Source organism: Agelaius phoeniceus, chromosome 6 (assembly GCF_051311805.1).
Source record: "Agelaius phoeniceus isolate bAgePho1 chromosome 6, bAgePho1.hap1, whole genome shotgun sequence".
Lineage (NCBI taxonomy): Eukaryota > Metazoa > Chordata > Aves > Passeriformes > Icteridae > Agelaius > Agelaius phoeniceus.
This window is the reverse complement of record NC_135270.1, coordinates 23,934,507-24,078,685: the sequence shown is the minus strand read 5'-3', so window position 1 is coordinate 24,078,685 and position 144,179 is coordinate 23,934,507. Positions and strand designations below refer to the sequence as shown.

The following is a 144,179-nucleotide window of genomic DNA, read 5'->3' as shown; positions in this document are numbered from 1 at the left end:
ATAACAGCCCTGAGTGACCACACCTTGTGGGCTTGGGAGCTGAGTCTGAGCTCTGACAGGAAGAAATGAGAGCATTTTCCCCTTTTGGTGCTTGGTCTCTTTCCTCAAAGATGCCTGTTTCATGCTAATGTCTGACTGTAAATGGATGAATTTAATATTGCACAAAGAGTAAAAAATTGGCATTTAAGTCTCAGTGATTTTTAAGAGCAGGTAAAAAAGGGAAGCTACAAAAGACAGAACACAATGACACATATAAAAAACATTTTCAATCCAAAATGAAGTAGAGAAAGAAGGTGTCTTACATCTGTGCCTAGGGAAGGTGGGGGTTTTGAAGAGTATCTAGAACCAAGGAACATTTAATGGTGTCTGGGAGCCACATATGTTCTGCTTTATCTGTCATTACACAGGAAACAAAATGAATTGCAATAATTTTACAAATATATACCTAACAAAGTTAGGTTGTAACCTAACACTCTTGGGTTACAAAAAGCATTTTTGTTTTAAACTGTCATGAAGCCAGAAAATTGACATGTAAAGATATATCTTACCATTCCCCTGATAAAATTTGGTCACTCACCTAGAGCTAAAAGCCTCTATTTTTTTTTGTTGTTTTTCTTATTTATTCAGTTGTTTTCATTTTATGATGGTTTCTGCTTATGTGAATAACTAAGAAAAAAAATTGCCTTTTCTTAAACCTATTCAGCAGAATCTAACCTTTCAACCTTTGTTTTTGCACTGTATTTCTTATTCCTCCACTGATACTACAAGCACTTTTCATTTTTCAAACAATAGTTGGTTAACTCAAAAGTAGAAAGCATCACATACTCACTGAAATATATACACAAAACTAAATTTCAGTAAGTTTTATTGTTTAACTAATACACAGCAAGAAAACTGGCATAAGATTTTCAGTCCTAATGATTCATTTTTAAAACACTGAACACAATCCAGCACTCAACAGACTTTTGTCTGATGCTATTGAATTCCAGTTCAACAACCTTTCTCCATTTACATATTTCCTACATATGCATGAAGTTAAATAGCAACAGGAAGCAATACTGCTGCTTGTTTCAATTTTATCAGAAGCTTACTACTGTTTTTCCACTTTTGAGAAACAAGTTGTCTTCTACTGGAATAAAAAGTACATGCTTTTTATAATAGAAGAAATCTGAAATCTCTGCCAAAATGGAATGAATGAAGCTATATTGCAAATTAGTTTCCTTAGTAAGCTTTCTCTACTGGTGTAATGTGATAAATATTTATAAAATATTGCTGTAAGGAAAAAAAGTACTCATACTCAGATAACTTTCTCCAGTGCTAAAGTATCCTGTATGTATCTTGCATATACCTCCCTTAAGCAATTTGTGTTAGAAGCCAGACTACAATAAAGACACATCTTTTCTTGACTGAAAGTGAAAGCGAGCATTGTGTAAACACAAATTCAATCAGCATATTTGCGTTTGTTTCTGAGACAATCTGAATAACTTGTCTGTCTTACACACTGCATCACAGCACATAAAATCCATATAACTCTGTCATTCAGAATTCCTCACATAAACATGGATTTACTGTGGCCCTGTAGATAAAATCCCCCAAGAAGTGTTGTAGCTTTTCAGGCAAGAAGACCCTTGCAATAATCTCACCAAAGTTTGCCTCTCATAAACCACTGAATTTTATCAATTAAATCCTTTAAAAAAGATGTCCTCCAGCAGAGCTATGTGAAGATCTTGTCTATATTTAAAGGCCTCAGGGAGATGAATTCAGCACATTCATAAAGAAGTTTTTCCAGCAGTTAATGAACTTTTTTAGTAAAAGTTTTAGTCTAATTGCAGTCTGCAATATAGCTCTCCGTTAGATTGCAGAGCTCTCTTATTCTAAGATCATACATACAGAAGTCAGACAAGCCACCCAAAAAGTATTCATTTTCTTTTGTTGCTTTTTGTCATACTAACAACACTCTATTTATGTTGGTTATTCTGCTGTAGATATGTTACAAATTGGATTTTTGCCTCCTTTGAGTTACACTGCATAGTTCTGAATCATGTTCTTCACTGCTTTCCAAAGCAGAATTTCTCATTCTAGTAGTCTATTCTGCATTCTTGAGTCCACAGTTTACTGTCTGCTATTCTGATGTATTAAATTCTGAGCTCAAGGGGACTCTGTTTATCAGGACATTCAGAAAACTGTAGAACTGCCTTGTGTCTATAATTTAGTATGTCACAATATATTTTTGTCATGGATAACTTTCTGAAGCTTTCTGACTTGTACTTTTATTTTAGGACCTTCAGAGCTAAGAATGAATTAGCTAATTAGCAATGAAGTTTGCAGTTATCCAGTATTATGTTCTAGAATTTTTGTCTAATATTTCGGAATACTGAGAGGTATTGAAATAGAACTTACAGCACAAAAAAAAAAAAAGGCTTTCTCTTTGGAGAAATGTCTTTGGTTTTACTTAGCAAAAATGGAATTCAAAAATAGAGAGGAATTTTGAAATCATTCAAAATGTACAATGAAGCAAAAAAAAAAAGATGGAAATTATGACAGTAATAATCCTTCATTAATCAGAGGCATAACTGAGTAATTGGCTTGGTCTCACTTTTCTCTAATTTGTTTGATAAAGATTTCACTTTCTATTGAACTTTTGACATACCCTTGAGCAGAATATCACAACAAATATCACATCTGAGGAGCTTGCCTAGAGACAGGACTTAGCAACTTTGCATTCTCCATCTTCTGGAGTTTAGAGATTTTGCTTCTTCTCCTCTAGCTGTCCCTGGGATATCTCTCAGTAAGATCTCCAGTGGTACAGAACAGACTGTTTTACAGTGATTCTCTTTCTCCTTGAACATGGGATAGGGACCATCAAGATCTTTCCCTAGCTTGTTCTTTGCTTTTCATGGTCTTTTGTCTCCCTCTCCCTTTCTCTCTTGTTCTACATGTTAGCCCATAGAATTAGGAGATCTGAAAAACACTGAGTGTTTCACTGATACACTCTGGACTAGTTGCTGAGCAAAGAACAACGCAGTGGACTCCTGCAGCTGTTCCTCCAACAGCTGTTTCTGCGTCCCATTTGTCTGCAGAAACATAACAAACCCCAATAATTAAATGGATAATCATCTTATGGGGAAAGTCAAATAAAAAATGTCAGGGAAAAACCTGCATGGGGATTAATTACTTCCAGTCATACAAGTCTCTCATCAAATCAGATTGTCCAACTATGTGTTGGATGTTTCTAAATAGTAAAATGTTTGTACAAGTTGCTAAAAAAGGCTTTTCTCCTGACAACCCTGAGTGGGATGGAAATGTGAGATAGATGTCTGAGCAAGCAATTAGCATCCTTATTGCTTCTGTCTTCCTCAATAACCTTAGCATCATTAAAGGGCAATAACAAAGCAGATGAGTGCTATCCTTTGAAGAGGCTTAAAATACAGGAAGAATAAAACAGAGTGGTGGAGTGACTGCTTTAGTTTGCTTTGCACAGAAATTTGTTTACACTGAATAATTCACATTTGGTGCAGTCACAACCTTTTCATCTCTCTGAAAGCTTGCACAGCCTGCAAACAAGCCCATTATACTAGAAATTCTTGACGCCTTGAAACTGAGAGGAAATCAATATACTTGGGCAACTCATTACATTACAAGGTACAAGTCATATATTTTATAAGCTCATTATTGGCACAAGACCTATTAAAACATTTTGTAAACTTATCATGAGTGCAGAATTTGCCACTGACATTATTTCAAGTAACAGGCTATTTTTTATGCAAGGCCTAATTTCTCTTGACAAATTTGTCCTATTGCTACCTAGCAGTGAAGGATTTAGGGGAGTGAGCTTCACCATGAAGGTCCTTGTGTATAAAAAGTGCCACAGTCAGTTTCTCTGATTCCTTAGGGCTTTTAATGGCTTTCCTGCTGTATCAGAATGCAATTCAGAAATGCTTCCACAGGACAAATTCTTCCAGGCAATCCTTGAGTTTGCTAAGTGGACCTCTCAAGAATGACAACTTTCCATCCTATTCCCAAGTTTTTACTATGCTCCCACCCTTATAAATATCAAAAAATGCTTCTCTTTTATTCCTAGTCTCTGAAGTTCACTTCAAGCAATCTATTCTATGCCTAACTGAAATTCTGAGGTTTAGAAATTAACTGCTTGTTCATTCTAATTTTGGTCTAGGTAGACTTGTTGGACTGTGGTCTTGACAAGAATCATTCTCTGCAGTGCACGTCATCACAGCACAGTATTAGCTGTGACAATCCTATGGGGAATGTTGAGCCATGTCCAGTATGAGGACCAGAGCAAAGCTAGGCATGAAAAGACAAAGAGAAGTTCATCTGGACTGCAACATCATCTGTGAATGGAGAAAACTATGGGATTCTCAGTGGTCACTTCCTGATTGTCAAAACCCTTTAAAACTCCATATATCATAACTTGCTCCATTGGCAAGTGGCATAAATAGCTCAGGCAGCTTAAGGGGCTCAGTGACAAACTGTTGTCCCTTGAGTCTATATTTGATGAACTGAAGAGTTCAGGGAGATGGGAGGGTAAAGTAACAAGGTTTCAAGGAAATTACAGAATTTCATCTTCAGGCTAAGATGCACACTCCTAAGGAGGCTGAAAATCTCTTGGCAGAAAGCAATCAGGCTAGAAAGAGGGCAAACCTGACAGAAATGCCCAGTGAAGCTGTCCTCTCACATTAACCACAGCCCCCCAAAGGCTGAGATCTCTGAGAGTGCTCTGTTGGACTCTGTGTCCCTTGGAGACACTGCACTCAAGGAAAACAGACAAACAGCACGTTTGTGATGCCAGAAACAAACATGTGGCACTGCCCCTGCCAAATTCTACACAGCAATCTAGGGGTACATTCAGCATTTAAGGAATATGGGAATCTATATTAGAGAGGGAAGGGCACATCCTGTTCTAGACTCACAATGAAAGCTGTTAGGAAGGGCTCTAAGGACCGAGAGACATTCAGATTGACAATGAGTACTCAGTGTTTATTTTTCTCAGAAGTGAGAATGGAAGAGACCTTCTGTGCTTTCCTAATCAAGCTGGGTAAGCTTCAGCAAGTTGACCAAGACTGCATCCACTTTGAATATTGGACTGCATTGAGTTTTGAATATTTTCAAGGAAGGAGACTTCACAGCTTCCCTGGGAAACATGTTCCAATGTTCAGCTACAGCAGAAAAGTGTCATATTTTACTGTCTCAAGGTTTGTGCTCATTGCTTCTCGTCACTAGGCACTAAGAAGAGTCTGGATACATCCTTTTAACATCCTCCCTTCAGATATTTATACATTCTGATAAGAAGCTCCTTGAGTCTTCCCTTCTCCAGGCTAAACTTTCCTAGTTCCCCTCCTCACACAAGGATGTCCTTAGTCATTCTTGTGGCCCTGCATGGATAGCCCCAGGATGGCCATTTTCTGGCTGGTTGGATAATTCAGCTCATCACACCAGTGTCTTCTTTACCTTTCCTGAAGCACTGACAATTGTAAACTGATGCTCCAACTAGTAGTAATTTCTTGGATGTTTAGCTCATGAACTTGAGATTTAACTCCTCCTCACACTGATGGTTAGAAAGAAATTTTATCACAGGGCTGAGTAACCAGAAGATATTTATGGGGATATCAGTTGAATCAAGAATTTATATTGAAAATATCTCATAGACAGACTGGACTCAGAATTGTTCTCTTTCCTTTTAAAGAGAAGTTCAGGTTACATGGTAACACTGAATTTTAATCCTTGTTACTCTGTAGAAACCTGACAGTCAAATTATTCTATTTTCACAGAAGTAGGAGGTATTACTGTAATTCCTTTAAACTGTTTTTCTTCTGTAGCTAATGATAATTTTAAAGTAAAATTTATATAAATTTAAATAAAATTTATGCTATCAGCAGTTAATCTCAAAGAAGAGAGCAAGACCATAAGCACTGCTGCAGGCAGTAAATCACATTTAAAGCTAAGTAATTGAAAGCCGGGCTAAGTGACCCCCCCCCCTTGAAAAACATCAGCAACTGTCAGAACTCTGTTTATTCTAACTTTTTTTCCCTGATGTTTCTAGCTGAACTCCTATATTGGCTTGCCTATACTTAAAATTATTAAAATGGAAATGAATAACAATTGTTAATAATAATTGTTAGTATAAGCCAAGAGCTATCACAAGCCCAGATTCACACCAGGAACCATTCCAGAATGTCTGTGTGGTGAGCTGAAGCTTGGAGACAAGACATGGCTAGGAAATTTAAGAGCAAACAATTCTTAAAAGAGACACACTCTCTCCAGTGTTTTAATTTCCTAGAACTTGCTGAGGAAGATTATGTTAAATAAGAAAAATGAACACTGCCAATTTACCTGCGAAGAAAGTAAAATAAAATAAACCCAAGAATCATTGCATGTGTATTGACCACATATTTTATATATATTGCTGTAACACAGAGCTGCAATAGGATACAAAGCTATGTCCAGTTTTCAGCAAATTACTCATTCCTGCACCACTGGAAAAGAGGAGTTAACTAAAATTAAAAAAAACCAAAACAACAAAACAGCTTAGCATCTCAGAAGCTTAATTATTAAGATACCCCAGAAACTGGTAGGTAGAGGAAAAAAAAATCTCAAGTGGAAGCATGGCTTGGAACTTAATATTTAGAGACTGAACTGTAAGAAACTGAATGCTTAATATCAGTTTTGTGGGTTTTTTACATTTTCACCTTTTTGGTTAAAACCTGCTAAGGTAAAAAATCACAAAACCAAAAGCTCAGTTTTAGAAATGTTCCTTTTCAGTTGCATAACTGCTTGTCTTATCTTGTCAGTTTTCTTGTCAGATTCAATCCCTTGGCACTAACAAGTCCCCATCTGAAAGCTGCAATGAAAAAAGCGTCAAGTAACTGAGATGTGGATCGGAAATGGAGAATAGTGTAAACTTGGACAGCAATTCCACAAAATCTAGCTAGTGTTTCTTAGAAATATCTGAAGGACCAAAGAAAGACAAATTTACTTAAGAAAAAAACAAAAAAGACAACTAGAACAATATGAAGGACTGGTCTAATGCACTTGGGCTGTAAAATCTTTGCCATCTGGTAATGAAGAAGACAACAAAGAATAGTGGAAATCAAGAGGAACAGCTTAGTTTTGAGGCAGATAATCTCAAAAACTGACCAACAAAACAGAAACAAACAACCCCCCAAATATCAAAGGAAATAAGGAAACCATTTTATAATAAGGAAACCATTGTATAGCACCTGCATGAATCAGTATTTGGTGCCAGTTTGTCTGGTACACCCTTCAATAAGATTAATCACTAAGGTTCAGTATTAAGTTAAATCTGGTAAATTCAGCCATTCTGGGAACTTTTCTAGACTGACTAAAATTCTGAACATTTTGTCTAGGCTTGCACCACATACATTGCAAAACCTGGAATTAATTCTTCAAGAGTCTGCCTACTGCAATTGTTCTAAAGCAATTGGTTTAACAAAGGCAGGGGGGGAAGTACATGTTCCTAAGGATAGCTAAATCCCTGAAAATTATGTAAAAGGATGAGATGATTGAGAGAGGGAGGGAAGCATGCAATGAGCTGTTCTCTGAATGATCCTAAGCAGAATGATTGGAGCAAGAAGACCATTGGGCAGCACTTTACAGTGACCCTCAGCAGGCACAGGGCTGTGTTGCACTACATTCCACTTACAGCTTGGCCCTCAGAACAGTGTCATGCTGAGCATGTCCCTGTGCCACAGAAAAACTCATCCAGCTAAGGGTAACAGGGGCCTGCAGGCAGACCCAACTCAGCAAGAGCCACTGCACCACCTGCCTGTCCCTGCCTTTATCTGAAAAGTGCAGCAACAAGTTCTCATGAGAACTTTGTTTGCCAGTAAAAATGATCAATGGAGTTGTTTTATTCTACCTTTCTGAGAAAATCCTGCAAGAGCTCAGAGGCCAAAATGCTGTATGCTCTTGCCATGGATGGGATCTGTGCAGTGTGCCGTGTTCTGATCAGAGGTCTGTCGATGCTGTGCAGCTCAGCGTTCCCAGCATCTAAGGGGATGCAAAATGATCTGTACCATCCTCTCTTTCTCACGTTAGTGTAAATGAAAAGTGTTTTAAGAGATACTTGGCAGAGTCTGAGTCCTTTTCCTACTGGGACCATACCAAAAACCAGCACCTCCTGGAGAAAAACCAAAGAATACATAAATGAGAAGGTGATAGGTCAGCAGGGTAACAGGTTTGTCTAAGGATTCAATGTAATATTTATTATAATGCCACATTACATTTTAATTAAAATTATCTGCCTTCAGGATAACTAAAATCACTTCAGAGAGGTGACAAGATGTCAACATTTCTCAGTTTCACAAGAAAAGAGGTGACAAGATGTCAACATTTCTCATGGAAGTACTCATGCTTTTGCCAAACCTAAATCTCAAGTTTTGCTTTGCTTAAGAAAAACTTTATGAGAAACTCTTCACTGAAGTATCATTCACTGGAAGATTGATATTATCTCCATCAGGAAAACTACAATGCATACTCTCAAGAGAGAAGGAAGGAGGCACACAGCATTTGTCTCTGCTGCTTGTGAATGACCAGCCCACTGTACTAGACTCCACTGAGGATGGCACTTTAGGAATTAAAAAATACCATGTTTTACAACTGGTTTTACAGGGCCATGTTCCATGCTTCTTTCTCAGTGGTTCTGTAACTCCCTGCCTGTGCCTTTTCTGCCCCAGGCCATATTATCCATTTTTTCTTTTTTTGCAAAGTGATGATGTAAGACTCAGTCTTTTGATACTTGGAAACATTCTGTACATGCCTGCAGCAGCAAACCTGAATGTGTCTGCCAGAATATGCAAGGCAGAAATGCATCTGTTCCCCACTTATGAAATGGCTTCTTTCTGAGGTATTCGCATTACCAGCTCATTTCTGTGTCAGGTTTCACATTCCAAAACTTGAAGCAGTTTTCTTCCCACCAGATATATTTTAAATAATTTTCAACTTCAACTGGCATCACTTTGGCATGATGAATACTTTTTTTCTGCTCAGAGTCATTCATTTCATTTTAAATGTTTTTCAGCCTGTCCACTTTTCCTTTTATATCAACACATTTTTTCATCAAAAGGTTCCATTAAATATTTAAGTGTCCTAATGATGCTAATGCAAGTCTAGGAAGATGTAGGCAATGCATTTGCTCAGAGCTGTACCAGAGCAGCATTTTAACTATGTGGTTCAGATGAATCTTGCATCCTTCCACTCAACAGTGAGCAGCTTTCAGAACAGAAGTCTGGGTCTACATCAGTTTTCTAAGTGGGAACATTACCAAACTTGGCCAGCATTTGGATACATCAGTTTCTATTTCAGTATTGAATTCAGCAAAACTCTGGAAACACTAACTCATGAGTTTTGAGAAGTGCACATCAGGCCAACAGTCCAGTAATTTGTAATTCTGTATTTAGTGAGAGGTGATATGCCCTTAGTGAGTAACTTTATGCCCTTTCAGAAAGTGGAACCATCACTGGATACAGCATTCCTTTTAACAATATTTACATTACAGTTTTGTAGCATTCCATAAGATCACTGTCAGGGTCACCTGTGTCTCTCAGGTTGGAAACATACACCCAAAACTGCTTCCTTAATGGATTTTCCTTTCTTATTATTTAAACAGTCTATCTCCTGTCTATGAAATCAGTTCCTTGACTACCTCACCAAAAAAAAAAAAAAAAAAGTAATTCACACACTTTCCCCCAAAAAACTTCTAAATATTCCCAGTCATTTTAAAAAATTGCCAAATCACTAATCTATCAACAGAGTTGTTTCCTTGCCCAGCAATAATTTCCACAATATCTGTTGCTGTGCACACTAAATTGTGTTTCTGAGCTGGTGCGCCTCTCAGAGGTCACCACTGTAATCTGGGAGGCTTTTCCCATAATTTTGAAAGTCCCAGATAAGGATATAGACCTTGATATTAAACTCTTGTTTTTCATTTATTGATCTCAGCTTTGAGTGTGATGCCCTTTGAGGCTGCTCCCAGTTATTCTACAAAATACCCAGGGGTAACAAAATCTCTCTCTATATTTATGTATAAGTATACACAAAACCACATATACCACCTATATATATGTACACTATGTGAATACTTAAAAGCATATTTATATATATAAAGGAAACCTCTGTACACAAACACCTAGCTGCAAAATTTGATGGCAAAAGCTTTTCAAAGGCTGTTTCAGATCCTTCTGTGTTTAAATACTGTTTCCCACACTGACAGGTGGTTTCAAATTAACATCTGCAGACCTTGCATTACTACTGGGTACACTTGCAAAGTGTTTCATTTCCTCAGGATTAGATTAAACACTTGGTCCAGAGACAGTGGAAGCAAATTCTGCTTCCTGTTGAAAGGATTCTGCTGTTGCCTTGATGCATCATGAATTTTTTGTTGCTCTGTACTTGTTTACTCAACTCCCCAGTGTAAAACTAACCAATCTATCTAGACTCCTTGTCTGCCCCTTCTACCTTTTCACTTGAAATGGATTTTTACTTCTGCTATAAACTGCAACCAGTTTTCAGTTCAGGCAGCTGTTGTATGATTTCTTGATCACAGCATGTTTTTATTTGCAGGGGTCTCATTCTACAGTTTATCTAATTTTGTATTAATTGACTGATTAATGGATGAGTATTCAGTTTTTCCCAAAGATTAGCTGTTGCTCAGAGGTGGTACCGATGCCTTCTTTTGGGTCACAATGCTGGTCCTTTGCAGATTTTTAACCACAATGAGTACAGTTCTGGCTTTTGTTTGTTTCTCCCTGCTAGATTTTGAGCAAAGTGGCTATGATATAATGCAATGTTATATTCTCTGCCCTTTACTGTCTCTCACTGAGCAGAAACAAACTGGAAACAATTTTTCTGTGTGTTTCAATTACAGGATTCCAGAAAAAATAAGAAGCTGTGCTGCTTTTAAAATTATTATTACTATTAATAGTAGTAGTATCCTACTTAGTCAGTAGTTTTGTCATATAATGGTATATTTCCTTTAGCAGCTTCTCCTTTCCTCTTTATCCTGTCCTCTTATGCTGCTGCAGCAGTAAAAAAAAAAAAAAAAAAAAAAACAACCAACCAAAACAAAACAAACCTGGGAATGCCCAAGAGAGTCGTGGCACCAATCCACCACTGTGGGAGAAGAGATTTGCTGTAGGGCAAACAGACCTGTGGTAGGAATGAACCCACACGCTCCAGTGATGATAACTGAAGTTATTTTCAGCAGAGCTGTTTCTCACATTACTTCTCTGCTGTTTTGCCATCGGGGGTAGGCAGCCATTCAGAGACATGGCATCTTCTTTGGGTTGTTATGAAAACAGCAGATGCCACCACTGGTTCTCCACTGGGACTGAATGAAGTGTTCAGTAAAGAGAATGGTCCTACCTAAGGCAAGTTATGTATTATATTGAGAGGTAAGTGCCACTCCTTTCCTGTCTTTCATCAGTTCACACTGTATGAAATAGTAAAACTGCCAACAATTTACATAACACCTTTCATCTAGAAGCATCCCAAAGCCTTTACAGAGATCATTTTTCCCTACTGTTAAAACACAAGCATCTTTAGCATGCAGTAACACTATACAAAATTCCAGGACAGGAAGTGGAGCACTAAAAAAATCCCACACTCAGACTAGGCAAACATTTACTGGTTTTGGAGAAATAAACCTTCTGAACAAGCCAACAGTCCCATACACGTGCTTTAAAATTGCTCTTGAGAGATCTACATTCTGGAAACAAAAGCATATTCAAGCTTCATAGCCCATGCTTACTTAGCCTGCCAGAACACTATTTCATACTTTGTCTTTTTGATGAACCAGCCAGGAAACTCTGTCAAAATAGCCATTTGCTAAGAATCTATCATTCAGTCAAGGATGATATTCAGATACTTTATGTACATAAAGTAAGAAGACACTGTCATTGCCCTGAATAAATTACAATACAAGCACAGAGATAAAGCAATGCCAGTGGAAACAGAGGAGGAATAGCCAAAATATTTAAATGCAGCAAAAACATAATGGGTACCAAACTATTCCTTAAAATTAGAGGGACTACCACAAAATACAGACATCATAAACATTTACCTGCGCTAGGCTCTATTTTATCATTATTCTTGTGGATTGTTTCTATCTTATTAATATTGAATGGTAGAAATCGAAAGGAGATGAAGATGTAAAGATTATCGATACAAACTACAAGATGGATTAGCATTGGTGAGAAAAGAAGGAAAAAAAAAGGAGATAAAGACATTTGAGCAAGGAAGAAATAGCCTATGCAGCATGACAGACTGAAGAAATCACCTTAAGACCCAGAGCTAGTAAAAGTAAGGGAAACAGTATTTCATATCCAGGAAGGGATACTTTTTCATGTGTTTGAACTCATCTGTTTATTCTGTTTCTGAGGCTGTGTCTTTAGAAATAGGTATTTGCCACCTGAAAGGTTTTTTTAACAGTCACTTAAATTTTGCTATGACTAAACTGGCTATTATAGAGATATTAGTGGGCTGTGCTATTCCAATTCAGTTAGGTCACACTCTTGCTCTAAACCTAAAGGATGAAAAATACTAAAGAAAAAAAAACCCCACCTGCAATACATGAAACAGAGTGGTAGGGAATGTCTGCACTGGGAAATTGGAGTGATTACAAAAGGCACAAAAAACATCCTTCTGATACTTGATAATTACGAAAACTGTTTTGTTTTGGTTTTTTTTTTTTTTAAAGGCATCAGTAACACGCTGCTGGCTACTAGCAAAATGTCTCGCTGTAATAGTCTGGAAATGGGAGTTTTCTTTAGGGGTTGTGTCTCGGGCTGAAGTTTAAAGCTCTGCTGCCATCTGCAGGGTCTGTCCTTCCCATCACTGCGAGAGTTCTCTGGAAACTTCCCCGTAAGAATCACACTGCAATCAGAATGTCAGACTCCATCACGACTGCTCTTTGCTCTTTTGTTTATATCACCCCCACTTAGACCCAAAAAGGCCAAATAAATTCAAGTTTAAACTGTAAAGATGTCAAAGATAAATTTCGTCTATACTTAGCAATTTACAATTGCCTTTTTCTAGATTATGTCATTTCCATAATCTTATTTCTAGCATGGCAAAATATATCATTACCAATTATGAAACTTCTGCAAACTGATCAAAAAATTAATTTATTTAAACTTCTGCTCTATAAAGAGAGCTGTGATTGCTTCGTAACATGGAACAGCCCTGCTCTCAGCCAGGTGACCACCTTCAACAAGTCTTTAGACCTCCCTCTTGCTATTAGCATACTTCAAAAAGCCCTTCATATCTGACACAACACTGACCAGTTTCAACTCTTATTGAGCTTTGGTTTTTTATATCTTCTCCCCACATATACAAAACAGCTCTGAACCACATATTCCATAGATTTGTTGCTGGAAAGAAAAATAAAGATGAGACTGATTTTCAGATTTGATTCCTCTACATTGCAGTCCTAAGAGCAAAATAAATGAGGTAGAGGGAGCACACTCTTGCTTTTGCAGAGACTAGGAAAATTTCTTCCTTTCTTTTCACCTGAAAATGCTGGCTCTTGAGGTACCCTTTTACCAAAGGAGAAAAATAGATTTAATGCCAATTCCATCAAAGTTCTGACTTACCTTTGGCATCTAACAGATTGATTTGTTTCTAATTTGGAGAGTTCAGTTTCAGGTCATTTTCTGATTCCTCTTGATTTTTTTTTTGGCAGGGTTCTCTGTACTTCATTCAGCATGAGATCACTTTGATAACAGAAATAATTAAATATTTAGGATAGCCAGACAAGATTTTTCTTTATGTGAACTAAAGGTAAGATTAAGTAATCCTCACCTTCAAATTTGTTTTGTTTGGAAACTACTTTGATTCTAAAATGACTGATTTCATGAACAGCAGCAACAGCAGCTTGTGGCTGACAAATGTCAGTCTTGAAAGCATTTGAGGTTTAAAAGAGTTAGAAACTAGCACTGATATTTTATTTCCAGATTTGTTTTTTGTAATACAACCATTAGACACTGCAGCCTTGAATCTGCTGTCAAAAAAAAAAAGAAGACTGGAATCATAGTAAACCTCAAAATGTCTCCACTGTACTGGTAACATGGGCGCCATAGAGCTCCCAAGTGACTGACTTGAGTCTCAAAGTGTCATTGTTTGGCTCTGAAGCCCTCAACCCTAAGAATGCACAAGTTTCTCTGTAAACTGTTACCTGGTACTCTGGTTAAAAGTGAGCACGTGTTCTGACATGTGATCTGCACAACCTGCAGTTCCTTCAGGTGCATCCATCTGCTCTGCTGTGGGTCTTCCAAGCACAGCAGTGACTTTTCTTCTTCATAGAGCATCTCCTCTGATCTTGGTGCCTCCTGTCTTGTTCCTCACTCTTTTTGCTTCCTTTTCCTCTCTCCCTTTAAAATCTTATACTCTTTCTAAAATACATTTCCACAGAGGTGCCACCAGCTTGGCTGCTGGCTCAGCTATACCCAGACCCCACCAGGACACAGCTTTCTCCAGCTGGCTGTGTCCAGCGTGGGGCAGCCCCTGACCTCTTCTGACCAGGGCCACCCCTGCAGCCTCTCTCTGCCCTGCTACCAAAACCTTGCCACCCACACACAGCATAAAGTGACATTATCAATGACATAAAATTAACTTTAGCTCATGTACTTTTTTGTTCCTGGTCCCTTCTCCCTAGAGACAGGCTAAGGTTATGCAGTGGAGGAATGACAGCAAGAGGGGCATTGTGTGACACTTGCTACAGAAAATGGCAAGCAGATAGTGCTGGAAATAGGCTGAAGAAAAAGTCTTATGATTTATGCAATTGACATAAATGAGTGGTTTAGGTTGTTCCAAGAATCACCAGCAAAGTGCCAGCAAAAGCAGGCTTAATGTTAAAATGAAAGTATAACAAGGTTCACTGTGGCAAGGCCCACTCTGCTACTCAGTAGGTAGTTAAAGGACAGAGAAAAATTGGACTGAAATCTAAAAGAATCAATCTAAAGCTAAAATCAACCAAAAGTTGTCTATGAGGAGTCTGCACATGGAAAAGGGTAAGGATAGAAATGCTGAAGTATGAAAAGGAACAAGGAGACCCTCCCGTTGAGTCACAAGGTTCAGGATAGACTCCTTGCTAAACCTCACCCTGAACTTGACCAGTGGTTTAGGCCTAAAGGTTTTAACAGCACTCCAACTTAACGACACTCAATCAATAGCTCAATTTAAACAATTTAGCAAAATATTAATATAAAAAATGACTACAGCACAATAGTAACTCTCTTACAGTTACTTCCAGATCTAAAGTTGTAAAGAAGCTGAGAAAGCAACATTCATAGTACATTTGCTACAGCATATTCATGCCTGCACACAGGCAGAGACCAAGGTAAACGCCTGTGAAACTTCCCCTCAAATTCAGCACAATACTCCCATCAGATGCCTTTGCACCTTCCCCATGGACAAAGGGTTGGGCCTCTGGGTGTGGGCTCAGTCACAGGTTCCATCACAGGTGCTCAGTGGCAGCACTCTAAGTATAGCAAATTTGAGAGTTTGCTGGTTCCAAGAGCTGTCCCAATGAGGAGAGCCCACTGCAGCCCAGGAGAGCACAAAGGATCTCACTCTCAGGACGACTGCTTATAGGGTCCCATTACAAATGGCTTTAGAAACAGTGATTTTCCATCCCGACCACAATTCATGCTGGAAATATTCTTTGAAGGTTTGACAACAAAAACGTTATTCCACTTAGGTTGTTATTGAGGCAGGAAAACTAAGTTTCCAAGGCTGTTTGTTAAGACCAAGCTCTGTAGCCAGCTCCCAAGTTCCTGGGAGCAGGTGGTGTTTCTGATAAGCACAGATGAGTTGAGCAGAGGTGCTGCTCATCAACGCTAAGGAGCATTTCTGAGCTCATGGTGTGGCCTGAGGAGAAGGGTGGGGTGTGTTACACCACCACAGCAGTAAAACTGCACTCTGGAGAAAGAGATTTCATCCCAATCTTTTCCATAAAATTACAAAACAGTACTTAGCAGTTCTTTAAAACAACAATGACCAAGTTCTCTAAGGCAGAGATATTTTTTCCTCCAACACTGTGACTCCCAGCAAACAAATTAACTGAATGAGTACACAACAGATCTTTAGCCACAGAGGCAGATACCTAGAATAAGCCAGGTATTCTAGGTATGACAAGAGAGAATGAGGAGCATGGCATAATCCTGAGAGGATTTACAGAGGCTGAGATCAGACAATTGCTAGCTGAGGTCCAGCTGGAGTTTTAACCACAGACTAAAAATGTACACCCAGCCAAGCTGGCCCCTCCACAGCTCTGCACCACACTGCATCAAAGATGACAGACTCCATACCTGAGCTGACCCTTCACATCCTCTGAACTAGTGTCTCTGCTTCCTCAGCATCCTTAATTTGCAACCCAGATAAATCATCCATACATCATTAACAACTGCACATCCAAGGAGGCTCAATTTGTTTCCATATCCAGGTCCCTTTTCCCTGATTTTTCATTTTTCTACGCGCTCTCTACTGCACAAAACACATACACACTCTCCCCTCCACGCTCCAACTTGAGACATTTTCTACTTCCATATATAAATTGGCAACTAAAAGGTACTTGTCCAACCTCATGCACATCTTCTCTTGGACAAGACTGAGAACTTAAAATTCAAGATTAGGTAGGTGAGATTTTCTCACTCTTACTCTGGAGAATTTGCTTAAGTTTTCTATTGTGTACTTTAAAAGCTGTAATGCTATTAAAGCATTTTCCATTTTGCAAGTCAGTAGCCAGGATAACTTCAAAATGTTAAATGATTAGTTTAAATTAAAGCACTTGTTCCATGCTTGAGTTTAATGCCTTATACCAAAACCAATATGAGCACAATGCAAATCAGGTCAGAGAACTTAAACAACTGGAGAATTTAGTTCTGCTTTTCAAGAGTTCAGACTATTTAGTAATAATTTTCTTCTAAAGAGTAAATAATATTTTTACTATTCTACACTAGCAATCCGAGGAAAAATAGATCACTCACCAATCTCTGCAACTGGAACAAGCCCTATTTTAAACAGGAGTAGCTTGAGCATGTTAGGCAGATGTTGCTATAAGGAAGAAAAATCATAGAGAAAGGCTTCAGAAAATCAAGACTGCTCTCCTGGAATCAGTGGCTGGCCTTATCAAGCTAGCACTTTGGAAGTTCCCATGTGAAAGCAATCCTGGCATGAGCAGGTCATTAACATAACAATCTATTCCTGGGTGAAAAACAACTGGCACCTGTATAAACTGGTTGTACACTGTTAGATAGAAAAATGACAACTATCTCTCACAAAGAACTTTTCCTGCACATACACACTAGGGGTTTGAGTGACCAATATAGGGTGACAACTTGCTACTAGCCCATAAAGTAATTGGCAAGAAACCTGCTAACCGATTGGAGTTACACATGAGGTCTGTAAAACTCTATAAAAAGGAGTTATGTGAATAAAGAATGGGCTTTTTCCAGCCAAGAAAATGGAGTCCCACGTGATTTATTCCCAGAGGCCAGTTTCCAAAATTCTCAATTACTGAAATAACATCACCTATTGGCTCAATAGGTGATAAAAAGTGCAGTGTCATTTAAATTACTTTCAAATACAAATGACAATTCCTCTTGCTGAAAACTGGTTCCAAATCTGAAATCACTTACCATTTTCCAGTCAACTGAAACAAGCATACTTTTCGGGAAACTCAGTTGCTCATTGAAATCTAGGCCTGGATTAATGATTTCAGGACACTTTCCCATTCCCAGATACTAACATTCAGATACTCATACATGTTGTCATTATAGTGCCAGGGTTCTATATTGCTAGTTTCCTACCTCCTTGATGTTTCTTGTAGGCAGCTCCTCTAGGCACTGGCACTGACTCATTCTCACAGCAGCCAACTGACTCCAGTTCCCCTCAACCAAGCAATCTACTGTTTTATAACACTCTTCTTATTGGGTACAGGCATGGCCTGTTAACATCAGGCCTGCTCCTAATCCTCAATAATTGGCTCAGCTGCAATTCTTTAGGGAGTAAGATTACTTTCTATACTACCTTTATTTACTGATGTTCTATCCCCCTTAAAATACATGCTACAAGCCATAATTTTTCAGCAAGTGTCAAGCCAATTCCACCAGCCACATTCACAGCAAAACCCAAATGAACACACAGCAGCACTTTACTAATCTCTCCCTGCTGCCTGTTTTTTCCATCAGGGTGATCCTGCTTCACAGCTTCTTGTCACTGTGTAGCTTAACTTGCTGTACATGTAGGATGTCCATTATTTGTTCTACATGCCAAGATTACTGTAAATGTGCTGCAGTAAATTCATTAAGAAACTCAATTTGTACTCTTTTTTGTGTAGCAGGTGTGGTATCTCAGCAACAGTCATGCCTGCTTTTCCCTCTGCAGATGCTTTGCTGACTCACCTACTCATTGATACAGCAGCTTTCTTTGGCTGTGCAGCACCAGTGCATACATAAATATAGCGTTTACTTCTCCTTCTGTGGAGCACTGAGCTATGCAACTTCCAGAGGATGAAATATGATGGATGGGTTTGCCTTTTGTTGGGCATGTGCTGCTACGGGCCCTGGAGGCAGAATTAAGGTACAGCAAGAAAATGCATGCCAACTGTCAAGTCAATAACCTATGACGAAATTTTTGGTTTTGTTTCACTTCTGTCAGTTGATGTTCTATACTTTTCTCCATAAACAAGCAAAATTCCCATGAATTCTTTAAAAAACATGCCATGCCAAACACCAATAACCATATAAGCTGTTATTTGAAAAAGAGTTATGGGCAGTAAAACACTGTAAAATAACCTACATGGATTTTAGTAAAAATGTATAGATTCTAAGCTGTAAATTGAGAAAATAAGAGCTGTCTCAAGCTTTTAAAAATACTACTTTTCTAGGAGTGCCTTTTTAAAGGCACATAACATCAGTCACTAAAAGAGAAATAGCTCTGCCAGACTACACGAAAAAGCAAGATCAGCGAGTCATACAATACAAATGCAAAACAGTAAGTAGAATGCATATCCTATTTTAATTTTCACCTTTTTTTAGGTTAGTTCCACTTTTCACTGTTTGTATTGCTTCTGCTACTTCCAATTCTTCATTGCTTCTGGTAATCTCAGTAATTCTTACCTTGACTTAATAATCAGTTCAGTCAATAGAAAAATCAAAACAAAACAAAACAATTGATTGAATCAACTGCAGAACATTTTTCAGACTACACTGAACTGAAACAAGAAATAGCAGATTTAAGAGCTTAAATATAACTAATTAAATACCTCCTTATCTTTTAGTTATGTTCACTTGTAAATTTGACTTATTAGGTATATTGTCTTCATTCATCAGATGGCACTTAACAATTCCAATAGCATAACCATTAATATGACACATTCTAATACAGCTGTCAGCTTCTCTCCCTCTGACCTCAGTTTTTCTCTCAGCATAAAGGGTGATGAAAATGTCTGGAATATTTTCTCATCCCCTGAAGAAATGTAAGAACTGCTCTCCCAAATGGCAAACTAAACTGCCCAGTGACATCGCTATTTGGATGAGATTGCTCTGGACAACAAGACCCAGGAAACCAGATTTGAGCCAGTGCTGGAGAACACTAACCTGGGACCAATATTGCACCAGCTATAGTACAAAGAGGTATATCCAATGATGAATAAATGAGTAACAGATGTAGTGAATTTTCTGGATTTATCTCTAGAACCAGGAGAATCAGTTCTTGTACGTCAGTTCTTCATAAACTGTTTCAATTTCATTATAATACTCCTATAAAGTGCATGAGACATAGGGATTTCAACAAATACCTGAGAAGAAGTTGTGTAAATGATTGCTACAGCATGGCTTGTAATTAAAATCCTAACTCTTAAAAATGGCATTAAAAATTGTGTCATATCATTCTGTAAATACAACTAAATAGTTTCCTAAAAGGGCTATGGAGATCATCACCAAAAAAACCCCTTCTCTCTATGAGCATATAATTTTCTGTGGTGGCTTACCTGTTTACTATTCTGGGTACAGATGGCAAACCTATGATGAATTTTGGAATTCAGCCAATATCCCAGTATTCTCCCTGTTAAAGGTGGCTGTTGTGTGAAACAATTCTCAGAGTCTAGGTTTTTAGACTAAGAGAAAAAGAAAGTGCTCCCTAGAGAAAATGGGTATTGGATAGTGTCACTTTGGTTTTGCCCAATGGGAGTGTGAGATACTTGTTCTTCCTCCAAAAATTGATCCTTTTCAGACATTGTAGAATCTCTGCAGTAAGGTTAGCTCTGTCTCTGGAAAAAGAAGGTGGATCTCATCAACAAAAAACCAGTGTATTTCTATGTGTTCAGGAGAAGAATACACAACTTCTGTACTTATAGAAAATGTTACAGAGAGAAATTGCTCCCACAATAATGGAATAAATAATAAGCCAATTAAAATAAGTGAAATTATGTATTTGTGTGGAGCTTGGCAACATGCCCATCTCTGCTGTATAGATGTGAGATTCATAAACGGCTCTTTCATCAAACTGACATTATCCCCCCAAATGACAAGAAGAGACAGTTAATATGCCAATTGAGATGTCAGAAGAAGAGATTTTGATCAAGGATTAAAAAACCCCATTCATCTACTCTACAACAGTGCTGGTAGGACTCTCAGATGGTTTTGTTGCCAAAATTTCCAAAGTGAAGTAATCAATAACTAAATCAAGTAATCAATCTCTCCAAATCATATTATACAAAAAGAAAACTTATTTTCAGTTACTGGACACTATAGAAGTCTAGAAAATGAAGTGAAGGGAAAAGGCTCTACTCAACTGAAACTGCTGAAACTACAGGGGAAATCTAGGTCAGCAAAAATCAATTACAAGAGCTGTGCAAGCAATTGAAAAAAACCACACTAATATTCATTAGAGGAAAATAGGACTTGCTTAAACTTTCAAAAATAAATTTAAATTTGAAAGCTTAAATAGTCACAAAATATATGTTTGAATGTGATTATTCACACTTTAAATTCTAAATGGGAAATGTATGGGTAAGCTGCACAAGTGACAATTACAATGCAGAAACCATACTACTTAGGCACTGAATTAATGTTATAACTTGAATCATGAATATCCACAACAAATTGTTCATAAAATATTCACAGAAAAACGTTTACCAAATAAATTTACAAACTCAGGCAATATTGTGAGGATTTTTCTGAGCATTTTGTCAACAGAAGAAAGAAATTAATGCACTGAATAAATTATCCTCCAGAAATAGCTTCTTATTTTGTGATTACTGTGTAGATTGGCAAAAGTAACAAAAACTTTAATGAAACTGATTATTTACATTATTGTACAATTTATTTAAATGGGAGAATTTAAGGACTTTTAAATTGCTGTTACTTGCGAGTCTATCTCATTTTACACAGTTGATCTGGGCATATTATTACTACATTGGGATAGCCTTGTCATAAATAATATTCTAGGGAGAGAAGAATTGTATATCCTCTAAAGAAGGGGGTGGTTTTTCTGTTTCGAAAACTACTTGAATGCTCTTATCAATATTGGAATAGATTTTCTCACATGTCAGTTGAGGTAAGATATTGTGTGAAATCTAAATGTCAGTCACCCTTTCAGAAACTGGTAGAAACAGAACCAGATAGCAGACTAATGCATTTCATTTTGCAAAGATATTTACTGGCAGCTCCATTTTATTATGCAGAGCATAACTTTAAAAGTTTTGGGGTAATACCAAAAGATTTGAGGGCTGAGTTTAAGTAGATTGTTACTTTTCTTTCATTTACATTATTTTATAAATATTTATTCTCAAACCAAACAATGCTAGAAATCCGTTTCCCATATATCTGGTCTAACACGCACATATCCAGCACATACAGATGCTAAAAATAAACATTACTAGCTGATAGACTCTGGAACACTTTAAACTGGAGTGGTGTCCATCAGCTGAGATCTTAGTATTTCTTAGGTACAAAAAACAACTCTAGACTGCTGTTAGAAATGGTATATATTTGGCTAAAAATAATGTCTTCTTGAACCAATGCAAAGAGGAGTCTGAATCCTATTGTATCAAACACACTTTGAGTTATAGCTGTAAAAATATCTTGCTAAATACCATGGAAAGAGGCAGGATCAAAACTAGACCAGACTTAATGGGCTATTTGTTCTGTTTGTAAAAAGACCAGTGACTTTACTGTGTATAAAAATTACGACTCGGTTTCATTCAGAAATGGATATTTTAAGCTCTGTTGCACAGCTTTGTTCCTGTGAACAGCTGTTTTAATTCCAGGAGATTAAAAGGATTACATTTGGGAGTTTAAGTGTAACTGCAGCATCCATTTGTTTCTCCCTTTGGGGCATTCAGCGCTGCCCTCCTGTGAGTGAGTCATGCTTCAGGTTCTAATAATAGATCTCAAGTCTAACCAGTAGCACCTTACTTGAGTCAGGTTTTGGGGTTCATACAGCTTTTCGTGTTCCTGTAAGCAGCTTCTCTCCCCTTTTACTCCTCTCATGTGATATAACCCTGAGATTGCAGTTTAATGTGGTGTTGATGGTGGGTTTCCACAAGCCAGGTCCATCAGTTACCCCTAACTTAATACTACCCTAACGTCTACTCCACAGTCCTATGTCCTCATGCCATTTCACTTCAAGTGGTAGTTTACCAATGTGATAAATTACATCTAAATATATTAGGAAATCTAATTACCAACACTTATGCGTAGATTTGAGAGGTGGATCTATACAAGCTAGTGAAGGCAAAGTATAAGACAATGAAGAACCATTGATGTTTAGAAGCTGAGTTCTTTCAGCCAGTTTTGGGCTGCTTACTGGTAAAAAACAAATTACTTTTGAATCTTTATGTTAAGATGATCATGCATCTTCCTAAAACCCAAAAGATTCTTAACAGGCTTTGGCTAAATCCAATAGAAATTTTTCTCCAAGTTTGCCATGGACAAGAAGAACAATAAAATATATAGCAAATGAAAGCTTAAAAGTAAACAAAAAATAATTATAAACATATATCTCCTTGTGTGAATATTCTCTCTGAGTTTATTTCTTTCAATTTAAATTGATTATGCACAGACAATACAACTGAATTCAATCATTACAATCTCATAACACTGTGAAGTAAAAGGTAATAGCTATAGATTAAAAACATCCAAAAAGATGTTCTACAAGGCAACTATGTAATGGAGGTACATATCCTGCACCAAGACAAAAGACTGGAAAGAAAAGCAAAAGATTCTTCCATCAAGTGGCTTGAGATAAGAGTCAAAACAAATAAGATTGATTGGGACACAAACTGCCAGCAGGACAAGGCAGCAGCAAGATCATGGAAGAAACAGACACGGCCTATTGACGTTCACATATTAGCTCTCAATACAGGTGGAGAGTTAAAAAATAAATTCCAATCATAAAAAATAATTCCTATCATATAGTTATTGACCAAAACCAGGGCCCACAACTCTGGTTGATAATTCAGACTGAGGCCTGAGAAGGATAGAAAGCATTATAATGATCAAACATTTACCTAAGCATCCTCCTAAGATTTAAGCGCTTTCCTTGTGCAGATGGTTTGACAGTTCCATGTTCATGAGTCTCTGTGGTACTTGCTGTCTGGTTACATTGGTACCTACTGCAGAACCATCCTAAGCCTGTCCTAAACCACTGCTTACCAAAAGAACAGCAACATTTCTGACACTTTTTTATCTCCTGCTCCCCTGAGTGCACTGAGACCTTAATTACCCTGATCAGCTTCACTTGGGAGCTCCTTCCAAGCCTTCCACTCATAGGCCCAGGAACCCAACTGCAGCTCAGACCAACACCTTCAGTCTCTTGTAAAGCTATAGGGGAGGTGTGTCCCTCTCCAGTGTTGTCACAGCCGTGCCTCTACTTGGTCATGAACCCTGCTCATCCTGGCCTGTGGACCAGTTTCACCCTTTGACCTTGGATCTCCCTTGTCACTGTGAACGTCCCCTGATGATCACTGGGCTGTATCTGCCTATTCCTTCTGATACTGGCTTTACAATTTTCCTGAAAGAGATATGAAACAGGAAAATTCAGGCAACACCTATTTTGCCCATTAATGACAAATAAAAATGCTTTCTTTTAATTTCCATTGTTTGGTCTCTCACTCTTATATCCATCACTTTGTGTAAAAGAAAAAGCATTCATTGAAGATGTAGAATGATATTACTGTTTCATGAACTTCTGATTGTACTTTGAGTTGTAACTATTTTCTTGGATTCTCCTGGTGAAAGATGATGCCAATAGCTTTGAACCTTGAATGAGATTCAGAAGAGTTGTTATGGATGACTGTATGTGCTACAATTGAAGGGGAAAAGGGAAGGTTGTGGGTTTTGGTACTTTTTTTAACAAGTCAAAGTAGTCAAAAAGTCAGACTACAAGTTACTACTTTTCTTTAAAACAAACAAAAAAAAAGTTGTCCCTCGTATAATTGCCTGTGTGCAGTGCCTAGTGGAAAAGAATTCAGACCATGAGGGGGAGACATACTGAAATATGCATGGGAATTAGAGCCTTCTGCCTCCTCATAGAAAAACCTCTCATGTTCAAACAACCTGTTTGTCATTGCTAAAAGGATAAATCTCTTTTCCTGCTGTGGTAATGGGAAAAAGGGAAGGCACACGCAGTAGCTGCAAACTTGCGGGCACGTGAGTGTGGGATTTTCCACTGACAGGTCTTCTGTGCTGCTGCTGAATGGGGTATAGACCCTGTGGTCATGCCATAAACACTACATTCCTCCATGATCCTCCTGCTGCTGTGTCATGGGAATTATGTCCTTTGTTATCAATACAGGCTGTTCTTGTAACCCTTGTTTGGCTGCTTCTTCCAGTGATTTCCCAGACGTGCACATTTCCATCCCTGCAGCATTCCTGGAAATCTTTGTATTTCATTCCACAAAGACTGGCCCAGCTGGATTGCTATGGATGTAGTTTGGGGGAAGAGACAGAGTCCTAAAAGAGATGTTCTGCTGCATCCCTGGGAGGCTTTGCATACATGAAGTTTTCTACATTCCCAAAGTGGTTTTGGTTCAGAAGTCTCAGCTTCACATCTCCTGGGTAGCACTTCAGAAGTATAGACTTGTAGGGGAGTCTCAAAATGTGCCTGGGGCTCTTTCCTGCCACTATGGCTTCCAGACCAGGACTGCCTGAGGGAGATGCCCACTTCTGTCCCAGAGCAAACTGAGCACATATCTGCATATGGGTCCAGGACAATTCCGATCATGATTTGTGATGCCAGCTCTCCCTGCTGAAATATTCTCTTGCTCAGCAGGTGTTTTCTTCAGCAAGATGGTGTCTCTGAAGATGATGGTGTTGCATTATCTGGTATTTCTTCTGGACATAGCCAAGGATGAGGAAGAGGATGCAGGTATAACTGTATGTTTGTGTGTGTGTGACAACGAGTGTTTGGAGTGAACTGGGCCAGTTCAGTGGTAGCCTTGTGAAACCACGCCTAGGCTGACACTCAGGTGTCCTGCAGCCCTGTCTGTGGGGTTCTGCATGTCCCTAGAGCTGGAGAGAGACCCCCACTTGTATGAGGGAAATGCTACATTTTGCTATAGGGCAGTAAGTAGAGATGCAATCCTACTGAACAGGGCGGCTTCTACCCTTGGGTTGAAATCGGGACAAGGGGCATTTATGGTCACAGCAAGGGGATGTTAAAGTCCTCAGGACAGAAATGGCTTTCAGACACAAACAGTGTCTGAAAAGTGACTGCCTGGGCTGCTCACCACACCCTGAGCTGATGGTATTTCATGAGTTGCCCTGGGACAACTGAGCAGCCACATCCTTGGGTTGAACCTTGCTCTGTCCCTGTGACCACCTTTAGCCTCTTTCAGTCCTGTACAGTAAGGATCAGACCAACTTCACACAGACCTGGACTTTGCATCTTAGCAGGGAAGTGCCTCCTCTTCCAGTGGAATTAAAAGAAGAAACTGCAGGCTGTTAACATCAACTGGGTCTAATATTTTCTTGGCACAGATTGCTTGGTTTTCCTAAAAAAAAACTTCTTAACTATTGTAGCAATTTCAGCAATACACAGATGATCACAACTTTATTAATTTCTCAGCCATTGCCAACAATATTTCCAAACTCTTATCAAAATCATTATTCCCCCTTCAAGGGTAGGTACCTGAATCACCTGAGCCTGCCTTTTCACTGTTGTGTGGAACATCTTAATCACAACTGAAATTCCTCTCAAAAATAATGCTAGGATGTTAGTCCTCATCCACTGGCTTTGCAATATTATTTCCTCCATTTTGTTTTGCAGGGGCTTAGGAATCAAAACTGGCAAAAAAATTTTCTAGACCTGCATTTTTAACAGCATTTTAGAAGGACTACTCCTTTAATGATGTGTTGATAGCAACACTTGATTGCTCAGAGTAACTCAAACAACACATCAGAAGCTGAACCCATCTTGCAGTGTCTGAAGAGCTGAAGAAATGCCTCTTCTAAAGCAGCTTCAGGATTGCTGTGTTCAGAGGCATTTGCACAGCCGCTGTGGGTAAGGAAACAATCTTCAATGGAATTAAAGCTTCTCTCAAGAGCTGATTGTTTCTTCATCTTAGAGTATAAACACAGACAGGCCTTTGAGCAAATTCTTTCAGATTAAGCCTTTTTGGTGCCTCCTTTAACAAAATAAAAGAATTTTTTTAAAATTCATTTTCCATGTAAATTTCACTCTGAAATTCAAATTAATTTCCCATTGGTTTTTTCGAGAAATGTATTTCTCTGAGAAGAATTTCAAGTTTTCTAGTGTTACAAAGTAAGAATAGGAAAAGTGTTTCCTTTTTTTCAGCCATAAAAATACAAGTATTAAATACTCAGGTTAGTCATATATTTAACTATCTGTCTATACTACAAATTAAAATAGCAGTCTATTTTTTTCTCAGATCACTTACAGGCATGTCTTGGTCAAGGGAATATAATTTTAAAAGTGTGATTGCAGGCAAGGCTATAAAATGAACACTCCAGGAGTTGCGACACTCTTGCAGATCTCTTATGAGATCAGAAGAGAAGAGCTTAGCTACTTTCTTGACAAAAGATTTCTTCTCTGAACATGTGCATGAACTCTGGCAGCATTTTCTTGTCCTATGATAGGCTTAATCATCTCTGTGGGATCAAAAATGGCTTGTGGCTAAACGAGCACCCTTAGCTGTCCCCTGCCTGCCAGAACTGTACAAGGAAAACTGCAGTAGGAAGTACCAGTCCATTCCTGGAAGTAGATTAGTCTTGTCCACCTTTCTTGTGATTTAAGGATATAACAGAATTTGGAAGAGAGAAGTCATTTTTGGAAGTGGAAATATTAGGCTGGTGTAGGACTCTGTCTGTCCTAAGTCTGTCCAAGAAAGACCTTTTCATGCTCAAGACTGTAAAGACCATAAAATGAGTTTTTAAAGTTTGGAGCTGATCTCTTCAGCCAACTAACTAAACCCATGATGATGTCAGTGGTATAATTAAGAGACATCCCTATGACTGAACAAAGGGGCTAAGAAGTCAGACCACGCTGATGGTGTGTTTGGCTGGAAGTGACTGCTGGAAAAGAGAAGCGGAAACTTCTTTTTTAATGAAGCTTTTTATTCAATTGTTAAATAGAAAGAGGTAATAACTTAACTGTGCAGACAAAAGGAGAAGTACACCAGATGTATAGAATTTGTACATTTGTATGGCTTGGGGAATAAACGTTTTCAGGAAGATGAAAACTTTGATTCTTAATAGAATTAAATTTCATACTGATCCAAGCCAAGACAGGAACGAAGTAGGAAACACATAATTTCAATATTCACAGAATAGGTTCTTCTTCATTAAGTCAGTTGTGGATGCTAGATCTTCTTTGGGTCCTCACTGTAAAAGAAATGAGGGAATACTTAGCTTTCAGAAGTCTCTGGACAAAGTGTAGCATCTCTAAAATACATATATACTAAATCACATTTTATCTGGCGGCTAAGATTGCTTTATATTTGTGGACACAGCAAAGTGGCACATGCAGTTTCTTAATTTTTCTTTCCTTCCATAGCAGCAGTGGACAGAAACAGATATTATAAAGAGACAATGCAAAATTTCTGGTTTGGTTTGGCTATATGGTCAAGTTAGTGCATTTCAGTGGATTCATGCAAACTCTGCATGCTTGTTCTTATCCCATGGCAGATACAAGGCTGCATGACACAGCTGAGCTTCCTTTCCCCCCAACACAAGCTGCACTGCTGTGCAGTTGCCATAGGCTGCAGTCACACACACAGGAATTCCTTTATTCCAGCTGGTACACGCTAACTAGAAAGCCTGTGGTCACATAATTGTTTAGTTGTGGCCTTAGTTCTTAATTAAATGGGACTGAAGAAAATGTGTTCTAGCTGGAAAGGTTCCAGGAATCCTGACCATGGAAATACTGCCTCTCTTCTTGTCAAGGGCCTGGGTGACTTCATTCACTGTAGATCTGTCTCACCATCTGAACTGTGTGATTGAAAACAGCACCTTTTCCAGGGGAATGATATATTCAAATGCTGCATTACGATTTCTTCTCTTTCTACTGTGCTAGTAACACTTGTAGTGTCATTAAATTGATTGCCCTTATTGACACATGCTTTGGAATGGCACATATCTGAGGGAAGGGGAACAGTGAATCACCTGGCTAACACCACTTAACCTGAGTGTGGCCCCATCTGCATGAATGAATAAAAGGGGACAGTGTAGAACTAATCTCTTATGTCAAAAGCAAGGAAGGAAGTGATGACCCTCATGGAGAGCAGTTCTTCAAGTTTTTTCCTGAGTGAACAGAAAGGTTGATTTAGCATGGACTGTTTTCCTTGCCATTCTCCTTGTTCTCAGACTTACCAGCAGTAAAGGTGGCTTGGAAACCAGAAGCTGTCTGGGCACCATCTGTGATGAACTCTACGAGCATAAGATTACTGGAAGCAACTATGCCTTTGGGGATCTTTGATCCACAGGTCTTGTCCATTAGAACTGGAGAAGACTTGCTGGATCCATCATAAACTTTAACATAATCACCCTGACAACCTTTAGTTATTTGCAGATTAAAGGCTTGAAAGTACAGGGAAACCTGGAAGGGAAGAGAAAATATATTTTTAATATATAAGTATACTTTCACGGAATGTCCTTTAAAACAGACAGAACCTAAACTTGAGCCAAGCACAGACTCAGAGACTAGAGCTGCTTACCCAGCTTTGCCTCTCTTCCCCTGAAGTTGCAGGGTTCAGATCTAATCACTGAATGCTCCCATGCTCAAGGAGCTTTGTCCTGACTTTTCAAACCTGAAGCCCAACTTGTGGAGATTTTTCAAAATCACAACTCTCAATTGTCTTTGTCTACACCTGGCTTTAGCACATACCTCTCTAGAAGTAGAAACAATTCTGAAATTTTTCTCATCTGGTAACTGCTGTACAGAGCACAAGATGCTTAACGTTGAAAGAAGCTCAGCTGTCTTTCAAGACCACTCTTAACCTATGTTTACCTTTCTGGATCGGGTTCGGATGAGCCAGACACAGTTGGTGTTATCTGAGTAATTCCTTGGGTAGTTGGCCGATCTCAGTGACCCAGAAGGTCCATCAAGAATAGTGCTGCAGCGACCTGAGGGAAAAATGCTTGCTTCAGGATTGCAGAAGATTTCATAGTAGTAGTTCATTCACAACTACAATCTCTTCAGAATGGACTGATCTCTGTTTTCTGGTCTATCAGCATTCATTTCAGAGTACTGGTACATCTTGATTAAAAGGAGCATTCATGTTGTCCTAATGTCCTAATATTTCACATAATGCATCAAAGAGGAAAGTAAAGTAGGGCTCTGAAATTCATTCAATTTATTGATTAGCTCTCTCATTTAGCAAGAGATCTCCTTCTGCAACTCTGTAAAGAGTGAGAGGTTTCAATTCACTGCAGTTGGTGCCACTGTTTTCCATTCAGAAGGGGAAGTTAAGTGATGTCAGAAGAGTCAAGCACAAATATGATGCTTCTGCAATGCTTAAATTCTAAGCCTAGGAGGAGCACTTGGGGTGCAAGAGGTAATACTTTCATCTTTTTTTTTTCCTTTGATTGAATAAATTTCTGTGATTGTATATAAAACATTCTTCTAGCAGAGGTTATGTATAAAGAGTTTAAACATACAAACTTAGAATGACAAACTTTTGAAAACTGGACAAGGCAACATGAAACTGTTCAAGGTCAAAGGAGCATAAAACTGTTTTGTTTTGGATCAGGTCTTAAATACCAGCTGCCATGAGGAGTGGTGATATCTGGTTCTTTTGGGATTTATAGTTGTCTGCTGAACTGTAAGAAATCAAATTATTCCATTTAAGTTTAAAATGTGGTATGCAGTTAATCTAGTTGCACAGCAGCCACTCATGCTAATAGCAAATGTGTTTGATTTAATTTAGAGGCAGTTTCCATTTTCTCACTAATCACAATGTGCCTCCAGCTTTACTTTTGCATTCCCTCCCAGAGTAACCCTAGTGGGTACCAGGAATTCATGAGAATAGTCTCACAGTCTGATGAAAAACTGCTGTCTCTGCCACGTGCCCAGATCTGAGTTGAAGATAACAGGGAGGTCTGGAGATACTTACTGCAGTTGTAAAGTTTGTTGATTTTGGCCACATCCAAGTTGCTCATCCCTTGTCTCTGTCCAATATGTACTGATCTATCAGGAATTGGTACAATAGTTGCTTTCCCAGTGGTATTGCTGAATGTGTATCTGAAAAAACCCATGAGAAACAATGCTCTCTAAGCACCATAACTTCTTTCAGGATTCAGTAGGATGCTGTGACTAATAGTGCTGTTTAAACAGGCCTCATTGAGATGTCCACAGTAAGCAGAGTCAATGTCCAGATGGCCTCCTTTGCTCCCAAGCCCAGCAGTGGAGGTCTCCCTAATGGTAAGCTAAGGGACAGTGTATCCCAGCCCTAGGGAGCAGCTGGTCTGAACTGACTCACACTGTTTTTCTCAGAAGAGGAATTGGGGAAACTGATAGTTAGGAAAGAGTTATGATAGAAACTAATTCTGATATAAGATTTGAGTTCCTGAAATAGTAATGCCATGCTGCTACTTACGGGCCATAGTGCATTACTGAGGAATAGTCATACGGAAGATCCAGGTTATTGGAGTTTTCAAATTTCTTGAAGTCTGGTCTGTCAGCTGTAATATATGATATTGTACTTAGAGTGTACTTCTTCCCTTCTCCCTTCAGGGGAAAAGGGAGAGCTGGGAGCAGTAGGATGTGTCTATACCACTTCCTGCATTGAGGACTTCAAAGTACTTACGAGGACTGATGTACTCCCACATGATCTTTACGTGTTTATCTCTGTCACTTCGAGAGTGCTCATGCAAAAAGCCCAGAGCATGCTCCAGTTCATGCTGAATTACTCCTTTCCACATGCAGCCTCCTTTCATCACAGAGACAGTCTGTCCACCTCCTACTCTCCCATAGTTGGACCAGCAGCTGAGAGAGGCATTGAACAACAAGACTTACAGGATTTTTATTGGCAGGCAGGCAGGCAAAGAGGCAGAACAGAGAACCTCACTTCACACACCTCTTGTGGGAGTGGAAGGATTGCTCTCTCCACTGTGATAGTCAGAGTGCAAAAGTGACCATGGCATATAAAAGAACAAAGTGTATGATCATTGCTAAATGGAAAACTTTTGTTAGCACAGAGGCTCCTGAATTCTGACTTTACCGTGACTTCAACTCTCTTGAAATAACAATTCTTTTTTTTTTTTTTTGAAAATACTAAAGACAGTATCAGAGCTGGAGATAAGATGGAGATAACACTTTCAGGCTAAGTGTTGAACAACTTTCTCATAAGGTCTAATTCTGAGCTTGATGATCAATAGTGTGATTCAGAGAACTGTTTATTTCATAAGGGTTTACTTTTGTAGATAGGACCTACAGTATTCAATATATGTTGTGCTGAAGTGTGCACTGTACCACACAGAAAACATGAGCTTAGACATTCTTTCCCCCTTAATGGTGCTTTTCCATGGTTTGTTTTATTTCAGTGTCTACAGTGAGCTCCTGATGTACTTGATGAGCCCTTGCCCTAGTAAGGTACCCAAGGAAGATACCTTGGCACTGTGATAATACAAAAGCTTTTTCTGAGGTCACACAGAATCAGTGTAGGGAAGGATTGAAAAATAGAGTAGAAGTAACTTGTTAATTTATCATTCAACTCACCCATCGGCAGATCTAATACTGAGGTAGTCACGTTCTGCCTTGTGCTTCACAAAATTAATACAAGTCAGTGCTTCAAATTCTGCCATGGCATCATGGATCCCTTTTACATGGCTCTCCTCTGGGGAAGAAAGGGTTAATTTTAGGGGTCACAAGCACAGATTAGCAGATGCCATTAAAATCTCACATAGTCTCAAAAACAGGATAAATGAGGGACAGAAACATTAGCCTAGATTCTTATGTTCTTTTTTTGCTCAGTACTGAATTTTGTTTAAGATTTTAATAGCCTGGCACAAGACACTCTTTATCCAGATATTTGTCCAAATGTATTCAGGTGCCTCTTTTTTCAACAACTTGTTCTTAATTATAGTGGCCATTTTTGATGTATCTTATTGGACACTTGGAGACAATTAAAGGAAGCTGTTTTACTTTTGAAAAGCAGATCATTGAAGCTCTACTGTAATAGTCATGAACCTTATAAAGGAAGGCATTCTGGAAGACAACATTAGAGGGAATGGTTATTGTTGTCTCCAAGAGATCAGTCCCAAAACATGATGCAGGCAAAATGTCTCAATGAATATTTCTGGTTCAGGTCCTTGTAACTTAAAATTTATCTGTGCTTGCACAGCACAAGTAAATCCTTAGAACTGATTTATTCAGCTGCTTTTGCGTGCTCACTCAATGTAAGTTTCTCTCTGAAGAATATTGGACAAAACCCATTTAACAAATAATTTCTACTCAAACCCACCGTAAGCAGGATCCAGTTCGTAGGGAATACGAACAATCCCATCACTGGACTGGGGCCAGTTGCAATGGCGACAGTTGATGGCACTGCGACTCCTCCGTGGAACTATGTCACCTTCCTGCAGGAGCTGGGAGCTGTCTGCGGACAGAGAAAGGATGGAAACATTTCAGCCATAAATTGCTGGACACCTGCTAAGCACACCTGAAAAAACAAGCAGTCTCAATAGTAAGAATGATGTTTTATTCTGGTACTATTTAATTATCCATCATGTGACACTGAATGAATGGCATAAAATATCTCCCCAGGAAGGTGCAGGGCAAAATCAGAAGGTGCTAATAAAGAAACCCAAGAAGGTGGGCAAACCAAAAAGAGGAGAGTTGTCAGGAGAAAACTGTAAGAATATTTGGTGTCTCTCTCTACAGACTACTTAAAGTAAAGTCACTTGAATGACTCTTGAAGGAGGAAATGTGAGGAAAACAAGCTGATAGATTAGGAAATGTTTGGAAGGATCAGGGAAGAGGAAGTCGGGAGCAGTAAGAATGGAACTGACTGCAGCTTATCTAGGAGACCGCACTGCAAAGCCATACGATGGCTGAGTGCCATTCTTCATTCCGAAAAATGGCTGTTAAATAAGCATACAAATACCCACATTTTCTCTTTATGTCCAAAGAATGACAAAGATGTTGAAAGCTAACACTGAAGAAACTGTCTGAAGTTTTCAGTTGCCTCCACACCTGGGAGCATCAGTACTGACACAATCGTTTGAGATGCTATAGGGCTTCAGCAGACCACACCATAATCCCAGTGGTATCTCTTACATGGTGATGTGTAAGATGGGAAAAACATTTGCACAGATTGTGGTAAGACATGGTACCTCCCACATCACCCTAAAAAGGCAAAAAAGACAGCTCCCTTATAGACAGGAATTTGGTGGCATTACCTTTGTTAACTTTCAGAATTTTGTTAAAAATATCTTCGTCCTCCTCATCAGTCTCTGTAGGTGAAGGAGATTCTGTGCAGAAACACAAGAGTATCACTTTCTCATTCCCAGAGGAAATATTAATCCTGACTTTTTACTCTGATGATGCATGATTTTTCCAGTGACGCATGTAAAACTTACAGAGTCTATTTAGGGACTGGAGGGATGTTCACTCATGTAGATGTTTGTTCACTGACAACCTTGAGAACCTCCTAGCTGTGGTTATTTTGGCATTAATCTAGTCCCAAGAGCCATTCTCCTTCAATTATTTCATTCTCTCTTTTTTTTCTTTTCCTAGCCATCATATTTTTAGGTCTGAGATGGCACAGTTTTACTTCTTTATGAACAAATCACACTCAGATCCCCAACATAAGATACCAGAAACAAAAATGGATGGAGAGCAGTCCTGCTACTTCTTGCCGGACATGATGACCTCCTGAAAAACCCTCAAAATCAATGAAACTGGAACTACATTCCTGTTCCACAGGTTGGACTGATGTCCCCATCTAAGCCCAGCATTGGGGACTCATAGGCCTTGCTAGCAAAACCAGCCAACTCTGTGCAGCAAGTCTTGACATCAATACAAAGCAGAAACACGTGACCTCTGTGCTTCTAACCTTTAGAAGTGGCTTAATTCAGGACATGAATTAAGAAGAGCTATTTTTAGCAAAAGTAACAGCTGAGGTTTTTAGCAAGGCCAAGCAATTGGCCAAGACCAAGAGACTTTGCTTTGCATGAAACATTGTGGCGAGCGCATTTATTTGAAATTCCTCATAAAGGTTAATTTGTATTAAGCCTGTGTTATTTTCTGAAGTAACTGAGTAGACAACAATCAGTATATCCCCTCAAATATGTATTTGTAGATGGAGTAGTACATACCATATATATTCTCCTGTGTAGTAACCTGCAAGGACAATACATTAATATTATCTCACAATTTATAATGTAACATTAAATTAAATAATAAAACATATAAATTATCAACAGCATCCAGGCTACCATTGGCATCTTTCACCAATGCAGCTTTTATGTACTGTGCCATGTGCAAAGAAGTACCATGGGGTGGTAGATACTCTTCTTTGGTACCCTGGCAACTAGGGGTATCATAAAGGCAAGTGCAATATGAAGTGTGGAATAAGGTTCAGATACACTCTGATGCACGGTTGAGCAGAGAAAACTTTGCTACACAGATGTAGATGCAAGGGGAGTCCAAGAGTCCTGGCCTTACTTTCCACAATCTTGAACCCCAAAGTGATCAGAAGGGCTGAATTAGCTTTCCTTACCTCAGTAGGCTCTGTTGCTGCAAAAAGACAAAAAGACAAGCATCAGACTCTGAATGCAACTTCTCAGTGTGAAACAGCATGGATGCACCTCCTCAGCCATGGGAATGCCTTTGGCAGGTCCCTTGGAGGAGTGGAGGAGAATGGAGTACACCAGCTAATGCATAGGCACAGAAATTAAAAAGATATTTAATTAAACAACTATGAAAATTCCTAGTAGATTGTGCTGAGGAACAGAATCCTAAAAATTTACCATCTAAGAATCAGTAAAGCATTTTATCAGTTTCAGTGTGGAAAATTGCAAAAGAAATCAGTGACAAAAAATGCTTTGTCCCAAGCTTTCTCTGCAACAGGTGCAGGCTAATCAGCTCAACAATATCCTCTGGTTTCAAAGTGTCAAACAATAAGGTTATAACATGTGATGGGGGCTATAATTTAGCATGGGGAAAATAATCTCAGCTTCAGTATGCACCTGACAGCAGCTTGGTACCATTCTGAGTTCTAAGGTGCCTTTCTACTGTGATGCCTTCTGATTTTTACCAAATATGAGATTCTAGATACAAACCAGAAGTGAAAATCTGACCTGATGTATACATTTTTATCTTCATTTTTATAATATCAAAAAAGTTTAAAAGTTGGAAGTGCCTTCAAAGGTCATCAGTTTGTCTGCTTTCCCTAAGGCAGGAACAGTTTTATCTGCATTATTCCTGACCACAGTTTGTTTGACCTGTTCTTAAGTATGATGGATATGCTGCAAGCCTATCTGGCAATCTCTTCCAGTTTCCTAATAATTGTAGTCTTCCTTGTCAAAGTATGAAACAATTTTGTTTTTCCTAGTTAACACTGAAACAGAGAATACTCATGTAAACAGTTATTATTTCCAAGCCCATCTGTGCCCCAAATTTTACTATAATTTTTCTCAGTAAAAGATATACTAAGCTCTATCACCCCTTGTGGCCCCATTCCTTTTTCATAATTATTGCTCGAAGGTAATGAGGAGATGTCTTCCTTTTCAGACTCCATCTAGCACCCACAACAGAATCGCTTTTATTGAGCTAAAAAGACTTCAAGTCTGTGTTTTCAGGCTGTTACTTCAGTTATATGGCAATGGAAGTCCACTGCAACGACGGTGGTTTATTATAGAAAAATTTGGTCAGTTCCCACCAGCTGCATCAGAGAGATCCATGGCATCTAAAAACATTCTGCAGGGAAGAACATTTTTGACAGATCCAGAATTTATGTACCCAAGAGGCACTAGATTAATTGAGTAGTCAAAGTCAGTGGAAATTAGGCCCCAGATTCCTAGGCACATAAAGCCTGCAACTTCTTTTTAAAACCCAAATGAGACACCACAGAAGGCGTCTGCCATCTCCTTGATGAAATGAACATCTGGTGTGATAGGGCTCTCAAAATTATACAGCTCACATTTTCCCTACACTCTAAATACTGAAAGATGTCTCAAAAAGCACAAAAAGCAGTAACAATGATAAATTAAAACTCATTGCATGCATTTGTCCCAATAAACCTGCAACTTTGAATCTGACCAACTGACTACCTTGAACTTGAGCAAGAGTGTCCCTTGGTCCCTTCTAAATATACTGAGCAGTAATTTTACAACATCCCATGCCAAAAATGACAGTTCAAAAGCAGAATTTGTTAATGTTCTTTTGTCACTGACTTGCTCTATGTCAAGCAAATTTTTCCAAGGTGTCTTCTCTTTGTACACATTACACCCAGCCTGTTCTTGCTGTAGTTAAAGTCTGCCTACAGTTTTCTTTCCATTGACCTCTGAAGGTCTGCAATTATCTCCTTGTATTTTGCAAGTTAACAAAAGCTGTTCAGCTAAGCCTGTTCTAAACCAGAACAAAGCAAAGCTTTCTTTGATGCCTGACATATTTTTCATACAGCTGAACCCAGGTAGGAAAGGAGGCAAATGATTAGCAGTTTTATTATAACATTCAACTTAATGAAAAGGTATCAGGATGTCTAATTAAAATTTTATTTTCAAGCCTGTGAAAGCACATCTAAATTAACCTAATAAACCATGCCCCAAAGTCTGTGTAAAGCACATCTTTGTAAAAACACATCTGTTCTCAGCTCAATAACAAGTTATGAAACATGGCCCTATTCAAAAGGCCTGTCAGTGCTTTCACATGCTCTAAAAGCAAGTCAAAACCAAGAATGTAATAAACAGTCAAGAAATAACAGGTGCTTTTAAAATACACTACAAATCCTACTTACTTGTTGTGCTGTTTTCATAGTTGTCCTGCAAAATCAACAGGTAAAAGGCATTATTCTTCCATAGCTGACAAATACAGCAACAATAGCATCAAAACCAGGATGAATGGAGGAGCCAAATCATTATATTGCCTTTATTTATTATGATATTACTAATATTTTCTTGCAGAAAATTTATCAAAGTAGGCCTCCACAGCTTCACTCCAGGAAGACCAGACCAGCTAGGCGATGGGGCACAATTGCAGGGAGCTGCTCTCACCTGAATAGGGAAGGCCAGGGCGGCGGGCAGCAGAAGCGCAGCGAGGACCCAGCACCGCTTCATCTCCATGGCGCAGCGCGGAGGGAGCAGCGTGCGAGCCCTGCTGCCTGCCCCCGGCAGCGCTGCCGCAGATATAGCGGCGGAGCCTGCTCGGCCCGGGCTGGGAACCCTGCCCCAGCCAATGGGAATCCCAGCAGGAAGCAAACTTCTTTTGCTGCCTCCACAGCAGGTTTAGCCCCTGGGCATCTCCCGGTGCTGCGCTATCGCCGCCGCCGTGAGCATCCCTAGACCGCCCAGGGCCATTCGTGCTGCTCTCGAGAGCTGGCTCAGCCTCATGCTTGTGCTGCCGCGCATTTCCTCTGCTTCTCAGAGGATCTTTCCTGAAATGTTCGGTTTGACTGTTACCACCCTTGTTCCTGGATAACTCTCCAGAGAACTGGATTGTTAGGATTTCAGAGGCTAGGTGACTTTTTTTCTTTATGTCTCTGAGATTACAGAAGGCCGTGACACTATTGTGTTGCTTTGAAACATAGAACATGCCTACCCAGTGAGCTTATCAATGTGTCTTCCCTGAGACAGCTTATGGTTCTATACGTACAGATTTTTGTTTTTTCCTGTGTGTTTCTTGATGTTTCATCATGCTAGGAGCATCTCGTGTGCTCCATTGTTTCTGTAGTCTGACAATTATAGGTGCCCTTATGAGTTCTGTAACCAGCAATCAGAGAAGGGGAAAAGAGAACAGCAGCATAAGCAGCACTTACTCATTCTGAGAATGATTAACAGATTTGCTTTGCTGGAGTGCACTTGTCCAGAAGTAGAGGGCCGTTGTCTAGAGCAAGCAGTGAGCAGATGTAGCAAGAAATGCTTGTAGGAGGCAAACCAGCAACCACTGAGCCTCTTATCACAGCAACCTCTTCTCACAGCAAAGCTCTCTTACTGAACCACTTGTGAAGCTGCTGTAGCTGGGAAAGCGTCTGGTCTCTGACACACTTTTGGTTTGTGTCAGAGTACATTTTCCATGCATGGAAAAGGAAACTGAATTATAAAACGCACTGATTCTGTCTCTAGACCATGGTGGTGCTCAGATTCCCTCAGAGTAAGTTTTAAACCCACTTACTCCTTATTTCTGTACTGAATAAGAGGTTCTAGATTTCTCCATGTTGGTCAATTAAGAAGCAGCAGAAGGCTTTACATCTATTTTTCTCCAAATCATACCAAGTCAAGAGTAGGAATTAGATATAAATGAAATCTGAATTGTGTTGGAGGCATCCATCACTCTTTATTTTAGTGATGGAAAGTTATGGTGCACACTGCTGACTATTTTAGGAAAGTCTGGATTGGCAAAGTCCAGGGATAAACTTTGAGCACCCCCACGGGGAGGCAGCACAGGGGGATATTACTTTTCCTTTTCTGTGTCTGCACACCGGCTGAAGGAAAGGCTGCCCCAGGCACCGGTTAATAAACAGCAGGGTGGCACATGGCCCTTGTGGCCATGAAAGAGCATCAGCATCAGCCATTGTCAGCATGTTAATCCTGTTGTGTGTCCTTTGTGCACATAAATGTTCTCAATAAGCAATGCTAAGTGTCTTTTTCTAATATTTGTCTTTCAGAGGGATGGAAATCTTCCTTGTGCTAAAGCAAAGCTGTGCAGCTCTGGTCTGCAGTGGGAGAATGTTTCTCCATGTTTCTCACTCAATGTAAGGACAAAACAAAAGTCCATGATGCCAAATACTTTGGCATGCCAAAACCACACTGCAACATGGAACTTGAATATAATCTGCTTTCAATAGAGTTTAGGAGGAAAAAAATAAAAATCAGACCACTCCCAGGTGGGAAAACCAGTCCAGGAGCAAAAGGAAGGATCAGAGGTAGTGAGGGGATTAAACAAACTTAAAAAGCAAGATAGGAAGGTTGGTAACCTCAGCATCTTTGTAGCATGTTATTGGGAAGATACTACTCCTGAATGACTGATTACCTGCCTGTGCTCAGGAAAGAGTGAGGCAAAAAGGATGCAGCGCGTTTTATCCTGGGTGTGTTACTATGCTGACAAACTAAACAGTTCATGAAATAGATTGCTGCATGCCATGCTTTCCATAACCTAACAAATAGTGCTGAGGGGGGAGGTGGCTTTTTGGGTCTAAGAATGTGGCTGTAAATGTTGCAGCTGGCAAAAAATAAAAACAAAAAAAACCACATAAGAGAGGGAGAGGGATGAGAGGGAGTGCTGGTACTCATGGTTCCTACCAGTTCTGAAGATCTTATCACCTTGTGCCTCTTATTTAGATTCAATATTTGGTTATTTTCCAATACTCATGGGGGAGGCATTGTCAGCAGACCTGTTTTCACTAATCAAAATACACTCTAATTTATTGAGATATTGCATTAACAGGACACAGCTTTACTAGATTCAATGAAGCTGGTACCTCTAGTAAAGAAAATGCCACAGAAATTGTTTTGAACCCTTAGGAACCAAACAAGGACTTCACAAAGAGAAGCTGTCTTTGCATTTATACAAGAAAAGCATGTGGGAAGTTTTGTCAGACCCAAGTTCTCCTCTTAGTATATCCTAGTTTCTGGTGGACAGTAGGGATTCCACAGATTTTGAACATGTGAATAATTATTAGCAGATGTCCAAAACCAACATCAGAATCTCAAGAAGTACTTGAACAGTGTCATAGTCCACAAGCAGTCTCTCAGCAAAAAATAGCACTGCTCCTAAATGAACACCACAAAACTTGGAGTCATGCCTGTTAGACTTGTTTGCAGAAATCTGTAGGCATAACCAAGAAAATAATATACAGACACACCAATTAAAAAAAAAAATTCTCTTTTGATATGGGAAATTCACTGCAAGTATATGTAGTCAAAATCAAAACAGCAGATGCATGAAAGATACAACAACTCTGCAAAAATCTTTCAGATTTTGCTCAGTCATATGTCATTTAGTCATATGTGTTATTCTCTTTGGAGTCTTTCACTGTAAACAGCTCCCAAAGTATAACGTAAACCATCACAATTTAATTATGGAAAGAAATTGCACTAATTGCTACTAATTGCTGTGCCATGAAATGCAGGGAAAAAATAATTCCAGGAACTAATAGAAACCTTTATGCCAAACAGCTTGTGGAAGTTATGTGATAGCTACCATAACTGATTCATGGTAATATACTAACTAATCTTGAAAGTTTAAAATCATCTGGCTTTACTAAAACCAACCATTGAAGCAATGGTATAGACCACAACACATAACTGAAATTGCTGTGGATTGGCATCACATGAATAAACACCACACAATTACATATGCAATCTGGGGTTAATGACAAATCTGAACCAGGAATATATTATTTTAGGTACAATTGCTCAGTATCATTTTCCAAGAATGTCTGCTTTGTGCAACATTTCAGTATTTTGGCTCACTTTCATTTGGAAAAGGAATTCTGGTTTCCACTGAGCTCTTGGTTCATGAATTCTGAACCCCCATCCTCCGGCCAGTAAATCTGCTCCTGTGCAGTGCTTTCAGCTCAGTGCTTTTTGTCTTCTTCTCACTAATTCCAAGTGCCCCAATCACACAGAAATCACTTCCTTTTCTGTGCTGTCTTTATGATCAGACACTTTTCAGATATAAATCAGTCCCCACACAAGCTTTCTCTGTGCTGGCTTAAAGGACTTTCAGCCCTTTAGTCTAATAATTCCACTCTTCTTGATTCTACAAATATATTTTCATTCCTTCCAAGTTGCCTGTACCTTTTTGGAGTGCAGTGATTAGGAGTGGGCAATTTCAGAGGAATTAATGCCAGCCAGTACTGCACTTTGCTGGTTGAGAGTATTATTGAAGTGCTGGCAGCTCCTGAGGGTTTCACAAGTAACCAGCACAGACTTCAAGTCCCTGTGTTGGAGATTGACATGTGTTACAAAAGACAGCTCTAGACAAGTCAAAGTGGAGTTAGAAGCTGTTTCCCAGTGCCCACAACCATACTTGCTGCATTCATAGATTTATTTGTCCTTCACATCCCTCTCCACATTTCTTCTTTGGATCCTACCTCCCAGAGAAGACCTGGAGTTTCTTGGGTTCCTGTTCCACTTTCTGTTTTGCTTTCCATTTTTGGGGGTTTCCATGTCATTGCTAACACCATCTGGAGCAATGAATCCACATGATTTGCAGGTTCTTTAACAGAACACTGACACATCCTCCATTATATTAATGACTAGCTCCAGCTGCAGTCCTAGCTTGTTTATTGAAAGAATTCAAACCTAAAATGTTCAACATTGGCTTGCTATTGGTTAGCCACTTCTCTATTCAAAGAGCCAAACCTAGAAACTTTGAACTTTAGACTGTTGTCAGAAGAAGGACAATGAAGAAAAAGATTTTGTTTTTGACAGGTTCCTCTTTTCAAAAGAAAAATATGGAGATAGAAAAAAAAATAGTAAAGAAACAAGTTGGAATAGTAAAAACGTTGTAACCTCTAAAACGAAAGTTGAAAACATGTTGATTTTAATTTCAAAATCAGATTTCAAGGCCAAATTTAGCAAAGCATAATTTAGCAATTAAACTAGCATTTGTAATGATATGTGATCCAATGGCTATTTGGGCTGAGGGAAGGAGAATGGAAACTGGAACTTTAATTTGGACAATTCTAATAATGAACTTCTGATTGCCTTGAAAAAAACAAATTCCTTTCTTTTATCAGGAGAAGCCATCTGATTTGTCTGCTGCCCTTAGGTGAAGAAAGGATGGATCAAAGGGTTTACACTGTGTTTCCAGCCTGCAGAGCAATGTTATGCTGATTACAAAGGAATCCATGTGATGGGGTAAGGTGCAAGCTGTTTGAGCAGTGCCTGGGGTCATTTTTGGTCCCTCTGCCCTCTGAAGGGAGACACCCAGTGCTGCCCCAGCTGGGGTGATCTCCTTGTGACAGATTATGCAATGCCAGCCAGCTTCCCTGCTTGGTTTGATCTCCTGGGAGCAGAAGTGTCCTTTTGCCTACAGGGAAAATTTTGCTTACAGTAACCATGCCATGAAAGTTACCCTTGTGAGTGCTTGCTTGGCAATTTAACTAAGGCAGAGGAAATGTCTCATGTCTGCCTCTCAGATGAGTGCATGGGAGCTGCCTGTGTGTGCTGCAAGTGGAAAGCACATCTCTGCCTCTACAGTACACAGATCTGCCCGATAAAGAATCCATTAGGGAATGGGCATTGTCCCTCACTCAAATATCACTGCACTGACTTCTGTTTCCTTTGTCCCTCGTCAGAAAGGCTGTGCTGTCTGACTTTCCTGCTTGTCTCAGTACCTGTCTCAATACCTTTGCTTGTTATCCACATATTTGCTTCCCAACTGTCCTCTAAGCAGGATTTTTTAATATTTCAGTGGGAGTCTTGAGAAGGCTGTATCACTCTTACTTCTCTTTTCTAACGCACCAGGTTAGCTGATGGATTTGCTTCCTCTTCTGGGAGAATAATTTGTAGCTCCTCTCATGTCTCCTGAACAGGTGAGTTGGGACACTGCTACTTCTGACTTTATCTGAATCCACAGAAAAGTACTTCAGGAAGAGTTAAAGCTCAGCTCTTACAGCCTGTCTTGTTTTAAGCGACCTGCTATCCAGGCAGATACTAGTGGCTAAATATTCACATGGGAAAGATTAATAATAAATCTTAAAGTTATTGAAACAAAGAATCCACTTGCATGTTCTAGGAGTCTTTTGCCAAAGAGAGCATTTGCCTCCAAAGAAGCAGCCAATGATCTCTGAAGCTCTGACCAGAACAATTGATGCAGCGTGGAGGACTCCTGGCCATGCAGGACAGCCAGCAGTGTGTTTTGTCCCATGTCTGCTGTGAGCATGTAACCAAAGCCTGGTGGGCTTCAGACAGCCACACTGAGGGGCATGGTCTGGCCTGGGGACCAAGGGTCCAGACTGGACCAGCAGGGTCTGCCACACCACCAGGTGGGACAGCAGCAGAGCTGGGGATAGCAGGGAGAGTGACTGGACAAGCAGGTTTAATGCAAGGGATGCTGGACCAGCACCAGCAGAGCTGCAGTGGGCAGGGAGGAAGGGTGGGAGGCTGAAGGCTTTCCTGCTTTGTGCTGTCCAACAGTCACTGGGTGGTTTGCACAGCACAGCCTCGGCCAGGGCTAACCACCCTGCCACCTCTCATTGCTGGGCTTTAGTTCTTACAAGGAAATAAATCTACCACTGCCACTCATGATTTAACCATTTAATCTGAAAACCACCCTTAATCCCCTCTCAGTTTCTGAGGGATACCCATTTCTGCCTCTTTCTCTGTGCCATGCTAGGGCTCCTGTTAAAAGCACATCCAAAAAAAATGTGCCATCATGGATTTACCCTTCCACCAATTCCATCTGGAGAGGAAATAACTTTTTTTCCCTATTTTGCAGCAGGAGGAGCTGAATGTGTACGTTTATGTCTGCATCTCTCTCCCCCTTCCACTAGTGATTCTATTTGGGTCTCCAGGAATTTCAGGATTTTTTACCATAGGGTCCAGAAGGATCCTGGAGCATGAGGGTGCCAGTCTGTTGCTTTCACCATTCCTTCAGGGAAGAGCGGACCTAACAGGGAACAGAGGAGGCTGCTACCCAACCCATGAATTATCTATCCATGATGCTTCCCAAGGGAGCTGTGGCTACATTAACCTTGGCTCACAGCTGCCATTACATTAAAGAAAAAGCTTCCACAGGGGCCTTTCTTTTCCACTCATCTGCAGCGACTATCCCATTAGTTACTGAACACATTAAAGGCACATTGACACATTACCTACAATTACAATTTCTGAAGTCCTTACCAGGGTTCCCTCTGTTGCTCAGTGAACACATCCCTCTCCTCAGAGCAAATGCAGTTGAAATAAATTAGAGAGGCTGACTTGAGATCTTCCACTAAAGAAAAAAGCCTAACTATGTTTTCATATATAATTTATTTTAAATTTATCTAAGTAGCTGATAGAAACATGCATGGCCAAACTTTAATGTTAGCGCCTTCGAACCTAGCCTTTTGGCTTTAGAGTAATCTTTTCAATTCTCCTCAGTGAACTCAGATTTAGCTCTCAGTTCACAGGTTTGTATGCAGGAAAACCATTTATTTGTACTGTAAGACTTGAACTGCAGCTCTTTTTTTCAGGGATAGTTCTGTTGTAAATCTGCACATGATGCAGTATGAGTCCAACAACAAATTAAGGTCAAGGCACTCTGAGAAATCTTCTACTTAGAGGTCTGCTTCCATCCTTTGCACATGTATTTGCCTTCTATCTCTGATAAGAATGTCATAAACAGTTTCTGTGTGGATATTTGTATTTCTCCTTTAAATAAATAAATTCTTTTTGTAGGAAATTGAAGTAGTGAATGATATGAAATATTCAAAGTGGTTAGTCTCTGCAAATGAGAGAAGGGTGGAGTATTTATTACTTTCTTTATTCTGATAATCTCTTCTGATCTTGAAGAGAGAGAGGCCCATGTAATACTTGTTTTGGACCATCATAAAAAGGAGAAGAGAATGTAGAGTTCTTCTCTCCAAGAATTTATGAGGGCCATAGAGGTCTCTGTGGCCTGCCATTAAATGAATTATGGCTCTAGCCTCGGACCATTGCAATTCTGATATCTTAAGATCTGTTGAAAGAAAAAGGACTAAGTGGCTGGTTTGTGCAATGACATAACTGAAAAGAACAGTAAAATGCAAATAGAAAAAGAAATACATATATCAAATAGTCAAGTCAACCTGTTAACCCAATACATTAGAAAAACTCTCATTCTTTGCCCAGTCATTAAACTAAGTGGGCAGCTGACCTACTGGTCCTCACAGGAGCAGGACCACATGTGTCTCTCCTCATGGGTGTATTTGATTAAAGCACTCACAAACTGAAATGAATGGGGATGTTCTTTGCTGTCACTGAAGACACTTGTCCTAAATTACGAGCTGTTAGGAGACAATGATATTTTTTCCACACTCCAGTGTATGGTTACTGCAGCCCATGGTTATCCTAGGGTGATTTAAAGAAGCCTTTCATTAAGCAGTATTTCCTAAATTGCAATGTGTGTGTTTGTGGCACCACATTTGGCAGGGACTGGGGTCATGTGCCTTGTCTTTTTTCTGGCTGTGACATGACACAAAGTAGGTTTGGGAGCTTCCTCATGGGGCCATTAGTATGACCCAGTAGGCTCTGTGCATTCCACTGTGTCTGGAACAAAGTTACCTAGATTTTCAGGATGTTTATACCATCTACATGGTTGTTATAAAAAAAAAGGTTAGATATGAATCATGGTGTGGTTTCCATGCCCCCATCATTTCCTGATCTGTGCAGAGAAAGCCAGACTGGGTAAGATGTTGTAGGCAGCCATCTCTCCTACACACCTGCCATGCAACTGCTGAAGATTACACAACTGTCCCTGTTCCACAGACAGGGGCCGACCTTTCCCTCCTACTGTCTGGTACCAAGTGTGTCACAACTTTGAACAGAAATTTTGACACAGGATTCATGTATTTTGCCACAATTTAGGTGAAATGCAAAATTTAAACTTTATTGGAACAAAACCTCTTTCTCTTCTAAAGCCTCTAAAGCACAGCTTCAGCATGATTTAAACTTTATCATATATTTTTGCCTGATATTGCCATGAAACTCCTTCAGTGGAACTTCAGAGGTACTTCAGAGGAGTTAAGCTGTACAGACAAGAGCCTGACAGTGATGAAGAAAGTGCAAACTGGCTGCTGATGTGACAAGTGTGTGCTGTGTTGGGGACATCCAAGATGTATGGGCTTGAGTGATGAGGGTTTTTGATACATAGTGGTGTGAGAGAAGATGTTGGATGGTAAAGGCAACTTGCATGGGAAAATCATGAGTTTTAATATGATCATATTAGGCTTAAGCTCATTTGAAGTCTCTTGGGAAAAGACATCAGCGTCAGCCTGAGATTTCACATTGTAAGAAAATAGATCAACCAAATGTTGGTATGGGATCTGTAATCTATTTATGAAACATGACAGTGGAAATGGATCAGGAAAAGACTAAGTAGAGATAAGGTACAGAGAAAGAAGAATCATCTAGCCTCTCAATCGATAGTGGATTCTCACATGGTGAAGAAAAGGGAAGGCCTACAAAATGAATATATAAAAGGGAAAAGAGAAGGAGGAGGGAAAGGTTTATAAAAGCAGAGGGAGGATACAACTGAGTTTTGAATGCCATAGTTGTGTTCAGGAAAAAAAGACAGTGAGCTGCCAGTGTAAGCACGGCAGTGAAGTAGAGACTGTGGAAACCAGTGTGGAAATAACTAAGTCAAGTAAGGGAATTTGCACTAAGAGTTTTACTTTTCATCATTGCTGTGTCAGGTTTCCTCCTACCAGACCCAGGGAAGAGCCTCTGACCCACTTTGCAGATTTGCAGCTTGCAGATTCTTTACTCCAGAGTTTTGATAGCAGCTAGGGAGCAGCTGAAGACACAGGGCTTCAAGTCAGTGAGCCCACTGGGGAGAGGACAGTCTTTTGAAGCGTAATTTGGGCAGTTGTGAAAATTAAGGAAACAATTTCCTAGAGCTACTGAAAGGAGCATGCATGGGAGGGCTCCTTTCAAATTTGGATGTAACTTTTTCAGTCTTATGTTAGGGAAAGGTTTTGCCTCAATGACTTTGAAGATTGTGTGTACTAAGCAAGTACAGCCCTCTGGGGCAATCACAGGCAATGCCCCTGTGATTTCCATCACAGAAGTGCCTAAATCCTGAAGGTGGTGGCTGTCTCACGGTCATTTAGATTAGGCCTGACTGCAAAGCTGTCAATAAAGGTGCTGGCAGTAGTGTGAAATGTGAGACCTATGGCTCTATTCCTCTCTGGGCAACATCAATTCTGAGCAGCAAACACCTATCAAACTTGACCAGGATGAAGTCAGATCTCATTGTGATCTCAGTCTGAAAAGCTAAACATAGCATATATTTCTGCAAAAACCAAAACCAACTCCCTATCTGAACTCTTTCAAAGGAAGAAGGCATGGAGGCCAGAGGGATCAGAGCAGTAGAGGAGTAAGGATACTGTAAGCACAGATCCATGCCACTTCTGCAATTTACTTGGTGAAAGGCATCTATCCTGATAGCTGGAGGCTGTTTTCTGAAAAGGCTGTTTTTGTAGAGGGTGTTTTTCTCTGACTGGAAGGTCTGGCTTCATGATCTTTTATGCCAACTCATTTTATCAGAGTACTAGCTGAAATTTGTGTAATAGCAGTGTCATGGAAAATATTTCAAAGCCTGACAAAATCTTATGGGTCACAAGGAATGGCTAGAGGTGAACGTGAACAGAATATAAATTCTCAAGTTCAGAACTAGAAGATGTGATTCTTTCTTATCTTCACTTATTTCCTCCTCTTTGTTCTCTGTCTCTATGTCAAGGGACAGGATCAAACAACGTCATCTTAGGGAAAAATACTCCTGTACCGTTCTTGATATTATAAGGACTAAAAGTGATTCACCATTGGATGTTAAGAATTACCACTGCTGAGGTACTTGCAGCTTCTACTGATTGAGGTAGCCAGCAGAAGACCCCAATAAACATAGGGAGTGACTGCATGGAGCAGCCCAGTTCCCAGTCTGTTCGCTGTGCCTTTCTGCTGGTGCCTCTTTGACAGATGGAGGGGATACATGAAAACTTTCACCGAGACTCAAAGGAAACATGGAATGAAACAATAAGATACCAACTTTACATGAGTCAGTGAGTCAAAATGCTTCCAAAAACCAAGCTGATTCTCAGGGTTTTTCCTAAAAGATGTAGGAAATAAAATTTTGTATGGCATGTGACATCTGCTAGAATAACCACAGGTCTCTCTGACCCTGTGGCCTCTGTCTGGCATGGGCCAAAAGTGGCTACCTAGAAAAGCACATAAGAACAGGGCAAACATGTAGGATACTTCCCCCTTGTTTTGAATGTGAGTCCTACTTGATTCTTCCCTGTAGTTCTTATACTGGAATTGGGAAGCTGATCCCCAGCCAGTTTCTCCCATACACTCAGGATTTGAGAGACCTCTTTCCTCTTCCCTTGCAGTATCCCTTTTCCAGGCTGAGGAGCTGTAATTTGCTCTTTCATTCCTTTACACAACCAGTTCCACACCTTGAGTCATCTGTTCTGATCCATCTATGAACTTGATTTTGTTTGATGACACCCAATTTTAGACTGGAAAGGAAAAAGCTATATGTAACTCTTAAAGGAAAAGCAATCTGCTCTAGAACTGGAATTAACTGACACAAAAGCAGATGTTGCTTTGGCCATTTTGCTGCTAGTTTGATTCTTGAAGTGCAGTGAAAGATATGACAGCATTTTTGATGGGTCTTTCCTCTCTTTCTCTGGAAGTATTTCTGCAATGACAGTGGTATCTGCAGTCAGAGAGACAGTGGGATGAGGAGCAGATGTGGAAGGCAGAGCCTCCAAGCTCTGCTGCCAGGACTGTTTGCCTGCTTGGGCTTTCTCACACAGTGGTACCTCCTAAAGAACAGTTGTAGGTGACTTTTTTTTCAGCTTAGTACCACACAGTGCTGCTCAGGTTCCAACGCAACTTCCATAGAATTTTGCCATGGAAATGAGCACACAGATCTTGCCACAAGTGCCAGGTTGGGTGTAAATTAAATTAGAAAACCCCCATGTAATTATGGTGCATATTTCTAGCTGCTTAAACTGTAATATCAGCCAGTAATTTGGAATAATATTTTTCTTTATCTACTCCTTCTTTGGAAGACACATATAAAACCCAGATGTGTTCAGTATATAACCCTGATTCATTATCAGAGTGCATCTTATCAGCAAGCTATTCACAGTTCGTTTTCAAATAAAATGGTGTTATCCTGTACTTAAAGGTTTAAAGACAAGGCTGACATGAAAGTGGATAGAGCTAAGGCTTTACAGGCAACCATAATTCTTGAATTTTTTTGGCTTTGCAGCCTTAACACAGCTAGAGATATAATTTTAACTAAAAGTACAAGATCCAAAGATTTTCTCTTCAAAGTATCCTTTACAGCATTGGTGTTGCAAAAGGTTGAAACTCTGGCACGTTATAAACGCTAAACAGAAACTGTAAGAAAAATATTGTCACCTCTAGGAGGCAGCCATTTATTGCAAATACACAATGTGCACTCTGCTGTCTGGCACTTCGGAAGGCTTTGAAGTTTCTCAAATCTCCTGTGGTTATAAAAAAAAATCTAGTGGAAATAAACGTACATTTGCAGTGGAACTATCTGCCCAGAAATAAGCTCTGCTTCTCCAGTCAATCAAGAGCCAGTTCTCACATTAAAATGAGTTAGACACAAAACAAGCTCTATTTTCCTGGATTTTCAATAGCAAATTAGCAGAGTTCAATGGAGAAACAGGATATCTGTCTGTGTGTTATCTACTCTCAGCAAAATACCCTCCCCCATATAAGAAAGCATTTACTCATTTGCTTAACTTCACCTGGTAACTGGGCTCACACTTAACCTTTTGTCTGCCACTTTACCAAACAACACTCTCCTTTCAGTTGCATTTCCAGTGATACTTTTTCCTTTCTTTCACCTGGATGTGTCCTGAGCTGGAGCTGACCGTTCTCTTTCCGAATCTGCATTACTGAGGTGCTGAGAGCTCACGCTAAAGAAATTCATGTGGTAATGCAGAGATATTGGGTTTTTTTGCTGGGTTATGTGGTATGATGTGACCTTCTAAAGCTGCTTTTCTCTTTGCAGCTGGCTCCTTGATGCTCTCAGAGGAATTGTGATTTTTTGAAAACTTGCCTTATACAATAATATTCTCTTCACTTCCCACGTGATCCTCATATACACATGGAACAACACAGGATAGCACATCGGTGTATAACTGGTGGTTCAACATCAGTGTAGACCACAACTGAACAAAAATAGTCCCATGAAAACAATCTGCACAACTCTAATCTTGATTTCAAAACCACCCGTGATGGATGACCCTGTGCAATCCCCCCAGAGACTGCTCCCACAGAAATTATGCTGGCTGTTGGAAATCTGCAACGTTTCCACTCTGAGTTTTATCTGGCATCAGCTTCTGGCCATTACCTCCCGGTAACAGTGTTTGCTCAGCAGGAGAGAACCTCTATCATCAAAGGTTTATTTCACAACTGGGTCCTTAAGGATTTTGACCAAGACACCCCTTAGCCTTTTCATCGATAAAGAGACTCTCCTTCTTGAGGCACACTCTGATCCACTGCCTGACACCCCTTAATTCATTCATGTGGTGCTTTCCTGAACTCCTTATTTTCCTACTTTTCTTATAGTGTAGCATCTAATAGCATCCTGCTACAGCAGTCACACCAATGCCTGATTCTCATATTACAGACCCTTCCTATTCCTCCCCAGTTTTTGCTTTTTGGCCCTTTCTCTCTACTTACTAGTTGAGTCTTCTACCCTCTGGCAGTATTCATCAAATGTTGCTGCACAGGGTGCAAGAGATGTACAACAGTCAGGTTTATAGTGGTACCTGCTGGTGGCAGGAGGTACGTGGCAGCCTCCTGAAACAGGTAGACAGCCATGTTTTTCTCACAGATCTCCTGAATCCACAGATTTTAATCTCAGGACAGTGTGGTGTCCCAGTACAGAATCATTAACCACAAACTCTACACTGCACTAGCTGGACCCTCTATGGTGCTAAATCCTTATCATCATCCCGAGGGTAGAACTGTGGCAAAACACTACATGCACAGCTGTCAGGTGCTCCTGTAAGTCTGGAGGTTCCAGGAGTTCTACATCCATTAACATCAGATGAAGCACCACACCCTGAAGCTCATTTTGTTGAGGCTGATTGTCTTACAGCTTCATTTTAGAAACTGAGTCTGTATTCTTCCCTTAATTACTTAATTTTCTTGATTTATATCTATAGGTCTGCTTCAGTGACAGTGATGGAGGGACCAAGCCTACATTTCTATCACAGATCTTCCTTCTTTATTTTCTTTTTGCATATGAATATGTAGAGACAACTGCTTTGTCTTAATAGTGCTGCAAAGGATTATTTCAGTGGTTCGTTAATACTTAACCAGCTGGGGGAGGAACACTTCACCACTTGGAGGAAGGCAGAATCTCTTTCTTAAAGATTTTACAACCTGAGGCAACAGCACACAAAAGCATAAGGAGTCAGATGCAGTCATTGCAAGCACAAGCCCTTTACCTTCACTTTTGTTTTCACAATATTTCATTTACTTATACAAAACGCATGGCAGCCTTATGTGGTCTTCTGTTACTAACAGACTATTTCAGTGCCCAAAGTGGATGATGTAAACACCTTGCAATGATCTGGAAAGTTATTTTAGACCACCGTTCTGTTCAAACTGTTCCATTTCTGTAGCACAGAATCACATAACAAGTCAATACAAGTGAAAACATGAGATTACACCTTCAGGCTAAATCTGACTGTCACCAGGATTTCCCTGGAAAAAAAAAAAAAGCCCGAACAACTTTCCCATTTCCATCTGTTAACCTCACACTTCTGCCTGGTGAAATGCCTCAGTGAGAAACAGAGTATCTCTGATACCAGCCCCTGATGGAGTGGAGTAGGCTGAGTCAGGGAAAGTAGTGTGCAAACATCTTTCATTCAGATGTATATCAGCTTTTCCTCCTGGATTCTGGCACTTTAATTTGTGTCTTCAATTGTCAAAATAAAGGTTGAAAATCCCACCTGCTTATTCAAGTGGTTGGCAATTATATTAAAGGGCTTCTTTTTTTTCCTTTTTTTCTTTCTGTTAAAGCATGAACTACAGCTAGGCAATGCAAAAGCTCTTGTAATTCTCCATGTGATCTGTACTGTCAAGTCTTCATTCAGAGCAAGCCTCTTTTATACAGCCAATGAACAGAAAGGCCCAAAATGTCAGCAGAAGAGCTCACAGCAGGAACAAAGAATCTATAGGCACCAAAGGTTTACTGGTACCTTCTATTTTGCCATCACAGACTATTCCTGTCTGAAATACCAGAAGCTGAAAACCATGTATGTGCTTTTGTCATTCTTATACATACCTTGCATCAGAATCTAGAGAAAATATGTGGATAGGATGACTGTGAAATATGTTGTCAGGCCTGAACCTGTCCCTAAAACCTGGATTCCAGAAACAGGCTTTCATCTTTCTACCTTGGCAAGTCTCTTTCTTATGGCAGATGTGACAGATAAAAAAGCTATGTGATTCTGGACAGTATCAGTGTGAATGGCTAGTGAGGAAGGTCATTACCTTTTCCCAATTTATTCTACTACTGCTTTAAAGAAAAAGAAGCAATTTAATTATTAGCTGTTGAAACAAGCAAGTGTAAAGATGACTTTGAAACACACTTCTGGCCCATTTTTTTTAGAACAGAATGTGCTAAAAATAAGCAACCATGCAGTGGCAGTACATGCCAAAGCTACAGTTAAATTATGTATCTGTACGTGCATCAGTACACACACAAAAATCTGAAATCTTTGGCCTGTCACTTGTAGAAGCTGATAATATTGATACTATTCAATGTCTGGGGAGAGCTTCTTTGTTTTCCTAGAAATAGCAGCAAAAGGCTGTTGGCTGTCTGTTACTATTAAAAAACGATATTTGACAATGATTCTGTACCTATTACATTTCACATCAAATATAATTTCTGGGAAGGAAAACTTAATCTGCCTATATAAGCAGGCAGAAAATATCTCAGAGATTTTGCTATTAAATTATTGTCTTGCAGAGATACTTTGGTGTGACCTTATTTCTACAGCATGTTATAAGCAGTCTTTGCATAATTCTCAGAACAGCTTGTGGGAAACACATCACGATGGCATTTCATGAATGGACTGAATGCCTTCTCCACTCCAAATCTCTCTCACTGTATTCTACTCTTAACAGAACCTTCTTCCTTTCCACGTGGCTTCCAAATCTCTGGGATCTCTGACCTAGCTGTGTTAGATTTCATTGGCACTTCTAGGAAGAACCCATCCTGTGGAGGAAATCAAAGGCATCTAAAGAGTGTGTCCATCTTTTTTGTCATCTTTCAGACTCTTCTCACTTCTGCTTCTCTTGAGTGGTGGTAGGAAGTCCATAACAACTTGGTTCAATCTCTAAACTCTAGATGAGACCTCATGGCACTATCATTACAATGTTACCTGTTCATCTGTGGGCTGAATGAAATAGCTGTTAGATAAGTCAGCAAATTGTTGGAAAAGTCTACTTGTGGCAGAGAAAATTCACATCAGAAGAGGTAAGCACAAGGGTGCTACTCAAGGCTTTGGAATCTCCTGAGATACAAAAACCAAGAAGCAAAGGGATTGTTTAGTCAGATTTCTCAACCTCCTCTGTGTGATGTTCTTCCCACTGCTGAGCAGAGGGAGAGGTGTGCCAGTGGTCCAGCCTGGTACACACAACTTTTGTTCTTGCAGATAGAGGACAAAGCTTGAGGTTTTCCTTCTGTGGGCTGAGCTGAGTGACCAGTTTCCACGGGCTCAGCAGTTTGTTAGGAAACTGCCTCTGCTTAAGGAGTCCATTGGGATTTGATTCTTGATTGGGGGGGTCAGAGGGCTTGGAAGCAAGGGGTAAGACATGTCTGACAAGCCAGGTAGGGTGAGGAGAAGGGGAATGTGCACTGCAGCCATTAGGATGCTGCAGTGCTACAGAGGAATCTAACAATTAAAGTGAGGGAAGATGTGCGAGGGAAGTTTTGTTCCAGGGAGGTGAACATGTCATCAAGGAACAAAGGCTGCGTGAGTTGTCATGAATAAGATGTGAAGCATCAAAGAAAAAAAAAAGTTAAGAAAAATCTATGCAAAACCTGAGCTACAGAAGGATCAAAACACCTGAATTTCTAAACAATTCTCTGTACATAGTTAATTTGTTTTCCTGATCCATGGGCATCAACTATATTCCAAAACAGAATGACAAACTCCCAGTAGAATCAGTAGAAGTGGGTATTTTTGGAATATTTTGCTGACTATTTTCACTCTGGCTGAGAGATATAGTGACCAGAATTATAATCACCTTCTGGCCACTAGATTCTCCTTGTGAAGTACCCAGAAAAGGGCAGTACATGTCATGAGAAACACATCAAATGATGGCATTTATTATCCTCTTCCCCAGGCTGGGCATTCTGAGAAATAAGGCAAAAATAAATGAGTCAGAGAAAGATAATCACTCCATCACCTCAAGAGAAAACTGGGACGGACATCTAGCTCTTCAAGTCTATTCATGCAGGTTCTTCAGTGCTCAGCAGCCCACAGCCTGACACCAGTGTGGTAAGCACTATGACTAATATCTAGCATATGTTGTTTGCTTTCTCATTTTCTCCAGAGGAAGCAGCATATGCACTAGTGCATCTTGTTTGGTAGGATTTTCTGCTCTCTTTTTAAACAGAGGTGCTGCTCTGCATTTATCCTGCAGAAGCAGCTCCAAAAGGTTCAGACCCTGTGCCTTGAGGTGGTGAGGCATGGGACAGTGCTTAATTCTTTCCTGTGTTTGTTCTGCAGCCTCTGAAGGATGAGAAAGTTTTGCCTGACTTATACAGAGGCTTTACTGTGACTACAGAGTTATCGTGCAGTGCTATCATAACACAGCTTCTCAGGCCAGCAGCTTTTGGCAGTCACTATCTTTGCCTTAAGACAAAAAAATGCAACCTCTTGAGCATATCAGCAAGCCAACCCCGAGAAATATTGCTAGAGAGATGATCAAACACTTGGATGCACTTTCTGTGAGTTAGCTAGCAAGGCCAGCCCCTTCTGCTGACGTCTTTCCTCTCTATCACACATCAGACTTTTCCCAGTGGAGCTGGAGAACAGGCTTCAATGAAAACTGCCTGTTTGCAGCTATATGGAGATTGCAGGCACCACAATTACTATTTCCTCTCCCTGACCTGGAGCAGCAACTCCATCAGCAGGATAGAAAGGTAGCCTTGTTGCCTAGCAAAGGTGGGATGATTTATCTGTGTGTCTAGATTGGTCCCTTTGCTGCAAAGAGAATTGCTTTCAGACTTCCAAGGAGAATGAAACCAGGCTAGAATTCGGAGTGGATGTGGGAGAGCTGCTCTCCCAGGGAGTAGAAAGAGCCACAGGGTCTCTGTGCTTTCTGTTCCTGTGCAGCACAGGACAATGGTTTTGTCTGCTCCAGTTATAGCCCTGGGGGCTACCTTAGGGACTGCAACTAGCATCCTTGCCCTCTGCGGCCTCACCTGCTTCTGCAAATGCAAGCAACCTGGGAAAGGACTCTCAGAAAAGGACCAAGAGGATGAGACGGAAAATACTAAGCCCAGTGTGCTTCAGCCAGTCCAGCAAGTAAGAAACAGTCTCTAATTTACTCTGTGATTTTTCTTTAAAGGCAGAGGGTGGGAGTGCAACTTCCCTGTTAGGCTACTCAGCATGTGATTTATGCTGCCTGTTTATCTGCTTACTGTGTTTGGGATATAACAACATGCCAGTGGGAGGAGGAGTGAGGGAAAAACAGAGATGAGCTGGGTACCAGAGAATTACCGGAGCAGGAGACAGCTGCCACGGAGCCAGAGAGAAAGCTGCTAATGGCAGAAACAGGGAATGAGGACTGGAAATGCTGCTTAGTTAAGATAGATCAAAGAGAAATAATTTCCTAAGAAGAGAAGACTGGACTGTACCAAGTGGCACGCAGCATTGTGAAGAGGAAATGGATGGCTCCTGCTGAGATCTCGTATAGCAGCTATTTAATTCTATTCACAATATCTCATAGTTCCTGCAGGATAGTTCCCTGTCAACAGCTGGTTTCTCGTGAAAACCTTCCCTCCTCCTCCTTCTGCCCTTCTAACTGAGGGGATTAATTATGTGTGAAGTTAAAACAACGCATTGAAATCATAAGAAAAAGCAAATGAGAATCTAGATTGTGATAACTGGACAGTCTCATCACATTGTGAATTTCTTTTTCACTTATCGTAAAAGCAATGTGGAGTATGGATAATGTCAGGCATCCTTGTGTGCTCTTTCATTTTTGTTAGAATCCAAACAGCCTGATTGACTCCTGAGCCCAGGGCAAGAGGGAGCTAGGGGAATTATAGAAAGCTTTTAATATACTTATTAATGGGAATCTCTTCTTCAAAGGGAAGTGTTTGATGATTTCCTTGGTTGAATGTGGTCTTAGGATATAGCATATAGCATGGTCATACTCTGAAAGTATTACCTGTTGGCTGTTGCTCCTGATATTTGTTTGTGCCTGTGTCCTTTTCACTCTCACCTAGCCATTCAATGAAATGTTGTGCCATAGCAGCCCATTCCAAAGGCCTGTGCTCCATTGTACAATAGTCTTTGTTTGCCTTTTAATTATTTGAGCTGACTGTTATTTTTGGATTCTTAAAGAGTGTAGCTGGAGTCCTAATTGAACCCCTCTGTAATGTTTGAAATTAAATATTCAGTGTTTCTCTGGCTTCCACTCTTACCCTCTAAGCAGAAAAGAACCTTGGCATCCTCATGTTCTTGTTGCAGTTTATGCTGAGGAAAGACGACCAAATCTATAAACAGTATTGTAAGAACTGGTACAGATACAGAGAATGGCATTAGCAGACCTTGTGGTTGCTGGAGGGGGGAGGAGAGGTGTGAGAGGATGGCTCCATTGACCATGGATTAACTTCTGCGTGGAGTTTAGGACAAGAGATTACTGCTAATTCTGAGCTTCCCTCCATGAGCATAGTGAATAACTCCTAGTACCTGTTTGCATTTTCCTAGGATTAATTTCACCAGCTTTTCTGTTTGATAGCTTAGTCATGTCCCTTTCATGCTCCTTTCTTATCTTTTCTACCCCATACAGGGGATTTGCTAACACCTGTATATAAGAATGTATAATGATGCAGAGGTTTTTCCAAGTTTACTGTTAATGTGAATAAAAAATGTGTAACTTTGACAGCCACATCACTTTCCAAAGCAATTTTTTCTAGCTGTTGTCTGCAGCAACACAACCCACAGACAACTTTACCATCAGGCTCTTTCTATGAGAGTTTGATGTAATCTCCAAGCCCAGAAATATCTCAAATCCTCCTTATAACTCCATCCGTGGACTGGGCTTTTTTTCTTTAACACAGCTTTTTGGGAAACATCTTGGGAAAGTGTTAATCCATCCTGGATCTTGTCCACAGGGGTGCTATCCTGTTTGCAGGACTGAAGTAAGCACTGTGTCTCCATATTGTTCAGTTAAGCCTCCAGTACTCAGCAGATATTCAGTTACAGTCCTCAAAATATGTCTACATTCATAAGTTTTGCCGTGACTTAATCCAGTATTTGACCAACAGGGGATAGAATTATTCAATCTGCCCTAAATGTATCATTATTACCTGAGTGATTGCATTCTTTCAGCATTGTAGACTTTTTAATTTGAAGTATTATTTCCAATGTTACTGGCTTTATGGTTTTTTTTTAAAGAATCTGGACATATTATAGCAGCCGAGTGAACATTCTGTCACAGAAAGTGCAAAATGTTCTTAGTTTGCATATTCCATATGTTTAGCAATTCTTTCCAATTAAAATAATTTTCTTGCCAGGAACATGAATTCTCCTATGCTGTCACTGAATCAGAATCAGTCTCTATACATCCAAGAAATGAATCTCAATTTGAGTTCTGAGCTTGTGAAATTTTATTATCTCTATGTTTATAAATTGTTCTGTGGGGACTTTTTTTTCTGACTACATTAGTACACAGTATGTCCTAGTCAGTGTTGGACACATTTAATTATTGAAACCACAGTCAGGACCACTGATTCTGATGAACACAGATGACAAAAGAAAGATGTAGCAAGTCTGCATTTTATTCAGTTGGCATGTCTCCCATGACAGTGATGCTTGTATTTGCTATAGACAGAAGCTCCCCATGGACATGCCCTGCATACATGAGGAGTAGAAGTTCAAACACAAACATACATCTGCAAAACAATGAGAAACTGCTGAAAATTTGCAAAGTCTCAGCAAAGCCTGCAGAATGAAGATTCCTAAACACATCCAACAATGCCAACAGTCTGGTGCTTTGAGTGACACTGGTCAGGGACACAGAAGGATCATTTGCAGCCTCCTTGCTCCTTTTGGTTTGCTTGCTTTCATGCATTTTTGCAGAACTCTCTGAACTCCTCTGCTGTGTCTTTATTTAAGACACAACTGCTGAGTTGCAAAGGAAACTTCCATAGGACACTGCTATGTAACTGGATCAGCACACAGCACTTGGGAAAAGAGCTGGCAGCAACATAATAAACAAAGGCAGATGCAGTAGGAAGAGGGGGTGGGCTAGTCCCACTGTGCTTGCATATGTCTCTGTCTGTAATTCTGCAGAGCAGACAGACAAGAGGAATATTTAGACCCAACAGAGTTCTTAGATGCTGTATGCTGACAGATTTACCTGGCAAGGTATTTAGCAAGAGGAAGACTGTACTAACAATATCTCAAATTTGTGGTTTTCATCCCAAAGGATCTGGAGGTGTTTTGTGTGCTGGCAGCACAGAGCAAGACAGGCAGGAGGCTCCAGTGTGTGGCCAGTGAGTGGTAGAACAGCAGCTCCAGGAGAGGGTGACCACCACTGTGTGTGTGCTGGCTGTAATGCCTCTGCACAACAAAAACAACCTGCCTTTTCTAGCTGCTGTCAGTGATTCCCCATGTATTCTGCTTGGTTGGTTTGCTTTAATTTTAGAAGAATGGAAAACTACATTTAAAGTTTGGATGAGTAACTTCACATTTCCTAGGTATTTTAGGACTGATGAGGCTCACATCTCTATAAGAGGGTTCTCACTTACAGCCCCACACTGTGTAATTTACATAATAGCTAAACTCAACTGAATGCTAGGTGAAGATGGCACACAATGACGTCTTTCTTTCTCAGCCCACTTCTCTTTCAAAGCCCTTAAAATTAGACAAGACAAGATCCTATGTTGCACAGTAGACTTCCTAAGCACTGGTGTACTGGCTGCCTTGAGAAGATGGAGTCACTGACCTAATTAGTTCCCTACCACTGCCAAGTGTATGCAACCAGGATCTCCACAAGCAGAATATGACCAGGCTAACATGCAAGACAGCCCTCTTTCTTCAGCTCTGTTTCTTGAGAGGGAGGTGTGCTTCCTCTGGACATACAAGCTGGGACAAGGAAATCCCAACACAGACAAGAGATTCAGGGCACCATCTACATTCATTATTAATAGAAAACAATAAGACTAATTAAAAACTTTAATTACAGTTATGAACCTTTTCTGTCTTGCCCCTCAATCTTGACCAAAAATAGGTTAGCAGGCAGTAGGTTGGAGATAATCCCACTGCACAGTAATCAACCAAAATGGCTGTTTTACTTGTGGTTTTTGTCTTCCATGTTTTGGAAACATTAATAAAATCTGTTGCAAGGGTTGGGGTCATTTGCTAGTCAGATTTTGTTCTTCCCCATTGATGAATCCAAATATAAATGAATCATGAATGATTTCAATTGTAAGAAGGCGGGATCATTCTTGGGACATAAGCAGAAGAGAACTGTTCTATTCCACTAAAATATTTTTTTTCTGTTTTGGGAGAACAGTAATGCCTTTTCTGCCAGCCTTTGCTTGGACTACCCAAACATCTTGCAGGTTCTTCTGCTCATCCCATGTTCATGATTCAGCAGGAAATTGAAGACATAAATCCAAATTTCAATCCTGGTATAATAAAGGGGAAATGTGTGTCTGATGGTCAGATGGAGCTCTGGTCCACAGAACCAAGGGGCTGAGATGACGACTGAATCAACTTCTCTTGGTTTGCCAGTCCAGGGCACATTTGTTCAACCAGCTCTCCTTAGTCTTATTGCATCATGCTCATACTTGCTCCACGTTTGATTTATATCTTTGCACTCTTAATGCTTACTATATACTCATATAAAATATTCTAGATTCTGGGAGATATCTGTAGCCTCTTGCTCTTGGATTTGACTTCAAACATCAAAGCAAAAATTACCATATCTTAATCAAAGCAAAATTAACTTTGTGGTTAATTTCTTTACTAAAATGAAAGTATTAACTTATGAAAATATTAACTGGTACCAGAACAGAGGAAAAATCAAATGATAAGAACATATCTTTTTCTTATAGTAATCAAATATCTGTAGAGGAATAAATCTGAAAAGAAACACACCAAGTACAAGGTTTCCATGTTGACAAGAAAGTCTCCAGACATACAGGCAGTGGTTTCTACAAGCCAAGAAAAAATTGATGGTAGGAATGACCAGAGGCCCTGCTTTTTTCCTGTCTCAGTTCATCTAACGTTAAGAGAATTTGAGGAGTTAATGTAATTTGTGCAAAGTAATAAACAAAGTTTTAATTTTCAGTTCAACATTAAGAAAACTGCAGAGCCAGTCCAGCCTCGAGCACTTCTGAAGTTTCCCAACATTTATGGCCCCAAACCAGAAGTAACTTCACCTGAAATTGTTAACTACACGCAGTACTCTCTGAAGACAACAGAAGAACCAGCTCCTGGGAAACACACTGCTTTGGATGAGAATAGGATGAAGATACAAGTCAATGAAGAGCTGTTTGTTCTCCCTCAAAACGGTAGGAGCTTTTGCTCTTCAGACTAACAATTGCTTTAGTGGGCGTGGATCTGTAGTACTTCTAAGCATAATGTGATTGTTGTCAGATAAATAAATGTGGAATTTATCGGATGCTTTTCACTTTCTTATCATAAGCATTCTGAGTTTTGCTTTCAACCCATTTGTTTAGTAGAAGTTAGTAATGGAGCTCATAAGGACATTCTGATAACAAAGCTGTAGCTGTATCTTTTTGCAATTTTTTTTTTTACTTAAACATTTTTTGTTTTAAAAAATCTGTCTCCCTGGTAGCAGACATTTTGTAGAAAAGCATATTTAGTGTAGTTGTGCTGAGAGCAGTAGCCAGAGTATGTGTGAAATATCTGGCCAAAATTCGGCAGAGTATCTCCTCCAGGTCAAATCCTAGCTGTCCAACAACTGTCCCTGTCAGGGACAGTGGAGCTCAAAGCTTCTAATTTTCTCTCCTCCTTTATTGCCATGGGTTGGTAAGATGTTCTTGGCTTATTGCAATGTGCAGTGAAACTGAAGGCTGACACCTGAAAGGTTTTTGCCAAACACAATTCCTGTTTCCCAGCCAGCCCAAAGGATAACACTCCCAATCCTGAAACATAAGATTTCTAGGGCCTGAGAGAAAATGCAATCTTAATTATATGCATCTGGCAACATGTTCGGGTTTCTTCCATACTGATTTTTAACTTCACAGCCATATTTTAACAGGATAATTTACTCTTATGGTTACCACTTTAATAAAATCTTCCTGCAGATTTGCCAGAGAGACAATGCCATCTGCCCTTATTTTTACTGAGTATTCTTTTTAGTTATTTTTAATTTTTTGAGATTATGTTTTTGCCCTTCTGGAAGGACAACTGCTACCCTCAACCCTCCAACCTGAGGCTTGTGAGTACAGAAAGGAAGGTACCATGGGAAGCAGATGCATTGGAGGAAGAGACTGTCTGAGCCACATCCTTAGGTGTCAGGGAAAAGATTATAAGGGTGGAAAGGATGAAAGATGATGGCTGCATTTAGGCTAAAGCCTTATATAAGTGTTGGTGTAAGAGCCTCTCTGCACTGCTAATGGCAGAAGCAAGTTTCCTTCCTGCTCTGCCTGATTATATAGCTCAAGTGTTGCTAAAATTAAACAAGAAATGTTGCATTCTCCTTTTGATGCCACAGTGAACTGGTCTGAACTGTGGCTGAGATTTTTAGGAGGAAGTGTGCTGGTCCCACTATTGTTTTCTGTGTGAGTTGAAACTGACCTTGCAGATAACAGCTTTGGATGACAAAAATATCTGGCTTTTCTTTTAGTCTTACAACTTGCTTTATTTCAGTATGAAATACATACTCAGCTCCAAAATCATGCATGGAGAAACTGCCTTATGGATTCCAAAGTTCATTGCCTTTAACCTGGTCAGGTGCAATGGAAATGGATGTCTTTTGCATGACAAAGACTTCATTGTTAAAATTAAAAGAAAAACAAAACAAAATGTTTAGAGAGGTCTGACCTAATGCAGAGTTGCACAGCAGTTCAAGAGCAGTCTCATTGCAGAGAATGTAAGATTTAATTTAATAATGCCAGTTAACAGAATATAAAACAATATAACAAGTAATGAGTGTCGTTCAGACACCTTGGCCTAGTCATAAGGTAAAAGAGCAAGTGTGTGAACCATCATAGAGGACAAGGTGGTGGAGAGCAGAAGTCTTGTCCAAATGCTGTAGAAAGAGCTGAAAGTGCAAGAAAACAGAACAAAAAGGGTGCATGATGATGTATTGAGAAGGAAAATAAATTATACTCCTACATACAAAGTGCAGAAAGAGTGTGACATTTTGAAAAGTCAAGTCAAGAGAAAGTGGATTTGCTGTCTTGGGAAGGGGAAGAGCTGCTTGCTAAAGGGTTAATTTCAGTTCCAGGTGTGGTGAAGGACGTGTGTGTCACGGAGCCCCTGAGGCCCGAGCGGGCAGGTGGCGGGCAGCAGGCCCCCGAGCTGCACTACTCCCTGCTCTACGAGCCGCAGCGCGCACAGCTGCGCGTGGCCCTCCTCCAAGGTAAGGGCCATGGCTCCGGCCTGGACGGGGCAACACACACGGTGACTACACTCAGAGACACTTAGAGACACTTCCCCTCCTGTCTGAAGGCCAACAGGTGCCTCGGGACCACTGGAGGTTTCACTAGTGCTGGGCTTGCAGAACAGGAATAGCTGTCAATGTCACTGCTTGAAGAGAGGGCATAGCTTGGGAACAGTTGTTTGCACAGCTTTGTCAGGAGCCAGGATGGGCTCCTCCAGTCCAAGACATGGTACAAAGCAACCTCTTCTTTTTATTTTTTCCTTTGGGGGCAAGACGAATGGGGTTACTATCTCCTTCCTCTCCATACCTTTCATTCTTCAACCTGATCCACTCCCTACTGCCCTTTCCTCAAGTCAAGTCAAAGCCTGAGCTGGAGATACCAGACTTATTTTAAATCCCTCTGGCAGCAGCCTGGTCAGGCAGCCAGGCTCTGTGCCTCTCTCTGACAACTGCAACAGCTTCTCCACTCAGGGCTGGAGCATCATCAGTTCCTCTGGGAGAGTAAAATAAGCTGACTGAATAATTCATGCACAGTGTAGATCTCTGTGGAAACCTAATCAAATCACACCCTCTAAGGCGAGAATTGAAAGGGTGCTGAATGGCAGCCACTGCTGCAGGCCTCCTGCCACCAGCAAGCCCACAGCTGCCCTTCAGGATGGACACCCACCACCCACGCTGGCTGGCTGCCACCCTGGCTGGCTGCCACCCTGGCTGCCCCCTGTGCACAGGACCTGCTTGCCAGTGCTGCTCCCCTGAGAAGCCAGGAGAGCCCTGTGACCCACAGGTCCTGGCAGCTCAGGAGCAGCTGTCTTTGGACTGTCTGCAGCAAGGACAACAGTTTTTCCTTCAAAGCTGTGATATTCAATGACCCCATGGAGGAGGGTGTGTTCCTCTTGCTGCTGGAGAAGGCTGTGCAGCTCTGTTGCTGCAACTGAAGAGGAGAGTGAAATGCCATTCTCACTCTATATTTTTCAAAATAAAGGGGATATAAAATTAGGGATGAATGTCTCTTGATGCAGGGCTTTTGGGCTGTGGGGTGGCTTCTGATGGATTCATTTACTAGAGGCTGGACCAGCAGAATGCAATAACCCTTTGACATTGGCCTGGAGGGATGGATGTGTGCCAAGGGAAGCTCTATCCCATCTCTGATATCTGTAACTGACCTTCCTGCTTTTAAAGTCATTGTAAGAAACTTTTTTTGTGTGCCAAGGTAAAAGTAAATGAGAACTGCCAACCCGTTTCATGCTGCCTTGTTTCAGTGCTGATCTGCATCTTTCAACAGAATGTGTTTCCTTGAACTCAGCTGTTGCTCTCCCAAACACTGGCAGCATCCTTCTGCACTGGCACTAGGACAGGGACATTGTGCAGCCTGAGGAAAACACCACAGCTTGGACTCACAGTTTAATCTGCCCCCATGCAGGCAGGAACAGGGGTCAATGTCTATGCAGCTGTTTTATTTTATGGCTGTCACGAAACAAGAAATTTAACCACAGATATTTCAGGGCTGTCTTTCGTGAGAGGTCCTTACTATCCATCTTTTCCAGCTATGCATGACGGAATGAGCGGGGACCAAGACACTGGCTGCCATTGCTACATACTGGGCACCCTGGAGAGCAAGTCTGGCATTGCTGAGGCCCAGACAGAGCTGAAGAAGAAGGTACTTCACACCCTTTGGGAGGAGGTGCTGCAATTCCCATTAACAGAGGAGGAGATGCCAGGAGGAACACTGACTCTCACCCTGAGGAACTGTGACAAGTTCTCCAGGCACAGCATTGTGGGGGAACTGAAACTGAACCTTGCTGAAATGGAGGAATCCTTTGGGAAGGCCCAGTGGGAAAGGCTAAAGAGCCCAGAGAAGGTATGGACTCCATCTGTCGGTAGTTCAGAAACCCTAATGATTAAGAGTTTGGACAAGAGAAACCCTTTTCCTAGAGAGCTGCCTGCGGGTGGGTGGCTTTATTTGTTTGGAGCAGGTTTAGAGGGGTGATGTGTGACTGCAGAGATCACTCAGCACAGCTCTGTGCTGGTCTGTAGCTCATCATATCAAAAGCCCTTCTGTCTAATGCTCCCAGCTGTTAATGTGTCACAACTCCCTCAACTCCTCCCCAAGTACATGACAATCTGACATTGGCATTTGTAATGCTATGTCTAGAAAAAGGTGTGTGAGCTTCTGAGAATTATTGATACAGGACCAGAGTGGCAAGAGCTGAAGTATCAGAGTGCGTTCAGAGCCCAATGGAGGGACTCTGCAAAGCTGGGTGTGGTAGGGCACTCGGTGGCACCCCACTCCTAGATTTTAATCTAGGAGTGAAATACATTGTTGGGACTGGAATGCTGGACTGAAGGACACTTACCGGAATCAATCCAGTGCTATTTGTTCTGGGAGATATCAAAATATCATTCACTGTATTCTGTAGGTTTCCTTAAACATCAAAACCTTCCTTTCCCTTATCCACATTTTGCCAGTTGCACAGACAGGAAAAAATGGAGGGAAGAATTCCAACAGTTCTTGAAATGGGTACAGGGGATGCTTCATGTGCACATTATAATTTCTTGCACATTTCCTCAGGAACCTTTTCCCTGCCATGAGCTAGGTTGCTCTTCTAGCAGCAGCAATTCACTTGACATGGCAGCAGGATGCTGCTACTGCTGCTGCTCGCTCATCACAACAAGTGGTACCTCTTGCAGTCTGCTATGGTATGGCTGAGCAATGCAAAACAACACCAGCACCACCACTAAGCACAATGAAACAAATTAATGCCTGTCACCATCACGGGTGAGTGCTCTCCACTGTGAGCTGGCCACAGACACATAGTACATTGTTAGCATTTCTGATTTCCAATAGGGCTGATTTATCTGATAACCACTTGAATATTAACAGGACCATCCACTCTAAAAAAACATCTGTCAGGGACAGAGGCAGCAGAAACAAACAGGTGGTCTGAATGAGTTTAATAAACTTCAAGCACAAGACTCAGTATTTGTCTAATAGCTGTAACCCTCCCCCTCTCCCGCTATACTGAAGTATTTGCTTTTTTAGTAATACACAAGGAACAGCCTGTTCACAGCAATAAGTTGTTACTCCAGTGCACCTGATGGAGTCCTGGTATACAGGGAATTCTACCTTGGTCCAGCTTCACAACCACACACAGAAACAGTGCAGCATTCATTTCTTCTCCAGGCTGACAGCACAAGGTTAACACCAGCAGTACTGCTGAACAGTGCCCCAGTTTGAGCTGAGGATGTGCAGTGAAAGCTGAATTTGCGTCATCTGGGACCTGAGAGAGCCAACCATTGCACAGATAGCTTATGTATACAGATCCTGAATCATTCATTGAGAACCAGAGAGGGAGGGAGGGAGGGAGGAAGAGCTGATCAAAAAAGAGGAGCTATTTTTGACAGCATTCATCCAGGAACAAAGTTACTGAGCTTTGTCAAAAGTGTGACATTTCCTTGAAATGCCAGGAAGGGCAGAAATTTTGTTCTTACCTTCCCAGTAATTCTCCCACAGACAAGGGAAGGAGCCCAGAGTGGAGCTTACAGCTAACCAGGTAATGCAATTAGCATTCAGGAATTCATTGAGTCCTGTGAGCAATGCAAAGAGTAGATACTGTAGACTGATATCCTTATCTTGTCTTCCTTCCCTCCCACTGCTTTGCTAATGACAGTAATGATAGTGGCTTGATGATAGTATGTCCTTGCATAGCAACTTCCCTTTTGTGATTTCGTGGTGCCCTGCACGTAAATCATTGATGACCCCTTGTTGCTTTTTATTCATTTTGTATAGAAAGAAAGACTGAAGCTCTGATGGTTGTATGAATTTGTAGGATTTCAGCACAAAATGTAGGTTATGGATTTATAGGAAAAAAGAAACAAAGAACACAAAGCCCAGAAGGGGAAGGGAAAGTACCTCTGGTTTGGTCTGTCCAAGCAAAACTCCAGCAGAGACCAACCATTGCAGGTTTTGTTTTCATGTGGATACAGGCTGGCCAAAAACTTGATCAGCACACTAGGAGCTAGAAAGTCATAGGTGCAAGATGTGATCCGAGTACAATGCGTGTGTTTGTGCGTGTGCGCACGTCTACAGAGCCCCACCCCCTCCCAATCTCCACTGCATCTATCTGTGCCTGCAGCTACAGGAACCAAATTCTAGCCAAGACCTACAGAGTGGGACCTGCTGAGATGTAGTGGGGGTAAATAAAAAAAAGCAGCTTATGACAAGCCTAAACGCTGGGTTTGCATTGAGGTGGTGTTTGGGTTTGTCCCTGAGTGTACAATTCTTTTGTAGTGGGCATACAGGCATTTGAAACTGCTTTTTTTAATGTGTGGGCTTTTCTAAGTTCCACTTCAGTTTAAGACAGGATTCATATAAGTGAAATGCATACAAGCCCTTCATTGCTATCTGAGTGCATGAAAAACATATTTACTTGGGCTGACTTGGAATTGAATTTCAGGCTTCCTTGCTAATGCCCTTCCACCTGACTTATGCAGGACAAATTAGTCATTTGAACCAGACAGTGATGACAGCCATGTTTTCTGGAGAGTCAATCAGCTCATGGAGAGCATACAGGGGCCTGTCCTTGCCTGTTTCGAGAAACTGGTTGAAAACTTAATTTGAAATATTTATGGCTCACTTAGTAGCGACACTGCAGAGCACAGAAATAGCCTGGAGAGAAGGGCTGTCTATCCTCGAGGATGTAGAACACACTAAGGAGCCCAGAATGAGTCTGTTGAATTGGCATTGGCTTTCTGGGACTCTTCTGGGTCATTAACCTCACACTAAACCAGATTTCTGTCACAAGCTCCCACTCACTGAGAGAATAACTACTCCCTTTTTGTTCCTTGCCATGGGCTGTCAGCTCTGCACACAATGGTGTGGGATTTTTCTCCTTCCCTGCTGGCTCCTGAGAAGGAAATGGCATTACTCTCTTATAGGAGAGCAGCAGTGGTGTGACTGTGTCCCTAGGCTTTCTCCCCAAGGGCTGCTTATCCAGGGCAAATGGAAGAAAGGGGAAAGGGAAAGGGAAAGGGAAAGGGAAAGGGAAAGGGAAAGGGAAAGGGAAAGGGAAAGAGAGTCTACCACAGGGGAAGCAGGGAGAGCTGCTCACAGTCCTGATGGAAGGCAGGTGGGAAGGAAGAGTATGGGAATTCATAAAATCAGAGGGTTTTGGGAAAGCTGCAAAAGGCAGGCCTCAGAGACAGTAGAACTGTGATTAGAGCTAAGCAGTAGCCATGAGATAGGTCAGCAGAAAAATTATGTAAAACATAGAAAAGGACAAATAGAACAATGGGCTTTGTATTAACGCTTGTCTAGAATAACTCCCTAAGCTACAGAAAAGTTTATATAGGAAGATATTAGGAAGTTTTAAGCTTAATAATGGGGCTCTGTGCATTGTGTTTTAAGGCTTACAACAAGTATTGTATTTGAAATAAGCAAGCATTGTTTTAACTGAAGGTACATGTGCTTATAGTGGTTGGGTAGAACTACTGTCAATGTGCTTTTGCTTTGTGTGATTGGTCAAAAACTTTTAAAGTAAGTTGTAGCATTAAGTTCTTGGTCTGCTGCCTGGGATGTGAGCTGATGGCATCTTTCCATTGTCATAACCATGTAATGAGACTGATGCTGAAAAATAAAACAGCTCAAGGCACGTTCCTAGCAGTTCTGTCCTGTTCATGATTTGTACTGTGCCCAGCTAGTGGAGGATTTCAGCTGGGCTAGGTTTTTTCTCTTACCAAATAGGGTGTCAGGGAAGGTGTAGTCCAGCTCCAGGTCAGACATAAATACAGGGCAGTTACGTGGTCTCTCAAAATAGGAATTTCTGACTATTTGCACTGTATGCAAGCCCCAGATCTTCTTCTGATTAAATATTGCACTAAAAGTTGATGTCAGGAAGCAGTTACTTTCCAGTGCCATAAGGATTCAGTAACTCACATTATGGGAGCCTTATGAGCCTCAGGCATCTTTGCCAGGTTTATTCTTATCCAGGGTAACTGGAAAGATCTCCTGTACAGAGAGAAAACTTGGTTGGTCCATGACCTTCCACCCATCAGTTGCTTTCCTAATGTTCTGGCCAAGATTATATAAAAATTAACCCTTTCTGTATCTCCATTTCCAGGAGCCATCCACGGGCCATGGGGAAGTTCTGCTCTCTATTAGCTACTTGCCAGCAGCTAATCGCCTGCTGGTGGTGATTATTAAGGCTAAAAACCTCCATTCCAAGCAGCTGAAAGATCTCCTCGGAAGTGGTGAGTGTTATAGCAAGGAAACAGATACTGTTGGTTCTGCTATTATGTAAATCTAGAAAGAAAGTGGGAAGGGTGAAGTCTGGCAGGAAAGAAAAAAAAAGTCTGGCTTAGAAAGCCAAAGAGATCTGAATAATTTCTAAAAAGTGAAAACCAAATGCCCCCTGGCCAATATTTCTACTGTGCTGTCTCAGTTTGATGTCACCACTATAAATTCTCTTGCATTTTTTTGATTTTTGGGTGCAGATTCAGGCATCACAATATAAAAAAAATGTTAAGATATTAGAGAGTGTCCAAAGGAGGGCCATAAGGATGGTGAAGGGCCTGGAGTGGAAGCCTTATGAAGAGTGGCTGAGGTCACTTGCTCTGTTCAGTCTGGAGAAGAGGGAGGGAAGCCCCTCTCCATGGTCTTCAATATCCTCACAAGGGGAAGTGAAAGGTCAGGCACTGATCTCCTCTTTCATGGACAGGGACAGGACCTGAGGACACAGCATGAAGTCTCCCTAAGTCAAGGGAGACTTGGGTTGGTCACAGCACCAGCCTGATTGAGTTCAAAAAGCATTTGGACAACACTTTTGGGCACATGGCATAATTTTTGGAGTGTTCTGTGCAGAGCCAGGAGTTGAACTCCATGATCCTGATGGGTCCCTGCCAACTCAGCCTCTTCTAGTCTAGTTAGTCTATTTGTTGCATGCCCATTAACATGATGTCTCTCTTCCCTCCTTATACAGACGTTTCTGTCAAGGTGACACTGAGGCATCAGTCACTGAAGTTGAAGAAGAAGCAGACCAAACGTGCAAAACACAAGATCAACCCTGTGTGGAACGAGATGATCATGTTTGAGGTGCCTCATGAGCTCTTGCGTGCCTCCAGCGTGGAGCTGGAAATGCTGAGCCAGGATGGAGCTGGCCAGAGCCATGTGCTTGGCAAGTGCAGTCTGGGCTTACACGTCACAGGCACAGAGAGGAACCACTGGGAAGAAATGCTGAGGAACCCCAGGAAACAGATAGCCATGTGGCACCAGCTCCACATGTAGACTCATCATGATTACTGACAACAAGAGTCCCACCAGGCCTCAGAGCCTGGGGGAATAAGCTGGATTTCATCTTCCACCTTCACCTCCATGAAATTGCTCAGCACAGCACTCTTACTACACCACCCTTCTCTGATCTTCCTGACCATTCTAGCCCAGGAAACCTGGAAAATGTATTTAAAGGACAGTCTCTCACCTAATCAAGTGGTTGTCTCAAACAACGGGTTGCCTGCCTGGATGATTTGAATTCATTTTATTTACCTGCCCACTGTCTCTTCTGAGAGGTCGCTGTTTCTGTAGAGAAACAGAGGGAAGGAAAGAAGAGCAAAGTTATCATGGAAATGTGAGCCCTTCATTGGCATCTAGTGCTGTCACCTAAGTCCCTTGATGAGTGTTGGCTCCATAATCACCAACACACAACTGTTTTATCAATCACTGCTTTTCATAATGCTCCACAAGACTGAGAAATGAAGATCAGAGAACTGACTGTCATGGCAGGCACAAAGAATGAGTATGAAAAAGACAGTGAAGCCAAAGTGCAGTAAATGGATACCTAGAAAAATACACAGAATGAAGGGAGAGAACAGAAGAAGAAGAAAGGGGGAGACAGTCAACACCCTCATCCTGTGTAGCCTTTGAAGCAAACACTGCCGAGCAAGAAGTCAAATACCTTCCTTTACTTTTGTTTCCTGGAGAGTTTAATACCTTGTATTTAAGATTCATGAAAACTGCTGAAAATATGAATGTTTCAGGATCCTTTATCAGAATACCTGCAGCATTTATCTTTCTATGATGTCATCCAGGAAGATCCTAAATATGGACAAAAAGTTACTGTTGATGTTACCTCCTAAAACTTGGACCAAATCTTTCTGTTTACTGCCACATTTTCTGTTTGGGTTTATCCCAAATTTCAAATATGCTATTTATATTCCAGGCAACATCTAAAATTAGGCAGAAGAAGTGGGATCATTACATACCTTAGCAGCTGATAGATGGTTTTGGTTTGACAGTTAACTATTGCACTCAAATCCTCCTACCAGCATTACTCAAGGACAACCCTTATTAACTGCCATGTATTTCATCACTTCCAGACAGAAGGAAATCACCAACCAGACAGACTCTCCAGGGCTTGTTTTTTGTGTGCACTTTCAAGATTTGATGCGGCTTAAATGTTACTTATGACTGTCCTTTTTTTTGTGTTTCTAGATGGACTGAAAGTCTGGCATTGGCAGTGATAATGTCATGACCCTATAAGCACACTGCTAGTCTTACTACTTTTTTTCAAGTAGTAGACACAACTTTAAGGGATTTCCATGGGGACAAGGCATCCAAAAATCTGGAAACCGAACCATATAATTCGTAGCCCTGAAAATCTCAGAGAGCTTCATATTTGCAGGGTCAGATTGCTCCTTGTTTAAATCAAAATGTTAAGCTAACCTTTAAGTAGTAAAATATTAAGCTAACCTTTAAGTAGATACTACTTTAAGTAGTATCCGTCCTATTCTGATGGTGCAGTCTAACAAGTCTAGCAGCTTGTCAAGGGAAGGCTACCATCCTGTCGGCAAAGAGAAAACAACAGAACCAGTGTCTGAAAACTGGCTGAAGACCAGGCACAGTGGGTTATGAACTGGGAAATGAAGTTCACTGGAAGTCAGTAATTAGTGGTGACTGGGGCTGGTCGAGAGACTGACAGAGTTTACCACCTTCATAAATGACCTAGACAATGGTGCAGAGCATGGCCTTGGCAGGTTTGTACGTGATGCAAAACTTGGAGTAGTGATTGATACACAAGGCAGTTTTGCTGACATTCAGAGGGATGCTGAGAGAAATGCTGGAGAAATGCTGGGCTAACAGGAACCTCCTGAAATTCAACAAGGAGAAGTGGCACCTGAGGAAGAACAACCTTGCAGTGCGGGGGTGAAGGCTGACAATCTGTAAAGGAGCTTTCCAGAAAAGGACCTGGGTGTCCTGGTGGACACCGAGTTGAACATGAGCCAGCATTGTGGTCTTGCAGCAGAGAAGGACAACAGCGCCTTGTGCTGCATTAAGCAATGCCAGCAGGTCAAAGGAGGGTGAGCACCACTGAGGGCACTTCTGGAATGCTGTGTCTGTTGCTGGACTCCCCAGGGCAAGAAAGATACAGACATTCTGGGAAGAGTGCAGCAAATGGCCATGAAGATGTTTAAGAGACTGGAGCATCTTCTGTAAGAGAAGAGTCTGAGAGAGCTGGAACTGTTTAGATCAATGTGTACAGATACCTGACCTTGGAGAGGACAAAAGAAGATGGAGAGAGATTCTTTTCACTGGTGTCCAGAGACAGCACAAGAGTCAAGGTGACAAGTTGCAATGTAGGTAATTCCATTTGAACACATGAAAAATAGCAAGAATAAACCTGCTTTTTTACTGTGAGTATAATCAAATACTGGAACAAGAAGAGGTTGTTGGGGGTCCCCATGCTTGGAGACAGTGAAAATTTGATGAGATACAGCATGAACGACCTGCTCTAGTTTATCCCACTTTGAGCAGGGGTGAGTTTGGACTATATGATCTCCAAAGGCCCTTTATATCCTCAGCAATGCTATGATTCTGTGAAGAAACTGACAAGGTTGATGCACACTGAAAACTGTTGTCTTTACACTACTATTTCTTTTGTGGGTGGTGTAGCCAGGAGTTACAGGATCATTTTGAAGAGAGCAATAAAATCTTCTTTGAGCAACCAGACAGACTGAAAAGCTAAGTATGCCCATGAATCTTGCACCCAATGTTTTAATCTCTGATATTGATCTGTTGGCTAGAGGGCATGCAAATGAAAAGAAAATTGGTTTCTTGTTTTGCTCTTCTTGTATAGGGTTTTGTTTACTAACAAAAAGCTGTAGGATACTGTGAGTAAACTGGACACAGGGGTCTAGTTGGTAGTGAATTCTTAATGCTTACTATGATCCTGATTTGCCTGTAGATGTACCTATAGGTATGGAGTAATCATTTCCATATAAGTGCAGAAATTATTGGAATGTTGGCCTAATTCACATATAGGTACCAGGCAGCACTGTGATTTTTTGAGGGCTAATGGTAAGAAGGATAACTTCACATAATGATGCTATTTGGCTGGCAATGGAAAGCCTGAAGGGCCAAATATTTGCCTTGCTGCCAACTCCTCTAGTTCTGCATTCTGCTTGTTTCACTGAGCCTTTTATAACATCTTGATGACTGATTGTAAACAGCATTATCTGCCTGTGCCCTGGTGATTCTGGCACACCCTGTAATAGATATCAATCAATCCTATGGCATTTAAAAGAATAGCTCCTCAGAATCTGACTAGCTGTGGTAAAACAATGTCCTCTTTTACAGCAGACAAATACTGTGTATACACACTACTTAACCACGAATCTGTCTTAGGAGCCAAGTGGTGCCATCAGTGTTAATGAACGGCATTGTTTCCTCCTTTGCTGCAGTGGGATTTAATGGGAAAGAGAGAAGGAGTGAAAATGCATACATCTGCCCCGGACGGATCATTCTTCTTGTCTGGCATTTTAGCCTGCAAAGAATGCTCCTAGCCATCAGCACAGCCCGAACAAAGGCTGCCAGGAGCCCCTGGGAAGAGGCGGCCGCTGGCCGGGGGCTGACAGCGGGCACGTAACGGGATGAGGAATGCTGTGTACGTGTGGTACCCGAGGGGCAGGGGCGCCCAGCCCGGCCTTTTGAACTCTGCTAACAGGGGCTGTGTGTCACCCATCGCATTCCAGCGTCTGCCCGGGCCCTGCCCTCATCCCTCCGAACAGCCTGAGCAGCAGTACCTGGCTGTCCCTGAGCCTCAGCACCCCAAGGGCCGAGGTGCTGAACTGTCCCAGCGGACAAATGGCTGGGAATGGTTGTGGTAGCTGACAAAGTCATGAAGATAAATCCGAAGTATTTGGAAATGCCATTGTATCAAGCAGCTTCAGCAACTTGAGCTGTCAAAGTATCGCTGAAGTGCAATAAGGACAGAGCCAAACAGACCCTCTGTTTTCAGCTCCTGAAGCTGAAAATGCAGGAGCATCAGCAAGCACCACTGTGTATTAAATTAAAGGATGCTGCTTATAAATTGTGTCATAAGAGAAGAAGCAAAAAAACCCCAGTCATGGCAATTAATGTTCCTAAGACATATGTGTGACCAAAACCAGCCACAAGAGTCCCCAGTGGCTAGTTAGTGGCTGGACTGATTATTTTGCCTGTTATAAGCACTAACATGAAGAGGCTGGAAGCCAAGAGACTGTAGGGAATAGGGAAGGAGAAAAAAAAAAAAAACAAACAAAAAACCATGGTGCGAGGCAGTCTACCTGGTCAGAATGAATGATCCTTCTCACTAAAGGTCAGAATTGCGAGCTTAAGGACAGGGATTCACAGTCCCTCATCCAGTGACAAAGCACAGACAACCAGATTACTGTAAAAAAGCCTGAGAAATGCAGCTCCCAGTATATTACCCAGCTTTGCCTGGGAAAGGTGGCCTCCTGAGGTGGCCTCTGCTCAGAGGAGAGGGCTAAGAGGCCAGAGGAAATGACTTGTGACTACTTTGAGTTCCTTTGTTAAAATATAGATTGTAGCCATCTGTTGCTTTGCCTCAACCTGCCCTCAGAGCTAGATCTTCCTCCCCAAAAATGATCTAGTTTGATTTTAAGCAATTTGTCCTACAGTAGAAGGATTAATAAGCACAAATCATCAATAATAACTAAAATATCTGGGATGTTTTAGACTCATTACTACCCTCAGCACCCTTCCCCAGTTTTAAGGGGAGTGGTTCCAGCTGATGCCCTGTAAGGGTAATATTTTTTCAGTGCAAGGTTTTCCCCTCAGTTGTTGTCCCAAATATCCTTGCATGCTAATAAGAAACATGTTTGCTTTGCAAGGAAGTAATACATCAGAACGTAATGGAAAATTCCTTTCAGCAGGACTGGGAAAATTTTCAGGCTCAATTATTCTCCCAGGTACAGATGGGCTTTCAATACGTTGAACGGCTGTACCTTGTATTTTGCTAGCATCTGTCTTCAGTATTATCTGGCAGTAGCATTCAAAACCAATCTTTTTTTCCCCCCAAAATGAAGTAGGTTGTCATTTGGGCCCTAGAATTACAGCCCAAGGTTTGCCCAAATTTTCCTTGAGTTGACTACAATTAGATTTAATAAGAACTGGAAGCTAAAGTGGCTTGGACCATGCTTCTTGAACTCTTATGAAGGTCAATTTGAAGTCTGATTGAATTAAGGGACAGAGCTTTGACAGCATTTTTATGTGTTTCAGAATTTAACTAGGTATTAAAATGTATTTGGTTAATTTGTTGAAAGATAAGCATGATGAGTAAATAGTAACACTCAACACATCATATTATTTCTTCTGTTTTCAATATGCACAAGAAAAGTAGCAAAGTGAAATAGTGATTTGTAGCCTTCCAGCATGAGGGGGCTTTTCTGCTTACTTGGTCCTTTGGTGTCCCAGTGTGTTTATTGTACACGGCCAGATATTGTTTGTCAAGACTTTATATTGTTCTCACAATCTAATGCACAAAATCAGAGCATGATGCTCAGCCTTTGTGTCTAATATTACAGCACAACATGTAAAACACTGCAAGTAAATAATTCCAAGCTGTACCAGTGCTGTGTCTGCATTTTTTACTCTACAGTAAGTCCCCTCTGCTTGCAGCTCATGTCAGAGGCACAGAGTGCCAGCCTGAGTCAACAGAAGATGCTCTGAAGGGTGTCATCAAAGGATGGGTGTACAAAGAGAAGAGGAGGAGTCAGCAATAGAGTCCTGTCCTGGGCAAGCACAAGAAATCTATTGGCCTTTTCAGCAAGGTGGCAGCTAAACAAAGCTCTAAAGGAGCTACAAGAAGATTAGAGAATGGGATCTGGGAACCAGTTTCTTCCCAGATACTGGCTCCATCTCTGAAACAAAACTAAGAAATGAATTTAGAGGGGTTTTTTAAATTATTATTTTGTTTTTTGCCAGTCTCAGTACTTTCAAGTTGGTGTTGATGATACTCTGTAAACCATGCATTCATTAGGAGGAAAACATGCTTGGCTGACCTAATACCATCACCAGAATTAGCTGGTTCCTAACGAGACACACAGATCAAAACCCGCACATAAAAGTAAAAGAAAAGAGATTTTTGGAGCAGGAGCAGGAAGTATTTACCTCACTGACAGTTTGGGGGCACTCTCACCCATCACAGTCAGCGTTAAAGCACAAGGAGAGAAAACAAAGCCAGTCTGCAGAGCCCCAGGCTGTTGCTAGCTTTGCGAAGAGGGGTGCCTGTTATCTGCACAGCGAGGCAGATGGCACTGAAGAATTTTCTGTAGAGACGAAGGAAAAAGCTGTATTTTTGCTGCACAGTGAGCTGAACACGGGTGGTGCATCTGCCAGGGACAATCCTTCCCACCTGGGGGATTTGCACAGGGTTACTCAGTAATTCCCAGCTCAGCATATTGAAAAGTAGCAATAACTGCCACAGAACCATTCTTCTCTTAACCCTGTTGTTCATTGTCACTTCAGATTTATTAGAAGGTTTTTTTCCCCCCTACAGTATTTAAAAATTAAACTGGGATTGTCCTGTAATCCTCTGTCTGCCAAGAGAGAGTAGCACCTAATCCAGCAGTTATATCACAGTATTGCCAGTGCTAGCCCTGAAGGTCTGCAGCCAGCTCTTCCCTTCCCTGAAACCTTAGTGATCACTGAATGTGGAATGAACCCGGTGAGGACAGGGCTCCAAGATGCCCCTGAGAAAACAGGTCACACCTAAATCGAACCCACTACCCAGTTCTCCAGACAGCTCTCCTGGACACCAACAAAGTGCAGTGGTGGCCTGGAGTGCAGCTCTGCCACTCCTGACACTCTGCTGCACATGGCTCCCCATCCCAGCCCTGGCACCCCTGCGAGGCACTCCCCCCACTGTGTACCTCCAGAGGTACCACCAGTGTCCCCAGAAACAGGGTGCCTGGCAGCCATGCAGACAGCACACTTCTTCTTCTCCTTGATCAAAACAACTTCAAATAGAGGACTTCAGAGAATCAAAAAGTCTAGCTAGCACATATGCTGTGCTGTGGGAGCCTTTGATTATCCAGCAGATATTTTTAGAGCCCTTTGTAAATGAGCTGTGGCTCCATTTGTGTGGCGTATGGCGACAGCTCTGCCAGAAACAGCCTCTGGTCCCCTGTGCCACTGCAGAGCTGGACCTGGCACTGCCCAGATATCTGCCCTCTGATTTAAACATCTTGGGGGCCACCTGTTTAAACCCACCCATGTGCTCGGCTGCCTGCGCTTTTCCTTCTGCCTCAGGAAAGTAAGATAGGGAAGACGGACCCTGGGAAGTGCTGCAAACCTGCTCTTGGCATCATAGGCTCCACACCTTCTGCTTCTAGGAAGAAACATATCCAGTTTTTTTGCTAAATGAAGTTTCTAGCACCAGCTGCTAACAACAGTCAACTCCATGGAGCATATCCAGGACACCTACAGAGCTGGGGAAGTGCGTGGCAGGCTTTAATGCTATGACAACCATCGCTGAGGAATTTTTCAATTTCCTTTTCACTCATATTGACATGAGAATCACTGGTCCTACAAGTGAAGGGCACCTTTAGGCCTAGATCAGATGAATTTTGTGCAAACTTCCATTCCTGATAAAAGCTCAGATAGTGCACTTTGCTTGAAGGGATCTTGCTTTTAAGTCCTTGGTTTTAAGCTACCACCAGCAAAGAGGCTGATCACTGCCAAGGGTGACTAACTAGAGTCCACAGCACAAAATTGCCTATAGGAAATGAATTACAATGCAGCAATGCATTTCACAAGCAGTTCTGATTCTTTACACATGGTTGAGCTGCTGAAAGTGAAGTATTGTCCTGCCTTCATGCTGTCAATTGACTAGCAAAAGCAAAAGCCCCAGAGATGAGGTTTTCACTGCTGACTGACAGGTGCCCAGGAAACCCAACTGAAGCTAAGCCCCAACAACCATCAGGATTTTGCTGGGCTTGCTTACTGCTCAAAAATAAGCAATTTCCAATCACTACAGTGAAAGCTACCAGAAAATTACAAACTGTGTGTAATTACACTGTGTGTAATTTCACTGTGTGTAATATGTGGTCTGCTCAATGAAGTGGACTCTGAGGAAGTCACTAAAACAACCTTTCCTATTAGACCTATTGGATGACTAATCTGGGGCTATTTTCGCTTCTCAGATGACAAACTGCCGCTCACTTCCAGCCCCAGGGGCTACTCTCCATTAAAATTTGGAGGCATTCACTCTGAACCCAAAATTTCTGCACAGCCCTTCACTTGTGGGGATTGATGGGTCTACATGCACACTCTGCCTGGGCTAATTGGAAAGCCAGGATTCCTTCAGACAGGATTAAAGAGCCAGTCCTGTTGATGCCTCCATCCCTACATACTGAAGCCCAGCAATACTATCAGTATCAACACTCACAGTATGCAGTGCCACACCCAGCATCTACACCCTCAGCTGCACAGCTTGCTCCTTGGTTTCTGCTTCCCTCCACTGACACATGGACACATTTACAGCTGAGCCAGCAACTGTTCGTGCTGGAAGGGCTTTGTTTTCCGCCTATGTTTCTCTCTAGCTATAGCTGTCACCCAGGGATGGACTAAACCTTTGCAAGGTTGTCCCTGCTTGTACTGACATGCAAACCTGAACCATAGTCCCTGTGATGCCTTTGCTGCGAGGTGTATCCTTTGCTGCGAGGTGTATCCACAGCAGCAGCCAGACTCAGCCCATGGAGGCAATGTTTTCAGCTGTTTGGACAGCAAACACAACCCACAGCCCAGGACTAATCCATGGACCCATGTGCTCATTTCAGATATTGGCTCTCTTGCCCACAACGGTTTAGCAGATATAAGATCTTACATATACAAAAATACTCTTAATACATTGAACTGTTTTAAAAGTTGCACTTTTAGTTAATCAACTGTGAGCCCAGTGTCAAAAAAATTCAAAGTCAGCCCTCTCTTTTAAGGATAGAAAAAGCCCAGCTTCCCCTGGATTTAGAGCATTTAGAGCCCAAGAAAAGTCTCTCCATCCTTCAAACCAAACCAGGCACATACATACAGCTTTGTCAATCCACATGACAAGCCCAGCTCACCACAGCAAAGCTAAAGGTAATGCCACCGTACCTGACTAGAAAGGGTGTGCGAAGATTCAAGGGCACCCACTCTGCATCCCTACCCAAAAATAGCATGTGCTGATGTAGCTGCCAGTGCTGACCCAGAGCAGCCCTGAGCTGCTGGGAGGTGCCAGCTCCTGATCTGCCTGCTGCAGCCCTGGCACAGCACTGGGATAACCCAGCCCATGGGGAAACAAGGCAGCTCCATCACAGGACATGCTGGACCTGCTCACCAAGGTGAGGACTTCAAAGGGCTGCAGTGGCACTCAGCATGTCAGGAGCCAGTCACTCAGGAGAGAGAACTACCAGCTGCACCTCAGGGGGCTGCAACTGACCCTTCTGGATTAATCAGCACTGAATCTGCTCTTTATAGTCTTGGGCTGAGGGAAACGGGAGTGCATCAGCTTAGATGCCCTTCATCTGGCAAAATGACATTAACTCCAAGAACAACTCAAAGAATTGGAAACCCAATTTGATAAATTTAATTTTTTTTTATTAACAATCATTTTACATTACAAGGATAATATGACAAAAGGAAAGTTCTTGTGTACATACCATGATATATCAACATAGCTCTATTCGTATCCAGTGTCCTAGGTCCTTTCACACAGGTACTATAAAGCATAGTCTGTAAAGTAATAACATTTTAATATCTCCAAAAGAGTGATATTAACATATTAATACATATATAGTAATAGATGTCTAGATATTTTTCTCTCATTTCATATGTGTGTGTGGTGGGTGAGTGGGTGGGTGAGAGATCGCTTGAAACAGTTCAGCAGGGCTGTGCTTGGATGTGGATACGGAGAGGTTTGACAAAACCTCATTTTCTGGAAGTAGAAATGCATTTTTGCTAACTGTCGGGTGAGTCTATGAGGATGCCATGACTGGCAGAAAACTCCGTAGCCCTCCTGTAGCATTTGGGACATTACAGCATATGAACCATGAGACGTGGTTCCCACGTAGCCCAGCGAGCTTATTCAACATGAGGTGCAGTGCATGGGAGCCCCTCGCCGGGCGGCAGCACCCCCAGCAGGGCGGCTGGGAGGTGAGGCCGCGGGCTGGGCTGGCGCGGGTGTCAGTGGCTTCGGAAGGAGGGGGCTGGAGCGAGAAAACGGTCTCTGAGGTTTGTGAAGGAACAGGTGCTGAGAGCTCCCTGCCGCTGAGGGGCTGCGGCAGAGCGGGGAGCCGCCGCCGGGCAGGGGCGGCTGAGGTGGATTACCAGTTGTGTGGAGGAGAGAGGCCTGGGAAAGGGCACTGAGGTGTGTGACAGGGCCTGGGGACAGCTTGCACAGCGTCTGCTCATGCAAAACCAGTGTAATGATCCATTCGGATGTTGCAATTACAATTCACCCTCCTCCCGACCAAAGCCAACAAATAAAACAAACAGCAAGGAGTGCAGTGGTTGCCAGGCCTGGTGTGGAGCTGCAAAGGCAAACATCCATGCTTTCCCTCCAACCTTGTGGGGAAGCAGCTCACTGACTGACCACCTGCTGCTGGACCGGCCAGAGGCACCTGTCAGGTCCTCTCAGGTGTCAGCCAAAGGCTTCAGGATGCAGCAGGGCCAGTGTCCTATGAGTGGCTGAGTGATGGGAGGGATGGAGAGATGAGAGAGCTGCCCATCCCACAGGCATCAGCAGATACTCAGGGAGGGCTGATCCACCCCGACCCCAGCACAGAAATGCTGGTCATGGGAAAGCAGGTGTCTCTTTGCAGGGGCAGGGTAAGAGGGTTGCACCCTTTGGTGCTTCAGCCTGGCAAGGTCCGAACTCTGTGTCCTGGGGCCCAAAGGCACACATGTGACACTGACCATGTCTTCCGTACAATCACATCATTCCCTTTCCTCCAGAAAGTCTCCTTGGACCCCTGGCCAGGCAGGCTGCTCACGGGCTGAGGAGCGGCTGTGAGACCTGAGGGAGCAGAATGGCTCCAGCAGCAGAACAGTGGCCAGCCTGACCCAACAGAGCTGAGTGTGCCTTCCCAGCTGGGATTGCGCACTCTCATCCCTATCGCTCCGACTTCACGATTCCTTCTCGTTTGCAATGTTCCAGCTCCATACACTATCCCTGCCAGTTCCACCTGCGTGGCTGAACCCTTCCTCCGCTCAAAACCGCCTTGGCTCTCCTGCTGCTGCTTTTATCCCAGCGCCATGGCTGTGTCGCTGGCTGACGCCTGCAAGTGCACCCATGCTCTCGCTGGGGCCACGTGAGCGCTGGCCAGTGCAGGGTCTCCCTGGCAGAGTGCCGGCAACTGCTGAGGAATGCCAGGTGGAACTGCAAAAAGCCACATTTCCACAGCACCAGTGTCCACAGTTGCCAACTGCATCCATGCAGAGAGAGCAAAGTGCATGTGAGGGTGGATATGTGTCTGTCCAACTGTGAACACACAGGCTCCCAGCAAGAGGCTTTATTGGGAGAAGGACACTCAAGCATTTTTCCCTACCAAGACATTCCATTATTAAACAAACCTTATTTATCACTCGGTTAACATGCCAGCAAGGAAACCCCTTGCCCTAAACACAGCCAAGCCCCTCTCCATAGAGTGCTATACATGTAAATGTAGGCCTCAGTGTATGGCTAAAACCATCCCAAAGTCCAGAGTCTTCAGTGTTACATGCCTTGTGCTAGAACACAGGGCCAGCCTTACACAAGGGTGGTTGAGTCTATCTCTATATTATATTTTTATATCTATTGAAAACATAGAAATATATAAATATATAGGATTTCATTTATAGATATATAAGCATGTGATTTTAATCTTTTGTACTGTGTGTATATGTACTGGGATGTGCGTATATACAATATATAGACCATATGCATATGTACTGTATACATACACTAGCTTACATGCACACACATCATATGTGTCTCCAAGGGAGACAGGAATTGCATAGGCATTACTGCATTGGATACAATGGCTGGGGGATTAACGTACCATTTCTCTGCTTTTAAGACCTCTTTTAACAGGGGTGAAAGGGGAATCTGCAAAAGCAGAGGCTGTTGCTGCTTATTTGCAAGCCAGCTGTCTAGGCACTGGTCAAACAAACAGCAATCCTCATGAGATAAGAAAGGAGGGGAACTCCAAAGACCCCGTGGGCCACCTGGTTGAGTTTGTGCTGTGAGAAAGAGATGGACCGAGCCTGAATCATGTCTGAACAATCATACCAGCAAGAGTGTCACAAGTACGGGGGACATGGGTGCAGTTGGCTCAAGACCCAAGGCAGACACCACACGAGGACCCTGCCCACTGTGTCCCCTCACAGCCCCCGTAACTTCCGTGTGCTTTTGCTGGCATGGGAAGAGCTTTGGTTTCCTGTGAGGATTATCCCTGCTGAGGTCGGTCTCGTGGCTGGAGGGCCTGGATCCCTGTGGACACAAGGTGAGTCCTGCAGAAGGACATGTCTAAATGTGCTTCACAGATTTCTGCTTCACAGCAGGGTAAAAGAGGCAAGGAGCCTGAGCAAAAAGTGGGGAAGGGAAATTGGCAACCAAAAATCCCACAGGCTAGAAATACAAACCCGAGGGTTTGGAGAAGTGTGCATTATTCACAGTCAGATGCCATAGCTAAGATGCAGGGAAAGGAGACAAAAAAGAGCTCATTCAAGAAAAACTGAATCCTCTGTCTTTGTAGCCTAACCAGTTCAAGACACTGTGAGCAACACATTCAAAACAGCTCCTCTCGCTCTCTCAGCACAGCAGGAAAGGCCTTGATTAAGCTCGAGGCATGGCAAACTTGGAGCCACAGAGGCCTCCCTCAGCACCCTGCTAAGCCCTCCCCATGCCTGCTGCTGCCTCCTGGCCTCACTGCCACCAGGCTGGGCCCAGACATACAGGCACAGAGTTGCACCTGGGAAAGGCTTGGGAGCCCTGGGAAGCCAGGGGTTCGTTGCATTGATATTCTGCCCTCCTCCCTATCTTGTCGATGCTGGTAGTCATGTTTCCATCCACAGACTATCCATGAAAGTAAGAGCTACAGATCTGAGATTGGCAGGTTGACCTGGAGAGAAAGCTTGCAAAGCACCTGCATTACCCTAGGACAAAGGCCAGGTTTATTTTCTGATGTGTGGGTAACAGGGAATTGTGTTGGAGGAGCTGGGATGGGCTGGGCTGGGCTGGGTTGGGCCAGCTGCTCTACCAAGCTCTTGTCTATCCTCATTACCAAGGTAAAGGGTCTCTGACCTTTCCTATCATGGGTAATCACAACATCCAGTGGCAGGAATCACTGTTTGCAAGCAGTTATTTGCTAAAGGAACAAGTGCTCTGCCTGTGTCAGCTGGCTGCCAGAGAATATCACCACATGCTGCACATTTCACTGCACCATTAGAAATAAAAGCTGCCAGTGAAAGGTGTCACAGATGAAAGCAGGATTTGCAAGTGAACCAAAGGGAAGGAGTGACAAATTGGAAGAATAATTTCTGACCAGGCCACTGGCAACTCTCACCTTGCCATTTCCTCCCTGGTAGACAAAAGTTAGGAGGCTTGGATCGAGAGTTGTAAACAGGCCTCTTGGGCTGCTCAACACAAGTCCTGGGGGAGCATTCCTCTCTCCAAAGGTGTCTGGAGACTGTCCCCAAATGTTCCTTCCCTCCATGTGGGCCAGGCACTTTGATGGGCTTCTATGCAAAGGAGCTTTTGCTGCTGCAAACAGAAAGGCAGGTGATTTTTCCTCTCTACCTACAAAGAGCTATGGAGTTCTATGGATTCTGTGACCCATGTTCACCTTGCCCATCTCCAGTCAGAAACTAAAGGAACAGCAGATTTTCTATCTTTTTTATCTTTTTACATCTCCTCAAGTTTAAAAAGGAAGGGAGCCTGCCACCTCCCAGGCAGGCAGCAGCTCCAGAGCTTCGCAGCAGCACCCTGAGCAGAGACAATTCAAACCGTGACTGGAGAGCTATGAGCCCCTTGTGTGGAGAGATCCCTACTTTATGGTCAGGCAAACAACCATCCAAGGCTGTACAGCTAGCAGGGGGTTTCCAGTTTAATTTTCACTGCTCTGGATGAATGGATCAACTTGATCATAAAATTCCTAAGAAAATATAGGAAAACATGAAAACAAAGCCATTTTTCATGCTTCCTAGGTGTGTCATATCAGTGCCCCTGTGTTGCAACTGTGGGATGCCCTGACCTAGCTTGTGCCATTTCCATGAGGACCACAAGGAAGAGCACCCAGTGCCTGCACCCCTGGTGGCAGTTTGGCAGCAGCTGAGTGGCCCTGGCACAGCTGCCCTCTCCTGCCCGAGCCAGCCTCAGGCTGCACGTGCTCTCAGAGGTAAGGCAAGGGGTAAGTGCTACAGAGGGTGCTGACCAGCCCTCACTGCTACATTCACAGGGTCCACTCTGCTCCACTTGGACCATCTGACTGAAAGGCCCTGTTTTACAGCAAAGGGGCAGTGTCAGGGCACAAGGACAGGCCACCACTTGTGTTTTGGGTGGGCTCAATCCCTCCTCAGTCCCACAAGGACAGAGGCAAACACTTCCAAAACCCTGACCAACACCAGCCTAGCTGTTCCTGTGTGGTTTGAAAGTTGAACCACTCCATAGTGGCTTGGCTGCATACCTCTGCCAGTGCTGGCTGTGAAGTTCTGCTGAAGGCAAAGGGGTTAGCAGGAGGTGAGTGAGACCTAGGTAGAAGTGTGTGTTTTCCTGGGGAAGACAGTGCGTGAACCCTGGCAGTGAAAGTGACTCAGAGAGAGATCAGTTCCAAACATGCTACATCTCCATTGAAAACAAACAAAAAAGTTTAAAAAATAAAATAATATTATATATATATATATATATATATTTATATAAATGAAAAGCTATTAACTAGCAGCAACGGTTCTAGAGATATCTTAGCACCAAGACCAAGGGCAGGGGGGTAACAGGAGAAAGGAAAGGTTCAGTGTTGCTGATACCACCATCATGTTTCCAAACAACACAGCTTGGCACAAAGCTCATCCCTCTGGGAAGTGAGAACATGTTGGCTTGGACACCTTTTGGATAACACGTCTCACTCCCACGATGGTCTGGTCAGGTTGGTGCTGTCCATGCCACATCAGCAGGGCAAGGCACTAGCATCTGTGGAGTTTTTGCACCTTTTTTGTTTGTGTGGTTTTTTTTGGTTGGTTGGGGTTTTTTTGTGTTTTTTTTTTTTTCTCTTTTCTAACCTGAAGTGATTTTGTGTGGATGGAGCTTGTTTACTTTAAAAGAATAAAACAAAGGAGAGCCCCAAGCCCACAAAACAATCTCTTTGTGATGGAAGGTGCAAGTCCCCCAATTCACATTTCAGCTGGACTCTGCATTCCTTCAAGAAAGGAAGAAATATTTTGCAGGAAGAAGCAGAGCATGCCTTCTTCCTGCTGTCATCAGTCTGCTGTGCTGTGGAACATGTTACCTTGGTCACAAGAGAGTAAGTGAACCTTTGTAGGACATCACACATGATTATAATCCAAGATAATCTTGCATTGATAGCTCCTGCCACCAAAATGCAGCAGGTTTTTCTTTCAGTCATTCCAAACAAAACAAAACAAAACAAAACAAAAGCCCCACAACAATCTAGGATTATAAAGACATGGTATAAATAATGTAAATTAGAATATAATTTTTAAGCCTTTGAATCTCCGCCCAGAGGTGGCTCTCGACTCATTGGCTGTCTAGCTTCCACAGCAGCCCTGGTTTTGAATGAATAGTTGTATATATATATATATATTTATCTCATACAATATAAAAATATAAATGCAAAAATTTTCCCCTGCCTTCTCTATTTTGCTATTTTATAGTCTGCACATGACATCATGTTATAACATATGTATGATAGACTGGTACTATGGTTATCATAAAAGGAGCTGAAAGCCAAGTATTACTCTACAGCCCAAAGGTAGGGAGAACTGAGAAAGAGGCATCACAGTTTAGGGGAGGCATTTGTTTCTAAATCAGAATAAAGACTCAAAATAATGCCCCCAGCCCTCCTCTCCTGTCAGTAATTTTTTGAGTGAAGAAAGCTTCCACTCAACTGAAGAGAACTGGGTGGAGCTGGGAGCAACAAAACACACGGGTTGCTCTGTCAGAAATTAGAAATCTGATGGTTGCCAACAAAAGGCTCAAATGGCTCAATAACTGGGCAGAACAATGGAAAGAGAGGCAGAGATTGAAACTGAGGGGAAAACAAACAAACAAACAAACAAACAAACAATCAACCCCAAAATGAAACAAAACAAAACAAAAACCAACCCAGCAAACTGACAACACACATACAAAGGAAACCGCTGGGAGGATGAGGCTGACAAAGACCCGTTGTCTAGCTTATAGGTTGTTAGGTTTGAACATGTAGAGTATGGCCCCAGCACATGCTTCAAAAGAATGAAATGTTGCCACCTACATTGCAGCTGCCATGGTTGGAGACACCAGTAAATGTCTAAACATTGTCTCAATCTTTAAAATTCTGCTTAGCTTCTATCAGACGCACATCGTCTTAAATTTTCAGTGTGGGTTTTTCCTTAATATAGATAATATATATATTTTATATAATATATCAAAGTTTAGAGTATAGATTAAAAAAATTATCTGATCTGAGGCATTCCTTCCTAAATATCAGGGTAAAACTCAGAGCCGTGGTCCATGCTCTGCAACATCGGCTTCTGGTCAAGAGATGACATCCTGCTCAGCATTTCGGCCGAGAGCGCGTAACTGTTGCCTGACTTCTCCTCGAACCAGCTGTCGAGAGCCCTTTTGCAATCGAAGTTGGCAATGGGCGGCCCGTTAACAGCAATCGTCAACAGGTCACTGAGCTGCTCCAGCGTCAGCCGGGAACGGTTGTTCTTGCGCACTCTCTGCAGGGCGGTGCGCCCCTTCTCACAGCAGGCCGAAGAGGTGGGAAGGACTTTGAGGATCTGAACTATTTTATTTAGGAGGGGAAATCTTTGTTTGTATTTACAAATGTGACTGAGCAAGTCTTTAAAACCATTTTTGGTATAATAATCCACCTTGAGTTCCCGCCACTCCATCAGCAGACTCCCTCGGGTGTCCATCCCTTCTCGGCAAACCTCTCTGGAAAATGATGGGACTGTCTCCAGGTGTTCAAATATTTGTACCATATCCTCCTTCCCATAGCTCATGAGCTCATCAGTGCTTCTGGGCCAAGCTGCAAGGTCAAATACCTGACAGGCCTTCACAAATGTCCGGCTGCGGGAATCGAACCTTTGGGCTAGGATCACCTGGGTCTTCTGGCAGATCTTTTCTCTGATCGACTGGAATTTGGCTTCAGCCACCCGTAGATTTTTCACAGCAATGCCATTAAAGCTTTCACGGAAGTTTTCCTCAAACTCCTGCAAGTACTCCCCAGGGGAGTCTGCTAGCCGGCTGATCTCCTGGATGGCCTCCTCTATTTTATCATCCACCTGTGACACAAGAAGGTACTCCCCTTGGAAGACGTAGGCAAGGCGTGAAAGCACAGCGATCACATCCAGCAGGAAGTAGATGAGTTTAATCGACTGGTAGTCCATCAGGAACTGCAGGAGGGCCAAGGCAATGGCAGAAGCATCTGCCCTTTGGGTTTGGCCACTGACATCTTTGAGATGGGCCACAACCTCAAGGTAATCCTTGATGAGAGCGTTGAGCACGTTCTGCTCCCCAATGATCCACTTCACTGCTCGAATGTCCCCCAGGAACTCGGTCTCCTCACACAGAGTGGCAGCAGTGACCCTTAACTCACACATGAGTCGGGGAGAATAACGATAGAAACTGAGCAGTTGCTTCAAATTGTTTTCTAGCTCCTCCAGACATGGTAGTTCCTTCCCACTAATGGCATCCAAAATTTCCAAGTGGGGCCTATGCACCATAAAGGGAAGACAGAGAAGCCAGGGCAAGGTCTTTCTGATTGTCATGAACAAGTTGGCTCTCAGGCTGGCGGTAATGTTAGCACCATCAACTCCCAAGCCAATAGTTGGCTTCTCATCCTGCAATCGTATTCCCAGGCTGGAAAAAGCCCGATCTAATGCTTGAAGGTAACTGTCTGTTGTAGAAAAGCCAAGCTCCTGAAGAGACAGGAATTCAGTTGCTGGAGGCCCATCACTGCTGGTGTACTGCACATAGACTGCAACTGTATCTGCAAGCAAGTCGTCACTCTGCCCATCCAGAATGATGCTGAGGAAGGGAGACTGCCGGATGCGCTCAACAAGGTCCTCTCGGAGAGCGCGGGCGATATGGTGAATTAAGATCTGGCAGTCTCCCTCATTCATGTACTGATCCACCACCTTGAGTTCACATTTTCTCAGTAGCTCTGCCAGAGGCCGAAAGTCGTAGTAGGGCCTGCCCTCCAGGGCCAGGTGGTAGGCGGTGTTGAAGAGCAGGGTCATATTTCGGCACATCTCTTCTGTCTTCTCTGGGTGCATCCTGAGCTTGTAAAGCTGCAGGCACTTCTTGTGGAGGTTGCTCTGGCTGTGAAGCTTTATCGTGTGTATCTTGAACTGCTTAGAGCCAATGATGAAGGCTGAAGTCCGAGAAGATTGCACTGTGTACTGCCTACAGACATGGCACCACATCTCATTCAGTGTCGGGGAGTACCGCAGAAACCAAAACTTTTTAAGCCACTCTTGCTTGAACCGCCGTATCCTCCGTCCCGTCGCAGAAGAAATCTTAGAAGGCTCATCTGTAGCAGCAATCATATCATTGGAAACTGATTCATCAGCAGAATCCACCTCTTGGTCATCATCCTCCATGATGGTGGGAACTGAGATGATGCTTTCTGAAGCTGTAACAAAAAAGGAAAGAAAGGAAAAAAATATGGTATTTACAAAGTTGCTGAGCTAGAGAAGCATCCTACTGGTGACAGTAAGAGCACTGCCCAAAGAGCTGGCCACAACCTCTCTTCTCCTGCCCACAATACATTATAGATAGAATTTTAATAATGACTTTGAAAGGAAAAGAAATCAATATCTCTGCATAAGAACTTTGTCTCCAACATGCCACAATGAACAGCAAAAAAGGACACTACATCCTAGCCACCTGAACAACACACTGTGTGACCAAAATATTCCTTTTACTGAAGGCTCCTGGCCGCTTGACAGCATGTTCCTGGAGAAAATGAAATGTATCTTCAAAAAGGCACACATGGTTTTGTTAAGGCAGTGGAGGAAACAAAGAGAGATTTCCAACAAGGGACACAGCAGGACATAATTTCATACACAAAGAGAGCACATTTCAGCAATACCACAGAGTCATTCATACTTTCTTGGTAGCATGTGAGGCATTGTGGAAGGTCTTCCGCTGAAAGAGAATGCATCAAAAATACAGCAAACAAACTGTCTGCAATGGAATGTCTTTTTTATTGGCAGTGCATTATCAATTACAATGGCAACAAATAGAGCAAATTGTCATACAGAGTCTTTCCCAAACAGTTTTCCACTGTACCCACAGCATCAGCTCCTGGCCCACCCAGTCACAAAACCTGACAAAGAACCTTCCATGGAACCACAGGTTCACCTGAATACTCAGAGCAAAATGCTTTAGATGGGTACACACCATACAGGCATCTCACTACTCTCCTTAGGCAGGGTTTGGAGAATGCTCTAACTCGGCAAGGCTTACCTGTGGGGTCTGAGAACTCTTGGAGCTCGGGTACCTGGGGCGGTAACACAGGTGCCTCAGGTAACTTCCCAGATCTCAGCATGTCTAACTCAGCCTGCAGCTCCCGGATTTTCTTCTTCAGCCGGATGCAGTTGGGGCAGAAGGATGTGGTGGGGATTTCATGGGAGTTGCCTTGTGCAGAGGCCAGTGACAGCTCAGTTGGGCTGTCTGCTTTAAGTGACAGGGGCTCTTCTTCCTCGTCTTCAAGGATGCTCATCTCCTTGGCTGAGATGAAAGAGGAACTGTGAGGGACCCTCCATTCGCTCTCCCTCTGGTTTCTGCTGAGGCTCAGGGAGCCGTGCTGCATGGCACTGCCACACTGCTCAAAGATGTCTTCAGCCTGGTATTTAGATGCTCTTCTGAGGGGAAGTGGTGTACTTGTTGTTAACTGGTTGTCTTCAAATTTGGCAGACTCCAAAGAAGCCTCCAGGACATCTTTGAAGATGAGGTCAATTTTTTTTTTCTTTGTTTGGGGGTGGGATTCCCCCTCGTCACAGCTGCGCTTGTAGGGGCTCTTCCCCTGCTTTAAGGTAGTGAACTGGAGTGCTCCCCTTGCATCCTCTTGGTTTTCTACATTCTTTTCTGAGTTTTCATTCTGTAACATTTTGTCTCCTAGAATGGAAAATGAGGGGTGGGGATTATCACTGGGAACGGAGCAACATCCCTCAATCTAAAACTCAAACAAAAATGAACAAAAAGGCAGACTGAATCCCTGCAGGTCTGCATATTATGTTACAAGCCAGGGAACTGACACAACTCAGTGGAAACCAAGGCTTGCAAGAGGAGAAGCCCCGCTAATGGGCATGTCTGCAAAAACAGAGACAGTCCTGGGTAACCACAGCAGAGTAGAACCCACACACTTCAAAGAGAAGAGAAACTACAGGCAGCTTGTTTAACCTAAAGGTACAACCAACCTGCGTTGGAAGAGGACTATGAAGTGAATAACTGATCATGGTGGAAACTATACCCAGAGCCTAAGTGCTATTTTGGCTGGCTGGAAGTCCTGTGCCTGTTTTGACTTGGTAAAAGGTATCAAGCGTACAGCAGTGCAGTGAGAGATTTACACCATTTCATGACAACCCCAGTGTCTGTGCACGCCATGGCACAAAGTTTGCAAGCCCCTTTACTCTTTTTCAGTTTGGAGGCTGCTCCAGAAATGCAAAGTAAAGGAGTAAAAACAACTTGCACACTTAAAACCTAAGGTACACATTGTCAGCTGAGCTACAATGGGTGAATGCCCTCCAAGGATGGGACATCTAGCTTGTCCTGGTGGAGTCTGAGAGCATGACCATTCAGTAATTGAAAAAAAAAATATTAAAAGTAACCTCATATAAATTATTAATTGCTTAAAATAAAGGGAATAGCCAGATTTCCTTACCTGGAAATTCAAAAGACGATAGGTTTGGCTCAATTTCCATCACTCTTCTATCTTGTAAATAACTTCAAGCATTGATGGCTTCCCAAACAAGACGCTGCTTTATGCTGATTTTTGGTTTTGTTTGCTTAAAGTGTATTCATGCTTTCATAAGAGTTATGGAGCAAAAGCTACCATTCCCTCTCTAAGGAGAGCAATGCTAAGAATGCAGAAAAGATGCAAGACTCGAAACAGTTAGAGTAAGGCACTGTAAAAAGGGCTGGCCTGAATGGATGGGATTTTGCACTGGGTTTGGATGCTGGCTGGGAAACCCAGACACTTCTTTAGGGAATCCATAACAACAGATCTCATTTTCAACACATTGATGAGAATTCCTATGGACAAACTTTCACTCTCTCTCTTAGTATTTCCCCTGTTATGGACCATAGCAACTACTATGAGAGCTAGTGATTTAGAGAACTGGTTCTTCTTTCTTGGTGATTTTTTCCCCAACCAGCCAACTGCTTCAGCCCTATGGAAAAGTTAGAAATCACAAGATGATCCCTCACATTACTGGTCTCAACTCCAATGATGAGGTGGCTCAGAAACCATCACCAGAAGCAAAACCCAGGAACCATGTTATTTTTCTGTGAGTTCGTAAAGTGTGCCACTTCCTTTGACAGACTCATCTGCAGGGATTTGAAATCTTTTAAATAGAAAGTGACTCAGCAGATTTTTGTGCTGCTTTCTGACCACTTCCCAGTGCCCTCCCAATGGAGGCTTCGATGTCTCTTGCAAGTCTAGCAATGGCTCAGGTGATGCTCCGTTTTAACATCTCTGTGCCCCTTCTGTGAATGCAGGCTGAGCCCAGCTTGCAGCAGGATGAGCTCACCAAGATGTCAGGGGGTTTCTGGAATGGTCTCCGTAGCCACATGAGTTTCTACCTGAAGGTGCATGAGGCTGTGGCAGATTCTGGAGAGTCCTGATTCAGATCTTCACCACACTTGTAGCACAGAGCAGGCTGTGAGCTACCATTTCAGCTCCCACAAACCATGACACCATGACAATCCAGGACTAAAGGCATGTCTGCATGGCAGGGCAATAGCTCGTAGCCTTGGTGCCCCTGTAGAGCAGCTGCTCCAAGGGCACAGACTGTCTCTTGCTGTACTTTCAGAAAGCACTAAGCCATCTGGATAACTAATATGTGCATGTTACTGCAGCAAAATCACTGCAGCCTGTACCTAATCACTCACTGGTGTTCATTACATAAAAAGCAAATTCATACCAATGTTAATTCAGAAGTGGGAATTGCCCAAGTACAGCCACCACGATGTAACACTGCAAGTGCATAACAACCCTAAGGTGATAGAGATAATCAGCTTTTTCAGGACAACTTGTCCACCCCATGACTGAAGAGGAGACACCTTTTACCAAGTCAAGGCAGCAACAGCAGCTGTGTAATAATATACTCAGGAATCATAATTACAAATTATATTTAGTGTGGCTGCCCCTCTGAGGCCCTGCCATTCTGCATCTAGCCTGGAAAGAAATGTTCCTAATTAACTTCAGGTATCAGCATTGTACAGATGAACAGATGCATTAAGAATTTTTGCTTTCCTCTAAAGCTTCCTATATTGCTGACAATACGTGGGCCCAAAGGACTGCTGGGTTTGTTTCAACATTGCTACTCTTTAGACAAGATAACAATTTTTATCCAAGGAAGAATCAGTCTGACAAGTACAAAGCCTCCTGTACGTTGTACACACATTCTAAGGTTGTGAGACTAAGGAGCTGATGTCGCGCTGATCCCAAATTATCTTTCTGAAGAAAGAGGAGATAAATTAAACGAGGAAAATGGACATACAAACACACCAAGGAAATCTCATTCAAATGGACACAAAACCAGCCAGAGCTCCCTCAAACAAGCTGCTCACAGGAGCCAGAGAGAGCAGCATGTTCAGAGGAAAAACCTAACTCTGTCTTGTAGGATTATCAGCTTGGCAATCTTCGGGCCAAAAAGTCTTGTGACGGGTGCTCTGTGATCCCTGGGCATTGCATCAGGCCCTTCCAGCACACACACACACAGCATGGCACAACACAACACATGACGTGACACATCACAGCACAAATCTTTCTTTCATGATCTCCATGACTGTGGGTATCTTACTCTTCTTGTGCACCCATCCATCTGTGCCAGGCAGAGCTGGGGGCTCTCACCCGGAGGTGCTCTGCTTCTAGAAATGCAGATCTCCTCACACAGCCTCTGCAAAACCTACTTCACCCACCACACTTGGCCCAGCTGTGGGGCAGCCTGAGGGGATCAGGAGAGAGGATGGAAAGGGAAAGGACTCACCACTTGTGCAATTTCTGTTCATGGTTTCCTGGGACATACTGTGCAACCGCTTCATGTAATCCTCACTGTACCAGACCCGCAGCTTCTCCCCAGGGTGGATGTCACGGCAGGCACGGAAGTAAATCCTCTCGCTGTGCTGAAAGGCCATCAGGTTCTGCTCCCTCTCCTCCCGGGAGATGATGACGTATCTGAGGGCAAGGGGACAAGGCAGGTGTGAAGCACAAACTTCTCTCCTGTGCCCCCCTTGCATCAGAATGACAACCAGGAAGAAGCCAGAATGACCTTTGGAGAGAGACATCAACACAGCCAGGCTGGAAAGCATGGAGTTATAAGCAATGGTGTGCAAACGAGCATGGACACCCAGGGAACACTAAGCCAGTGGGGCTGTTTTTTGCTGGGGAAGGGATGACACAAATGCACATCCAGTCTGAAGGGATGTCTGCCAGCAAGGGTGACAGACTCTACCAGTCAGAAATATCTTTGCCTAGTGATGGAAACAAGGACTTCTGGACTCCTACCATCACTTCACGTCCCAGGGCTCCCTCCCTTGTTCTCAGGAATACCTGGAATACAGAAGGGTTCCTCTGCCTGCCTGCTTCCCAAAAACACTGCCTTCCTTTTTTAGTTGGTAACAGATTTGCTTGCTTCTGTCCTTTCAGGCAAGCAGAATTAAGATTCTAAGGACAGAAACATGGATACCTAATGGGCATGGGAGTATGTGCTGGTTGTCCAAGGACATACCAGTATTGGAAGGTTTTGCACTTCAGAGTTCAGCAGGGTGCGACATAAAAAACCAATTCAGCTCTGCCAGTGGAAATCCCAACACCACATTGTGGGGATCTCCTGGCAGTGCTGACAAAAAGATCACTTTCAGGGCATGGGATTTATTTTCCTGATTTAAAACAGCTTCATCTCAGCTCAGCAAAAATGTATTTATTCCTACTCCAAGCAACTGCCCCTCTGTGCAATTTGCTAAGACAACAATCTATCACTAAGGTCATATTACTTGCTCTCACACTCCTCATATTCCTGCTAGAGGACATGAAAAAGGCTTGGTAATACTGGTTCCAGTTGCCACCAGCATGAGCTCACAACAGCTACCCAGGAAAGAGGCCCCATCACAGCATGTGTAGACCCCAAATCAGACATGAACAGCTCATAGCTAAAACTTATTTTTCTCTTATGCCATTTGCCTCTTTTGCTCAGCACACCCTGCTGCAGCAACCTCAGCAAAGGCAAGGAGGCTGCAGGGGAGCATATGGCTCCTCTGACATCTGCTGCAATTAGTCCTTGCCTAAGTTCCCTAATGTATATACAGGTATTTCTTTGGCTTAAGAAATCTGTCAAATGTTCTGAATATTCTACCTTCTCTAGCCATGTGAATGCATAAAGACACAAGTCCACCTGCACGTGATCCCACTAACCCACACATATAAGGTCACAAACTTGGTGAAACTTCCCACAAAACACAGAAAACAAGTCTGCAGTGGCAGTGTCTCAGACTGCCTGAGGCTCTGGTTTTAACGTTAAGCAACTGTGCATGTGCCTGCAAGCAGTTGTATTTTTCCTAATGTCTGCTACCTAGGATTCTCTGCCATCTTCTGTAATTATTTAAACAGCAGACTGGTACTCCCAACACTGGCTTTTCTTAACCTTTATTTACTTCTGATCACAGAACAAAGGAACTTTTGAAGTACTAGTTTGTGTATTTGAGAAGGAAGAGAGACCTGGACCAGTGGGGTGGGAAGGAGGTCCTGCAACAGCACACAGCTGTCAGGCTATTGCTTTTGTGAGTTAGCTATCACTACTCAAAAGGTGTATGCGTGCCTTCAGCCAGTCATGAGAACCACAACCCTTGAGACAGACCAATGTGCTGATGCCTTGCAGCACAGGAGATCCTAGAGGATGCTCTCTCCAGTCCAAGCAAAATGTCAGGATGCTTCCTAGCACAAGCTAAGGAGAGACCCTGCTTTGCATCCCACCATCCACAACAGATCAGGCTGCCCCTGTGAAGATTTACTAACCTAAAGTCACTCAGAGATCCATAATATAACATACATGACCTTTATGTCCACAGCCAGTGGCACCAAGGAATTCATGCAGCAATGGCAGGATGGTCTAGTGCATTTTCAGTAAACTGTATTTGACAGTGAGATGTAGAAAATACTTTGAATGGGAAGTTAACTATTCCCACTAGGGCTCACTTTTATTATGAAGTATTTTGTTAAGCATGAGCTTTTTCTGTTCACTGTTCTCCTTCTGCTTCTACAGCCCTCCATGTTTCTGCCCAAGTATCCTTCAGTTCTGTTGCCTGCATCCTGTGGCTCTGGCCACCTGCTGGAGCAGCAACGGGCTGGGAGGAGAGTGCAGGCAGCAGGGCATGAGCTGCAGCACTGCTGCAACACTGCAGCAAATGCTGCCTGGCTGCTCATCCAGCCTCCTGCAGCTACTAGCACAGCCACTCTCATCAGAAGCCCCCAACAGAGTTCTGGGATAATCCAGTCACAAACATGTTTCTTCTCAGCTGCACCCAGCTAGCAAGTGGTTTACATTCCTAGTGAGGAAGCTTTCCATCTTCCCTGAGGTAAGGTAAATGGGATGAGATCATCCACACAGAAGACACAGTTTTGAATCAGTGCTGCCCAGCCCCAGGCTCCAGTTTCTCCAGAGGCACAAAAGACACAGGTTACAAAGGACTGCATAAACCCTACATTCCAACTGTTGGTCTGAGACACTTAGTGCCACCGCACACCACAAATTAGAGGCAGATACTTTCCAAGGATGGAGAAAATCATTCCACAAAAGTGCAGCCAGCTTGGTGACCCAGGGGCACAAACCACGTGCTGAGGAGAGACTGCATGATCAGCCTTCACTGACATACATCCCAAGGCCAAAGTGCTCACATCCTGAAAAACCCAGCCCTTCCTGCAAAGGCTGCATAGTGTCCAGTCCCCTTCCCAATGCCAAATATTCCATTTGGATTGAAGCAAGGAGGCTACCTTGGTTTGGACACCCAGGACAGGCATGGTTAGGCTGACCCAAGCACTGCATACTGATGGACAAGGCCCTCCTTGCAGAGAAGGTTTCCCAAGGGAGGATCCTGTGATCCTGAGAGGAGGAGCAGTCATACTGCTCCTTCAGCAGACCCAGACATCCTCAGCTGCACGTGGTCCTGCAGAGAGGCATTGCCACCAGTCACAAATCCATTATTTCATGTCCTGGCTAGTCCTTGGGACAGGCCAGCCTCCAGAATACCACAGTTCCTGACCAGGCTACTCAGGACCAAACATAGCACCAATTGAGACCACTTTTGACCCATCTGCAGCTATTGGGGCTGGCATCACCCCCACAGCTGTCAGAGGCACAGCTCCTTGCCCTGCAGGACCACCTTTCCCACAGGCTCTCTAGACAGCAGCAAATAAAAATCATTGTTTCATTTTTACTAAGGCCCAGCCCACTCAGGACACCAAATTCCCAAGTTTTGGGATGGGAAGTGAGCATGCCCAGAAAAAATGTCATTATTTTTCTGCAGCTGGGATCATTCCTTCCCAGGAGGGAACAGAGCCTCCGGTGAGGATCCAAAGAGATGGTGAGGATGGAGGAGAGCTCTGCAGCTGGAGGAAGGTTCAGGCTTCTTCCCTTTTCTCTCTCTCCACTATAGCCCTGAACTTGCCTCATGGCTTCCTGCTGCCACTCCATAGCCACTGGCCTTTCCCAAACCAACTCTGGGCACAGAGCCAGGGCAGGAGATCCCATGCAAGACAGCAGCCACCAGCCCAGGCTGATGCCATGGGATGCCATTCCTGTAAACCCTGCCTCTGTGCTCTGATGCCAAGTGTCTCCAGGAGAGCCACACCTGTGACAAGCTAGTTACCAGCTCAGGCAAAAATTGTAGAGAGAAACAAACGACTCAACAGCAGCTGTGTTAAAAGTGTTACATATTTATTGCATTCTTAATAAAAATACTTTTAAAGAGAGAATTTTTTCAGCATGTACAAGACATGGAGATACGAGGGTTGAGCACAGTAGTTTGCTTTGACAAAGACACTTACTTCAACAGCCAGTAAACATGATAGGTGCAGGAAGAAGTATCCTTTGCGAGCCAGTACAGAAAAGCCACTCCACCGAGGGGTCTACACAGGGCAGGAGACATGTCCCCAGATCTGGCCAATCTGTAATAGTCCACAGAGGAAACTAGGGGAGACATCAGGCAGTTTAGAGTAAAAAGTCCTTTCTCCTGACCAGTACCCAGCCTTTGGGGATTTGCATTAAGGGCACCAGGATGCTCTCTGTAAATACATCTGTGTGGTCAAACTGATGGCAGCAATAATGTTAACTCCCTCCAGTGCTCAGCACGTGCAGAAGTCTCCTCCTTTGCAGACCTGAGGGTTCCCAGAAGGGATCCCCCTGGACAACATCAAAGGAGCTCATCTTACCGCTATACCCATGGGAGAGCATCAGTAGAGAACAAATATTATAAAAATATAAAATACTAATATTAATATATAGCAGCAGCACTATATTGACTCAGAAAGCCTTTAAAACATATCACCCTTTCAGCTCTCTCTGATTCACAAATTAGAACCACTTCTGTCAGATTTCCCAACCTGCCCTTCATCTGAAGAGAGGCTATGACTTTTGCAAAATACGAATGTTTCAAAAGAAGTAAAAGGACATCCTCAGTGGAAGGTGAGCAAGTTCTGCCCTGGTTTGGCACCAGCACTAAAGGGAATGTCCTTTGCAGGAAACCAGTTGGGTCATTCCTCAGGAATGAGGCTTTTTTCCTTGCCAGACCACTACTTCCTTGAGCAATCTTTTATTGCACCACTAAAAATAAATTACTTGAATTAGAATTACGGAACATCTTAAAAGAAAAAAAAAAAAGGAAAAGCATGTAATGAATGCCTGACACAGCAGATATACAATGGACTTTTCAGGAAAGAAGCTAGTGCACTATACTTTGAAAGGAGGCCAGACAGGCTAAAGATGGCCCTTGAAGACCACACAAAACAAGGCATCCTTCTGCTACACGGCGCTGCCTATGTTCAATTCCATAGAAGTTTCTGTAACTTTTTTGCCAAGTCTGTAGCCCAGCCACGGCATGATGATGATGCACACTCATGTTAACTGGAATAGTGCCCTGCAACCAACCTCCAAATACAGTAGAAGAGCCTGGAGAGCATGGTGTGCTGTGTGTTTAACACCTTGACCCTTTTCCCTGCTGAAGCTTATCAGGATAATGGTCTGGGTTTTTCCAGACATGGGGGCAGCATGCTAGATGCAGAGGTGAAAATTAAGGAGAAAACAGACATATTATCACATGTAGATTATCACCACCTGAAGTGACACTATTAAAGCCTAGTTTCAGAATCAGTGTTTTACATGGGAACCTCACACAGCTCTAAAGCAATTCAAATGTTGTAACACAGTTCTTTCTTGCATGTATATGGGGGAAAAAAGCAATATAAAATCAACATGCTTAAGATTTTAACCTATGTAGCTGTGAATTTAGACTGTAAACTCTTCTTGACTGGAAAACACAGTACAGATCCCACCCTAAATAAAACTAAGTGCAATGTAACTGTACTGAAGCTGACAGAATTACAGTAAAACAAAACCAAACTGGCTTGATGTAAGTAGCAGGCCTTACGTCTTTTCTGGTTTCTGTTCAGTCTCCCACATTTTGAAGAGGTGAGGTTGTTCAAAACTGAAGATTTGACAACATTCAAGACAATAATATGATACAATTATATTTAAATGTTGTCATATGATGAAATAATTGTATCTTAACTGCAATTGTGAAAGGTAGGGGTTTCAGACTGGAGCAAACAAAAGTTGAACTCTTTAACACAAGTTCATGTGGCACTGCAGGATCCTTGCAAAGGCCTACGCCTTTGCAACCCTTTTCAGCAGTCTAAAACCCCATGGTGCTCAGATCTGTCCTCAGAATCACGCCTTCTTCCCTTCCCTGCACAAGCTCTGCTTTTACACTCCTCTTCCCAAAGCTGTGTATAAGTCACAGTCAGCCCTGAGACAGCCCACTATTGCTGAATGAAAGATAAAAGCAATGATCAATAAGAGTTTTTAATTGCCGTAAGTCTGTATTTCTGCACATACTGCCTATACTAATATTGAGGAAGATAATGAAAATGCAGTAGTAGGATAAATTTGTGAGTTGATTACAAAGGGATCTCTGTAGCATGCTGTTTCAGTAAAAAATATTTCACAGGCATGGGAAGATATCCAGATAATGATTTCTATTGCATCTCTTAGTTTATACAGCATTTAAAGCATGGGGAAGACAGTGAAAACTCTTAATCTCTATGAACCCAAAGATGTCCTACATTCCAAGCTCTACAGTATCTGAGATTCCTCTTTGCCATTGCAGAGGGCCAGTCCTACAATTAGCTGCCATATTCATACTGCTCTGTTAGCCAGCAGGGGGGATGGATGGGTTGGGTCAGCTGTTGACCCTCTCCACAGAATACTGATACACATGGGAAGCCATGTGAACATGCAGCAGCTCAGGAAGGGGCATCCTTCTTTACTTTATGTGAAACAGACAAAAAATGATGTTTTCTTTTTCGTGACCTGCTGGCCTGTGCAGGAGCGAGTTTTAGAGAGTTTTGGTTAGACTCTGCACTGGGCTTGGGGGGCTGTTTAGAGCAAGCTGCTTGCAGACAGGACCCTGGCATGGCATTAGGATCTCGTATCCTCTGGAAAGCCCGGACGCCATCACGTATTTCTGTCAGTGTCTGACACATCTGGCTGACCAGGCTGGTGAGGTCAGCCACACTCTGGCTGACAGCATGCATGCTATGTGCCATGTCCCTGTGAATGGCGACCAGCTCCTGGCAGAACTGCCTGAACAGGTCTGTTTGCTGTGCATGGGAATGGAGAAGCTGGCGGTCGAAGCTGGCGAGGGGCGGGCTCCTTGTGCGGGGGTGCGGGGGTCTGCAGGCCGAGGTGGTGCGTGGGGATGGACAGTGCAGGTCCTGCCTTTGGCTGGCAGCTTCCAAGGGCTCTGATGAGGAAGAGGAGCGAAGGAAGGAGGGCCTGGAGAACGGACTGACACCTGCACCAGCCCTTGTCAGCGAAGAGGAGTGGTGTTCCTGAGAAGTGCCTGGCATCTCTTCATCTTCATCAGCTTAAACAGAAGAGGAAGCATGAATTATTAATGTGAAATCCCTCTCAACACTGGCTTCTGTTTCAGGGTATCTCAAAGAACATGGAAAAAGGGTTTTCCCCTCCCCCCAGCCTGCCAGTTCAGACAAGCCTGTAGCTTCTGATGCGTAACTCAACATGCAATGTTAGCATCTGTGTGACAAGCTTAGCCATGAGAAACCTGAGAGTGGGTGAACCGAAGCTATTGTGGTATTCTGTACAGAGCACTGTTCACTACTAGAATATGAATCCATTTCAGACAGTAGCAATGACTTCTCTTCCCCAAACCCATAGGTAGCTAGCACAAATATTCTGGAGGGACACAGACTTCGCATGTAAAAATCCTGCTCCCCCATCACCTCTTACATCCTCTGCACTAAGAAGACTGTAGATGTTGTATTTGCTTCTCTCAAAGTGTGTTCTGCAAAGCCACTACGTGGCTTGGCATCGCTAAGACAACGACGCAATCAGACAAAGCAGCAAAAGACTTTTTATGTTAATCAGGCAAATACACTTGATGCAAAATCAAAACCAAAGCAAAATGCCACAGGAAAACTATAACCAGTCTGATAAATATCTAGTGATGTGCCAGTTCACAGGTACAGGCATGTGAAGAGTAAGAAGAGACAAGGTTTCACCTGGTGCAACTGCCCACTATTTCCTTGTATAACCTGTATTCTTTTTACCCCTGAAATAGTGCAACTGGCTTCCAAGATAGATGCAAAGAATGACCAAGTCCCACCTTGTCAGTTCTGGAAGATTTTGTTCTTGCTTTCCCACTAACAATTTCAGATATAGGATCAGACCTAGTGTGGTAGCACAGCGCCACCCATGAGGTATCAGTGGACTCACTTCCCAAGAAGCTATCATCTCTTTCTCTCCTTTGTATCCCTAAAAGCTCACAAAGAAGCAGCCGCACTGCCACAAAAGCAAACTGTGTACAAAATTATGGAAAGGACCTGCACAAAGCAGCTTGTGGTTTAGCACTGGAAGGTGTCTGAGAATTGTGGTGTAAGATTAACTTCAAAAGCAGGGCCAGCAGTTTCTTTAGAACCAGTGAAGAAGGAGTCATTATTCTCTACCTTTTTCACAGTGTTCATGCTGATCCTTCAGACCACTACTGAGAAATCATTAGTGGCCCAATCTCAGCAATGAACACCAGCGATCACTGAGACCCCCAAAGCTCTCTTGGAAGTGATCCATTGGCAACAGGCAGATGCCTTTCAGTTTTGTAGCATTGCTGTTTTATCAAGGTGAAGATATCCTAATCCTTTACAAGCACTTTTTCCACAGACTGGAGGCAGTCATACTTCAACTACAGATTCTCCCTCACTTGTAGGATTAATTCATACTTATAATCTATTATGTACTCTCAGATGACAGTATGGAAAAGAACTAGACAAACACATAAAGATGACCTTAACTTAGAAACAATCCATCTCAATGCTCCACAACCACCAGAGCAGAAAACAACCACAGCAGAAGGACAGGCAACCCAGCCATCTCACACAACACACAGTGCTCTTCTGGTGTCAAACTGAGATATGCAAGCATGAGACAAAGAGGTGTTAAGGCAGTGATACTTACAGCTCGTTGTTAGGCTGTCAACCACATCCAGATCCACTCTCCGGCGGCAGCCGTGCCTCTGGTGGGAGGAATGCAGCACCGACTGGATGGCTCTCCCATGGGCGGTCAGGACGATGGCTGAGGGCTGCCCCACACTGCTGGGGCTGGAGAGGGACCTCTGCATGAGTGCCAGTTTGTCCTTGGTCCTTCTCTTCATGTCGTCCCATCTGTGTTTAATGTCTTTTACAGACCTGGGGACCTGGCTGACTGATGTGATCTGCCTGGCTATGCCTTCCCAGATCTTGTCCCTGTCAGCATGGGATAGACGCATTGTCTCCCTCCCAAACAGCATGGCTTCATTTCGGGTCACCTCAGTGACCAGAATGTCCAGTTCTTCCTTGGAAAACTTGGGCTTCCTCTTTCGTTCAGCCATGTTCCTTGGGTTGAACATCCCGCAAAGCATAATTGGGTAAAAGGAAATCAGCGCAAAGCAACCCCCTGCATCCAACCACTTGGCCAGTGCAGTACTGGGGCAGAGGAGCTTGGTGGGATCCAGCTCCCCCAACCCACAACAACCTCTCACCAGGAAAAGGCAGCTGTTTTGTTTTTAGAAGGCAATTTTCAAGCTTAAGAAAAAAAATACCAAGCAACACTAGTGTGAAGGAGCCTTCTCAGCTTTAAAGTTAAAATCAAATTTTACACATCATCTGATGCTCTGACTTATGCATAAGATTTTCAGTTCAGCCTCACATCACTTGCCACATTTTGTGCACAGAAAAAAAACGTGATAACTTGCAATTAGAGCGGTGAACTGGCTTCTAATGTGACACTGCTTGAAACTTAGAGAAAATTTAGAGGCCTGAAACATATCTTATTGTTCTATCTGGCATAACATGCAACAGAAATTTTTATATCACCTTCTCTGTTACAACTTGCAGGATATCATGAAAAGGCTACATCAAATTGGATTTTTTTTACGGTATGTAGGACTTTTGATTAGACTGGTGGGCAATTTCTGCAACTTGCTTTCCCTAAGGAAAAATCTCTTTTTTCAGCACTGGGGTACTCTACATCCAGCATTTGTCTGCTTCACAGGAAGCTTTTGTTTCACCCAGAAATGGCTGCCATTTCCCATTGTTCTCAAAAGGAATGAGGCCACCCACTTGATTTTCCTGGCTAGGCTTTCTGTCACTGCCACCAACATGAGCCTGCATCCAGTTTCTGGTGCTTCAGATGAACAACTTGTAGCCTCAGCCCATTGAGAAAAAGAGGCAGCTATCCTGAGAACAAGCAGTTTTGTCCAAAGGAGATTTATGTTAATTTCTCCAGCCACAGTCAAAGAAAACTACAAAATAAACAAAACATTAGTCCTAACTATGTTTTGTTATTGGGGAAAAAAAAAAGAAGGCAGTAGATCTATTCAATAAGGAAAGAGAAAACAGACTGTCTGAACCTACAGAAAGGTGCTGACCCATGGCATTCTAGTTCCTTCCCAGTCGTTAATTCCTGTAATTGTTGTTTAATCAATCTCACTGACACTGCAGCCTGCGATCAGGGCAAGTGTCAGTTTGGTTAAAGCTGGAAAACCAGTGGGAGAAGCTGCTCAAATCCAGGCCACATCAGGGAGAGAGCTGGGACCTAAGTGCACAGAGGCATTTCACAGGAACAAACATAAATGAATGCTTGAGATACTCTCTTGGTGAAGTTTCATTTATAGAGAGAAAGAAAGAGTATTTAGAGAAGATGGTAATGAAATGATGGAGAGCCAGCAAAGCACTTGTTATCCTGAATCTCAAAAAACCCCAACAGAAATCTAAACCCCAACAGACATCTCGCCAAACTTAAAAGGAAAAAGGAGTTCTCCCAGTTGAACACAAGAAGAAGGAAAAAGGCTACATGAAATATTGAGCAAGGGGATATTTGCAGTTTGACTTTTATGGCATTCAGCAGAACTGGGCTTGGTGTATGCCCTCATCAGGTAAGCATGACTGCACAGTATCATCAGTGCCTCCATGAGGTGGCAACAAACCTCCACTGACAAGCTGCTCTGGTGAAAAAGTGTAACAGTATTCTGCAAAGTGCTCTGGGTAGGGGTGAGCTTGCAGAACAGAACAGCACTCTCTGGAGACAGAGGGTCACAAAACCTGGTGCCCCCTCTTTTCTGCCAAACTCACAGCTGCTGTCACCAGCAAAGCTGCCCCAATGGGGAATTAGAGCCCTGTTTGCTTTCCCCAGACAGGATATCCCACCAAGTGCACTTAGCACAGCTTATGGTAGGCCTGGATATTCAGATTTTAGTGTTTCCACTCATATGCTCTGGCACAACTTGGGTCAAAACAATCTTACTTACATATTCCAATAGCAAACTTGCCACACATCGAGTCATGAGCTCTGGCCAGTTTTAATCACAAATTCAATTAACCTTAGGTTCCTAAGAGGCACATCAACCTCCTCCTAATAAAAATGCAGACAGTGTTACTGTCAGAGGGATCCTTTTCTCCTGTAGCATGCCGTATGTCCCTAGAGGCAGTCACTGATATCTACAAGTACCTCTCTGGTGATGCCATGAGGGTTTCAGCAAGCTCCAGAGCAGCCCCAGCTGTGAGGTTGTGAATTCACACCTCAGCCCAGGTTAATCTGAAAGTGCAAGACACACTGAACAGTAGGCACTTTAAGATTACCCCACAAATATATCAATCAACTCCACTTTTCTTGGCCTCTAAGAAACAAGCACGTAATTTTTCCCAGGGCTTTGTGAGGATCACAGCCCTGCAGTAATTTAGGATTCCTTCGCTCTGCATAAATTTGACTCTGTAATAGATAAGAACATTTCCTCCACTTGCTGCAAGCTAGCAGAAATCAGTTTATGATGTTCAACAAAATGATGTTCATAGGCTGGTGGCTTTTACTCACCCTGAACACAAGGGCAGTCACAGTAACCATGCCTGTTGTTTAAATGCTTATGTTTAAAAGGTCCTGTAAAATTGAAACAGCAGCTCTGTACCAAATAGATCTACTAGTCAAAGTTGGTCCTGCTTTGGGCAGGCTACTGGAACACTTGACCAGAGCTCCCTTCCAAGCTATATTATTATATGAAAATCAAATCAGAGATGCCTCCATTACAAGGAGATACAGGAAGATTCAGTTTCTATCCTACATCTGGTTCTGGGCCAAGTGATACATACACAGAAAGATGGACTTTCCTGGACTTTCTGAATTACTTCTGGTTTTTTGTCAGATCCATTATTTTTAGAGGACACCAGAAACTGAGTAAGAGAATTTCCTCAGAAGCTACCAGGAAAATGAATGGTCCTCTGCAACCCTTCAGAATCCCCAAGAAGTGCCATCAGCAGCAATTTACGGTTTGTGTCCAAGACAGCATTTATTTTGCTTCCTGCAATCCACAGTAAACAGCCACCAGAAAAAAAAAAAAAAAGGAGTAAGATGTTTGCATATGTTGGAGGTTCCTGTAGTATTGCAAACAGCAGGGCTTTACTCTGGGTAGAGATGAAGGGTGCATTCGCCATGTGCCAGCAGCCAGCTTAGGAGAACACGCTCCCAGCATCAGAGGTTTGTCTTGACTAACTCCTAAGTGATGAGGGAAAGGGCAAGAGGATGTTACCATTGCCATGCCATCTGCTGCACTTGTTACTCCTTCCTCCCTGTCATCCACTGCCTTGGGTAAACAGGCACTTGAAATTAAACCAGCAAGTGCTGCAGTGTATATATTGTCCTCAGGCAACATGAAAATGGACTCAGGTGTGGTATTCAAACAACAGAAACAATAGCCAGATCTACAAGAAGAGAGAGGAGTCAGCCCAAGCTGCCCTCCCAATGCCATACCCACCTACCCAGCAGGGGAATAGATCTGCTTTGCAAAGCACTCCATCTGTGAGTGATAGCAAAGAGCACCATCTGAAAAACAAGAAGAGCGCTGTCTACAGCGTCCTGGAAGTCAAGTGTGGTTCCTGTGTGTGATCTCAGTGTCAGGTGATGTTCTAGCATAGAATATTGAGCACACCTTAGTCTAAAAGGGGCTAACAAACAAAATCAAGGCTTTTTGAGGACTCCCATTGCCACTTGAACTGTCAGACTCTATATAATACTACTGGTTATAAGCACTTTTCAAGAGTAAAATCAGAAGGTCAGTAAGACTGGTATAGCCTGCAGAGACCCTTTGATGACACCCTTCCCATGAGGGGTCACAAACATCCCCTTTCCACAAAGCCATAACCTCCATGTCTTTCAAGGCTGTACACAATGGCCCAGACCACACTCATACTGAGACTGAACCATAGCAAATACAAGTTTAGGCAAGAATAATCTGCTCTTTGGTGTTAGCATCACGAGTAATGCCTATTTAAATCCAGACATGAAACTTATGCTCATGGCAGTAGGAAGAAGAGCTCATCATAGAATTTTTGCTTTCCAAAACTGTTTTTCCCCAGCTTCACTCTCATGCAGATCACAAAGATCCAAATCTATGCAGATTTTTGCACTTTGCATACTTTACTTCAAGATATATGTCTGCATACCTATACCTCTTCAATGTATCACTGCTTCTTTTTGAAGTGATGACTCCAGCCTCAACCCTGGTCTAGTATTTTATCTCATCCAGCAGTGAACAACTGTAACAGCTGGAATCCTTACAGAAAAATGAAATCCTTTTCTGAACTTTATGAACATAAATGTCAGAACAGCTGCTGTCCACCTGAAGACTGAAATGGCCAAAAGTGGTGCAACCAGATAGGACCAGATAGGTCAATCTTGCATTTACCTGTACTTCATGCTTTTTATTCCCATAACGAGGGACAACTGAAATCCTAGACACGCAGGCCAACAAACCAGGTAATCCCACGCTGCCTTACTCTTGCAGGAAATGCCTTCCTGATAATAACCACTTCCAAAGCTCCCCACAGAAGCAGCACTGGTCTGACGGGCCTCACCGTGCAGCAATGCCCCGTTCTGGTGACTCGCCACACGTACGAGGCCTCAGTGACCGACGTTTTGCAGATTTCTGCCAACCCCAGAAACGCTGTCCCATGGCCACACGCTGTCCCTCCCTGCTGCAGCTGCTGGCTGCTCTGCCGAGGCGCAGGGCCAGCAGAGGGAGTGCAAGCGCACGCCTCAGCTCTGCCTCCAGTCGCCCGGCTCGCCCTTCTCCTCGCACAGGACAGCTGGCACTGCCAACCCACAGCCAGCACCGACAGCTGCTTCAAATGAAGCCCAGAAAGAAAGCAAAAAAAAAGCACCTCTTTTAGTATCTGTCAGATGAGTAGGGACAAAAAGAAAAAAAACCCAAACAGAATCAAATGTTACCTCGGGGGCAATGCAAAGCATTTTGCAAATACTTGAACATAACAGAAAAGAATGAGTAAAAAAAATGGAGTGAGACCTGTCAGTGCTTGTAAGAGTGGATAAATAGGATCATCTTTAACATTTATTCTCATTCCAGAAAATAGCAATCCTCCATATACACATTCTTGTCTTTTTTTTAGACCCTTTCTTTGAATCTGATGTCAAAGATACTAATTACAATAAATACTGAAAGAGTACAAGCATACCATTTGCAAAATGATGGTGACATTTTGGTTTGGCATTCCAACACACAAAACAGTAAGGAGTATTTGATGGCCTCTCTCTGGAGGACAGAGTCCCAAAAGGGAACACAGAAGAGAACTGGACTCACCTCATCCAGTTTGCTTTGGTTTCATCTGTCCCATCAATGGATTTGTAGCGGTTGTTCTTATCAACGATCTGTGCAACAAGAGAATGGATGCAGCACATCAACCAGCTTGTCCAGGCAGGAGAAGGTCTACGAATCTCAAATCACTGCTTCAGTTCTAGCCTTGAGTCATGGTGTGAAACTCTATACTGTGAATCTCCACTATCCCAGTACTACAGGCTGCCGACCTGAAGTGCATAGAGGCTACTCTGAACTGACTGAGAGCCATTTTTCTATGTACAAATATCTGTAACTATGGATGCAGCTGACAAAATCATTAACAATCCTGGGGTAAAAAATACTAACTTCCCTTTTGGGACAGGGCTGAGACACACATTTATTTTACAGACAGAAAATTGTGAGGAGCATTTCACATCAGCAGGTCTCAATTTTTTCCCATTAATAACTCAAGTCCTACATTGCAAGTCTCATAATTAACATGAGTTGATCCAGTGATCTCTCTATCTCATATACTAATCAAGTTGTGTAGTATGAGGGGAAAAGAGTTTTGGTGCTCGAATCTGCATGTAGATCAGTTCCTGATGGACTGGATCTTTTTTCTGGCTTCTTGGACACCTCCTCTGCTCAGGCAGGCTGGGAGGGAGTGCTAGAGGCTCATGAGAGAACTCTGCAATCTCTAGATCATCTATCTATACCCTTAAGCTACTAATATTTATGGCAGGCTGATGCTGATGTAGTGCCCATGTGGCCAGCAAAAGACCTTCAGAGAAGGTAGAAGATGGCTAAGGTTTGGCTCCACAAGCCCGTGACTCCCCCAGCTCTGAACTGCATGGCTGAGGTGTCACTTAGTTGGGGAAACTTGTCACTCACCAGCCACGAGAAGAATCCTGCAGACCTGTCCTGGCTAGAGATCTGCCCCTCATAGGGCCCAAAGATGTGACCTTTGGGGATCACCTCGTTCATACAGCGCACGTCATTCTCCCCACTGGGTTCTTTAACCACCTCCATTCCAGGCGGGATGGTCAGCGCTGCCCGGTCCGGAATGCCAACGGGCACTGGCGTGTCAGACACAAACACCGGGGGGCCATGGTTTGGACACTCATCCACAAAGTACTCCTGGCAGGACTCACAGACTGCAGAGGTGAAGGAAACAGGGGTTAGGTATGGCAGACATGATGCACAGCATTCAGGACAGTTCCCTGTCCTCTCCCTGGCCCAGCTGAGCCCCCTCCCCAGACTGCAGCCTACACACACACAGATGCTCCCTTGTTCTGCCACACCTCTCAACATGGGCTCTGCCCCGACCCACACCTCCCCTACCAACACCTGCACCTGCCTGAGCCCTGGTGCCCTGCATGCATTTGCCACTGATGGCTGAACACACGTGGAAAGGCCCATCACCACCTGCAGAGACAGATGCTGAGGGCTCCCTGCACATCCCTGCTTAGCAGCAAGTCCTCCAGCCAAAAGCTTGGATTCCCTACACACCAGAGGGCAGCTAAAACAAGCATCCCTGAAAACAAATGCCCTCATCATATAGCCTTCATTCTGTGCTTGGGAGAGAGACAGCATCCCAGGCACCTGTCGTGTCTCCAGACATAGATGCAGGTCTGCCAGTTGATAATCTGTAGGTATGCCAACATAAATGGCACCAGTTTTCTTTCCAAAATAGGAGGGAAACAGTTGTCATCTGCCCAATGCTCCCTTTGCAGTTTCTGAATTCAAGTCATTGTGTTTTCCAGACTCTCAGAGTTTTCCAATGTGCATTTTCATGTTTCCAGCTTTCATGTTTCCTCCTACCTCCCTACTTCTGCCTAGCCCCTTCAGGGACAAGCTGCTTCTGTGCAACAATTTCCCTACCAACCATGCCAGTCTTTTCAGATAGGAATGCAAATTTGTCCTTGGCTTTTTTTCTCCCCCTGCTTCCTACCCCTAACTGACAGGGAAGACCAAAGTCTACACAAGCAGCAGTGGTTCTTTTCCCTCACTCATAAGACACTTACACCAGAAATCCACTTGCTGAAAGCTCTTGGTCATGATTACATCCCGTTTCCCTTTCAGTTTCTTGGGTTCCATCTCCATGGACTGTGGGTCAGGCCTTCCAGAGCTGAGGAGGGAATGACAGATGATGTTAACCTAGCAAGATGCTGGGACTGCAAACAGAGAGAAGCTGAAGCAATGGGGCCTGACCAACTCCTTCAGTCCCATCACTGTAGCAGAGAAATAACTAAACTTGCCACCCACCCTGCCAAAAGCTGCTGTATCAGATCCTTAAGGCTAAAGCCCACAGCAGGAAATGGCTTCAGCTACAGCAGGTGTACATGAGTAGGAAACCATCCCTGTCAAACACCCAAAGGCAGACCTCATAAGGAAGAGCTTTAATAACTTCAAGCAGCTCAAGTATATTCCTCAAAACCACCTTTAAGCTGTGAGGAAGGTGGAGAGAAGGGGTTAGAGCACATCAGACCAAAGGTAGGCCACATACCAAGGCTGTCCATACTCCTGGTCCCGGTGTGGAGAGCAGGCCTCTGTTTTTATCGTCACCATCTCCCCTAAGGAAGCCTGGGTCTGGATCAAACAGTCCTTCAAGTTCTCACTCATGTTCTGAAAAAGAATGAAGGAAGGGAGTAGAAATATGAGCAGCTGAGAAATGACAACCTTGCTCCCCCAGGAACCACAGCCTTCTGCCCCAGGCCAGGATGCAGCCAGTAGATCAGGCTCCCTCCTGGCACCAAGAGTTGCCATCACACACCAGAGCACCCACATGTGCATGTGGAAACCTCTTCCTGCACTGGGGAGGGAAGAGCAGTTCACCTGCAGGTCAGGTGAAGAGCGTGAGCCATGGAGAATCTGAAGTATGCTTCACAGAGCCCATGAAAAACACACATAGGATTTCCAATGCACATGGAATTTATGAGTGATGGGTGTGATACATTATGGGAACATGGAGCACCACTACCTCAGAGCAAATCTTTGGGGGCAGAAGGACAAGAAAGAGGAATGCAGATTGGGGCATTGAACAGGATCTGCCTACAGACCTTACGTATGCTAGTCTCCATCTGGGAACAGAATACAGTGTACTACACACCTGCAGACAGAGCTTTCTATGTGCTCTGGACACCTCTGAGGAACAGGTAAGTGCCTACAGCACCCTTTAGGACTCCACAAATCATGCTTGTGATGTTCCTTTACAGCAGCCAGAGCTGAGCTGCCGCCACCACCCTTCTGGCATGCAAGGCTGCCATAGTAAAAATGCCTCTCCCTCTGCTCAACACAAGAGCCAGGAGACACTTCACAAAATCATCAATCACTTAATGATGTTTAAGGACAGCAAGCTCCAAAACAATAACACTTCCCTCCCCCTCCCATTGTGGTGTGGTGCTGAAGAGAAAATATACATATGCCAAGTGATAATAATTTGGAATGGATTTAATTTAGATTTTTGGAAGGGCCACTAAGCATAAGAGCATCTCAGCTTGAGAAAAGGAACAAATTAGCGTGCTGCTCATCTCTTCATTTGCATTCATCTTAAGACTTCCTCTAAGGCATACAAACAGTCTGCTCTCAGGTACCACTCCAGATTGGACAGATTTCACAGCTGCTCCCCAAAAATCCCCTGTGACGGCCCCTTCCACGTCCACTGCCCAATGACATGCTCTGTTATGCTGCATACTTGCAGTGCTGACAGAGGGCCTCCACAGCAGAACACTTCTGTCAGGGAATATGGTGGAAGAGCACATCCCCATCATGGCTTGGTTCAGGGCATTTCTAAATTCATGTTCACAAACCCCTGGAGACAGGAATTTTTCTTATTCCACACATGCTTGTATGGGCCTGAACACCATAGAAATCTGGTCTGCATTTCTGCCCTATTTACCACAAGAAGGAATGCCATTCCCAACCTCTCTGGCTCTGCTTTGTGCCAGGGGACAAATGATTTATTTTTCCAATCAAACTTCTCACATGCCAATGTGCAGCCTGAAAGACATTTATCAAGCCTTTATCAAGGAGGAGTGTTACTTAATACTCATACAGTGGTCTGAAAGCAAAGCCCCAGCATAAGTACAACTAGACATAGGAAAACACATGCACTTTTAAGCCTTTACAGGATGTCCAAAACAAGACAGATTTTCTTTCAGAATTGCCACAGCCATTCAGAAGGAAAGCGATAGTAACGCCAAAGTAGGGCTCATTATTTTGGCAGGCTGAGTCCCTTGTCTGCGCTCTCTGGAGCAAGAGGAAAGCTCTGCAGTCCTGTACCTATTCACCAGCCAGTGCTGCAATCAGGGCCTACCTGGCCTTCTCAGAGAAGAAAAAGTCTTTTCTGCAAAGTCTGCAGTAAAGCAGCTGAAGAGGAAGAAAGCTTGGGGAGTGGGAAAACGTTAAAGACAAGAAGAGATAGGTGCTGCCTCAGAGCTGCTTAGCTGTGGGGCCGGCACTGTCACAGGAAAGGTGGATGCTGCCTGTGGGGCAGATGCTCTCAGTCAGAACAACCACCTGTGTTGGAAGCCTGGCAGACAGGACACATGAAGTTAAAACACCCATATCCCCCAATCATTCAATAGGAAGAGATGCATATATTTGTTTCTGAAGATCAAATGACTTTTCCTTTCCCACTCTTGCCCCATGGAGTCTTAGAGAGTGAGAGAGACCCTATGATGATACAGTCTGACCTCCTGCCAAGGAAGGTCACCGTGCTTCCTTCAGCTCCGGTTAAACTACTTCATAGCTCCAAATAAAGGGGAAAAAAGAAGAAAAAAACACTGTGTTTACTTCACACATGAAGCTCTGTGTTTTACTGTATAGCACATTATGCAGCCTGCCCCTCTCCTGGTCCTCCCTGGACTCCCTCCTACTTATCAGCAACATTCCTGCGCAGCACACTGGCAGGAGCAGCACCTTGCACTGAGATAACGCCCTCCCTGCCCCTGCTCAGGATTGCCGTGCTCGTGTCCAAGTGCTGCATTTACTTTCTGGTCACCGTGCCCAGCTGGGGTTCTGTTTTCAGCTGGGGCTCTGTTTTCAGTGAACCACCATGCTGCTGTAAGAGCCCTTGCTCCTGCAGGAGCTCCCAGGCCACCATGCATCCTGCCAGCCCTCCCACATGCTCTGAGAGTAGGTGACTGCTTCACAGAACTCCTTGTTGTCCCACCCAGCACACACGCACCACCCAAGTTCACCACTAACTCACCTCTTTTCACTACTTGTAACTTGCTCAGATTTTATGTTGCCCACAAACATAATCCAAATTAACTTTGTGCTTTTTTTTCCCAGGACACCAACAATCTTAGAACCAAGAGAATCATTTAGGCTGCAAATGACCTTTAAGATCATCATGTCCAACATAAATCTAGCTCTGCCAAGTCCACTACTAAATCATAGAATCATTTAGGCTGAAAACGACCTTTAAAATCATAAAGTCCAACCATAAACTTAGCACTGCCAAGTCCACCACTAAACCATATCCCTAAGTGCCATAGCTACATGTCTTTTAAATAACTCCCAGAGTTGGGGACTCACGCAACTACTTCTCTGGGCAATTTGTTTTAATGCTTGATAACTCTTTTGTAATTTCCAATCTAAACTTACCCTGGTGCAACCTGGAGGCATTTCCTCTAATCCTATCACTTGTTTATAGGGAGAAGAGACCAATTTCTGCCTCTTGATTAGCATTGAACCAAAAATCCAAAAATTCCCAGCTGAGACTACTACACTACCAGGAATGGGGCTCCTTTTGTTGTCACACTGTGACCCTTTATTTAGTCAGGTTTCCTTTCATGTACTGAATCACAGAATGGCTTGGGTTGAAAGGGACCTTAAAGATCATCTACTTCCAATACCACTGCAGAGAGAGCTTCCATTAGACCAAGCTGCTCTAAGTATCATCCAATTTGGCCTTGAACATTTCCAGGGATGGGCCAGCCACAGCTTCTCTGTGTTCCAGTGCCACAACACCCTGACAGTAAATAACTTTTTTCTAATATCTAATCTAAATCTACCCTCTTTCAGTTTAAAGCCATTCCATTCCCCCTTGTACTACTGCCAGAAGCCCAGTCAGTCTGTCCCTAGCTTTCTTAAAAGTTCCCTTTAAGTACTGAAAGGCAGCAATCAGGTCTCCCTGGAGCCTTCTCTTCTCCAGGCTGAACAATCCCAAGTCTCTAAGCCTGTCTTCACAGGAGGGGTGCTCCAGCCCTCTGATCATCTTCATGGCCCTCCCTCCTCTGGCCTCACTCCAGTGCGTGTGTGACACAATGAATCATCCCACCTATTTATTCCCGTGACTTGTTGCACAATTTCAGTGCATTAAACATGCCAGACTTACCAACAGTTCTACCTTTAGTAAAATTATAGCAACACCAGAAAATCATATTAGGTTAGAAAAGAACTATTAAAAAAAAAACCTGTACAGACTGACTATTACAATTAATGCCCCTTAACTCATGACCAATCTGATCCATATCAGCTGTTACGTTATTTTACTGGAAGTGAACATCAGACTGCAGTTAGCCTAGTTTAATTTGCCCAGTTAAACTTAACATTGGCCTACGTGCTTAAGAGTAACAGACAACATTTTTTTAAAGTCTAACTCATTATACATGCTTTCATTTATTTTTTTTAAATTATTTTAAAATTAGCATTTATGGCTCAGAGAGCACTGCTCAGCCAGGCCTTTTAAAATCCCTGGACGCAAGTAAGCCAGAATAGCAAACTTTAAAATATACTGCTGTAATAGCTGCTATTTGCTAATTGTAGCCACTGCTACAACACAGAGCATTACACTGCTGCTGTAACTGGTAACACCTTCTAGCTTTTCTTCCAGGAGAAAAAATATGACATTTCTCCAGTTCCAGACCTCAGCAGATGACCGTGCTTTTAGGACTCTTAGCTTCTGATGTATTCAAAGTGGTGTTTAATTTTTCTCAATTTCACTGCTCATTAGTTTATCTTTATTGTCATTTCTCCACCCCCTTTAGCTTTCTACAGCTGTAAGAGTCTAGTTCACATTCTGCAGTTTTCACTCCTTCCACTCCATTGTTTTGGGGTTTTCTTGACATTTTTTATAACTGTGTTTGTTCTAGCACCTATATGTGAAGAGCCTCTGAAGATTTCAGATGATGTGGAGAAGTGCCATGTAAGCGCAAGAACAGCAGGCTCCTTGGTTACTGCTGAGGGTATTCCCAGGGCGTACTTGGCCTCACCTGTGCATGTCCCTGTGCCTACCAGGACATTTAGCCTTCCCAACGTTCAGTGGGCACACAGCCTACAGCAACATCCTAGCAGCATGTCAGTAAGGCCAATCAATCCCTGGTCAGAGAGATGCTGTGATGACCCAGGTGCTGTCTACACACAACATCAAGTGCTTTGGATAGCAAAGGCAGTTGTGCACAGTGGTCCTTGGCAAATACAGGACACTAGTGTGACTGTACAAATCCCAAGAGGCATCCCTGGATCACCCCTAGGTTCACAGGCAGTGCCACATAACCCCTCCTGTTTTCTTTACAAAGCAGGCATATTTCTGGATGACACATATTAAGATCTCCAGTGGCTCTGCCATATTGCTCAAAATCAGGGAAGTAGAAAACACAAGAACATCTGAGCTATTAATCTCCAATGCAGGACAAAACCTCCAAATGGGGTTAAGCATGAACAAACCTGTGAATTCCTGTCCTCAAGTATGCTGCCTTTATCACTGCCACTCTTGTAGTTATTAGTTAACAGTCACAGGCTCTTATCTGCATGGATCAGCCTCCAAAACAGAGCTTTAATTTTACATTTTACTGGCAGGTTTCCCAGACTGGGACATTCTTTCATGTGAAACAGCCATATAGGAATCCATCCCCTCCTCAGCACACAGTTCCTTCACTCAGCTTCTCACTGCTGACCTTCTGGAGGTCATCTCCTCTTCTTTTAAGGCAGATCTTGCATAGCTAGTACCACATTTTAAAGGCCCATGGTGAAAAATGGACGTGAGCTCGTATGCTTTTTCTACAGTCACATATTATTACCAGAAATAGTAATCCAGAACAGTCAGCTACTGACAAGCTGAGAACAGGGAATAAAGCACAGCATTCAAGGCTCTGAGCTGCCCCCCATACAGCCACGGAAGACCCAGGCTGACCGTTCTCCTGGAGGTGAATGCCCTTACCAAGGTCCTCAGCCATGCCAACCACTTCAAGTCACTTTATGAAGTACCAGCTGGCCATGCAGTTCATGCTTATGGCCAGCACAAACTCTGAAAGATCAAAGATCCCACAAAGTAAGAGGGAGAACCAGCTTGCTCAGAGGATGACCACTGTCCACAGACAGATACAAGCCAATGCTCCACTGGGAAAATTGGTTTTGCCTAGATGGTTTCCACAGCACTTTCCCCACAAAAGTACAACATTTTTGTGGGTGAGGCTGTCCTCCACCCGGGGGTGCAGGGGAGCAGTGTCCTGGCACAGCAAAGGTTGGTGGCAGCAGGGCAAGACCCCATGACCTGTCCGCCAGCCTGCTGCAAGGCCAGGGCTCTTCTCTGATGGCCACAGAGCAAGGCTGAATGCAGCCAGCACATCTGACAACAAGCTGAAACAGTCACAAATTCAAACTTAATTAGTGAAAATTATAGGTCACCCATGATGTAGGATTTGAGCAGCCATGGGCTGTGACCAGGACTTGTTTAACTTATTATCAATTACTCCATACACTCAGAAGCCATAAATTTACCAGAAGTATGAAATATTTTGTTTGAGTTTCAAATTCTGAAAACACTTGAAGAAGGTCAGGACTACAACAAAGATACCTGGAAACGCCACCAGTTTTTCTGCAGCTTTCTGAAGAAGCTTGGAGAGTAAGCTTCAGAAAAACAAAACCTAAACCTGCTATACAGCAGGGAAGGTTGAGAATTTCCACTGGTTTTAACTTGCCCAAGACCAGCAACTGACATGACAAACAGAATGGGGTGCCACAACACCAAATTCCCACTGCCATCCTTACTGCAGATAAGCTGGGAAGAGGGAAATTCTGGTTTGCCAACCTGGAACTCCTCCTGTAGTCTCTAATGGATGTGAGATGAGTTCACAATGTCGCTCTTACATGATTCATGGCCAAAACATGTTATCAAAACCCTCCATGATCTGCTTCATGACAGACACATTTCAGAGGGGGAAGAAGACAGAAAACCTCTGAAATAACCCCTGAACTAATCTTAAGTTTGTTTTATGATGGCTTCTAGTGAAGATGGAACATACTGATAACTTTACAAGATTTGTCACAAAATTCTGTGTTGTGGTCTCAGAGCATTTGCCCTTTGTTGATCTCAGAGAGAGTAAGAAAAGGATCCATGTGCTGGTCCATGCACTGTCATGGATCAGCACAGCCTATGCAAAGCAGGTATTACTTGATGCAACTTCTCCATGTTAAGTATTGAGTAAGGACTCAAACAAGCAGGATGCTGACAATGTAAAGCCCCATGCAGCCTAAAAGCCTCTGAAACAGTGCAACACGCCACAGAACCAAGGCAGGTACTTACTGCAGTTGAAAGAATACATAAGTGACTTGCATTTTTAAAATACATGGAAACATCTCATTTTTCCTGTACTCAGCTCCCTGCATTGATCTCACAGAATCACAGTTTTAGGATAGAAATGAGAATTAGGACAATCTGACTGACACCCCTTAAGTTCCCACTCCTTTCCTTTTAGCCCTCAAAAAGGACAAAATCTCCATGTGAGACTAGCAAGAGGAAGAGAAGCCAACGTTCCATGAGTTTATCTCAGTTGTTAATCCCCATCACAGACAAGTCATATGTGATTCTTTTTAGTTCTGGGCACCAGGCAAGAGTTCTTCCAAAGGGCCCTGGAACCTGATGGGAAAGGGTGAAATACCCAGCATGCTGGGACACTGCTTTGAGCAACTGGAAAGAATTGCTTCCCAGGTTAATGGCTGTAATAAACCTCACCATCTTTGGTCAGAACCACCAGTTGAACTTCTTTGCCTCTGGCTTCAACATAAATATATACCTACATTTATAAAGTTAAAACAAACAGACACAAAGCCCCAGTACTAAAACTAGATGTTATTTTACCATTTTTCTCCCTAAGGACAGAATAAGAGTACAACTAAGTGGCAGCTGTAAGCCTTCTTCCTTAAGGCACTACTGAAAGGTGTTTGGATAGCAATAGTGATAAGGACTGAATAAAACCACATACAGAGCAGAGCCCTGGATATGTAGCCATGCAGTATCTTCTTAGCTTTCCAACAATTTGTATCATTCCTCTGTGTAACTCTTCCAATTTTCTCTGTATTAGTTCAAGATGCTGGCACTAGAAAGCCACACTGATGTAATACTGATTCTGAAGTAAATATGAAGTTTACAGATGTAAAACTACCTCCTCACCCTGATTCATTACCACCCTGCTTGTGTCTGAAATCATGGCTGTCTTTTCCCACTAGGACCTGGCACAGAAAGCTCCCCAGGGCCGCCTGCCCATTCTGACCCCCATGTTCTCACATGGGACTGCTCAGGACACAGCCTCCCTTCACAGATCACGTTCAGGACATGCCTTTCCAGGTTCATAAATCTCCACTTGTCTGCGTGAAAATGACTTGGTTTCAATAATCTCATTTACCAAACAAACTGCATTACACTGTCCTGCCCCTATCAACAGCTACAATTCACCAAACATGTTTCATCTACCCAGTTTGCCAGTGATGAGTCATGTCTTCTGCATCACTGAGTAAGTGTCAGGCAGAACTGGCTTCTCCCTTCCCCTTATCTGAAGAGAAGGGTCATCAACTCTACTTCTTTGAAAACACAGCCTCCACATATCATATTGCAGAGACTCTTCTGTAAAATGATCAAGCTCTAGCTTAAAATAGCTGGATTATTTGCTCCCCTCATCTAAGGTGGCAATGCCAGAACCATGATCTTTTGATGTTGAGAAGGTATTTTCTACATTCATCTTAAAGTAAATTCTCAAACAGTTGATTTATTAGTGTGTTAGTTCTGTCCTTTAGCTTAGCGTATCCTTCATCCCCCTTACTGTTTATACTGCCACTTCAGCTTATTTATTGTATGCTGGTTCTCTATCAGTCACTACCTTCACTTCCTAAGCCACATATATTTCATTGATATTCTCTGCCATTGGATATTAATTGGGTTCTCGCACACTGAATTAGCTGCCCTTTATATGTAATTATATATATCACATATAGAGACGTATCTTTAAACCAACAGTAAACTTCTCCAAGAACAAAATCAAACCTTTTTAAGAAGTACACAACACTTTCCCTGACACCAATTTTCAGGCATGAATAACTTTATATTTTCCCAGGATTGGTGTCATGCTACCCAGCTTTTATTTTCCTAGGCCATCCACTTGGCAATTTTCAAAACTGTCCCAACACAATCACTCATTCAGTCTCCTGTATTTGCTGCGATCCACCAAGACTCATTAGAAGTGAACATGAGCAAGCTAGAGAGAGACCTCCTCTCACTCATCTAGTGCTCACTATACTTCAAGGGAATGTGCTTTTTTCCTTAGCACAGCTGCCAGCAAAACTGCTCACCAACAGGACCCCATGCAATGCAACTCCCAAGTGGAGCCCTCAACTTCTGAATACTTGTAGCCCTCAACTTCTGAATAATGAACTTATCCTTCCCTTGCTGCTGGCCCAGCTGTCACTCAAGGGCACACAGTTCAACAAAGGGAAGCAGAGTATTTACTGCCCAAACGACCTTTTACTCTCATTCATGGACAGACAAAAAAGCTGGAGAGAGGAAGTGTTTGATAGGCACATAACAGGCTGGGCCACTGTCACACTCCTGCTCTTCTGCTGTGCTGGGAGAGGGAAAAGACACTGGAGTGTCTTTAATGTTTTATAAAGCACATGTAGGAAATTCAAAATGCCCTGGTGAGGTCCTGCCAGCATCACTGTGCACCTGGGACCCTGCCACATAGCACTGAGCATCTGCCTGCCACCCCATTGCCCACAGGGAGGTCACGTGCACCCAGAAGACCCCTGCACCTGCGCAGGCTGGTCAGCCTAAAAATTGCTGTAGATGAGCAACACTAGTGATTCATGTATTTCAACAATGATGGAGGTAAAAAGGGAAAGGGAAGGTGTGGGGGTGGGCAGGAAACAAACCCCAGACATTAGTTTCTAAATAGCAGATGTGGCTATTCTGGCTAGCAAACTTCCACTTTAATTTCTAACCCACAGAGATGGGAAATGATTCATGAAAAATCAACAGGATAAAATTAGCTGGAAGGCAGAGGGATAATTCATGCAACCCAACCGTCATGGGCTGAAGTGCCAGCGCTACCTGGCATTTCAGCCTCTGGTGCCCTTCAGTCACTGGCACCTGGCCAGCAATCAGCTCTACATATATTTCCTTAGTGTCGAAATTAGCCCCTCTGAAAGCACATCCATCTTCTAACAAGATGGCCTTTCACTCAACACTTTCCCAGAAGTTTCAGCTTTTCCTTTCTTTTAGAAAGAACGATTACCTGCAGTATGCTGTCTCTTTCTTCCACTGGTGAATGTTTAGTGGTGTCAGAAGACCAAATGGATGGACAGGCTTGCACACACGTCTGTGAACCATGGACAAGCTATCCACTAAAATCTAACTGTCCCAGCAACTCAGAAAATTCAGCACATTTTGCCAGAGCTACTTTTTCCTGCACAAAACCAACAACCCACTCAGCAGCAACAACCAAGTGCTGGTCTGCCTTTACAATACACCAGTGATTTTTTTGTAAGACTGTTGCTAAATTCTGTCAGGAATCACAAAACACGATTTCACTCTTGATATAGTCACATGACAGAAAGTTTCTTGAGCATACTATTAATTACAAATCACAACCCAAAGCTCTTTACCCCAAAGGCTGATGAGAAACTTCCACTCCTACAAGAGACCTCTGGACTTCCAGAAGGCAGCTGGTTATTGGACAATGCCCCCTCTCACCACCCAACTCAAAAGCTTCAGGAATCAAAGGTAAAATTGTAAAGCCTCTGGAGCACCAATACCTCTAGGCAGGCAGTTTCAGGTGCAGGGGAATCCCCATTCCATTGGGACCTATGAGTACAGATATAAAATGAAGCTAAAATCCTGCTTTGGTACCATTTATCTAGTTGGTGCCTGCTTCTGTGGAAGGATGTTACAGAACAGCTCTTCTGTGCTTGTTACAGTGGTTTCACTCTTTTTAGACTTCAGGACACAACAGGCAGCTCCTTTCTTTTTACTTGTTCAGCAAATAGGGAAAGAGTATGTGGGAGAAAATGAAAAGGTGGGAGCAGATCTTACTTTCACTTGTTCCCAAAATTCTGACCAACTAGCCCAGTCCTTTAAGAGCACTAACAAACACAGCAGCAAAATGAGAACACATCAACTGTTCCACAAAATGCAGAGGAAGCAAAAGCAAGAGCAGTATTTATTTCTCCTCATTTGTACCCTCTTGCAGGCCATTAGGAAGATAAGATCTCACAGCACAACAGACATTATTCAGAGCTGGTAAATCTGTCTACAGGTTAGGGACTCGTGTTACATGGCTTGGATGAGCCGTGGTTGAGCATGGGTCACACCGACCCCCTTTTCCTTGGGGCAGGCAGCAGCCCAGATACTCCCAGCGTCAGATCTGCCAAGAAACCAGATATCCGTGTGCTGAATTCACCACCACCACAATTTGATCTGCACATTCCCTTCCATACAGAGAGAGGGGTGTTCAGACCGTGCATATCCTAACACAGCTAACTAGAAAAACATTTCAGCAGGGGCCAAGCACTTCTGGTCTATACGTGCAGTCTTCTACATAAAGGTAGTGGATTGCACAGAAATACCTGGTCCTTTACACTACAGACATTTTTAAAACACTGATTAGCAGAAGCACGGAAAGAGTCCAAGAACTCATTCAATTCCAGTCCAAAAAGCAGAGGAAGCATGTCAGAATGACTTCACGTGTGCAAGTCACTAAGGGACTACAAACATTCACCAACTCTCCTACAAGAATTCAAAAGCAACATCTCAACACCTGACTAGTAATGAGAGCTGGTTAATAAAACCACCCAGCCAATCACTAGTTAACTCCATTACAGCTAGAGAGGACACATTAGCATCTGTCTCAGCACATCCAGGAGATGCAATAAGTGGATCTGCTGTTCTGGAGCTACCACCTTTACAAAGCAATGCAGCATTAGCTGCTGGGACTTTGCGCTGAGGGCCAGGCACCCCTACACCCACAGAGCGGCTGGCCCCGCTGGTAACATGTGGTAGAATTTTCTAGGAAAAAAGCAACTTACAAACATACCATTCATAATAATGTTGTCTTTACAATCACAAAGGGAAGAGAAAAATAGTAATTTAAAAGCTTCTAGTCTTCAAAAGCTGATTGAACTAATTTGATCTTGGAAAAGATAATCGGCAAGCCTAGGTGTGAAACATGACAACTATAGAATATATTTTATTGCTCATAAAAGCATGCTTCTGTGTCATCAGTATGGATTTTTTCGTCAGTCAGTTTCCAAGTGTTTTCATTAATTTCCCCTGAATTGATAAGAGGACTGTACTCTGCAAACTGTGGTGTATTTAGCATTTTCATTAGCATTTCCAAGCAAGGAGTCTCCAAGTCAAAGAAAGAGCAGACCACATGAAATACTCCAGCAGCATCAGAAGAAAACAAATTAAAAAACCCAAACAACAGCAAATCCCCTTGATATACACAGACATGAGGAAATCAAGGTTTATACAAATGAAAGGTGTAAAGCGGAACATACTGGGTCAAACTTGAGATGTCTTTCAAGGAAGATGCTGTGAACACTTAGTTTCAAGTCTGCAGTTGAAGGTACACATTTAACTCCACCCAGAATATTATGATGCAGTTCATATGATACATTTTCAAAATAAAACTTCATTGTACTAAAAGAGGAAAGCACTAGAAAATATTTCATATTGATTATCAGCCTGAAAATGACTGATGGTCCTGACCAATACCAACTCCAATTAGCAGCCTTCAACACTCTGAAACACTCTGAAAGGGTGTTAGTGGAGGACCACTGGAGTTGTGTGTCCTAGACGCCCTGATCCATAGTCAGGAGCCTGGAACCAGTGCCTGTAGCCCACAGAGATGACCTGGCTGGGGGACCAGCACAGGATGCTCAGTGCTTCAGCTCCCACTGCGCAAGGCAGGAGCACTGCTGGCTCTCAGGGAAGCTAATTACAGCAACCCTAGAGCTGCTCCGTGAGTTAATCCCCCACATCACCTCCCATGAACTTTTACCACTCTGTCCTTATACATCTCGCTCACTACCCACAGCCAGGTTTCCACGGGCAGAAACCAGCCCCAGCTGACAGCAGCACAGGCAGCAAGGCAAGTGCTGGGAGTGGCAGCCCCAGCAGGGCTTGATGCCCAGGCTTTAGAACAGCAGCCGCTCCTCTTGGACAAGTCACTACAGGTGAAGGAAAACCAGCCTTGCTGAAAAGCCAAAGCCTGAGGAAGGGAGAAGAAAGGGGCTAGAGAAAGGAATCCATTTATCAGAGCATGCTCAAATTGGACTACTTGGCTTATGACAGACCCTTCTGATGGGCCCCTTACTGATGGCTGTCCATGAGCGAGGGACTGCATTGAAACAGTTCTGCAGTACACATTACTGATTGACTGCTGGAGGCTGCCAGTTTCTGCAGCTTAAATCTTAAATTATACCTATAATGCTTTTACCTTCTGACTGCAGAGGAACTGTTCTGAGCCTGAGTACTGCCTCCCAGCCTTGCAGAGAGAAGTGCCCTTTCACAACAGCTCTGAAGGATACAATTATCCTGCCCCCACAAATGGAGCCATGACCAAGAAACACAACAGCAAAGCTTTAAGTGTCAATATTTTGAATTGTTTGACTGTGTCTGCAAAAACATATGTTCTTGCAGTTATGTGAAGAGCTTGGGATGGAAGTTGGAAAAATGCCTGTGCCAGTACCACCACCTTCAATTCTAGCTGAACTTCAAAGCCTAGGTGCAGAGGACAGTGACCAGACATCTAAAAAACCAAATGGAAAATGTCATTCTAGTTGCCAAGTCAAAATGTCCCCCTTAATCTCTGCTTTTTTACTCTCAATTCTCCCCGACTTTTCTATCAGTATTGTCCCTCATGTGGTGGGCATTAAAAAGAAAAACTTCTCCAGCATGGGATACTTGTGCTGCTCTCCTCACCAGGTTTCCTCTCCATCCACCTTGGTTACCTCTACTTTTCAAATACACCACAGGATTGCTCTATTTTCCACTGCTCTTTGGCCTCCTGTACCTGCAAAAGTTTTCCCCTTCCAAAGCACTTTTCCCTCATCTTCTTTCCTAAGATGCCATACAGGACTGCATGAACCTCTCACCTTGTCCTCTACTTTTCTTAGGGTGGTTGGACTTGCTACTGGAATCCACTTGCACAGACAAGTTTAACTAGCAGGAATTCCTGAAAAGCCACATTTTACTGTGTAGCTTTAGAAGGAACATTTCTCTAGAGACTTTATTTAAAAACACCTTTGGTAGCAGAGAAGAGGTCACAGGGAGAACAGAAAACCCTGTGAAATTAAAGCCTTCTTTACTCCACTACTGCAGAGGCATCAGTGCAAGAGGAGGCACTAGAATTGTCTGCAGCTGCACAAGAGCTCTGCTCCTAGAAACTTCACCCGCTACGAGTGAGCCTCAGGCAGGAGCGCTGTACAGCCGTGCTTACAATGAGAAACGCCACGAGCATGACAAGGGGTGAAATGTGAAGCAGTAAAGCCAGCATCCCACACCAGGGCACCCCACTTGCAGGCCAGCAGGAAATCTGCCACTTGCTCAATGCCAGCGGAACTGAGCAAGTGGCAGATTGATACTGCACGTGCTGACTGCCCTTCACTGGCTATGCCTGTGCCTCAAGCAGCTCCCAGCCCCGGGGTCTGAAGGGTCTGTGCTCAGGTGAGAGAACAGATCAGACAACTCAGCACTGATGCAATCAAGCAAACCCTGATGCGTATCCAGCTGACTCCAGATTTCTTAAAATGCCAGAAAGCTGCAATGCAAACTGAAGAATAAAAGTGATATTTGCTTGTTTTTGCTTTACTTAGGAAAATCACAGATCTCAGGGACACATATTCCCAGTGCAGAGGAAGCATCACAAGTTCCCACCTGTACTCACTCCACTGGAAACAACAGTCACTACTTCTTACTGGTCCAGTCCTCAGATCAAGTTTTAGCACCTTAGCTCTTTGTTCTGAAAGTCCCCAAGTTAAACTATACCATTACTATTTTGTTATCAAACAAAAAAACAAACGCAAACCATTCTTTCTTTGGGACTACATTTAGTTTCTCCATGCAAATCTTCACACCCAACACCACTGGATTGGCAGTAATGATTTTAAATATGCTACCCCAAAATGTCACAAATATTAGGCAGCATTTTAAGAGCTCTGGGAATAGTTTAGTAGCACCAAGGGACAGGCCCTGCTAACAGCAACTTTAAAAATAAAGAGTTAGGTAAAAGCATATACTTCTCTTGCATAAATGGACATGTGAAAAGAAAACAACCTTAAAACCCAACACTCCATTTGGGAATTAACCAACATGAGAAACGAAAAGAAAAAAGAATATTAAAAAAAAAAAAACACAGAAAGATAACGTGTACATGGCACTCTCCATAAAAGGACCAAACACCTCTCTTGCCCGGGCTTGTTGTATTTCTCATTGATATAGACACTTTGTTTCCTGACTCAGAGTGGCAGCTTCACTCCCCACAATGCCTGTATCCCCCTGATCACAAAGCCAGCCTGCTGCAACGCAGGGGCGCTCCTGCTTCAGGCTCCTCATGCAGTGCTCACAACCTTTACATCGCTCCTACCGATTTCAAGCAGTTCCATCACTTTCCAGCAAGGAATATGAGAAACAAGCTGCCCCCAGCCCATCCCAGTAAGATGGACCTTGTATCAGTTCATAAAATACCAGGTTTTAAAGAAGTCCTTGCTTTCGCCCCCATTATTTAAAAACAGGTACTATCCTCACAATAACCTTTACTTGTTAAAACAGTGCAAGTAATTGCTATCAGTGTATCAGTGAGCAATAAGGCTGACATTGAGAATCCCCCACAAACTGCACCAGAACGCACCATGCTTCATGCATGGTCCACAAAGATGGCAGAGAAACAACAGGCCAGTATCCCAAAACCAGAAAGTCTGCACCAAAGCCAGCACGGAGTCAGGAGCCTCAGGACCTCCTTCATGCTCCACAAACAGCTGGGGAAGGAGCAGCAGCCTTTGACATGACTCCTGGGCAGGAGAGAAAAACAACATGTCCTGGTCCTGCTGCTCCAGTGAGGTCAATTCAGCCACAGTGAGGTCAATTCACCATTTAGCCAAGAGCCAAACTTTGGCCTCTCCCATGGCTACCTCAAATCCTCCCTGGTGAGTGGTTCCAGTAGCCAATCCCTCCTTTGCCAACACAGTCCTTGGCCACATCAACATTTGAGTTCTTTGCAGGCTGCATGTATTTCAAGAGCTCCACACCACTCAGCCCTGTGCTAAACCATTCCTTCTAGAGCAGGAGCACCTTTGGTCCAAAAGCACCCCTTGCAAGAAGCAAACACCCATCATCTCAATACCTTTGTTTCTGACTGCAGCTTGCACTTGAAAAGCAAAAGTGGTTTATACACAATTCATTAAAGTCCGGAGACTGGTTTCCCTTTCCACTTTCACTGCTTATAATCTGGGTCATTAGACAAACGGAAATTTAGGGGCTGTGAAGCCCAACCCAGGCAGTGACCTTGTGCTCTGCCAGTCTCACAGGGAGTTAAACCTTGCTGGCAGGACTGGATCCAAGGGGCTGCTGGATATTTCGGGCTGGGGCTCCTTTGCTGCTCAACAAACCGCTGCACACACCTCCAAGTGCTGGAAAACAATCCTATCTTACAGTTAGGCTGGTGTTTTTTTAAGCTGGTTCTGCCAGTTCTCCTCCCACTAATGAGAGGCATTTATCACAGGAAAAAGAGGAAGCAACAGTGAGCCAACAGTTTTGCCCACAGGCCAGTTTATTTTTTTTTTTTAAGGATCTGAAAAGGGGACTCTAGAGGCATCTTCCATTTCCCTCTGAAATATAAGCGCTATAGCACCATTTGCAAAGAAACTTGAGAAATTCTGTAACTTTAAAAACAACCCCAAACCCACAGAAGGAAGAAGGCTCAAGAAGGTGCATCTGGAGTTTTTCTGCGCGAGTTAAGAGAGCGTCCCGGCTGAGCGGCGTAAGGGCAGCTCTGCCCGAGCTCTGCGCACGAGGCACGAGCGATGCCGCAAGGGCCGTGCCCGTGTCCCACGGCGGGGGTAGCCGTGTCCCTGGGGGTGTGCCCGTGTCCCCGGGGCTGTGCCCGTGTCCTGCAGTCGGGGTGCCCGTGTCCCCGGGGGTGTGCCCGTGTCCTGCAGTCGGGGTGCCCGTGTCCCCGGGGGTGTGCCCGTATCCCGCAGTCAGGGTGCCCGTGTCCCCGGGGATGCACCCGTGTCCCGCGGCCGCCGCCGCCGCCCGGGAGCGCCCCGCCCCCGCGTTCCAATGTGGCGCGCGCCCGCCCGCCCCCGCCGCCCATTGGCCGCCGGCCGCGTCAGTCGCGGCCCCGCTAGCGGCCGCGGGCGGGGCGGGGGGGCCGGGCGGGCGCAGCCGCGGCGCGGGCGGGAGCGGCGCGGCGGGAGCGGCGGGGACGGGCCGGGCCCCGCGCAGCCCGCCCCGAGGGGGAAAAGCGGGGCGGGCGGGGAAGGGGGGGGCGATACCTGTGCCCGCGGGTCTTCGCCACCGCCCCACCCGCTGCAGGCACCCCTCGGCCGGACCTCCCCCCCGGGCTGGGACGGGTTTTCCCCCCGCGCTCCGCAGCCATTTTCGTGGCCACCTTGGCTACCAGCGAGGCTGACTCACCTCGGCACTGCGGGCGCGGGGAGCCCGCCTCGGCGTCGGGGGGCCCGCTCCGCCCGGGAGGGGCGGGGGGAGCCCGGCTGGCTGCGCCCTCCCACCCCGCCGGCCCCGCTGGCTAGTCCCAGGCGAGGACGGGTCCCGGGGCCGGGCCGGGCTCGGCGGAGGCGGCAGCGGCGGCTCCCTCCCTCCCGGCCGTGACCACCATCTTATTAGCACAGGAAATGACATGGAGAACGGAAGAGAGGGGCGTTCGGGGGCCGAGCCCGGGGACCCCCCGAACCGGGGGGAGGCGCCGCCGGCCCGCCCGGTCCGGCCCGGCCCGGCCCGCCGAGGCTCTCCCGGGGCCGCGGCATTCCCGCTTTCTTTCCAAATACCCGCGGTGGAAAAGAGGAGGGGAAAAAATAACAAAAAACAAACCCCAAAAGCCGCATACAGCTAGGGGGGGAAAAAGCACCAAAAAACAAACGCAGAAGAAGCCGAGCAAGCCCAAACCGCCCGCGGTTCCCACCTCCTGCTCCGGAGCCTGCGAGTTCCGCGCGGAGCCGCCGGCGATCAGCGCCCGCGGCCGGCCGGGGGCTCGGGGGGGCTGTGGAGGACAAAACCCGTCCGGACGGCCCGCGGGCACCGTGAGGGGGGAGCCGCCGACCGAGGGGGCCCGTCCCGGCGGAGCCGCCGGGCTACCCCCGGGCGCTGCCGCGGCCACCACCTGCCGCCGCCCGGCAGCCGCCGCGGCGCCCCGCGGAGCGAGACTCGGCCGCCCGCCCGCGTCCTCGGGGCCGCCCGCCTCCGGGGCACGGCGGCCAGACGTGACCCCCGCCCGCGGCCGTGCCCCGGGGCTCCCCCGCCGGCCGGGGCCGGAGGCGGAGTTGCCCCGGGGCGGGCGCCCGTTCCCCCGGCAGCACCCCGCGCCCCTGCCCGCCCGGCAGGAGCCTCATGCTCTTCCGCGGGAAAAAGTGAATGAGAAGACGCGCTGTTTCCCCGGCGCTCGGAGCTCGATCGTATTTCAGATTACCCCCCCAAAAAGTAACCCACCCAACAGCAACAGTAACAACAAACCCTACCCTCGAGCTCTGCGCAGAAATTGCGGGCAACATCACGGATGACAAAAACTAGGCACAATTTAATAAACAGAGGAAGCGTGTCTCACCAATAAAACAAAATCTAAATAAAAACCATCTGCAAGCATTAAATTTGAAACAATGCAAACTCTTCAGCTGCTTTGCCAAAAGAGGCACAACGGGGGGTAAAGAGAGGAATGGATAAATAGCCATAATTTTCCAGTTCCTTCAGTTGACAATGGACTTGAATGCAAACAGGGTTGTGGTGAAAATGTGCCCGATTGGATTCTAGGAACTACTTCCCATTTTCTGTAGCCCTGAGAAACACTGTTTTCTGCGGTCCTGAGAAATAAATTCTCTCTTGATACTCTCCACTCTGAAATGCCTACTATACAAAGTTGCTGTAAAGAAGAGAAAAGTTGAGTGAGGACAAAACCTAAAAACGTTTATAGCCCAAGCAAAATAGAGGCCTGCTTCTGCCATCCTGGAGCTGCTTCCACTGCTCTCACTGAGCATTGTGGGGTGGCAGAACTTCAGGGTTAGGTCTTGATGTATCACTTAATTTAAATTGGCAAAACAACAAGGAAGGTAATCAACTCGGCTTCAAAATAAGCTCTTTGAAAAAGCAGCCAGTATGGCACAGATGATTATTCGGAAGTTCAAATGAGTATCAGTCCTCAGATCTCCCACTGTAGTTTGCTTTTTGTTCCCCATTTCTAACCTCTGGGGAGAGGATTCGTTCTCAGAGGAAAAGCGTGCGGTGTCATTTTACCCCTTCCAGTAACTGCAGATAGATGGACTTTGAGGCACTTGCACTTGCCTTGGAAAGACCATAAGCTGTCAGCACCTTCAGACTCCTCAGAAATATTAGAGATCCTAATAGAGCTGCCCTAGTTTGCAGTTTCTGTCTGTGTGCTGAAATGTGTGAGAACACTCAACTGGCATTAAGTGCAACAATGGGTTTGTAAATATGATTGATGAATGAACCAAGAGGAAAAATAATAACTAAAAAACCAATAAAAATCATGTGAGTAATATAAATGCATGCTGAATGCCAGGCTAATTTGGAGTAATAGTTTAGTTATAGCTATTGTAGTGAAAGGCTGAAGGGGAGGCTCAAAGGGAGGCATAAATCTTTTATTTGTAAAGAAAATTAAATATGTAAATGCACTATAAATAACAGCTATTATGTCTTCCTGTTAACACAGGCATGCTAATTTATTGAGAGGGAGTTGCCTTGTTTTAATGTGTGCAGTCGCTTTTATATGTTTAATAGTCAGGTGTGTTGAGTTTGTGTGGCAAGGTGTGGGTGGTGGGGAGGCTACAGGGGTGTCTTTTGTGAGAGGCTGCCAGAAATGTCCCCTATGTCTGACAGAGCCAACTCCAGCCAGATCCAAGCTGAACTCACTGCTGGCCAAGGCCAAGCCCATCAGTGACTGTGGAAGCACCGCTGTGATAACACATTTAAAAGGGAAGGAAAAACAGCTCTCCAGACACCATAGTCAGTTGAAGAAGGAGGGGAGGAGGTGCTCCAGGTGCCAGAGCAGAGATTCCCTGGCAGCCTGTGGAGAACACCATGGTGAGGCAAAGGTGTGTCCCTTCAGCCCATGGTGGTCCATGGTGTAGCAGATATCTACTTTTGCCCTCTGAAGGACGCCACACCAGAGTGGGTGGATGCTCAAATCAGGCTGTGACCCTTTGGGAAGCCCTTGCTGGAAACAGGCTCCTGGCAAGACCTGTGGACATGTGGAGAGACGAATCCACACTGGAGCAGGTATGCTGGCAGGACTTGAGACCCTGCAGGAGACCTGCACAATAGCAGTTTGTGAAGAACTGGAGCCTGTGGGAGGGACCCCACACAGGAGCAGGGGAAGAATGTGGGGAGTACTCCCCCTAAGAAGAAGGAGCAGAAGAGAGAATATGTGATGAACTGACTGCAGCCCCCATTCCCTGTCCCCCATAACTGCTGGAGGGGAGAAGTTAGAGAACTCAGGAGTAAAATTCAGCCCAGAAGGGAGGGGTGGGGGAAGATGTTTTAATATTTAGTTTTTATTTCCCATTATCCTTCTCTGATGTGATTTGTAATAAGCTCATTTTATCAAGTTGGGTCAGTTTTGCCCATGATGATAATTGGTGAGTCATCTTTGCTTGTCTTAGTTCAACCCATGAGCTTTTAGTTGTTGTATTTTCTTTCCATTTTGTGGTTGAGGAGGGGAGTGATAGGACCGCTCTGGTGGACACCTGGTGTCCAGCCAAGGTCAGCCCATCCCATCAGGAGATAAAATCCCCATAAAGAAGATTTTGTATCTTTTCTATATAGCAACAAATTATGGAAGGAAGAGAGTGCAAATTTGTACTCTCTGCAAAAATATTACCTTTGGGGCTTGAAAAGGCTTCCCTTCTTCAACAAGCTGCCTCCTCACTTATTAAGAAGATGTAGGATTTAATTTTTTTTCTAATAAGTACATTCAGCCCCCACTCCACCACCCACAGCAATTCTCCTCTGTCTGACAGGCTCTCAGAATAAAATTTTACAAATGGCAACATCAGTTCAGAATGACTGTCTGATTAGGTGTTGACAGAATGAATGTCTAATTAGGTGTTGACTTTCCAGTATTATACTGTCAAATCCATTCCTCCATGAAATGCTGGATATTCTCCTGCAGAGACAAAAAGTTTCTTCTGCTGGCACTGAACTTTTAGCCAATGGTATAAAAAAAAAATGCTTGCAAAAGTGGGTAGAACTGAATCAAGCTTCAGTTAAATGGTCTTCAGAGCTCCAGGTGCTGTGAGCTGGCAGGTACATCTGTCAGAATCTGATCCCTGCACCGGAAGAGTCTGGATGTATTTTGTGGAAAGAGCTTACCTAAAAACACCCAGTGTCTCAAGCACAACACTGCAAAGAGGGTGGGAGTCAGGACCTCTGCTGGAGGTAGGGTAGTGGGGGATGCCTGGCTGTCTTCAACAGGGTGCCTAAGGAAAGGTAAGAAAGTGTTTGGGTTCTTCTGCAAGCTGTAGCACACAGCAGCCTTGACATTACTGAGTGTTCTCTCATTTAAGATAGTCAACATCATATGTAACCACATCAATACCGAGAGGCAACTGCTTCCCAAGCTCTGAGAAACTAATTGCTTGGGGCCAAACTTCCTCTTCCTCCAGGAAAGGTTGCTCAGTTGCCAGCAGAAAGAAAAATCCTACTGCTATTACCCAGGCCACATTTCTCCCGCACACAGAAAAGATTCAAATTTACAGGACCACAGTGCTGATGCTCTCAGTCAGCGTGTCGCTAGCTGATAAACATCTTTTAGCATTACAAATTCTGTTAATAAGCCACACCAAAATCAGGGACATTTCCACATTCCTATGTTATTGGATAGTGAAGCAGAACACAAACTTTTCCCTTTGAAAATCTGAGAATGGCCCACAAAAGAAAAGGAAATTACATGACTGAGAAGGAAACTCGGCCAGAAGCCCATAGTTACAAATTACTGTAGCAGGGTGGGACAGGCCCTGAACGAGGTGCGGGGGAAGAGCTCTTTGAAGGGCATGTAACTGTTCAGAGCTGCAGCTTGTGTTTTTATTTCTGCTGTACAATAGAAGTGGTGATGACCTTCACCCAGTAGTGCTGGGTGTTTTCCCTCATCATGCTATATGGATCTTCCACTGTTATTGGTAGAAGAATATGAATCCTTTAGCAATGCAGTGCTCTCCTTGAAGTTATGGGTTTCACTGGGTTAAGCCTGACAATTCTCCAAGGAGGCTGATGAATAGTGCTGAGTTCAAGTGGTAAGCAAGAAACTTCTGGGTGCAGCCTTCTACCCTTTACTCTCTTCTCCAGGCTTGGCAGTTGTGCCACTGACTGGAGGGCTGAGCCTGCCCGTCCTGTGGCCACAGCAGCTCTGGTCCTAACAAGAAAGCAGGCAAAGGCACTGTTAGGGACAGTGGGGAGGGAGGGATGATCCTGTCTGGGGTTTAGAATAGTGTATGGAGCCCTTCCTGGGAATGCTGTAGAGCTGTACAGGCAATTGAGGGTATGGTCTGATGGTGGAGATGCCATGATGCTGCAGGTAGCTAGAGCCATTCCCGCAGTCACAGTCCCTTGGGCTCCCCCCTTAGCTGCATACCTAACACTGCAATTGCCAGCATCAGCAAAAGGAGGTGGTGGTGGGACCATGCTGGCAGGGGAGAGGAGGAAAGCCAGGCCTCTCCCTTGGCAGCAGTGAGCCAGGGAATCAGCCTTGGCATCTGCACCTCCAAGGCAGTGGTGTCTTTAGGATTTCCTGTTCTGTGGTGAGTGCGTCCTGCCATGGCCACCCAGTCCCAGCTGTGCCGACAAGGCTGTTCATAGGCCATGAGCTGAAGAACAAAGCTGAACTGGGTTAAAAATAATCCACCAAAAAAAACAAAACAAGAAAGATGCTTAGTTATCGTAGTATTAGTCCATGCATGTGGATAGCCTTTTACCCAGATTGGTGCCCATGCCTCAGGCTGCAGGGATGGCAGCAGGAATGAGCAGTCAAACTATAGCCAGAAACAGAAATTAAACCACTTGCCCAAGACCAATCCTGAAATAGTTTGGACTCGAGGAGGTACGTACAAAGCCTTTTTCAAACACTAGGGTCTGAGAATTTGCACTGGTATGTTTTTAATGAATAACCAGAACTGCTTTTCCATATGAAATGGTCTCTCTGTAGTTGGCCCAAAGACTGGAAAGCGAGGAATGTCTCTGCTCACAAGCACTTCAAAACTTGGTGGTTTGTTTCTAGGCACCCGTCACATGTTTTGGCAGTCCATAGGAATGTGCACTTCTATATATCACAAGCAGCTACCCTGGCTTGAGCCAAATAACTTTTACTTAACTCTAAAGTTGTCTTTAAGAAAGACACTGAGTTCGGATCTTCAGAAATCAAGAGATAAAGAATTTAGCTTTCCATTGTCCTCTCCACATTAGAAACATGGGCTTGAATTCTCTGTAGCATCCACCTTCTAGCCACTGGTTCTTTTTATGCTTTTCTTTTTGCTTAGATACATTCTTGATATTTTCTTCCTGGGAAGATATTTTCTATGCCGTTTTCTAGTCAATTCAAAATATTTCCTTCTGAGTTAGTTAATGAAATTTCTCTTTAAATCTCTGAACAAAAGATATTTTTATCAGTTCCTAGATTATTTTCCTGCTTTTCCTGTGAACTCCACTCAGTTTTTCAACACAGTTGTCTGAACTGCCCCTGGCAATATAGGATTCACTTAACCAAAAGTAACCATATGTATTTATACACAAGTATCTTTACAGCTGTGCTTTCAGGATCACCACAGTATGTGATTGTGTCAGGACACAAGTTCCCCATGAAATTGTCCTTTTACCCTTTCCAGAGCTGCTGTTACCCAGAGGGTGTTCCATCACTCCTTGGGAATGGCCTGTGCTCGCAGTGCCATGCATGGCACTGCCTGCAAAATCCCTTTCTGGGAATGGGCCCATGTTTCTGACATCAAGCACTCTCAGATCAGATAGAATAACACCTTCTCTTCCCTCATTTGCTAGTCTTGATGTCACCTGTGAATTTTATCATCAGTAGTTTTATATTTAACCCTCTGGTTTAATACTGCATAGGTGAGATGTAAATACTTAGAAAGTCCATTAATTGCCAGTTGTTTATCTATTGCAGTACCTGGAGGCAGAGTTCCTGAGTAGGGGACATTATTTGAGAGAGGTTGTTGTCACTTCAGCCCAAGTCTTGCAGTTGACTCTGACTACATCAACTCTCTACCCACTCTTCTTACCAGGGAGCTACTCCCTGCTGCTCTTGGGAAGGCCAGGGTAGGCTCTCATGATGCTCGCTGCATTACGAGAGTGTGGCCCTTGTCAGGCAGCTCTTCCAGTTCAACTTCAGGACAGCCATATGGAATGCCTCCTGCACACAACATTTGTTACTATTTCATTTTATTGGAAGGGCAGGAGTGTTGCTCTTCCAGAAACACGGTATGCTACAGACAATCTGTGCAACAGTTCCCCACTAGCTGATGTTATAACCTTAGCAGGCTATTTTGTAAAATAAGTCAACACAAATGCTCAGCCAGAGCAGAGAGCTCCAAAGCACGTAGTTCCAGCAGATTTTCGCAGGCAGAGCCTCCGCCATTCACTGCTGCACTGGCATATTATGTTACAGGTTCTACGTCATGAGGACATGATCTATAAATCTCAGGATTCTCTCTTCCAAATTAGAGACATGTAGATTAAATTTAACTCTGAATCAAAATTTTAATTAAAGTAACTGAATTAATCTACATCAAATAAATACTTCCATGTGGTTTTGAAGTCTTGAAGGGAAAAAAAAAAGATTTTTATGCCAAGTAACTTGTTGCTTGTTCTGTTGCAGTCCAAATCATTTAATGTTGTTCTGATGCATCAGAGTCTAAAAATTATTATGAATGGGAGCTAATAATAAACAAAAAGTAAAATGACTATCTAGACTTTCTGGTCTATTAGGAGAAGAAAACTGGATATAATTGTATATCTTTGATTTTTTTTTTCTTAATCTCAGCTGTTGATAACAGCATAATTGAAAATAATCAAATTGCTTTGTAAAAAGACCATTCACTTAAAGGGCAACATACTGCACTTACCCATAGCATTGAAGAGCCTTAAAGAGCCTTACATTTTCCATCAAAAACAGAATCTGAAGAAAAACTGTGGTAGGGAACTACAGTGTTGCCTACTCTAATGACATTTGGTATTTTCTTTAAAGCTCCTGATTACATGGGTTTCTCGACTTTCATTTTAAAAATAGTGCTTTCTTGTCCTCTGGCTAAGAGGCAGCAGAAAGCCCGGGCTTCTGGACAAAATATTTGAAGATACCTAAGATAGAAGTAAATAAAAGACAGCCACATTTTTATTATTGCTTTGAATGTCATGATTGTAAAGCTAATTCTGGCTGTTTAGTGGCTAGCTACCTTTTTTGTTTTGTTGTTGTTCCTGAACTCTGCAGTCTGACAGGTCTCCTGCCTAATCATGGTGTTTTTAAGTCAAGAACCACCTTTTTTTTTTTTTTCAATGTTCTGCATTTGATTAGCACTTGGGTAATCTTACAGTCTCTACATCTTCCATTAATACAAAGGACTAATACAAGTGACAACAATGACTATGTTGCAGGGTAGTTTCAAAGCAGACAAATTACTTTATGAAAAGCATGAACACCAAAAGTGTTCAAGGTGAAGAAAACCACCAAAAAAACCCCACTGTGCTGAAATCAATGTTTTTGTGGGTACAACTTGCATTGGTAAGAGATTTTAAAACTACTTTTTTTTGTTTGTTAATGAGAAAAGATTATTTTCTCATTTTCTTTGCCTTTTCCCTTTTATGATGAAAGCTTCATCTTTTAGGCAGAGGTAAAACGTTGTGCGTTTGCCCAGTGGAAGCTTTAGTTTCCCCCAAAGGTTATATGCGATTTTGCTTTAGTAACATCATTAATGACTTAAGCTTATTGAAGAAGAGGCCGTTTGGTTAATACAAAGTGTCAAAATTGTTTTAGAGAATAATTTCAATAAAATACATACAAGCTGAAAAGGAAACCATAAAAGCTCTGGATTTTTCTTTTCTACTGTCTGAAGAATAAAACAGATCCAACACTTACAAAAATTTTACCAGAATGGATTTTCCTATCTTTATCAGTTGTAAGAACATTTGGGCCAAAGGAATACCTTAAAACATAGAGTAGATTCCATGGATTTTCCCGCTAAGAATGTTTTTATTTTAAACTTTCACTAACAGTTTCCTCCAGACTTGTCGGAATATCATTTGTGTCATGATCTCTTCCAGTAGGAGGAAAAAGTAAATTGGAGGATGTTTTTCCCCCTCAATTTACTTTGTGAATGAGTTGATGTATTATGCGTATTCCCTTTGCTTGGGTGGCTTTTATGGGCACCTTCACCTGTTGGTGCGGGGCTTTAAAGGCGAACTGAGAGAATGCCCAAGCCGCCCCGCAAACCCAGCAGGTCTGAAGTCTCTATTGGCATCAGATCAGGTTTTCCCGCTGTCCGGTGGGAAGGAATCGGATCACTCTCCTCGGGCCGTGCGGCGGTGGAGGAGCCGCTTTGGGCCGGCTCCTCCCGGGCCGCTCTCCCGGCGGGGCAGCCCCGGTGCGGCCCCGGCTCCCCAGGTGCTTGCCCGTGGCACGGCGGTGCCCGTTCCCCAGCCCGCCTGCCTTTCCCGGGGCAGGATGGATGTCCTGCCGCTCCCCGCCCTCTGCCGGGCGGCCCCGCGCTCTGCGGCGGCACCGCGACCCGGCCGCCCTCGGGCTTGGGGCACGAACAGCGGCCGGGAGAGACGCTCCCCACCCCATCGCCACCGCCGGATGCCTGGGGGCAAGGACATGGACTGCTCAGAAGGACCCGCAGTGACAGAGGAAGGGGGGATGACTTTAAACTGAAAAGAGAGCAGCTTTAGATTAGTTCTTAGGAAGAAATTCTTCATTGTGAGGTAGATGAGACACTGGAACAGGTTGCTCAGACAAGCCGTGGATGCCCCATCCCTGGAAGTGTTCAAAGGCAGATTAGATGTAACTCTAAGCAACCTGGTCTAGAGGGAAGTGTCCCACCCATGGCCGTGGGATTGGAGCTAAATGATCTTTAAGGTCTCTTCCAACCCAAGCCATTCTATGATTCTGTGTTTCTATGAAAATCAGCAATTCATTTATACACGACCTAGATTAAAACCAATTTTGTTTTGGGCTGCTACATAAATTTAAATGCCAATTCCCTCTAGGCCACTCAGTTGCCATCACTACCAATAAACAAAGCATAAAGGAGGTAATGAAGTGTTAGAAGATGAGTCCACTCACTTTATGCTCCATTAGAAACACATTAAATGTTTGCCAAATAATTAAAAAATACCATTTTTTTAAAAAAAACTATTTTCTTCAGGTTTTCTGAAACTGATCTTTCTTCAGCTTTCATGGAAACTATGCAGGCAGAACAGGAGCTTAAGAGAGGGAATGTTACAAGTCTTGCCATGAAGCTCCTTCTTCATCTGTAAGTAAAGCAAGCAAATTGTAGTATTCCACCCAAAAAGGACAGCATTGTTTCTTTTACCTTTCATGAATCAGTAAGTGTAAATTGATTTCTGAATAAAGCTGTGCCTCTAAATGTGGAATTTTCCGTATTTTTCATACCAAAGATAATTTTTAAGGAAGATAGCTCCCTGAGTATCAAAACCAAGCCAGAGCAACATGGAATTGTTGGGAAGGTATTTTGGGACTGGCACAGCCTGTATCAGAGAGAGAACAATGTGGAGTGAAGGAGTGGGGAAAGCAAAGCCCTGACAGGAAGCTGTGGGATGTGGAAATACCAATACCACATCTCACAGTAATGTTGAATGCTGTGAAACCCCTGTGCACCCAGCACTGCCAATCTCTCAAACAACCTCAAAGTTTTCTGGGTGGCAGTCTCAGAGCTTAAACTGCCTAGATGGGCATACAGCTCTTGTTAATACAGCATTAACCTTTTCTACATAACTGAAGCAATCCAAAATCACTTCTCTTTTTAAGTCCAGAGGATCATAGAATCATACAAGATCATCTGACAAAAGCATGACCTAGACAAGACAGCCCAGAATCCTGCTCTACCAAAATTTTAAGTTGTTCAATATTGGGGAATCCAACACTTCCCTGGGGAGATTATTCCAATGGCTGGCTGTTTTCATGTTAAAAATTTGTCCTCTTGTGCCCAGTCAGAACTTTCTCAGGAGTTACTTGTACCCATTACCCCTCATCTTTGCAATGTGACTCCTCATAAAAAGGCAGTCTCCATCCTTTTTGTACCCATCCTTTAAATATTGGAATGTGGTGATAAACTCTCCCCCAAGCCTTATATTCTCAGGGCTGACCAAACCCAATTCTTTCAGCCTTTCCTCACATGGCAGGCTTCCCAGTCCTTTGATCATCCTCATGGCCCTTTTCTGGACCTTCTCCAGCATCTCCACATCTTTTTTTGTGTAGTGGGGTCCAAAACAGAACCCATTTTTCCAGGTGTGGCCTCACAAGGACTGAGTAGAGTGGGATGATTTCTTTATCTCTGCTTGTGATGCCCTTGTTGGTGCAGCCCAGCATCCTGCTGGATCCTGTGTTACATCATCACACTGTTCACCCATACTGAGCTTGTCCACCAGGACCCAGGTCCCTTCCCACAGACCTTAGGCAGACATCAGCCTGTGCTGCCCTTCAGAATTATCTTTTCCCAGGTGCAAGACCTTACACTTGTCTATGTTCCATTTGATTTGTTCTCTACTCTTCGTCTGCTTTTAATTGGCTGTATGCAATAACTGCCCAGAAGGTTTGGGGTTCTCCACAATGCAGTCACAGCACTACAGATGCTGCCAAGTGGAGGCTCCTGAGCTGTTCTGAAGCTGGTTAACTTGAGCAATGGAAACAGCCCGTGGCAATGCTGATCCCAGAGTGGACCACTACATGGTGGTCCACCACTACCAGGACTAACACTAGCTAACTATTTTAGTTATTTCCAGTACCTTTGTACTACAACATAGTCACTTCTATGCTGTGTGAAAATTTGTTATGTTTTCTCACATACCTCAGCCTCTGAAGTGGTCATTCTGGTTTTAAAAACATGCACTGTACTGCATCAGACAGTGCCGGTATATGCCAGTCCTGTGCTATTTTGCAGTTTGAGTTGCATGGTTTATTTGTTAACTTTTTACTACTGGAAATGAGTTTTAGGAAACCTCTTTATCCATGGGAATACAGATTTATGATGTACTTGGCTTTAATTCTCCACTTTACCAGTTTCAAACTTTGTTGTCCCAAGCTCTGTTATGGCACTGTTTCTCCAGCAAGGGGCATGGAAGATCTTTAGCTGAAGGCTGAAGCTACTTCACTGGGGCTTGCTAGGTTCTTGGCAAAACTATTTCTTCAAGTCCAGAGATGACATGTTGCTGTGCATCCCTGAGCCACCTAGAAAGACTGAATGAAACGAATGGTCAAGGTCTGCTGGCAGGCTGCTCTCTGATGCTATCCCCATGCGATAGTTTACACCAGTTTGGGTCAAAGAACATCAGATTTGGAGGAGGTGTGGAAATAAAATATTCTTCTTTCATGTCTGTTGATGCATTTACAGGCTTCCTCAGTACTTGTGGGGATACAATACATTCCATTTTGTGAGTGTGTATCTGAAAGCACAATTTCACAGACAGTGGAACTGAAAGATGGCATCTTTCCTCTCATGTTCTGAGCAGCAAACTTGTAGCCTCAAAGCAGCCTCAGTCTTTCTCAGGGTGATGTCAGTGAATACAGCAAAAGCCCTGAATGTTCCTGCTCTGATCAACATGTCATGGGAGGTTTGTTTCAGTTTTTCCTTTCTTTGTGTCCTTCCAGTGCTCCAGTGACACACATGTGCTGGAAAAAATCATCACCAAATCCAAGGATGCAGGCATGGTTACTGGAGGCACCCTCAACAACAGATTTTATGGTGTATAGTTCAAACCTGGGTGCTGGTGCAGTGGTGATGGGTGACAAGAGGACTGTGAAAGGGTGAGGCATGTTTCTGCTGAGCAGTTAGAAGCATCAGGATGTGTGGCAGGGAAGGTACAGCCTCAAGCCATATAGTGAGTTGTTGGTGCAGTGTTGCCGAGCGAGGGCTGACCCAGAACCTGATGAGTAAGGCAGAACCAGGCTGTTAAACTTCTGCATTTCTCCTCCCAGCTATGGTATTCAAAACATGTGTGTAAACATGTAAACAAATTCTGATCCATACTACCCTGTAAGTCTGTGCAATGGAAAGTAGAAGGATTGAGCCAGTGGCAAAGCTGACATGTCTGTGGTTGTGACTGTGTTATCACCTCACAGTTACCAGAGTAACTTTTCCAGTGTAGGGAGAATTTTTCTGTTATGATGCTTTTTCATCAAAACTATTCAAACTTGGATGGAGAAGCTGAACCTGCCCTTTGCAAGATGTAAATCTGTGGAGGGATAGATTGTAAGAAAATAGTGCAGAAGGTAGTCTCACACCTGAGGAGCTGCAGCTGTACTGATCACCAAAGATTAGGAACAGGCCTGCTCTTAATAGGCCACAGCTGTGTCCAATAAGAAGACGAGTGCTACAAAAGAGTGGGGTAGCTGGGTGAGGAGAAAGATGGAGTTTGTTGGTTCTGCTGTGCAGAAGAAGGAGTTAGTGCTGTGAGGAGCTGCACATGAGAAATCAATGAGAAGGTATGGGACTTTTACAATAAGATGACAGCATAAATCCTCTCTGAATTCATACTGCTCTTCCTCAGATGGTGGGATAGCTTGGACCAACTGTTTGCTTTTCTGTAGCCTCAAAAAGGGTGAGTTGCTGCCCAGCTGTTAAGAGAGGAGGGACTGTACAAACAGTACTCCTGGCAGCAGTAAGAAGTGCTGGGACTGACTGAGCTTTGGGATCGCACCAATTGCCACAGCTAAGTGGGACACATTTCTTGTGCTACTGGTGCCTCTGAAATGGAGGGATTTGTGTTGTTTACTGAGATTCATGTGTCGGGCACTGGCACTGCCTTTGGTTCAGCAATAACTTGCATTAATCTTTCTGTCAAAAGCTGACAAAGCTTTTTCCCTAGGCCCATGTTTATCTCTCCACCTGGAGAAACTGATGTAACAGGTAGATAAGTCATTCCTCTTAGGACGGAGCAGGGAAACTGCATTCAAGGGAAAAAACTATATTTGGAGCTTGACAAGAGCAAGTATCAAAAGAAACAGTAAGTGTACACATTCATGAAAGAGAGCAATGCATCTTCTTTTTGCAGACACACACACACACATGATTTGCTTGCACCATTCCCAATGCTTAGGAGATTTAAGGTTTTCTCTTTTCTGTGCAAGTATATTAGCATACCTCTATATGCAGCCATTCCTGTTATCATGGAGAAATGAGTTGAGGACTATCTTCTTCTTCATGTCTGAGTCTACAGCTCTGCCTTTTCTGTGGCATATGCTACCTCAGAAACTCTTTTTGAGCAAGAAGAGGAGGTGGTTGGTGCAGACTCAACTCAAGCAATGGAGTAGAGGTAGGCAAGGGTTAATCTCACCTGTCTGAAGCTGCAGGCTAGGCAGTGAAACCGAAGGTGATGGGTTTAGCTGTATTTATCTTTGGTTTAATCACTTGACCCAGGTCCAGATGTTCCACTTTATGAGGGAATCTGCTAAGTCAGATACCTGTGATAAAGGTAACTGGAAGAAAAGGATCCTAGGGAAGCATAAGGACCCCTAAGTGGCTTGAGAGACTGCCAGTCTCAATAACCAGAGGAAGTCTTAATACTGAAGGAAGATGAGATATTCTGGCAGATCCCAGAGGTGCTTGTGCACAAACTGCTCTCCCAGCAGGGACTATGCACATTGGCATGACCTGCTTAGACTTTGCTTGGTAACAGAATCCCAAAATCCTAAGCTGCCACCATGCCCGTATCCTTGCATGGGCACAGACTGCTGCTTCTGCTGGCTCATATCATAAAATGCTTAAAAAAATCTACCTTCTTCAAATTCACTTCAGCAACATCTTGAAACAGTGAGAGCCTTTTGAAGAGTGGCTCAGGCACAAAAAAATTCCATCTTTTCAGCAGCCCACATTTTCCAGTAACTGCAGGTCTGGCCATTGTCTTGCACAAACACATGCAGGATGACCCAGCAAGGGCACGCTCTTGGCAGGATCATTCCTGTATATCAAAGCCTATGCCTTTCCACTGGTCATATCAGTACTCTGGCAGCCCATCACTGTGTCTGTTCATGCTCTCACCATGATGTTCACAAAAATTGTTTTCCTGAGTACAGTCTTTTCTCTGCCAACATAACCAGAATTTATGTGTGTAAATCATTATTTACCAGCCTTTTAGGCAGTGAGAGCTGAGAACTTTGCAGATGCTAAATTCCTTTCTGGATTGCTGCTGCGGTATGGGAGAGCAGCAGGTCAGGGACACACCTCCCTTGAAACACCTAGAGAAAGTGGACATCATATTGATCATTCCTGGTTGGTGAAAAGGCTTTGAAGTCTATCAGTTAGATGGGTTGCAATGCGAAAAATGATGGGGTATAATTTAGCCAGTTTAGTGACAGGCACTGTCCCAGGACAAAAGCACATTTGTGATTCTCCTTCATCCAAATGTCTCCAGATACAAAGTACCCTGCTCTGTGCAATAACAACCCAGCCTCACATGCCTCTGCCTTGTACCCCTCTCCCCAACAGTGGGCTAGGGGCCATGGGGTTGAGCTGGAGACAGCTTTCCTCTGCCTCTCTCCTCCATCTCCCCCTCTTCTTTGTGTCCCATTTATAGTTTAAAAGTGCTAATGGAATGATGCCTCCCTTACATTTTGCAGACAAATCTCAGTTTTCCCAAAATTTATTAAAAATTGACATTAACTGTTTAGAGAGGTCTTCAGAGAGTTAAAAAAAACCCAACCTTTTGAATACTATTTAGGTGTCCTGATATAAAAATATTTATCTTTAGTAAAGTATATTCAATAATTATTGTTGTTCATGTAGAACAGAGTAGAGTAATGCATTAATCTCATGGGATACTGCTTTTACTGCTCTTTGCAGGTGGAGTAGTGAGTCACACACAGACAAAGTGATGTGGCCAAAACCACAGAGGAAATCTGAAGCAAGTTTTTTTTCCCATCAAACTGAGTCCCCAGCCTTGGGCTGCACAAACATTCTCCCTAATGTTTGAGTAGCTATCTGCATGTGTGGGCACCTGCCACTGCCCATCCTCCAAGGCAGCCAGAAATGCACAACTGCATCACAAGCCTCAGGTTCCAGCAATTAAATAAAATTCTCTTTTAACTCCAATGACAAGAGGACCTGTGCTTTTTCCTCCTGTCAGTACTAAGCCTAGAGAATA

General features: G+C 43.3%; 3 protein-coding genes across 10 annotated transcripts; 1 reads left to right on the top strand and 2 right to left on the bottom strand.

Moving 5' to 3' along the window:
- Nucleotides 1-28,818: 28,818 nt before the first annotated feature.
- LOC129122068 (astacin-like metalloendopeptidase) lies at nucleotides 28,819-38,247 on the bottom strand. Its single transcript, XM_077180554.1, has 11 exons — nucleotides 37,710-38,247; nucleotides 35,216-35,232; nucleotides 34,812-34,836; nucleotides 33,894-33,965; nucleotides 32,957-33,091; nucleotides 32,212-32,329; nucleotides 31,301-31,479; nucleotides 31,091-31,175; nucleotides 30,608-30,735; nucleotides 29,503-29,618; nucleotides 28,819-29,091 (listed from the first exon to the last, which is right to left on the bottom strand). The coding sequence occupies exons 1-11, from the start codon at nucleotides 38,245-38,247 to the stop codon at nucleotides 28,819-28,821; spliced, it is 1,686 nt and encodes a 561-aa protein (XP_077036669.1).
- A 17,139-nt stretch (nucleotides 38,248-55,386) lies between these two features.
- SYT13 (synaptotagmin 13) lies at nucleotides 55,387-76,118 on the top strand. 3 transcript variants are annotated; one of them, XR_013182766.1, is made up of 7 exons: nucleotides 55,388-55,939; nucleotides 60,942-61,164; nucleotides 63,063-63,203; nucleotides 64,769-65,082; nucleotides 69,341-69,470; nucleotides 70,199-72,848; nucleotides 73,953-76,118. XR_013182766.1 is itself a non-coding variant. In XM_054634727.2 (6 exons), exons 1-6 carry the CDS (start codon nucleotides 55,757-55,759, stop codon nucleotides 70,501-70,503), a joined length of 1,290 nt encoding a protein of 429 aa, XP_054490702.2. In that variant the 5' UTR covers nucleotides 55,387-55,756; the 3' UTR covers nucleotides 70,504-76,118. The 3 variants fall into 3 exon arrangements, 2 of the variants coding, with proteins under 2 accessions (XP_054490702.2, XP_077036140.1); XM_054634727.2 differs by having other exon boundaries at nucleotides 55,387-55,939; nucleotides 63,069-63,203; nucleotides 70,199-76,118; XM_077180025.1 differs by having other exon boundaries at nucleotides 70,199-76,118.
- A 3,993-nt stretch (nucleotides 76,119-80,111) lies between these two features.
- On the bottom strand, nucleotides 80,112-129,168 carry PRDM11 (PR/SET domain 11). Of its 6 annotated transcripts, none has more exons than XM_077180020.1 (9): nucleotides 128,761-129,168; nucleotides 110,847-110,965; nucleotides 110,365-110,468; nucleotides 109,232-109,494; nucleotides 108,365-108,432; nucleotides 97,998-98,117; nucleotides 93,946-94,133; nucleotides 90,200-90,850; nucleotides 80,112-89,363 (listed from the first exon to the last, which is right to left on the bottom strand). In XM_077180020.1, exons 2-9 carry the CDS (start codon nucleotides 110,960-110,962, stop codon nucleotides 87,199-87,201), a joined length of 3,675 nt encoding a protein of 1,224 aa, XP_077036135.1. In that variant the 5' UTR covers nucleotides 110,963-110,965; nucleotides 128,761-129,168; the 3' UTR covers nucleotides 80,112-87,198. The 6 variants fall into 6 exon arrangements, with proteins under 6 accessions (XP_077036135.1, XP_077036134.1, XP_077036136.1 ...); XM_077180019.1 differs by lacking the exon at nucleotides 128,761-129,168 and adding an exon at nucleotides 128,256-128,472; XM_077180021.1 differs by lacking the exons at nucleotides 90,200-90,850; nucleotides 128,761-129,168 and adding an exon at nucleotides 128,256-128,472.
- Nucleotides 129,169-144,179: the final 15,011 nt, after the last annotated feature.

Coding starts and splice junctions, on each gene's coding strand:
- LOC129122068 (XM_077180554.1), bottom strand. CDS start 38,247: ATGTTCTATGTTTCAAAGCAACACAATAGTGTCACGGCCTTCTGTAAT. Junction 33,092..33,893: donor AATTCTGAAAGTTAACAAAG/GTAATGCCACCA, acceptor CTCTGTCCGCAG/ACAGCTCCCAGCTCCTGCAG. Junction 29,092..29,502: donor TCCGAACCCGATCCAGAAAG/GTAAACATAGGT, acceptor CTTCCCTTCCAG/GTTTCCCTGTACTTTCAAGC.
- SYT13 (XM_077180025.1), top strand. CDS start 55,757: ATGGTTTTGTCTGCTCCAGTTATAGCCCTGGGGGCTACCTTAGGGACT. Junction 61,165..63,062: donor GTTTGTTCTCCCTCAAAACG/GTAGGAGCTTTT, acceptor GGTTAATTTCAG/TTCCAGGTGTGGTGAAGGAC. Junction 69,471..70,198: donor GAAAGATCTCCTCGGAAGTG/GTGAGTGTTATA, acceptor CTCCTTATACAG/ACGTTTCTGTCAAGGTGACA.
- PRDM11 (XM_077180020.1), bottom strand. CDS start 110,962: ATGAGTGAGAACTTGAAGGACTGTTTGATCCAGACCCAGGCTTCCTTA. Junction 109,495..110,364: donor TCAGCAAGTGGATTTCTGGT/GTAAGTGTCTTA, acceptor TCACCTCTGCAG/TCTGTGAGTCCTGCCAGGAG. Junction 108,433..109,231: donor CAGGATTCTTCTCGTGGCTG/GTGAGTGACAAG, acceptor CTTGTTGCACAG/ATCGTTGATAAGAACAACCG.